Source organism: Ornithodoros turicata, chromosome 1 (assembly GCF_037126465.1).
Source record: "Ornithodoros turicata isolate Travis chromosome 1, ASM3712646v1, whole genome shotgun sequence".
NCBI classification, from domain to species: Eukaryota; Metazoa; Arthropoda; class Arachnida; order Ixodida; family Argasidae; genus Ornithodoros; species Ornithodoros turicata.
The window spans coordinates 65,662,689-65,797,931 of NC_088201.1; the positions used below are offsets into that span (position 1 = coordinate 65,662,689).

General features: G+C 46.4%; 3 protein-coding genes across 6 annotated transcripts; 1 reads left to right on the forward strand and 2 right to left on the reverse strand.

Moving 5' to 3' along the window:
- Nucleotides 1-37,977: 37,977 nt before the first annotated feature.
- LOC135378342 (15-hydroxyprostaglandin dehydrogenase [NAD(+)]-like) lies at nt 37,978-88,717 on the forward strand. Of its 3 annotated transcripts, none has more exons than XM_064611358.1 (8): nt 37,978-38,081; nt 42,136-42,252; nt 42,461-42,584; nt 43,890-43,996; nt 49,180-49,276; nt 50,810-50,886; nt 87,355-87,512; nt 88,178-88,717. In XM_064611358.1, exons 2-8 carry the CDS (start codon nt 42,154-42,156, stop codon nt 88,353-88,355), a joined length of 840 nt encoding a protein of 279 aa, XP_064467428.1. In that variant the 5' UTR covers nt 37,978-38,081; nt 42,136-42,153; the 3' UTR covers nt 88,356-88,717. The 3 variants fall into 3 exon arrangements, with proteins under 3 accessions (XP_064467428.1, XP_064467427.1, XP_064467429.1); XM_064611357.1 differs by lacking the exon at nt 37,978-38,081 and adding an exon at nt 39,922-40,026; XM_064611359.1 differs by lacking the exon at nt 37,978-38,081 and adding an exon at nt 40,043-40,085.
- Nucleotides 88,718-89,797: 1,080 nt separating this feature from the next.
- LOC135399873 (uncharacterized) lies at nt 89,798-114,565 on the reverse strand. Of its 2 annotated transcripts, XM_064631611.1 has the most exons (4): nt 114,450-114,565; nt 108,808-108,903; nt 104,211-104,461; nt 89,798-90,382 (listed from the first exon to the last, which is right to left on the reverse strand). In XM_064631611.1, the coding sequence occupies exons 2-4, from the start codon at nt 108,861-108,863 to the stop codon at nt 89,892-89,894; spliced, it is 798 nt and encodes a 265-aa protein (XP_064487681.1). In that variant the 5' UTR covers nt 108,864-108,903; nt 114,450-114,565; the 3' UTR covers nt 89,798-89,891. The 2 variants fall into 2 exon arrangements, with proteins under 2 accessions (XP_064487681.1, XP_064487687.1); XM_064631617.1 differs by lacking the exon at nt 108,808-108,903.
- Nucleotides 114,566-121,546: 6,981 nt separating this feature from the next.
- Nucleotides 121,547-130,470, reverse strand: LOC135399888 (serpin B3-like). Its single transcript, XM_064631626.1, has 3 exons — nt 130,377-130,470; nt 130,016-130,082; nt 121,547-122,754 (listed from the first exon to the last, which is right to left on the reverse strand). Exon 3 carries the CDS (start codon nt 122,738-122,740, stop codon nt 121,580-121,582), a length of 1,161 nt encoding a protein of 386 aa, XP_064487696.1. The 5' UTR covers nt 122,741-122,754; nt 130,016-130,082; nt 130,377-130,470; the 3' UTR covers nt 121,547-121,579.
- Nucleotides 130,471-135,243: the final 4,773 nt, after the last annotated feature.

Below are 135,243 nucleotides of genomic sequence, written 5' to 3' on the forward strand. Positions count from 1 at the left end.
CCCACTGCAGGTTCATTGCCTATTGAGAAAATAAAACTGCATGTAGCAACAGAACTTACAGGTCACTTCAACAGGTGAGCTGTACTGGCTGTATATCAGTGACAGAGCGGAGCCCTGTGAACTTCCTTCAGCAATGTCCTGTACAGTACATTGCTGAAGAAAGTTCACAGGATACATTGCACACTGTACATGCTGTTCAGGAGCAGGATCTAAGGCAGCTGAGGGTGCATGCGAGGTATCGAGCACTGGAGCATGGCTACGAGGAGTGTCTCCTGTTCCTGGGGATGCATTTGCTTCAACACATCATGGTGAGCTATAATGTCCAATGAGAATTTGAACTGCAAAGAAATATTCTGAAACTGAATCACTAACACAGATGCTTCAACGGCGGGAAACGCATACCGAAAAGGAAAGAAGAAGAAAAAAAAAGGGGGCAAGAGTCACCTGTACCAAAATGATCTGCTTGTTGGTGGCCATACATAAAGGTACCAGCCCGGTGAAAAATGGGTGTACACATATGAATTTGCAGCGTGGAGATAGCCGGGACAATCACAACTCCGGCCGACGTGCTTGCTGGCCGACGGCGTGCTTGGCCGACTAAATCGTGCGAAGTCGTCTCGTTCGATGCCGTTTCTTTCCGCCATACGACTGACATGAAATAAGTGGGTAAAATTTTGTCACTCAAGACACCGAGCCCAAAACGTGACGACTTATATTGGTGTTGGAAGATGCAAGCATGATTGAGGCCATGGAACGCCAAACGACAATAGAGTGTCGGTTATCCCAACGGGGGGACATTCCCTTAGACTTCAATGGGGACGTTTTTCGGACAGCAGTAACGCCAAAAACGACCCCAGTGGTTGCAAGACCAATTCTGCGCATGCGCATTCGCATTCGCTATGATTTTGGATAGGGCGGCGGGTATCGCATTCGTCTGAGGACGCGGTTTTTCCAGTGTTGCCACACCTACAGATTTATCATGAGATCTACCTACTTTTAAAAAAAAATACATATCTACAGAGATCTCTTGACATATCATGATTTTTTGCTCCAACGAATGGATCACTCAGTGCTTCGCATCAGTTCACAAAACGACCACGATGAAAAATGTCAGCAGAACGCGGGAGTGAGTGTTTTACCGACTGTTTTTTAGAATATTTTCCAGCGTTAATTTGATGAAAACGAAGAAAAGAAAGAGCCTGTCAACGACCACCATAACTGGCCTCCCTGCACACGAAACGCATGCTGTTGGGTCAAGCTGCTTCGCCTTCGCCGTTGACAAGGATTTGATCCGTCGATCACAAAACTGGCGGGGCTCGCCGGAGGAGGACGTCTACGGCGACTGAACCATTGGCGAGCCTCAACGCAAAATCAGTTTTCTTGAGTGTTTGTGTGCGAGTTACCAGTTTGCCTCGCAGACTTGACTGGCTTTGAAGTGAAACCACAACATTTATAGTTCGCGTCACGCATGTACGCTTTCATCATGTCTGTGGAAATAATATATCGAGCTTTATTGTTTTTGTGGTCTATTGTGATCTTCGCTCACTGTGATGGTGGAACGAGCGATAGGAATGTTTCTACAACACGCGATGCGTTATTCATGTATTGGAGCGGCATAGCTGATGTGAATACACATGTCAAAGTATTAAAGTCTACGTGCGGTGACACTTTTTTAATTGTGATTGTAGGGGACACCTAGGTCTGCTACTGCTCTGAAGAAGTATAACTATTAAGTCGGGTTTTGTTTTCGTGATGAAGAAGTCTTGCGAAGTGATGTCGCCCGAATCGATACTACCGTGGCGACACAGTTGGCGCGGCCGCGAAGCTCTCGCAGTGACCCCCCCCCCCCCCCCCGTTGGAACAACAACTTTATTTTCGACCTTGGAGAGTGGGGAGTTTCATCGCCACAGGCGATACTCTACACCATTGCCGGATGGAATGGGGGGAATAAAATAACGACCCCTTCACAACAACGATCGAAGTCCGATGGTGTCCAGAAATGTCAGAAGAGCTTTGAGCGCAGAGCGTTGCTGGGCTGGATTGGGCCAGGGACCACGTGAGAGGGGCTGTTACACGGCGGCTGTTAATGGCGTGAGAGGGGCTGTTACACAGCGGACAAATACGAGGACGGTGATTTGTCGAGCGGGCTGCTAGTGAGAGGGCTGTCGGGAAACTGGCAGGCTGCTCCGGCGAGGGGCAGGATCGCTGCTCCCGCGGTTCCCGTTGGGATACACGACGCTGAGCAACCTTGCAATCCTCTCGGCTCTCGATATGACTGCGAAGAAAGGCCAGCAAGCTCGAAACTGTTTCGGAGCGTTCGTCTGACATCTGCCCCTCAGAGAATGGCGGCTGAAGAGGACTTGAGGGCGCTTTCTCGAGCTGTCGCTGGCGAAACACGACGGCTAGCTCTTCCGGAATACAGCGCATCACTACTCGGTGCAACACGACTTCGTAACGGGACTGAGGAACTCCAAGATTCTGTAGGCAACCGGTTCTAAAGATGATGGTGTCGTAGAGCTCTCCTTGCAACTTCTCTACATCTCTGGCCGAGGATACAGGGGGCAAATTGAGAAGCTTATCGATGTGAGCATCTACGAGCACCGCTGGTCGACCGAATCGATTCTGTAAAGTCGTGATCGCCGTGTCATAATTCGCTTCAGAGATGGCAATTCCCTCGACGGAACGTTAAGCTGGACCCGACAAGTATGACAGTAGATATTTAAACTTTTCGATTCTGGGCAAAGCTTCGCAGTTGTGAATTGTGGTTCGGAAGTGATCCCAAAACGCTTGCCAGTCCTCTGCCTTGCCCGCAAATGTGGGGATCTGCAACTTCGGAAGAGCGACCGTTCTAATGCTGGATGGAAGCTGGTGAGGCTCACGAGGAGCGGATTCGACGGCAGGACTGGGCGCGATAATGCGACGAGCTCTTGCCAAGGCGAGGTAAATATCGTCCTGGTAACGTGTGGCTGTAGTGTACTCATCTTCGAACGCGTCATCGCTGACTTCGTCCTGGGTTTTGGAGTCCAGCTCTCGCAACTGTCCAGCCTTTTGTTCCAGCAGATGAGCGTTATCGGTGATCTCGCTGAGGTTTGGATTATCGGAGATGTGCGGGCTTTCCAACTTGTTGAGGAGCCGTGTCACCGCCGCGCGAAGGACGGTACGAGCCTTCTGTGGACGACTCATTGAAGATGGCGAAGATGGCAGCGGTATCCGAGTGATTCCTTGACGGAAGAGAGCGGCAGGAGACTTCCGGGTTTCGGCACCAACAAATATATGTTACAGGAAGGAAACTCGGAGACCCGCTGTCATGAATATGGTCCCACTTTATTCCAGAGGGGCGGAACCAAACTGCCTGAACGAAGGTACAGGCCCGAGTGCCGGGCTCGCGATCCCTCCTTCTCTTTCGGTACTCGCGTGGGCAGAAACGTCCTCGTCGGTTCCCAACATCCTCCCGGGGGCGGCCGTGGTGTCCTCGTGGGCCTCTAGCAGGTACAGACGCTGAGCAGGACGTGACGTTTCTCTTCCGTTTGCGAGTCTGATAGTGAAGCTCCTGACGATCCCGTCGCGCCCCGGGTGTGTGGCTACAACGATGGCGGTTTTCCACAACAATGGTGGGAGGCGGTCGTCTTCAACGATGACAAGATCACCAGGCTTCAGAGCTGTAGGAAATCCGCCAGCACCTTGGTGCGCAGAACGGAGCTGGAGGAGATATTCCCTTTTCCAGCGCTTCCAGAACACTTCAATGGCTTGCTGGCGTCGTTCGCTCCGTCTGCGTAACGTCAAGGGCGTGCTCTCTTGCTGGACGTTCTCGAGAAGCGGCAGCCTGGCAATGCGACTCCTGACGAGGAAATGAGACGGGGTAAGAGGGAGCACCTCTTGAGGATCCGTGGATATGCTAGTGAGGGGTCTGCTGTTTACGGCCGCTTCGACTTCGTGAAGGATGGTGACCAGTTCTTCGAATGTCTTGCGACTATGGCCGAGGGTCAGTCTTAGGGATGATTTCACCGTGCGGATCATGCGCTCCCACCACCCACCCCACCAGGGGGCGGAAGGGAGGTTAAACCTCCAAGTGATGCGAAGATTGCTGGCGAAATCTTGGACGGGTTCCGTGGACAGGAGAGTGAGGAGGTGAGCGCATCGGTGGAAAGTGCGGGCGTTGTCGGAGTATACAAGTGATGGAACACCGCGTCGGGCGACGAAGCGGCGGAAAGCGAGAAGAAAAGCCGGGGCGGTCATATTTGTGACGAGCTCGAGGTGAATTACTCGAGTCACCGCACATGTAAAGAGGGCCGCGTATGCTTTAGATGAGGCGCTTGAGCTGACTCGGACATACAGCGTACCGCAGAAGTCCACGCCAATGACGTCGAAGGCGGTGGTCGGTGTTATCCGCTCGCGAGGTCGCTCGTCGTACGCCTTCACCTCAAGAACCCCTACCGGACATCCAGGAATGGCGAATGACTCGAGTTCCATTCGGCGCCTCTTCCAGTCCATTTTTACTCGCCGCCACACTACGTCATCATCTCGCAGGCGCGGCTGACCGATACCCGGATACCACCGAACGCTTAAAACATGGCTTTTATGTCGACGACCTCATTGTCGGAGCAACCTCCGACGACGACGCCTTCCGACTCTATCAGGACGCCGTTTCAATCTTGGCCGAAGCTGGCATGGAGCTCCGCAAATGGGCGTCTAACTCCCCAACCATGAATAGTCAGTTTCTACACGACGGCCTTGCCTATGACAACGTGTCGACTCAGCCTATGATCAAGGTGCTAGGACTCCTCTGGCATCGACCCACCGACGAAATCACCTTCGACGTCGGTTCGGTCGTCGTGTACATCGCAGATCACCCTGTAACCAAGAGGACCATTCTCCACGCACTAACCAGCATCTTCGACCCCCTGGGTTACTTGACCCCCTTCACTATATCCTCGCGCCTGTTGTTTCAGTCGTTGTGGAGTCTCGGTTACGGTTGGGATGCCCCGCTTGCTCCCCAGCAACGCTCCGGTTGGACCGAATGGTGTTCGCAGTTACCAACCCTCAACACCATACGCTTGGCTCGCCACCTGACAACGGTATGGGACCTCGCGAATTCGTCTGGCGAGCTTCACGTTTTCGCTGACGCCAGTCCGCGCGCCTGCGGCGCGGCGCTATACCTTCGAACGATCGCCTCCCAAGGCCAGTGGAACTGCAGTCTTCTCATCAGCAAAGGCCGGGTGGCTCCGCTCAAGACCATCTCCCTTCCACGCCTTGAACTCATCGGATGCCTCGCCGCCGCAGGGCTCGCTGCTCAGATCCGGCAACTTCCGTTGCTCACATCTCTACCCACTTATTTTTGGACCGATTCTACAATAGCATTACACTGGATCACAGCCGACCTATCGTCCAAACCTGCCTTTGTTCAGCACCGCGTCACCGAAATCAAACGCCTCTCTGCCGGTCACACGTGGCGTCATTGCCCCGGACAAGAGAACCCCGCTGATCTTGTCACTCGCGGTGTGTCTGCTCAGCGACTCGCCGCCGAACCCCTATGGTGGCACGGCCCACACTGGCTCACCATGCAGGCAGACTCCTGTCTTCTCGGCCCTCTTCAAGCTTCACTCCAGTCCCCCAAGATGAAGAACGCGTCACGCAGACCACTGTCTGCCCCGCTCCCGCGCTCAGGTTACCGTCTATTTTCGATTTAGACCGCTACGGCAATCCAAGCACGGTTCTCCGGATTACCTCTTGGGTACGCCGCTTCGTCGCTAACGCTCGTCACACGGCGTCGCCCGTACGCGGTCCCCTAACCGCACGCGAGCTTGATCAGGCAGAAATCTACTGGCTTCGGCGGTCGCAAGGTGACGTCTTCGTCGGCGAGATTTCAGTGCTTCAGCGCGGCGAGCAGCTCGCTCGATCATCAGCCATCAGACTCTTCCGACCTATATACTGGACGGTGACGGCATTCTCCGTGTCGGTGGTCGCCTTGAAGCCCTTCCCGACCCAAGTAACCTAAAACACCCTATCTTGCTCCCAAGCCATCACCGCCTCACGGCCCTCATTATCATGTATGCCCACCTCCGCCTCTGCCATGCAAGCATTCATACAACGCTCCTCGATCTCCGCGACAGATACTGGCTGCTCAAGGGATGACAAACTGTTAAACGCGTACTTCGTCAGTGCCCGCGGTGCCGCCGCACGAGACTTCGTCCAGAATCCGCGCCTGTCGCCCCACTACCTCGCGAGCGGATAACACCGACCACCGCCTTCGACGTCACTGGCGTGGACTTCTGCGGTCCGCTGTATGTCCGAGTCAGCTCAAGCGCCTCATCTAAAGCATACGCGGCCCTCTTTACGTGTGCGGTGACTCGAGTAATTCACCTCGAGCTCGTCACAAATATGACCGCCCCGGCTTTTCTTCTCGCTTTCCGCCGCTTTGTCGCCCAACGCGGTGTTCCATCACTTGTATACTCCGACAACGCCCGCACTTTCCACCGATGCGCTCACCTCCTCAATCTCCTGTCCACGGAACCCGTCCAAGATTTCGTCAGCAATCTTCGCATCACTTGGGGGTTTAACCCCCCTTCCGCCCCCTGGTGGGGTGGGTTGTGGGAGCGCATGATCCGCACGGTGAAATCATCCCTAAGACTGACCCTCGGCCATAGTCGCAAGACATTCGAAGAACTGGTCACCATCCTTCACGAAGTCGAAGCGGCCGTAAACAGCAGACCCCTCACTACCATATCCACGGATCCTCAAGAGGTGCTCCCTCTTACCCCGTCTCATTTCCTCGTCGGGAGTCGCATTGCCAGGCTGCCGCTTCTCGAGAACGTCCAGCAAGAGAGCACGCCCTTGACGTTACGCAGACGGAGCGAACGACGCCAGCAAGCCATTAAAGTGTTCTGGAAGCGCTGGAAAAGGGAATATCTCCTCCAGCTCCGTTCTGCGCACCAAGGTGCTGGCGGATTTCCTACAGCTCTGAAGCCTGGTGATCTTGTCATCGTTGAAGACGACCGCCTCCCACCATTGTTGTGGAAAACCGCCAACGTTGTAGCCACACACCCGGGGCGCGACGGGATTGTCAGGAGCTTCACTATCAGACTCGCAAACGGAAGAGAAACGTCACGTCCTGCTCAGCGTCTGTACCTGCTAGAGGCCCACGAGGACACCACGGCCGCCCCCGGGAGGATGTTGGGAATCGACGAGGACGTTTCTGCCCACGCGAGTACCGAAAGAGAAGGAGGGATCGCGAGCCCGGCACTCGGGCCTGTACCTTCGTTCAGGCAGTTTGGTTCCGCCCCTCTGGAATAAAGTGGGACCATATTCATGACAGCGGGTCTCCGAGTTTCCTTCCTGTAACATATATTTGCCCGAGTGCCGGGCATATGCGACGAGGCGTCGAAGACTACCCGAACCTTCGTTGTCACGGCATCTTGGCGTATGACTGCATGATGAGGAAGGTAATAGAGATTCGACGTTCGGCTCGACGTGTTGGGCACCTCTTCTGCATGACCTTCTGAGAAGTACTCCGATATCGTGTCATGATATTGCTGCAGGAGATGGGGCTGATCGCGAAGGCGACGAAGCTGCGAAAAGAGTCTGGCCTCTGCAATCGTTCGGTTGTCCGCTAGTTCGCCGAAGCAGGAGTCCTTGATGAGAAGCGGAACTTGATAACGATTGCCTATCTTGGCCACCTGGTGCTCAAACTCATCCAATGCTGGATTCAAGTGCATGGGATCGGAGGGGTCATCGGTGATTCCGATGGCGTCTAACCGCCACATTTCGGCCGGGTCAATGTCGGATTCACATGGCGGTCCTGCGAACGAGAGCGCGGTAGTGACGGCAGTACAGGCTGAGGCGGAGACGGGGTAGGCTCCTTGGACTAGCCATCCAAAGCGGGTTTCGACTGCGGTGAGACCAGCGGTGAGACGGCGAATATTGCCTGAGACGAGTGTCCAGTAAATATCGGATCCGATGACAACACTGATGTGGGCGTCGGCGACGCTATCGGGAAGCGGGGCATCGGCCGCAGCAAGCCCTAGGTCACGCAGTTTGTCGAGGGCCAGTATGTCCAGAGGCTGGGTAGTGACAGAGCACACTTCCGGAACTTCGAGAGCCTCTATAATGAGAGGACAATGAGCGTGATGACTAGTCAAGGACAATGCCACTCTCCGGCAGTGGTATCTGGAAGGAGCCTTGCTTCTGCCAAAGGAGTACACAGTGAGGTCCTCGGTTCCGAGGACGGGACAACCGAGTCTGCAGGACAGGTCCTGTCGAACGTAAGTGCGATGGCTGCCGGTATCAAAGAGCACGCGGACGAGATGGTTGGGTTGCCGTCCAAGTGCCCAGACGCGAGCGGTTTGGAGGAGGACGTGCGTGGCAGGTCGAGTGCACGTAGCCGTCGTGGTGGGGGTGAGCGAGGAGCGTTCAGTTGCGAAAGCGTTTGCTGGGTTATCCCAGCAAACGCTTGGAAGTTTGCACACGGCACCACATACGTGCACGCGCTCTCAGACAGCAGGGTCCATATAACATTTGAAGAACAATATGCGTCAATATAGCCGTAAAGGACTGATATTGCAACGCGAAGCCTGAGGTTATCCGTCAAAGCGAAATCAGGGGCGCGAAGCTGTAGTAGAAATCTATTGACGCAGAAAACTCACGTGACCTCCGTAGCTGGACCAGTGACTGAGGACTAGCCACCCTATTTTTCTTTTCTTTTTTGATTATGTCGCCAATGACGTAAATGACGTGTCGCCCGTTTCTCTCTCACTGCTTTCCTCCTCTCTGCTCTGCTTCCCGTCTTCTTTTGTTGTTCCTTTCACTGTTTTTTTTTGTTCGCGTTTGTCCGAATGTAGTGGGAGTTACAGGAAAAACGACGGAGTTTTGGCTGTTTTTGTCACATTAAGTATTTTACTGTGCGACATATGGTTATGCAGGCAAGACGTACACAGCATGTCTGCGGTAACGAAAACAACATGACATTAATATTGCTCCGGAATTTGCTTGAAGAAGCCTGACGTGTCGGACTGCCTCTGGCAAGGACTGCTACTGGGGACTGGAGCTCGGTGGCTGCAAGATGAAAATTAGTATCAGAAACACACCTACGCTTGTGAAAGTTGCAATGTAAACATAAAGAATAAAGGTGCTATTGAATGCGAAAAATAAGAACGATTATGGTAGTGTTGTGAGAAGCTCGCAGCCATGGGGTGTGATGAGCGACGTTAGTACAAAAAATATATTTTATTGCGCTACTTCACAATGATATATTCAGGCCGAATAGCCTGACAAACTTAGCTTTGGAGCTACGTACAGAACAGCTACTACGTCGTGTCGCACGAAACTTGTCGAGCGAAATCACCGAGAATCAGACTTACTATAGCGTCATACCTTTAGACAGTACGACGTGAGCGGGTATTTAATCATAACATGAAGATGATATTGTTTCACGAAAAGAAATATAGTCTACCATCGTAACTGCAATGCTACGCTATCTGTCTCGGTCACAGCGTATTCCGGTCTCGACTTACAGTGACTGTTGAGCTACTTATTCACAATACACGAAGTGAATGCGGTGTTGTAAGGCAACAAGCAATAACAAATAACTTACCTGTCGACAGTTGTTGAACTGGTATCGGGTACGAGGCGTTCGGACACAGTAATTTTTTTACGCCCTTCCCGGTGTGAAAAGGGTGTACTATGAGGACACACCCGAATTACACTTATACTACACTTAACTAAGCACCCGTGTTGGTGTAAAAGGGGTGTAATGTACCAATACACCCCGATCACACTTATGTTACACACCATGCTAAATTTTGGAACACTCATGTCAGTGCAACAGTGGTGTATGCCGCACAACGCTCAAAGCTCCTGTAGTTTTCTTTTTCATTGTGATAATCTTTGCAATATATATATATATATATATATATATATATATATATAACTTCTTATGTGTGTGTATGGATAACTTGGTACATACAGATGGATGCGAGAAGATATAGACCATAAGTAACGGAGAGGCTTGGGAAGCCGTATAAGGATTAACAACAATTGCTACTTTTATTGCATTATTATTGTTCGTAGGGAACATTTCCATGCTTGCGATTACGAAGGGGACGCTGAATCTCTTCAACGTACTGGATACCTAGTTCAGTGTCGTTTGAAACAAGGTGTAGTGCCATCACAATACCTGTCCACAGCGGGGAAAGAACATCCACCTCAATGGCGCAAAAGTGTGAGTACTTTTCGTTACTGGGGCTAACGAACCGATCTCTCAGTGCATGTGGCCCAAACGCTTATCGCATATTTCACGATTCATAATGCATCAAGTGCTGGTTAGGGGATCAATGCTTTATAGTCTCCCTGTACTCCACGGCATGTCCCGGACCCCGGTCTCCAAACTACGTGGTACACTCTAAACCAGGTAACACATATGTAACGGTTAAGTACCGCTTGGTCACATGTACATTTTTTTAAAATGTACCTCTTAAATATAAGAGGTACACACGCCCTCATATGCGGTACATGCAACGCATAGCGCGCAGCGATTTAGCCCTACCCGTCGGGGTGGTTCGCCTCCTCTACGATATATTAACAGCCCCATGAAGAAATGCTGCACGATAAATATCACAAAGAAATACCTTTATTCGAAAATTACACCCCTTTCAGGGGTGCTTGTCCATAGCGAATGTGCATTGTCATGATGCACAAACGTCGAACACACGGGGCACAACGTATATGGATGAACGGTGACCACTGCATCTCTCCTTCACCATGGCGGCTGCTCTGTGGTCACGCTTCTTTATCTTTTCCACACCTTTGGATTCCCGTCCTTTCCCAACTTCCGTTGCTTCCGCAGAACGTCAGACCAACCACAGGGGATGATTGACTCACCCAGTTACGATATCGCCTGGGCGTAACCTAAAAGAGATATGTAATGTAAAAACATCCAACAACCGAAATAGCTTGCCTAAGGGAGACATGGCTAATTGCTTGTGTAGTGCAGATATAAAGTACAATCTAGGGTTCTCTAATTAACGCATCCACGTTCGTGCATGAAGCGCAGAGTTCGTTGTCTCTCTCCCTCAGTCGCTGTGTCAAGCCTGCCGCTGATGAGGACCACTGGGAATCAGAGCGGAGATGAATGAAAATGCGTCGTGCGGACGAATAATTACTTCATAGATATTATACGCACCCTTAAATGACTTCTTGAAGGCGACAAGCGAGTTTCTTCGAAGACCGAGCAGATTCGTCCTTGCTCCCCGACGTTTCAAAACAGACTGATTTGCCAACGGTTGGAAGAGACGCATTCTTCCCAAACGTGCGATCCCCAAGATTCCCAGATTTTGTTATTTTGCAGCTAAAAATACGCAAAGTTGGTGGCGACGACGAAAATCGCTCATATTCTTGCGGCTATTGCGGCACTTGTGTACATACTAGTGAAACGAGAAAGGTATCACCGTGTAGCGGAGACTGAGCTCTATAATTCGATGTCAAATTTAGGAGCCTAGGACAGGTTGCTGTCACGCATGGAGGCGTCTACAACACGTGACATTTGAAAAAACGCGGGTTTTGAGCGCTCCTATCTAAAAAACCCCACCTCGAAAATTATTCAAACTTCGTAGGCACATGCTTCTGCATATGATATTTGAGTGCACAGAAAATGGAAGTTTTTTCCTGGCACAATAAAGTTAGAACGTACCAAAATTTCAGTGTCCGACTGTGGTGCGTGTAATGACCATGGAGGCGCTGCGAGAGAGTAGCAAATATCATATAGTTCGAAGAAGATGGGAAGATGACTCCAGCCCTTGCCATAACCAGTCCTCTGAGGAGAGCGCTGGATGTGTAGTCTACATATTACCAGTGCACACACCATGGAGATTGTATGCTAGCAGCAAGATATATTCCTTTGACAGCAAGACACACTCGTACGTTCTGTAGCTTCACGTTACACTCTCTTATAGAAGCAGTGCTGCTTGATGACAATACACAAGAAGCAGTGGTTATTACTGCTATTACCTATCATTATTACCTATGATTACCTATTAGTGGCCCCATCCTACAGTTTGCAATACAACTGGCACGAGTAGAGGATATAGCGGTTAGAGGATAATGTCAACCTTGGCCTACTTGGGGGCCAAGCTTAGGACCCTGTCACGTGGTTTGATGAGCCAGGGATTTCCCAACGCGACGGCGTAACTGGGGAAGAGCTGTGTTGTCACCGACCAATGAGCAGACCAAGTCACACAATCGTTTTTGGAAACACACACATTTATAAGCAATTAACAAAGAAACAATCAGCTATAGACAGTTACTTGAACCACTAGTTGAACACGAGAGAGAAGCTTGCCTGACAGTTACAGTTACGCATTACAGAAGGGCAACATACAAAGAATAAGAACAAAGCAAACTTGCGGTCAAAGACTGTCCAATAGCCGGTGAGTGAGGTCCCTCGTAGAGACGAAATGCGCAGTAGAGAAGATGATCTTGAAGAAAAGTCTGATTGTATTTGAGGAGGATGGAGATGGAGCTTGAAGCAGAGAACACTATTGCACAGATTGATTGAAGAATACACCAGCCCAATACTGGTGGCACAACATCGAGACGCCCGATACGCCACGTGAAAGTGTGCGACTTCTTCGTGAGCTAGCCTGATACCAACTACTTACAACTCATTATTTTGTCCCGCTCCGGGACTGGAACCCCCCTCCATAAATCTGTCGTCAGTGTCAAACACTAGCGAGCGCACAGCATTCCCGAGTATCACTGAGTGTCCAGTTACTGAGGCCCGAAGTGTGGACCAGACACCATATAGGGGAATAGTTCTTGGAATCACACGTGTGCGAATGGCTGCTAACAGAGCGCAGGCCATTCGCGCAGTTTCTTGCCCGTGTTGCTGTGCCGGACAGATGTTTTTTTAAGCAACCGGGGAAACAGAACTGCAATATACTCGTGTGGGGTGCTGCCTTTGTTCGAGGACTGTGACATTTTCCCCCCACTTAAGACGTGTTTGCAGGGAGAAAAAGAAACACGCTCATAAAACCGTCTCGAGCCCGATGGGCAAGGCACCACCACACGTAGAGTTACACAAATTACAATGTCAAATCCCATAATAATCAGAAACTACTAAAACAGAATATTCATAGATGTGCAGAAATAACTGTGCTTTACATAGTAGCACGATATATATAAATCGTAAAAGTACGCCTGAACTCAAAAATAGTAATCATCGATACGTAAAAGCACAATCAATAGAGCATACAGACTCGTAATGACGCACTTGCAGTGCATATTGAATACAAAAATGTAATAACACAGGTACAGGAGTGCATAAACGCGGATATTACACAAGCAATAACATAGGTCGTAAGGAACTACACGAAGAAGTAAACTTATGGTTACATTGCACCTCAATCAAATGCGACTGAGGTAATCCGCCCCTACATTATTGCTTCCCCGAATGTACTCGACCTTGAAGTCATATTCCTGGAGTATTAAACTCCACCTGAGTACTCTTTGGTTTACATGTCTACATTTGTTGAGATACTGCAGTGGGCGGTGATCGGTCTGTACCGTAAAGGGGACCCCCATTAGGTAGGGTTTAAGCTTGGTTATTCCCCACACGAGGGCCAAGCCTTCCTTTTCTATCGTCGCATATGCGGTCTCGGCTGTTGTGAGTTTACGGCTCGCAAATGAGACCGGGTGCAATACTCCGTCATGCTCCTGTAAGAGGATAGCGCCCAGGCTCATGTCGGATGCGTCGGTCCTCAATGTGAAAGGGCGCTGCACGTCGGGCAAGCGCAAGACAGGAGGGCTGGAAAGCGCTTGTTTGAGAGCTTGGAAGGCGCACTCCAACTCTTCGGTCCAGGTGACGTTATTGGGCGCCCTCTTCTTAGTCGCGTCAGTGAGCGGTTTTGCGATGGCAGCATAGCCGGGAATGAACTCGCGGTAGTAGCCTGACAAGCCCAGAAATGAACGAATCTGCCGCTTTGTGGTTGGCCGAGCTGTTTGCTGCACTTTGTCTAGCGTTTTCACGAGCGGGATCTTGGTTCCCTCACCGATCTCGTGTCCCAAGAATGAAATTCGACTGAGCCCTAGCTCGCACTTCTTTGGTGGAGCTGTCAAACCTGCCTTCCGTAGGCGTTCGAATACCTCTTCGAGTGACTTAATGTGTTGTTCCCAGGTTTCGGAAGCCACCAACACGTCGTCGTAGTAGTGAACAACGTCGGGCGCTCCCGCGAAGACTCGTCTCATCAATTGGGTGAAAACAGCCGGGGCTATCTTAATGCCAAATGGCATGTAACAGAACTGATAGAGGCCCGTCGGTGTTGAAAAGGCTGTTTTTGGCTTTGAGTCTTCATCCACTTGCTTAAACTGCGTTCCGGACTCTCCGTCTTCCGGCAGCGTACTCCGGAACCTCTCACGGAACCCTTCAGCAGTTAGGCGAAAGCGCTTGAACACCGCTGCCTTCACCTTCTCATAATCACCGCAGTGTTCTGGGGCGATCCGTGAATACACGCCCAACGCCTCTCCTGTCAAGCACATACTCAACGATGCTGCCCAATGACTCTCCGGCCATTTCTGACTCTTAGCTACTCGCTCGAATCGAAGTAAATACGCATGCAGATCGTCTTTTCGTTCATCGAACGGCGCCATGCCCTTTTGTAACCCGAGCTTTGGAACATGGTTCGTTTGCGAAACCCCAGGCGCTGGCCTTGCACCCTCAAGTTCAAGTAATCTCAACTTCCTTTCGATTAGGTCTGCTTCAGCCTTGCGCGCCTCGTTTGTCGCTTCTAACTCCCTCAAACGCAACTCTGCTGCTTCTTTCGCAGTTGCTGCCGCTTCCTTTGCAGCCTCCCGATCTGCAGCGCGCTTCTCTCTCTCTCCTGCCTGAAGTTTCGCCTCCTGGGCCTCAATCCATTCCCTTAACTCAGCTCCCTCCAAACCTAACTCTCTCCCAGAGGCAACCAGTGATACAACGTCCATATTAACGGAATGTGTGACTGGCTACACATAGATCAGATGATCACAGCTTAGAGTCCCTGTTCGTGTCTCATCAAGGTCCTGTCGCGGACGCCAGTAATTTTTGTCATGTGGTTTGATGAGCCAGGGATTTCCCAACGCGACGGCGTAACTGGGGAAGAGCTGTGTTGTCACCGACCAATGAGCAGACCAAGTCACACAATCGTTTTTGGAAACACACACATTTATAAGCAATTAACAAAGAAACAATCAGCTATAGACAGTTAATTGAACCACTAGTTGAACACGAGAGAGAAGTTTGCCTGACAGTTACAGTTACGCATTACAGAAGGGCAACATACAAAGAATAAGAACAAAGCAAACTTGCGGTCAAAGACTGTCCAATAGCCGGTGAGTGAGGTCCCTCGTAGAGACGAGATGCGCAGTGGAGAAGATGATCTTGAAGAAAAGTCTGATTGTACTTGAGGAGGATGGCGATGGAGCTTGAAGCAGAGAACACTATTGCACAGATTGATGGAAGAATACACCAGCCCAATACTGTGTGGTGTGAAGTGTGGACCAGACACCATATAGGGGAATAGTTCTTGGAATCACACGTGTGCGAATGGCTGCTAACAGAGCGCAGGCCATTCGCGCAGTTCTTGCCCGTGTTGCTGTGCCGGACAGATGTTTTTTTAAGCAACCGGGAAAACAGAACTGCAATATACTCGTGTGGGGTGCTGCCTTTGTTCGAGGACTGTGATAGACCCTTGATTTGCCCATCACGTTTCGGGCTCACCTGTTAGTGGCGTGGTACTACAGCCTGTAGTTCTTACAGTCGTTCCCACGCCGCCACCATTAATCCGTGCTGCCATCACAAAACACGCCTTCCGTTTTCTTCGGGGCGGATCAGTGGAGTGGCTCGCAAAATCCCACTTGCACCCAACACGCAGGGCAGTTTAACCTTGCCGGTTGTGCTCGACAAGCGCCTTGTACTTCAGACGCGCGTTTTTCCACGTTTTTAAGCTTTCTGAGATGAGACGTCATCTGGGTCGCCACTTTGTCATCACCGGCCGTCAACAACCAGCCGGGCCACGTACTCTTCCCATTTTGTGCCTGACAAGTTACACAGATAGACTTCCTCCAGAGGGATACGCATGGTCCTTGAAACCCTTGAATACTCTGGAATCCGAAAATGGTGTTTCAAGGCCTGGAAAACCCTGGAATTTTCCACAGTCCTTGAAAACCCTTGATTTTTGCATTACTTTTCTTATTTTTTCTGGTGCTGTTAGTGCAAATTTCGCTCATCCGCAGTCTGAACTGTGTTTTCGGAGCCATAGGGGTTAGCACCCATTGCAATACGAATCAGTAAGGGAAACCAGAAGTGCGAGAAATTGATAGCACCCTCTGTTGTATTCATCAGACTTCCGTAGATCTTTAACATTCAGTAGTCATGAATTTATGTAGTCAGTAGTCATGAATGAATGTTTGTGAGAATAGCACTAATGTACAGACCCCACACATTCAGTGGTGTGATACTTGTAGCTTTATAATATTTTTGTGAAATATTAAAGCCCTGGTCATAAAATTTGTTTTATATCCCATGCAAAATGAGGGCTGATCATTACAATGTCCTTGGAAGACCCTACAATTTTTCTTCCGAAATTGAGTGGGAATCATGGATGGGCAACTCTCCTGGATGAGACTTGGGCAGTGACACGCTCAAGTCGTCCAGTACACGTTCGAATACCTGTTTGTAGCAGCAGTCGGAAACCGCGTTGGATTTTGTATCGACCGATAACAAAGTGAAGATGTTTGATTCTCTATGCACACTTGGCATTCCTATAGGCTCGTCGTTTCGCTTATTCACTGTGTTCTGGGTACACCAGATGGGTAATTACAGGGAGTCCAAAATCAGGCCACTGGATATCCGCTTTTCGTGCAGTCAAGGAAGTTAATTGAACATCTGTATGCAATAAGGGGATAAGTCGAAATATCCCCTTTTTAGTATTTTTGTTGCAATGACACCTACATACCAGTACGTACCTGTCAAAGAAAATTTAGAACCGTACTGCAATTTATTGACTCGCTATAGGAGGGTAAGAAACGGGAAATGCATGTATGTCAATGGGGTGGACAGCCAGATCAGGCCCCTTTTCTACACACGCATGCAAATGGTGTAGCTTAAATTTTGCTACGGTGCGGAAATGAACTTCGACTTCCACTCGAGAAACCTGTTCTTCCCACCTCACGTTACCGTGTCAGCACTGCCACCGAGCGTTATAATTGGAAAAACGTGTGCACTATGCTAATAAGTCATATTTTGCTGGCCATACAGACCATTATTTACAATATTGTGCTCGTTTAGCAGCCCGATAATCGCGATCTAGGCAGCTCCACTGCACAAAGGTAACTTCGCCCGTCGTGTCCTCACCATGAAAGTCCGCGACTCGTGAAAACAGTTTTTTCCTGCACGAAAACCTTGTACGTGCGGTAGATGGGTAGAAATCCAGCGAACCGGTAGAGATGTAGGAAGGGAGTTGCCTCAGGACAGAAGCCGCCGATATTTCGAACAGAGACTGTTCTTCTTCTGGGCCCAGAACAGTCTCTGTTCGAAATATCGGCGACTTCTGTCCTGAGGCAACTCCCTTCCTGTACGTGCGGTGTTATATAGAGGAAGGGGATATGTCATGCTGCTGTGTTTTGTTCAATTTCTGCTACGTCACGCATTCAGACGATATGCTAACGGGACATGCATGTAGAGTAGACATATGCATACATGTTACACATTTTGCATTGGTGTTATTCGTGGAAACTGATCTGCAATTACTCTACCAAATATACCCTCTTACCCTCTCACATTTTTCAGCCTGGGCCGACTTCTTTCAAAATTTTTGAGCCTTGGCCGACTTGGGTCGCGTATTTTTTCCCGCACCCGCCGGTCGGCGCTCAGGTGGAGGCGCCTACCGGTGGGTGGTGCGTGGCCGGAGGGCTGCGTGCGCACTTACCAGCTCACATTTTTCAGCCTGGGTCGACTTCTTTCGTCATTTTTCAATCTGTGTCGATTTCAATCATAATTTTTTCCCAGCTACAACAGGTGTGCAGTAGGCTGTTTTCATGCAAAGGATAGCCATACACAAAAGTACAAGTGAAAATATATTTATTAAAGTCATTAGTGTCGGGAATTATGGTATGACTCTGTGTGAAGGAGAAAAACCCAGCCAAGAAACCTGATGCAGAAGAAACACAATACACGTAACAATACTTATTACAGGCATGATACAATAGCATTGAATAGGTATCACAGATAAAACACAGTATTTTTTATTAACTGTAATCATACACACAAGTTTTCAATGAATCAGAAGTGATAACACATTTAATCAAAGAAGATATTTTAATCAATACGATTACAATCAAAATTACAAGTTTTATTATAAAAAAGTCTGAGATGTGAGAACCTGATAGATGTAAGTAATTTCGAGCACAATATGGAAGCTAAGTTTAATATTGCAATATGACACAAATTTAATTAATCAATTTCTATTGAAGTGAATAGCGCAGACATAAGGTAATAATTCGAATCAACACGATCAACACATAGCATTAATATAGAACAAATCATCTAACATGTAGGGAAATAATAGCTGCACCATATCAAAATGAGAAACTATCAACACATTTAATCAAAGAAGATATTCTTGACCAATATGATTATAAACAAAATTATAAGCTGTGTTATAAAAAGTCTAATATTCCTATACATGAGAACCATCAGTGCAATAGCGGGAAGTTCTGATAGTTGTATGTAATTAACTGTGAAGAGCAGAGACCCTGGAAGACTATGGGACACGAACACAAGAAGAAATAAAATCTATACCACTACAAAGAAGATATTCCTAATCAAAACAACATAGTAATCTATCATTCAGAAAATCAGAAGAAAAAATCAAACTCATCAGAAAATAGACATGTTAAAAATGAACTTCACCACATAGCACGCTCCTAGCCAACAACCAGATCTAATGATATCTGCCCTGATTTGTTGAAGACGGGTGCCGATAGATGTATGGAAGACCACGGAACACGAACGACAAGAACGACACGAACACAAGAGGAAATAAAATCTATACCACTACAAAGAAGATATTCCGAATCAAAACAACATAGTAATCTATCATCCCGAAAATCAGAAGAAAAATTCAAACTCATCAGAAAATAGACATGTTAAAAATGAACTTCACCACATAGCACGCTCCTAGCCAACAACCAGATCTAATGATATCGGCCCTGATTTGTTGAAGACGGGTGCCGATAGATGTATGGAAGACCGCGGAACACGAAAGAACAAGAACACAAGAGGAAATAAAATCTATACCACTACAAAGAAGATATTCTTAATCAATATGACGACAATCAAATTACAAGTTGTATTATAAAAAGTCTAATATTCCTATACGTGAGAACCATCATTGCAATAGCGTGAATATCTGTCATAACATTTCGAGCGCAATAGGGAATCTCAATTTCATATTCCAACATTACTCAACTTTTAATTCCTTATTAAAGTAGCACAGAAGTCATTTTTAACACCCAGTTTTCTTCCTATAAAACTGTTAAGTAGGCCAATAAGGTGCACCATGCGAAGTAATTTACACCACAGAGTCATAATTATCTCAGAAGTTGAATTTAAAATACGCCGCAAAAAGCGACCGTGCGCAACGGTGGTGAAGAGCAGTACCAGCCTGTGATCTGCCTGGAACCCCGCGCTGACGCTATAAGGAGAACGCAGCTGATTGGCCTAGAGAAATGTTGTCTGCTACTCCGCTGTCGTCTGCTACTCGGCTGTTCGGGGTTCTGATAAAGCCTTTCTTCTTGCTCGGTAATGCTTCGGCCGCTCCTTCTATCCCCAATTCTCCGGGAAAACTGGCAAAACAGGTTTACGGCGGCAAAGAGACAAGGCGCTGACCCCCACTGACCGGCAAACCAGAACGAGTCTCCTTATGCCGTCATCGATGACGTGCCATCATACCTCCTCATCCTCGTTATAGCTGGAGTGGCGAGTTAAGGGTGAACGCGCGGAGCTATGTTTATGTGAGTTTTTTTCTGGGAAACAAATTGCACACATCAAAACCTTTCGCGCTATTCGGTATAATGACACACACACTTTCATCAGATGTCTTAATCTGAAAATTTTTTGGATGGCCCTCTGTACTCCTTTAAGTGAACAGCATAGACGTAAAGAAATAACGAGAAACAACACAATCAACAGCTACAATTAATAGAGAGCCAAACCTGCGCACCATCCAACACATAGAGAAATAATAGCTAATCAATCTATCAAAAGGCGAAATATTACAATATAGCACAGACTTAACGCTGAAGAACAGAGGAACACGCGGCGACACGTAAACAACAACAGAGGAAAATAATCTATCATTGAACCATCATAAAATCGACCAATATACAATTTTCATTCTAATACAAACACTACAAACCTTGATGGAGGTATCCAAGATGTAGAAAATATGCACTGTTTTCACTCTTTTCCTCAAAGCCGGGAGACTTTATGTCTCTATCTATGTGACCATAGCACCGCGCATTCTTTATCACTCAAAGGGTTGGGGGGCTATATTACTTCGTCCAGCAAACGGGGCGCCCTAGAGGTCAGATAAGAGAGTTCAAAGGCGATATATTTTATTGTGCAGCGCAAATAGATGTCGATATCACTCGCGGGGATCACAATCTTTTCGCATCCCTTCCTTGAGACGGAAATCTTTCCTGAAAGTGGTTGTCAAGTCGACTAAGTTTGTAGAGATGCGATATTGTTATTGAACATGTAGAGAAAGTCCAAATTATTAATTGGTAGCAACGATACTCAATCAAAAAACGAGAAACAAATTTAATTATATCAATTTTTGTAATATCTTGCAACAGAAATTTCTAATGAACCACAGAGAAATATCAAATGTGAAATGCAACTCAGAGTTATGAGGCATTCCCAACTCAGAGATTATTTTTACTTATGTCAATTGAGTGACCAATTGAAACAAATACAAGACAATAATTATTTCAGGCAAAGTTCACAACTCATAGAATATCAGTCGAGTCAATACTTGAAACAAAATCAAAACAGTAATTCTCACGACAGGTGGAGATTATGGCATTCTAAACCACATAATAAAATTTGAATCAATAAAATAAACATAGGTATGCTTTTAATTAAGTGTAGACGTGCACTTGAAAACAGAAGAGACAATTGCTCTACATTGAAAAGATGGACAGATTTTGTACTCGATACCATAGGTCATGGGAAGATGTGATAAAAAACTGCTTCGAAAAGGAGGAGCCGCGAAACGATTTCATTATCGCTGCATTTCAATACGTCCTAGACATGGTCGTATTCGGAGATATGGTACAAACTACAGAACTGAAGGTGCAAGAATTTATATGCCGAATCTACAATACTTATAAAAATATTTGCACATCAACTTCGGAAGGGCCACTGGGATTGATGGCGGAGTTTTTGAGGTTTGCTAACGAAGAATTGAAATACACTAGACCAGATGTAGTTGTAATCATTGCAATGGGCATTGCGTTCATCAAGAAAGCAGTCGGATCAAATTATCATATAGAAGCCGTCTATATCGCACGACTCATTACGGATTTGTTGAAATTACACATATCTGAGGTGGAAAGTACATAAAATCCTATCACGTGATATATTCCACCCTAGAGCCTCTACACATTTATTTTATTCTACCAGTCAGCGATGTCGAATGAGCAGAAGTTCAATATTGTCGTGCAAGGTCTGATGTATTATCACCTGTTGAAACTCAACAAACATATCAATTGTGGTGGACCACCGGACGATTTTCATCTAATACTCTCTTGTACGCCATTTAAGAGTCTTCATACAAAGAAAGGAAACATCAACAAGAGACTGTGCAAGTTCATCGCGACAAAGTGCAAGTTGTTGAAGCAATACAAACACGGCGACAACATAGCGCCTGCGTTAATCAACGCTGGTTTCAAGCACCCAATAATCAGAATAAACTATTTAATGTCTTCGGAATTCATCAATGAAGACAACAAACGAAAACTTCAGAGTTTGAAATAGAACTGTAATTTATCGAAATAAACAAGTGTATAACTGAAACAATAAATGTAATCTTTGTCATCATTATAATGAATTGTACGCATCAAAATGAAAAAAACACCTTGCATTTAGCATGGCTAGACTGAGAACAGTGATCGCTAAGGAAACGAATATTCCACAATTTGTGTAAGAATTCTTATATGGAATGAGACCTGACCACCAAATAGGTTTTACTCGACTACACTCTGTACAAGTTCAACACCCGACGGATAGAATTGCCGGAGAAGGATCGGTCATTGAAATTTAGAGACATGATACATCAGTCTATGATTTAAAAAAAGGATCACTAATCTAATATGAAAACTTATCATATTTCATGAATTAAATTCCACACTGCATGTATATTTCTCAATCAGTTGCACTAGCCCTAACTAAGAAGAAGAAAATGCGTCTTTGACAAGCAACCCGATTGGAGTGCGGAACAAATAAATAAATATTTTTGTCAACACAATTGTCCGTTTGTATGACTGGATAGGAACAATGAGCCGTCCAAGATAGGGCAAAACGGGGGGGGGGGATATGTTTAATGCAAAGTAAGAAGAAGGAAAGGGAAAGGTTAGCCACGGTGTGGGCTTGCTATTCCCTAATGCTTTCAAGCAAACAGAAGAAAACAGCTGGGATACAGAAAATTACCAAAAAATACAGAAGAAACAGCTCCTTCACTAATCGTTGCGCATCAGAGAATGCCCAGCAGTTTAGATTCCCGAAGGAATCGTGTCAGCGCAGACGTGACTTCAGCGTGCTGGGTAGGGCCAAGTAGCACCGCGAGGGAAAGCTCTCGGTAGCCTAGATGAGCAAGGCGGCGCCGGAGACTCGATCGGTGGTCTTCGTATCGCTGGCAGGCAATGAGAATGTGTGGCACATCGGCTTCTACGTTGCACGTTGGGCAAAGAGGTGATGGGTGCTGATTCATCTTAAATAGGAGGAGAGGAGTTCGGGCCACATTCAGCCGCAGCCGATGAATCAGCGATTCCTCGATGCGCGGGATGCGGCCAGGCACAGCATATGTCATTAAAGGGTCAATGGATTTAAGGAAGGCATTGGTGCGTATAGCTTCTTGCTGAAAGAGCTGTGTGCGGTTGGCAGTGAAGGGGCGGATTTTCAGCTGGCACCTAGAGTGCGCAAGGGGAAAGACAGTTGGTTGCTCAGCGTCGTGGGCTTGCCGAGCAAGAGCGTCAGCACGATCATTGCCTGAAATTCCGACATGGCTCGGAATCCATTGGAACACCACTTCGTGTCCCAGTGATACAAGTTCAGAGTGCAGGGCGATGATCGTGGTGTAGGTGTCACTGATGACTGCGGCAGAGTAAGAGGCCAGCGCCTCCAGAACCACTTTACTGTCGATGAGGACCGACCAGGCCCTGGGCGCACACGAGGAGACATGTCTCAAAGCGGCCAGTAGTGCGAATGCCTCGGCCTCAGCAGATGACATAAGAGGGAGCTTGAAGCCGTGCTCAGCTCCATCCTCTGGGATGCAGAAGGCAGCAGACGACCCAACTAGAGAGACTGAAGGCAAGATAACTGATTGCGGCGGGATAAGCCAAAGCGTTCGTGACACAGTGTCATCGACATTTACAATCGCATTCGGGTTCAGTGCCTGGGAGATAATACGAAGCCTTCGCGAAAAGCGAATCCCGTTCTACTGACGGGCAGCAATCTACTGATAAAGCCTTATCAGCCTTATCCTCCAAACTGAACTCAGTTGAAAAAGACTTGTCGGACGTCAAAAGCACACAAACAGATTTCCTCAACGGCATTCACGCAGACATATCTCAGATCAAACTATCGAACGCCACCAACGCAACCCACGTAAAGGCCCTTGAATCCCGCATGAGTGATTTTGAAGATCGTTCTCGTAGGTCAAATATTATTTTCTATGGGATCCCTGACATAGTCAGCGAGACCTGGACTCAGTCTGAGTCAAAGGTTATTGCTGTATGTAATACAAAGTTAGGCATGCAGTGTGCGCCCTCTGATTTTAAGCGTGTTCGCCGCATAGGCCGTACGAATAAGACTCGGCCGATTACCGCAAAGTTCTGTTTCTTCAAGCTTAAAGGTCAGGTTCTAACGTGTAGTAAAGCGCTTAAGGGTACCGACTTAAGCATCTCGAACGATTTCTCTAGTGCCACGCGACTCGCCCGCCGCAAACTGGTCGAATTTGGCAAAAATCAGTCACAGCCCTTTAAGCTCAGGTATGACAAGCTATTCATCGGTTCGAAGTGCTACCAATACAACCACGAAGAATCCCATGTTAAAGAATTAACGGCGTAGCTACAAGGTGTGAGTAGTGTATCACCTGTTGTTAATAGCAGATCAGTGTCTTCGCTTTCCGTGGTTTTTATGAACATTAGGAGTGTTATTCCAAAACTTGACGCTTTATGTAGTGTTTTGTACGACTGGTCCCACCTGATATACACGATATAGAGATGAACACTTCCTTTGGTGACTATCATGTATTTAGATGTGATAAGCAAGTAAAGAAAGGATGTGGTGTACTGATCGCCGTTAAAAAGCACTTATCCGCTACCTCTATTCATGTTGATACTGAAATTGAATCATGTTGGGTGTCGCTGTCCCATACCTACCCTGACTTTGTCATTGGTGTGTGTTACAGCCCACCCAATTGCTCTGCTTTATTTGTCCAGTATTTGCATGATATTTTAGCATTCGTCAGCAATAAGCATCCAAAAAGTCATGTCCTTCTGCTTGGTGATTTCAATTACCTGCATATAGATTGGACTAACCTGAGTGTCCCCTCATCTCCAGATGCTAGAGCTTTTATCGACCTTTCGTTAACTTTTAATTTAGAGCAACTTGCATCTGTACCAACTAGAAGCCCTGTTTCAACCGAACCCATACTTGACCTTGTTTTTGCCTCGCATCCAGAGGACGTTACCTCCCTCTCTGTTTTTGATGGGTTAAGTGACCATAAGATTGTACATTTCATGTTACCGTCTGACTCATGCATCCACCATAATAACATAGTCACCAAAACCATTCGAGACTATAAACGCGCCAATTTTGACGCGATTAACGCCGGTCTACGAACATTTCATGATGAATAACTCACAAAAGGGCTCCTTGGTTTAGGAAAGAACTAAAGGTCCTTCGTAACAAAAAGAAGCGATTATTTAAGAAGGCCAAGGCCTCAACTGCTCTTGATCACTGGAACGAATATCACGAGTGCGCTCGCTCTTACAGATGTGCACTCAAAAAAGCCAAAAACAAATACTTCCGCCAGGATTTACCTTCGCTCCTTATTCACAACCCAAGGAGATTCTGGAATGAGACATCTCCTGTTAAGGACAACGTCATCCGTCTATCCGACTCCGGTGGGAATCCAATACCCCCGAACGAGTGTGCTTCATTATTTGCTGCACATTTTCCCTCTGTCTTCACTATAAGCCATAAGGACCATACTACGCACATACCTCAAGAAGGATGCGTGCCATTGGAATGTATCACTCCCCAAGGCATCTGCAAGCTAATCCAGTCACTCAAATCATCCACATCCTCCGAGCAAGATGATATCAATACCAAAGTACTAATCATGACCAGGCAAACCTCTAGTATGATTCTGGCATACATCTTTTCACAGGCCTTGCATAATTCAATGCTACCGTATGATTGGAAAGTAGGGAAGATCATCCTAGTGTTTAAGTCTGGCGACACCCAATTAGCTAATAACGACCGACCCATATCGCTAACAAGTATCTGCTGTAAACTACTAGAACACATTATTTATTCACATGTTGCGAGTTTTCTTGAGAAGAATGACTTCTTCTATCCACTTCAACACGGTTTCCGTAGGGACCGTTCCTGCGAAACTCAGCTTGCATCTTTTCTTCATGACCTCTTTTCTAACGCTGACATATCTGCACAAGCTGACGCCGTATTTCTAGATTTCCGTAAGGCTTTCGACGAAGTGCCTCATAATTACCTTTTACACAAACTTCGTGCTACTAATATTGACTGTAAAACCTATTATTGGATACAAGACTTCCTCACGAATCGCTCTTCCTTCGTAACATGCAATGATCATCGTTCCCATTTTTTTGCTGTAACATCTGGTATCCCTCAGGGATCGGTGCTTGGTCCCCTTCTCTTTGTTATTTATATTAACGACTTCCTAATAATATTTCTTCCACCACACGGCTATTTGCCGATGACTGTGTTATCTATCGCAAGATTTCTTCCTTTTCTGATCAGGTTGCTCTACTAGTTCTCTCTCACCTCTCACTAGTTCATTTGTGGTGTTTAACCTGGCAAATGCCTCTTAACCTTAACAAATGTAATGTTATTACTTTTGCCCGTCGCAATTACGGCCGTTTTTCTCCATATCCATACTCATTAAACGACATTGCTCTTACTAAAGTAAGCTCTTACAAGTGTCTTGGCATTTATCTCTCCCAAGACCTAACTTGGAACAAGCACATTGAATTCATTGCTGGCAATGCTAACCTGACGCTTGGCTATATTCGACGTAACCTGAAACTCGCACCCCAGGAAATTAGGAAACTAGCATACTTATCACTAGTACGTTCAAAACTGGAGTATGCCTCAGCTTTGTGGGACCCTCCTCAACAATACTTATCCTCCGCTCTTGAAGCCATCCAGAATAGGGCAGCCCGTTCCATCGTTGGTGATTACTCACGTCATTCTTCAGTCTCGGTAATTAAACAACAACTTCAACTCCCTAACCTAGAAAGCCGTCGATACATTTCAAGGTTGTCTCTGTTTCACAAGTTCATTCATACCATTCCGCCTAGCATTTCCCCTATCACTCGTTCTTCCACAATCTTTCCCCGCTTCGACCATTTGTACAAGGTAACTCGTTTCATCTGCCACACTGATATCTTTGCTAAATCATTTTTTGTAAGACTACTATTAACTGGAATGATCTTCCCTTGAATATTGCGGAGCTCACTGATCACACCACGTTTCATAGGAAGATATAATCTATCATTTAACCATTCACTAATAATCAATTGATTCCTTTCTTTTCGCACCGTTATTTGTCAAGTGCATTTATTGTTATACCTAATATCTGTACAACCCCACTCCCCCATGCAATGCTCGCAAGAGCCTTTGGGGTATTGTAAATAAATAAATAAATAAATATGAAATAATTCCCAAGTGGCAATCAGATTTTGGGAGAAGCGGATCACACAACTGCCATCAGAAGTGCTTAACCAATATACAATGAAGATGAGCGTTATGCATAAACACAATGGAAGATATGTTATATTAATTATAATAACCAGATCAGCGCAGGTCACACATAAACGTAGATCCAATTCACAAAATATACTCGAGATTTCCCGTAGCCCATACAGAAAAAACTATCACATTATTTTAGTGTCATAGCATCTCGGCACTACATATGGAAAGGCCATACTTTAATTTTATAAGTCTTTAGCTCATAACGTTGTAAAACCCAAACACTAACGATAATTTTCTTCTTTAAATTTTCGAAGTCAAAACTGCATGCTATTTCTTGCATTTTTCTAAAGATGTAGATTAAAAAGTTGTGCATATACTTACACATACTATACAAGATATTTGATTGTGGATTAAATGCTAAAATTTATCGATTCACATGAAGGAGAAGTGGTGACTACCACACATCAGTAAGAGTTTAATTAAAATTTGAACAGGTGTTGCGATTTATGATCAGTGTTGTAGAATGTGTAATTTCACAATACGCAAACTTTAGCTCGCTCACTTTGACGAGCACTCTTTCACGATGTCATAAAGTTAATCAAATGGATTGATATTTTCTGTATACACTATAACATAATGCGAATTCTTTATGTCGTGGATATTAAAAGTTACGAGTATTTTCCGAACGAAATCTACTTAAAACTCCAAGAAAGGGTCTCCCGCGTCCTCGAAGACGTTTCGGCAACACGCCGGGCCGCGTTTCCCCAATGCCGTACCCGAAACCGAACGCGATTCTGCGCCCGACGCGTTAACGCTGTACCGCACGCGAGCGTGTTGCTTTTTCCAGAAACGGATTCGTCGACGCGGGTGACCCTTTCTTGGAGTTCTAAGTAGATTTCGTTCGGAAAATATTCGTAACTTTTAATATCCACGACATAAAGAATTCGCATTATGTTATAGTGTATACAGAAAATATCAATCCATTTGATTAACTTCTCTGACATCGTGAAAGAGTGCTCGTCAAAGTGAGCGAGCTAAAGCTTGCGTATTGCTAAATTACACATTCTACAACACTGATCATAAATCGCAACACCTGTTCAAATTTTAATTAAACTCTTACTGATATGTGGTAGTCACCACTTCTCCTGAATGTGAATCGATAAATTTTAGCATTTAATCCACAATCAAATATATTGTATAGTATGTGTGAGTATATGCACAACTTTTTAATCTACATCTTTAGAAAAATGCAAGAAATAGCATGCAGTTTTGACTTCGAAAATTTAAAGAAGAAAATTTTCGTTAGTGTTTGCGTTTTACAACGTTATGAGCAAAAGACTTATAAAATTAAAGTATGGCCTTTCCATTTGTAGTGCCCAGATGCTATGACACTAAAATAATGTGATAGTTTTTCTGTATGGCTACGGGAAATCTCGAGTATATTTTGTGAACTGGATCTACGTTTATGTGTGACCTGCGCTGATCTGGTTATTATAATTAATATAACATATCTTCCATTGTGTTTATGCATAGCGCTCATCTTCATTGTATATTGGTTAAGCACTTCTGATGGCGGTTGTGTGATCCGCTTCTCCCAAAATCTGATTGCCACTTGGAAATAATTTCATATACGTTTGTGTGCCGTGTGTTACGAAGACTACGTGATTAGAAATGTAGACTTGGCCTGCACGTCATGCTCGTAAAATCTTTCGTTTGCATTGTGGCATCTGATAATAGATTCGCTTTTCGCGAAGGCTTCGTATTATCTCCCAGGCACTGAACCCGAATGCGATTGTGAAAGTCAATGACACTGTGTCGCGAACGCTTTGGCTTATCCCGCCGCAATCAGTTATCTTGCCTTATTTTCCGTTTTGCCCTATCTTGGACGGCTCATTTTTCCTATCCAGTCATACAAACGGACAATTGTGTTGACAAAAATATTTATTTATTTGTTCCCACTCCAACCGGGTTGCTTGTCAAAGACGCATTTTCTTCTTCTTTTGCTACGTCTGGGCTAGTGCAACTGATTGAGAAATATACATGCAGTGTGGAATTTAATTCATGAAATATGATAAGTTTTCATATTAGATTAGTGATCCTTTTTTTTTAATCATAGACTGATGTATCATGTCTCTAAATTTCAATGACCGATCCTTCTCCGGCAATTCTATCCGTCGGGTGTTGAACTTGTACAGAGTGTAGTCGAGTAAAACCTATTTGGTGGTCAGGTCTCATTCCATATAAGAATTCTTACACAAATTGTGGAATATTCGTTTCCTTAGCGATCACTGTTCTCAGTCTAGCCATGCTAAATGCAAGGTGTTTTTTTCATTTTGATGCGTACAATTCATTATAATGATGACAAAGATTACATTTATTGTTTCAGTTATACACTTGTTTATTTCGATAAATTACAGTTCTATTTCAAACTCTGAAGTTTTCGTTTGTTGTCTTCATTGATGAATTCCGAAGACATTAAATAGTTTATTCTGATTATTGGGCGCTTGAAACCAGCGTTGATTAACGCAGGCGCTATGTTGTCGCCGTGTTTGTATTGCTTCAGCAACTTGCACTTTGTCGCGATGAACTTGCACAGTCTCTTATTGATGTTTCCTTTCTTTGTATGAAGACTCTTAAATGGCGTACAAGAGAGTATTAGATGAAAATCGTCCGGTGGTCCCCCACAATTGATATGTTTGTTGAGTTTCAACAGGTGATAATACATCAGACCTTGCACGACAATATTGAACCTCTGCTCATTTGACATCGCTGACTGGTAGAATAAAATAAATGTGTAGAGGCTCTAGGGTGGAGTATATCATGTGATAGGATTTTATGTACTTTCCATCTCTGATATGTGTAATTTCAACAAATCCGTAATGAGTCGTGCGATATAGACGACTTGTATATGATAATTTGATCCGACTGCTTTCTTGATGAACGCAACGCCCATTGCAATGATTACAACTACATCTGGTCTAGTGTATTTCAATTCTTCGTTAGCAAACCTCAAAAACTCCGCCATCAATCCCAGTGGCCCTTCCGACGTTGATGTGCAAATATTTTTATAAGTATTGTAGATTCGGCATATAAATTCTTGCACCTTCAGTTCTGTAGTTTGTACCATATCTCCGAATACGACCATGTCTAGGACGTATTGAAATGCAGCGATAATGAAATCGTTTCGCGGCTCCTCCTTTTCAAAGCAGTTTTTTATCACATCTTCCCATGACTTATGGTATCGAGTACAAAATCTGTCCATCTTTTCAATGTAGAGCAATTGTCTCTTCTGTTTTCAAGTGCACTTCTACACTTAATTAAAATCATATCTATGTTTATTTTATTGATTAAAATTTTATTATCTGGTTTAGAATGCTATAATCTCCACGTGTCGTGAGAATTATTGTTGTTTTGATTTTGTTTCAAGTATTGACTCGACTGATATTCAATGAGTTGTGAACTTACTGCCTGAAATAATTATTGTCTTGTATTTGTTTCAATTGTTCACTCAATTGACATAAGTAAAAATAATCGCTGAGTTGGGAATGCCTCATAACTCTGAGTTGCATTTCCCATTTGATATTTCTGCGCGGTTCATTAGAAATTTCTGTTGCGAGATATTACAAAAATTGATGTAATTCAATTTGTTTCTCGTTTTTTGATTGAGTATCGTTGCTATCAATTAATAATTTGGACTTTCTCTACATGTTCAATAACAATATCGCATCTCTACAAACTTAGTCGACTTGACAACCACTTTGACGAAAGATTTCCATCTCAAGGAAAGGATGCGAAAAAGATAGTGATCTCCGCGAGTGATATCGACATCTATTTGCGTTGCACAATAAAATATCGCCTTTGAACTCTCTTATCTGACCTCTAGGGGGCCCCCCGTTTGCTGGACGAAGTAATATAGCCTCCCAACCCTTTGAGTGATAAAGCATGCGCGGTGTTATGGTCACATAGATAGAGACATAAAGTCTCCCGGCTTTGAGGAAAAGAGTGAAAACAGTGCATATTTTCTACGTCTTGGATACCTCCATCAAGGTTCGTAGTGTTTGTTAGAATGAAAATTGTATATTGGTCGATTTTATGATGGTTTAATGATAGATTATTTTCCTCTGTTGTTGTTTACGTGTCGCCGCGTGTTCTTCTGTTCTTCAGCGTTAAGTCTGTGCTATATTGTAATATTTCGCCTTTTGATAGATTGATTAGCTATTATTTCTCTATGTGGATCCCAGGCAGCACACCTAGATTGGACCAATATTGGCAATCTGGATTGTCAATATTGGTCCAATATGGTAACTGCAACACGGCCCAATATTGGTCCAATATTGGGGACCCAATATGGGCAAGCCAATATTGCCGTTATGGGTCCAATATTGGCAGGCCAGTTTTGCCGTTGTCTCGTACATACATTCATTGGATCTTTCAAATTGCTGTATTATCTCAACAAAAATCACAAAAGTCATTTACGATTTGTGATTTTTGCTGAAACACTTGGATTTCTAAGAAATTATGTTTCTCATACCTAAATGATCACTACATTGAAGCATTTCGGCAACATGTGAACGTTGTATTTTATTTAAAAATGAATACACATCTTCCCACAGTGCAACATCGGAAATCGGGGTCTTCGTTCCGGTATGAAGGGGCTGGAGTAATGCATAAGTTGGCAGTTGTCTTGCGCTTCTGCCTGCCGCTGTTTCTGTCACCCGCGCCAAAAATGCCCTTCCTACAGCCTTGTACACAGCTGGCTCGCGGTGCAGTGGTGACCGCTTCACCATTGCTCCTGAAAAGTAGGCATATATGATGAGTAGGGCTCGTGGGTATAATTCCATATTTAATAACACTTTGTAGAAACACAGGAATAGCACTTGAACACATTGCAGAAGAACAAAAAGGAAAGAACATTTCTCCGCATGACTGTATTTGTGGCGTATTGCTCAAGCAAGGTCCTGGGCTTCTGTCCAAAGCTGATGAAGTGCATACTGAAACCACAGCAAACCTGCCTGAAAAAAATGCAGACTGATACACCTGGGAAAGTTTGTAGCATTAGTAGGAATGTAAACATCATACACACACTCTGTTTCGATATGCCACTCTTATATCTATAGAGTCGTAAGTAAGACAACTGTAAAAAACATTAGGATTACCTACCAATCAACACAGTGCAAGAATTGCACCCCATGAACACAGACTTGCTACCTTTCTTCCCCATTCACACTGAATTCGGCCTGTAGCGATGGGCACAATGCCCTGGATGTAAGAGCCCCGACTACAGCGTGGAGAGCGGCTCCTCCCAAAACCAGCAAGGTATTCTTTCTGAAACAAATGCATCACAGACCATATAGCTTTTTCTAAACCAGCACGACCTCTACCATATAGTATACAATAGTGATGTCTACTTGCTTACACGGACGTTAAAATGGCGATGTATGAAAGGATATACTACACTACAGGTTTCTAAGAGTCATTCCATGCCAAATATTCCTGACTTTGAGATTGTAACCCAGCAGATCTGGGGACTAATACAAAAATGTTGAATGAGAAACACGACCATAAAGAGTACCTGAGCATGAAAAAACAGAGAGTTAATGTCAGAGTTTATTACATATTATACTCACTGTTCTCTTCTTCTATGGCACTGGCTTGCAATGATGGCCTTCATGATTCAACTCCGACGCCAGTGGAAGGGAAGTCGTCGGTATAGGGAGGTAAAGAGCAGCCTAACGAAAAATTCAAAATGATGAAATGTACCAATTGGTCCTACACCTGAAAAACATCAAGGTCAACATACACTATTTGCTAAACGCTGCGTGCAAGAAAATTGCACTGCTGTGTGCCATGCATGCATTCTGAGCCGCTCTCTATGTAGAAAGACCATAAGCATGTAACAGAGAAAAAAACTAAACATAGATGTGGGATAGAAAGTTGTTGGGGAACGAACGCGATATACAAACCTAAAAATTCAACGAGATCGAACGAGGGGGAAGCGAGTTCGGTCCTCAGACAGTGACCAGCCACACCGGCGCCGATACTCTCATGCGAATTTCTGGAGAACGAAACGTCACGCGCATACGAGACCAAAGTAGTTGGAAAGAGGACGTCGGGCCCTTCAAAGAGACACAAAACACACTATATGTAGCTCCACTATTAGCATTTTTCGGAAAGAAACTCTCCGAGATATAACTGGTAATCGCAACGCATAATGTTCACTGCCCTAATCTGTGCATTCCACTTAAAGTTAAACTATAGTCTAAGCAACCCATTACGATGGTAGTTCAAATGAGGAATAGGGAGCAAAATATAGAGGCAATACTTACCCCAAGCAGAATGTTGTGTATCAACTTTAGGTTTGAGACGCGCCGCCCCGGCCAGTTCAATGCTCCACGTTACTTGCATTTGGAAGCGAGAACGGTTATCCTTGCAGATATCACACTACACTCACACGATCAATGACTTGTAGAGCTACAAACGACCCGTCCCAACACCCAGATAACTGTTGAAACATGACCACAACCGCCACATTCGCACATTCACAACAGCCACAGCAGAGAGAAACAAAGAGCACATTATTGCCAGGACGGTCACAGCGAAGTGCGACGAGTGACGGTTTATCAGACAGGCTTGGATTTGGAAGTCCATCAGAACTTGGGGCGGTTCCAGACCGCCTGACTCAGTCAGGCTGCCAGTGTGAAGTTTTTAGCTTAGGTAAAATTGTGCATAGCTGCCAGATTCTGGTTTAACCCGGGAATATTATTATATCAGATTTTCTAGATTTCGAAAAAATGCCAGTATTCCCTGTATATGACCAATATTGGGGAATGCCAATTTGGCCACTGATGAACCAATATTGGCAGGATCTTGGTAGTATTGGGCCAATATGGCCAACGACGAGACAATATTGGTAGAACATTGGGAATATAGGGCCAATATGCCCAATGGTGAGCCAATATTGGCAGATCTTGGGAATACTGGTCCAATATTGGACCGGTATTTCCAATGTGCAGCCAATATTGGGCCAAGCTACTGTGCTGCTTGGGATGGTGCGCAGGTTTGGCTCTCTATTAATTGTAGCTGTTGATTGTGTTGTTTCTCGTTATTTCCTTACGTCTATGCTGTTCACTTAATAAGAAATTAAAAGTTGAGTAATGTTGGAATATGAAATTGAGATTCCCTATTGCGCTCGAAATGTTATGACAGATATTCACGCTATTGCAATGATGGTTCTCACGTATAGGAATATTAGACTTTTTATAATACAATTTGTATTTTGATTGTCGTCATATTGATTAAGAATATCTTCTTTGTAGTGGTATAGATTTTATTTCCTCTTGTGTTCTTGTCGTTCGTGTTCCGCGGTCTTCCATACATCTATCGGCACCCGTCTTCAACAAATCAGGGCAGATATCATTAGATCTGGTTGTTGGCTAGGAGCGTGCTATGTGGTGAAGTTCATTTTTAACATGTCTATTTTCTGATGAGTTTGATTTTTTCTTCTGATTTTCTGAATGATAGATTACTATGTTGTTTTGATTAGGAATATCTTCTTTGTAGTGGTATAGATTTTATTTCCTCTTGTCTTCGTGTCCCATAGTCTTCCAGGGTCTCTGCTCTTCACAGTTAATTACATACAACTATCAGAACTTCCCGCTATTGCACTGATGGTTCTCATGTATAGGAATAGTAGACTTTTTATAACACAGCTTATAATATTGTTTATAATCATATTGATCGAGAATATCTTCTTTGATTAAATGTGTTGATAGTTTCTCATTTTAATATGGTGTAGCTATTATTTCCCTACATGTTGGGTGATTTGTTCTATATTAATGCTATGTGTTGATCGTGTTGATTCGAATTATTATCTCATGTCTGCGCTATTCACTTCAATAGAAATTGATTAATTAAATTTGTGTCATATTTCAATATTAAACTTAGCTTCCATATTGTGCTCGAAATTACTTACATCTATCAGGTTCTCACATCTCAGACTTTTTTATAACAAAACTTGTAATTTTGATTGTAATCCTATTGATTAAATGTGTTATCACTTCTGATTCATTGAAAACTTGTGTGTATGATTACAGTTAATAAAAAATATTGTGTTTGATTTGTGATACCTATTCAATGCTATTGTATCATGCCTGTAATAAGTATTGTTACGTGTATTGTGTTTCTTCTGCATCAGGTTTCTTGGCTGGGTTTTTCTCCTTCACACAGTCATAACATAATTCCCGACACTAATGACTTTAATAAATATATTTTCACTTGTACTTTTGTGTATGGCCAGGGCTGGGCAGTATTACAAATACATTGTATTATAATACCGTTAATGTAATACTTGGGAGTATTTGTATTACGTATTATAATACCCATCTGATAAGTGTATTTGTATTACGTATTATAATACAAAAAATTCGAGTATTACTTGCATTGTATTACTGCAAAACTCGTAATACTTATGACATGTCCTGCCTGAGGTGATGGGTCTTACACATGTATGCTTTCGGTACCATTCCAGTCCTACGAACACGACCTAGTTCTGCCAACAGAGGATCACACTTCAACGTGCAACAAAGGGATGATTACAGGAGCTGGCTGACTCAAATTTCTGAGAAACTTCTCCATTCTGGGTGAACAACCCGGAGCCCTTAGGGGGTCATATCATAGAATGGAGCCAGGGTCGGTGCGTCAGAAAGTAAGGCAGAAAGAAGGGGATTATAGACACACACCCCTGCGTCCCGCGAGAGAATGCCCTGAGAGCTGTGCACTGTGCCGTGCGAAGTTGGAAGTCCTCATGTACCTCGATGACAAGCGCGTAGACTTGTCTATGTTGGACGACTACCCATCAGTTAAAAGTGTTTTCTTAAAGTTCAACACTAATTTATGTTCGTCCGCGCCGGTTGAACGATTGTTTTCGTTTGCGAACCTGCTACTCAGACCAAACAGACGATCGTTAGAAGATGGCGTATTTGAAAAGATGTTTCTTCTTAAGTGCAATAAACTGAAATAAACATGCGTTGACCGGACCGGTGGCTTCAGAAATATGTCGGGGATTGCTTTTCTAATAACTGTCTGCCACGGCACAAAAGTATTACTTGAGTAATACAGGGAAGTAATAGTATTATGTATTATAATACTTGAAAATAAAATGTATCATGTATTAGTATTATAATACAAATTTCGAGTATTTCTGCCCAGCCCTGTGTATGGCTATCCTTTGCATGAAAACAGCCTACTGCACACCTGTTGTAGCTGGAAAAAAATTATGATTGAAGTCGACACAGATTGAAAAATGACGAAAGAAGTCGACCCAGGCTGAAAAATGTGAGCTGGTAAGTGCGCATGCAGCCCTCCGGCCACGCGCCACCCACCGGTAAGCGCCTCCACCCGAGCGCCGCCCGGCGGGTGCGGGAAAAAATACGTGACCCAAGTCGGCAAAGGCTAAAAAATGTTGAAAGAAGCCGGCCCAGGCTGAAAAATGTGAGAGGGTAAGCGCGCACGCAGCCCTCCCAGCTGATAAGCACGCGGACAACCCTCCGCACACGCGCCGCGTGGGGAAAAATACGCGCAGGGCTCAAGGGCAGGGGTCCAGGTTGCTGAGTGGACCTGCCGTAGTTTCTGATCGCCCTCCTGCTACTCTGGTGGTACACGCCGTTTTTATTCAGAGTATAAAGTGACACAATATCTGCTGATCGGAACAATGTTCTTACAAGCAATGTAAGTAAACTTGCATCGCTATACTGCAGAGCCAACAAATTTGTTTACTAGGAAACTTTGTTGAATAGTGGTCCATTGAGAAAGTACTTACTAACACAGAGAGGCCGCTGAATGTGGCTGACAGAAGGGCATTTTGAAATGCGATCCTCACTACAAGTCAATAAAGCCGGTACATACGTAACATGTAACAATACGCATATAATATGTACGTACAAGTATACTAATTGATTCTTAAGTAGTTTTGGAGTATCTACCACTCTACTCTGATTACTTTCATTTGCAAGTATTTGTGCTCTATCTTGGTTATATGCTGCATCGAATATTTCGAATCATATTTTAATTTTCTATGTGTCTGCCACGATGTGATATTAAACGAAAATTGCCGGCCTACGCGTAACAGGAAAAAGAAGAAGAAATATAAGAGCATGTTTGCTTTCAGTCTCTCATTCTAAATGCTAGCACACAGTAGACACATTTCCGCTTTACAGATGCCGTAATGAGCAATTCGCAGCACACATTGCTTAAGGGCAGCTGTGTAAAAGACGATGGCATTCTTATTATCACAAAAATGGGTTACGATAAGACATTACCCATTAAAATACGATCAGGTAACGCACGAAAATTATTCACTTGAGTCAATCGCGTTCACTTTCTGTAGTTTGGAGCGTAGAAGAATGGGACAAGATATAGGCTTACGGCCCCTTCAATGCGGCCCCTTAAGATGGGTCACTTCGCGGCGCTTCACGGCGGCTACAAGCTTCGTAGCTGGTAGCTGCATCCACGCTCTATAATAATAGACGCCACAACATTGCCCGCGTGAAACTCTGCGATCAGTGAACAAGCACGTTTGAAGTCACCACAGCCGCTATCAGCAGTGGAAATGGCGCATGCAGAAGGAACGATAGCAGACCGGAAGACTTTATTAAATGCATTTCCACTCGGCTTCCCCGATTGTATGTGGCACTTTACGCTGATACAGCGAAGCAGTTTTCTAAGAGCAAAGCGAGTGTGCTGTGAGTGTCGTACTTCGTTTGGAAGTTAGGTGGTACTTCACAACTAGCCATTCAACTTGCCGGATATAGTGGCTTAGAACGTGAGTGTAACAGCTTGCATTGTCGGGTTTGATATGTAGCGAAAATGTCTATACCACTATATTTCATTGATGAGAAATATCGATGCCAGCGATACCGCAGGGGGCGGGGGGATACATTTGCAGAAAAAAAAAGGAAAAAGAAAGATAAAAGGGGAAAGGTCCGCCGGTGCAGCACGCCGGCATGCTATTCCCTAAACAAAAAACAAACAAAAAACTAAAAAAAGGATATAAATAAATAATAAAGATAAAAAAGAGATAAATAAAAAAAATAACTGAAAAATAAACCCGGCACAGAGGGAATCCTGGAGGGCCGAATCCCGCAGAAAGCGGAGAAAGAAGTAAAGTTACAAGAAACATTTGAATGACTCAAGTGTCGCTAACATAACTGAAATACGTCAAGCGGGGGCACCCAAGATCGAGCGCAAGCCATTTGACGAACGTTCCGACCGCATCCCCATGCTTTCATTCGTAACCATACAAGACAGTATAGTAGGACACTGCCATTGAACTGGACTAAGGAAACGTAGCCGGCAGAGGCGGGGATGGATGAATGTTTCCCTGGACACTCTGGTGATAACCATGCACAGGTTCTGTCGTGTTCAGTTTATGCCTTTTGGTGTGTAACGTCACCTCGCCTATAGTTGAATGTGATTGGGGGTAATGCAGCAGCGTAGCCACAAAAACATTTCGAGAGGGGTTCCGTGGGGACCTTACATGGGGCAGGAGGATCTCAGCCTCATTTCCCTTTCCGAATAGCATTACCAAAGGTACGGTTTCGAGGGGGTTTGAACTCCCCCCCCCCCCCGCTACGCCACACGAATAATTAGAACCTTTTCTGTGTTCACCGTGCTTTTCAGCTTTCTGAAGCTCCACTCATCAGATCTGATCCGAGTATCCGAGTGAAAACCATGTAACATTTTGCGAATGGTTTCTCAATGCTTCGGCGATTTACCTCTGTGATTTTTGTTTGGATCAGTCCTTACATAGTTTGTCACGATTCCGTACGTGATTCGTCTGCATTTCATCTTCCTTCTTTTTTTCTGCCTAACTCGCTCTGTCATTGCCAATGTTAGGCGTGATAAGTTAAGGGATGTAAGGGGATTAGGCTTCGTTTTCATATTGGTCAAGTTGTCGAGACCAAGAACGCTTTGATAGCACGGCTCAATCATGTCGAGTTCCTTCCCTTGACATGTACTCTCTATTGATTTCTATTCAATTCGCTGCCAAACTTTTATAATTAAATTTTCTAGTCAGTGCTTTCTCTGCCTTGACGTCAGCAACCTCCGGTTATTTTCTCCTAACAAATCAAGCCACCAATTCCATACAAAATACGCTTATTGCATTTTACGATATCTCTGAATAGTCGTCAATAGTTTCGAGTTTGGTTGCACACTGTTATGATGTCCGCCGAGGTATACAGCAGCCCGTACTTACGGCGCCGTGAAACCAAAACCGGATGCGAACATGGCGTTTGTTGTCCTCGTTTATCTCAAAAACGACGGTGCTCTGCCGAATGAAATTTTCCATTTGCCGCCTACACTTCGATTACAGTGGAATACAAGTATGATCTGAAAAGCAGTTGACGGTTCCAAACACTCCCTTTTAAAATTACTAGTCTCTTTCATGGCTCTTTTACGTTAGCATTAATAATCCTCAAGTGACCAAAATTGTGGCAGCTCGTACGAACAGTTGGCGTTAAGCAGTCTGACCTCACGCTTCAATCCTACCCCATTTCCTCTCACCTTGTCCCCTCTCTCCCTCCGTCGAACCTGTTAGAAGTAGCTGTTATCGTAGTCTAAGTGCCTTTATCAAAACGCAAGGTCAGCTCTCTCGGAGAGTCGGGTTTCTGACTGATACTACGTGCGTAGATTACAGAGGCTAAACGCACATGCCGTTATTTACTCGGAGTCTCTGGAATCTGCTGGCAGCATCAACTCTGTTTTGAGTAAGTTCTCGAGCAAATGTCACGATAAGTGCCGGAGTTTTTCTTGCATTTAGTTTCTGGTATGTGCAAGTTCATATAGTAGTAAAGAGGGTAAACAGTCAGTCGTTAGGAGGCAGTGGGCGTATACAGGTGTGGGAGGGAGGCGATTGGGCGATTGCCGCCCCAACCATTATGTGATTGTTGGTTTATTCCTTATAGGTATCTCATAGATATTATTAGACGCTCGGAGTAGGTATTATAGTATTGCATAAGCCGCATGAGGCGGATAAACCCAGATGTGTACAAACTGCATTCGAAAGTAGTGCGTGTTCTTGAGAGTTGGAAGTGGTCGTGCTGTGCATTGTGTCTTCCTCTAGAGAGAAATAGAAAAACGGATTTAATTGAAATGTGATCCGTACTATTGCAAGAAGTATGCGCACGCCCTATATGCTGCTAAGTGTGGCTAAATGATGTTGCTAGACTGTTATCTGTTTGGTGGCTTAAGTAATTTTTGTAGATTACATTCTTAAGTCGTGAAGGTAGTATAGCACCTATCATCTCTCTATAGTATATGTACACATAACATTATCTTATTGGAATGTAATGTGAGGGATTGAAATATGCATGGGATAATCTGTGTTGCTAAAGGATCCTACGTGATAGTTTAATTGACTGAAATTCATTATCGTTGTCGGACTTGTACGTATCTCGAGTGCCGTGCTCAAAATATTGTATTCTAAATACTTTTGTTGGTCTTTCAGTATCTTATTGAGTACTTTTTCCAAAGGTAGCTATACTCTGTTGTCGACGCTTCTTTTTCTTTCCTTATTATTCTTTGTCGCTGTGTATGCTTGTTTCTTTTCAAACCATGTTCCGTTTCACAGTTTCATTCCGCTTAACCTTTCCTATGAAACCCGTTTTCTAGTATGTGATATAGAAACGTGGATCATCTTTGTAGGAGAGCCATTCGCAGGTTTATTTCTTCCACAGATTACGAGACCAGTGGACCAGGTAACGAGACGTAGGAAAGTAATATTCATAATCGTGGGTAGATATACAGGGTGTTTGCTCTAACGAAATTATATTTAAAGCGAGCGATAAAAGAAAAGCAAGTGGTACTTTTCTGCTACTTGAGTAAGAAACAGGTACTGCTTCACTAGTAGCACCTGTTTCTTAGTCAAGTAGCTGAAACGTGGCACTCGTTTCTCGCTTGAAATAAAATTTCTGGACACGTCAGAGCAAACACCCTGTATACACGTAAGGTGAGTCTGCCCACACTTGTGTCGCTACATGCTGCACGTGCCGCAGGGTAGGACTGCGGATAATTTCGACTAGGGTCACTAAATAAGCTATAAGCGTAGCTTATTTAGTGACTCTAATTTCGACTACCCGGAGTTTTTTAATGTGCGCGAGAAATCACGGGGCTGGAAGCCATGCTTACCTAAAATCACTGGAAGTAGTACATCCAGTGACTTCAGGTTTACCTAGGAAGGTGCCACCCTTTCTTTCATAGCAATTTCCTTTTTTAATGCAACTCACAGCAACTTGAAAACTTATCGGTGTACAGTAACCTCTGCTTCGCTAAGAAGATTATTTTTCAAAGAATGAGAGAGGGCTGACAAAAGGACCTTATAAAATGCAACTCAACTACGAGCCAATAAGGCCTGCTCAAGTAATAATACAAAAAGAATAGTAAAAAGTTTGACGATCATTGCTCAAGTATCATAAATGTATCCTAAATGCTTTCTGGAGTGTTTACTACTCCGCATTTGTATACTGTGTCTGAATTATATTCTGGCTTAAGTAATTAATACCGTATTTTAAGCATATTTTTCTAGTATCTTGTACATCTCTGCCCGCCATTAACTGGTGAGGGTAATATAGACGTGCCACCTGCAACCACTATATATTTTGGTGCATAGAATCGTATGCTATGCATTTATGTTCATTGTATCGTTTGTCTGTTGCTTCTTCTAACTCCTATCAATATGTGACTTCGTTTACTTTATATATTGTTGCTCGCAATATGGCGAAATTGAGCAGAAGGGAGACAAACATCGATTCAGTTTAATAATTAACGTCTATAGTTCATGAATATAAGTTGTAGTTGAGTCTGTCTTTGAAACACAGGGAATTGGAAGAAGCAACATGGCAAACACTTTGAAAGGAAGAGTTGCGCTTGTTACTGGAGCTGCAAGAGGCATTGGAGCTGCTATTGCGGAAGCTTTACTCCAGAATGGATGCAAGGTGAGTGCTCTTCCTCGTCGACGTTGCCGTAGCGCGAAGATCTAGTCATTCGGTGTATTCATTACTGTGACCAATACAGCGATAATACTTACCGAAATACCAGGGAGACGAACATTTGTTCAGATAGCGTCCGCACCGTGAAAACGAAATCGATAAAACGAAAATTAGTTCGTTGAGATCTTACGTTGTTGTTTCATGTTGACTTTAGGTCTGCCTAGTGGATATTCTCGAAGCCGAAGGCAAAACAACATGTGAAAAGCTGAAAACAAAATATGGCGGAGAGACCGTTTGCTTCAGGTACACAGATGTCACCGAAGTTGACTCCTTTGAGGGTAAGCGGATGGCAGTGCTGAAAATAGAGGAAATTTTATTTTCTCTCGTTTCTCTTTCCTTTGTCTGTACCATGCCAGCTGACAAATGTAAAATTGAGTTAACACGCCGTGCGCAGTTTAAAAGCATGTATGAATGACATCATATGAGGGTCTATTAGAGGGTCGGCTGGACAGTAGTGTAGAGTCGCACTTGCCTTGCATTGCAAACGAAACGAAATATTTATATGAGGCAAAAAAGAAATGAAGAAAAGCATGACACTGCATTTTATTCGCTACATGAGCGCACATTTCCTTTTCATTGTATTCGCAATTATTTACAGCTATACATTTATCCCAACGGTGAATCAATTTTTTAATTCAAGCAACGAATTCCGGAAGTCGTTCCTTGAGCCGCCGCCGGGGTAACGCGATGTGTGGCCGAGCGTTGTCGTCTTGCAAGAGGCTCAGTGAATTTCTTGAACACGACACACTCTCTGTGTATACTGCGGCCGGCCCAGCTTCCAGGTACTCCGTCGCTTACACGTGTGTGGCGCCTCAGAGCGCCGTCGTTCATCCTCAGTGTCCGCTGCACCAGCTTCTCATGCACGAGATTTTCTTGTCCAACGGCTTGTAAACGACGATGAACGTCACTAGGATTCACTTTTTCGGCCGTCAAAAATTCAATCACTGGGCGTCGTTTTAAACGCGTTGACACAGCAGGCACACTCGACCAAAAGTCAGACCAGGGTACTGACCCTGGTTACTGACCCTGTCAGACCAGGGTACTGACCCTGTGTACTGACTCTGTCAGACCGGGGTACTGACAAAGAACAAATGAAGGGAATTTAACGATTCTTGCTATGTTCGTAGAGTGGCTCTGTATCATTTTTTTTTGTCTCGCACCACGTGCGACTGTGCATTGCTTTTCAGCCCACCGTCGTCATCAGCATCATCATCACTCTTTGCCGTGGATTGCTGTCTTGTCTTATGCCTAGTTCTCACAATGTGTGTATGAAGGAGTTGAATGGCATTAAGCTAATATTTGAACTATAAATAGCTGTAGAATAGAAATACTGTTGATTGAATAAGTAGCACCAGAGGGCACCAGCTGTATTTAGCGTGGTCGTGGATGCCAACAAATTTGAAGGAACGGTAAATATTAGTGCATGGCAGTTTCAAAGATATCCTCTAATAGTTGCAGCTCAAAGCTTGGTATGATGCCTGTAACATAAAGTAACGGTTTTCCGCTTTGCAGTTAACTTAAGCTCGCAACTGAAACTTCATCTTGGATGGATTTTCTCGTGCTTAATGAACTTCTCCATGCAGGAACTTTCCAGGATGTTATCCGTCAATGGGGACCCATTACAGTATTCGTCAGCAACGCAGGCGTAATTGACGAAAAAGACTTCGCGAAAACCATCGATGTAAACTTGGTAAGTTCAAAAGTGGCGGTTCCACTGAGCCCTCACATGGATAACCCACATTTGTCAATGTAGGATGTGCTGTTCTAACATACTAGTTTCAAGTGTCTCTCTGTGAATGGACATTACAAGGATTAATGTCTAAGAGGGAAGCCTATAATAAGACAGCTGCAGCGTGTGTGACGCTGCTATGCCTCTAGGTTCTCACAGGTGAAGAACGAATGTTTGCAGTAACGGCGACATCTAGGGACGGGATTCTGCGATACAGCAATGTACTGCTTGCGACACTTGGCTGGAATCTCTAGCTCGTGACCTAACGATCCCCTATCGGCGGTGTCACGTCCGAAGGAGCTACACGAACATCGTCTCAGAGGGGAGGCCGTGCAGTCCCATGCGCCACACAGCGGCACCAATTGGAAGAGGTACATTGGCATCGTCTGCTTGCAATGCTGATAGTGCCGCAGCTATCTACTAGCCTCCTCTCAGAGCCTATTGGTTATGCTCCTTCGAGCACGGCAGAGCCGATGGGGAATCGTTCCGCCACGAGGTGTAGGAGAATCTAGACAAGTGTGTCACAAGCAGTACACCGATACTAGCATGGCCAGGTTTTGCTGTTAGCTTAGATAAGCGGTGCGCTACACAGACGATGTTTTGGACATTTTTCAAACGGCTTTTCCTGGTAAAGATTCGATGTGACCGCTGGGATCGTCAAAAGCAAGCTATCTCATTCGTGGTGGCGTCACACATGAAGTCATTGCCATGCATCCCGTGCTACTTTTTCCTACATACAACCCATCCTTCTTTAGGATATTACCTCAGATGGGCTGGCTATAGAGATGGGACGAATCCAAAATTTTTCGAATCCCAATCCGAATCCAAGGGACGTTCTAGGAGTCCACGAATCTTACGAATCCTCTTTTTAAAAAGAGTTTAAAAAGCCAGAAAAAAAAGCAATTCTAGTGAAAAATGTTTTGAAGCAGAATATGATACCTTTGTTCAATGAAAAACGAATTAAATAATGCTTCAGTTTCAGGAGAAAATATACCCATATACGAGGGTGGTTTCATAAGTTTCCGGCCCGAGGTAGAAAATGCGCGCGAATTTGAAAATGCGATTAAGGACGCGTAGCACCATCTGTTGGAGGGCCGGAGCACCTCAACCCTCTCCATGCTTTTGTCGGTTGGAGAGCGGCATTTCAAACATCCAGGGTGCACTCTTCAGTTAAAAAGGAAAATCGAGTACCGCGCTGTGATAAAATTCTTGACAAAAGAGGGACTTTGGCCTGAAGAAATTACAGCGCGACTGGACAACATGTACAGGGAAGCCTCTGCGTCGTACACAACGGTAAAAGACTGGGCTAAGCAGTTTCGACTGGGGCGAGAGTCCATTGAAGATGATCCACGCGATGGTCGTCCAGTGGAAGTGGTGACACAAGAAAATTTGTCTCTTGTCGAGGAGCAAGTGCTGAGCGACAGGCGTTTGAAGGTGAAGGAAATCTCAGAAAGGCTGGGGCTTTGGAAAATAACCGTTTTTCGCATCATCGGCGAGGGCCTTCACATGAAAAAGGTCAGTGCGAGAAGGGTGCCACGACTTCTCTCGTCAGTTCAAAAGCAACAGCGCGTCGTCTGTGCCAAAGAGTTTTTGGAGCTCTGTCAAGAGAACGAAGAAGAAATATTGAAGTCAATTGTCACAGGGGATGAGACTATAGTGCTCTACTATGATCCCCTTTCGAAAAAGGAGTTGATGGAATGGCGCAAACCAAGAAAAGCACCCCCAAGAAAAGCCCAGGTCACACAATCCACAAAGAAGATCATGGCAACAATATTTTGGGATTGTCACGGGATCCTCCTCATCGACTTCAAAGAGAGGAACACCACAGTGAATGCGACTTATTATGCTTCACTCCTGCACCGACTGCGAGACGCCATCAAGGAAAAGAGGCGCGGCAGGTTGAGTCGAGGTGTCCGGTTGCTCCAGGACAATGCCCCTGTCCACACGGCTTCTGTTGCCAAGGCTGCACTGAAGGAGTGCGGCTTCGAAGAAATCCACCACCCACGTACAGTTCACACTTGGCACTGAGTGACTACTTCCTGTTCTCAAACATGAAGAGGGATCTCAGATGACGGAGATTTCAAAACGATAGTAAGGTGCAGGAGGCAGTTTTCCAGCATTTTGCGGACAAAACTTTTGACTATTTTTTCAAGAGTATAAGAATGCTGGTTGAAAGGTGTCAAAAGTGCATCGAAGTTAAGGGTGACTATGTCGAAAAGTGATACACTTGTTTCGTCTCTATGACTATTAAGAATTGGTCGGGCCGGAAACTTATGGAACCACCCTCGTATATTGTCAAAAGATGTTATAGACATACTTTCAATTATACATTTGTCGTTTGCTCATGAATAAGAGAGCTAGTCCAATTGTTTGAGAAATATACACACACTGTACAATTTAATTCACGAAATATGATAAGTCTTCGCAAAAGATTAGTGATCCTCTTTTATGAACAAAGATTGATTATGATGTCTCTAAATTTCAATGACTGATCCTTCTCCGGCAATTCTATCCTAAGGGTGTATACAGACTGTACTTGTACAGATTGTAGTCGGGTAAAACATATTTGATGGTCAGCTCTGATTCCATATGATAATTCTTGCACATAGCGTGGAATATTCGTTTCGTTAGCAAACATTGTTCTCAATCTAAACATACTAAATACAATCGCAATCAATCTATTTTCGTTGCGATGCATAGAATTCATTATAGAGATGACAAAGAAATTACATTTATTATTTCAGTTATACACTGTTTATTTCGATAAAGTACAATTATTCTATTCCAAACTCTGAGTTTTCGTTTGTTGTCTTGATTGATGAATTGAGAATGCATCATATAATAAAGTTATTATGGGTCGCTTGAGTCCAGCGTTGATTAATGCAATCGATACATTGCCGCCGTACTTGTATCGCTTCAGTAACTTGCACTTAGTTTCCACAAACTTGCGCAATCTCTTATTGATGTTTCCTTTCCTTGTATGAAGATTCTTGAATGGCGTAAAAGAGAGTATTAGATGAAAATCGTCCAGTGTTCCTCTGCAGTTGATGTAGTCATTGAGCTGTGATACATCAGATACATCAGACCTTGTACAACAATATTGATCTTCTGCTCATTCGATATCGTTGCAAGAACTGCTAGAAGAAAATAATTGCGTAGCCGTGGTTAGAGGAACATATCATGTGATAAGATTTTTTATGTACTTTCCATGTCAATAGTTAGGTGTATTTCAAAAAATCCGCAATGAATCGTTCGATATAGAACGCTTGTATATGATAATTTGATCTCACTGCTTTCTTGATGAATGCAATGCCCATTGCAATGATTACAATTACATCTGGTCTAGTGTACTTCAATTCTTCGTTAGCAAACCTCAAAAACTCCCAGTGGCCCTTCCGTGTTGACGTGCAAATCTTTAGTTATTGTAGGTTCTGCATACAAATTTTTGCAACTTCAATTCTGTAGTTTGTATCATATCTCCGAATACGACCATGTCTAGGACGTATTGAAATGCAGTGATAATAGAATCGTTTCGCGGCTCTTCTTTTTCGAATCAGTTTTTTATCACATCTTCCTATGACTTATGGTAACGAGTACAAAATCTGTCCATCGCTTCAATGTAGAGAAATTGTCTGTTCTGTTTTCAAGTGTGCCTCTACACTTAATTAAAAGCGTATCTATGCCCATTTTATTGTTTAAAAATTGATTATGCTATCTGGTTTAAATGTTATTAATATCCCGAAATTGATTTACAAAAAGATGTATGTGTAAGAAAAAACGTATGAACAAGACCGCGCTAGAAACCTCCCTTCCCTAATTTGAAGCTAGTGTTGGGGTCGTGGGCTTTCATCACTCACTTTATCGCTTGAATCCACCATGTTCTGAATGAAGATTCTTGAATGGCATAAAAGAGAGTATTAGATGAAAATCGTCCAGTGGTCCACTGCTATTGATGTTTGCTTTCCTTGTATGAAGATTCTTGAATGGCATAAAAGAGAGTATTAAATGAAAATCGTCCAGTGGTCCACTGCAGTTGATGTAGTCATTGATGTAGTCAAGGTGTCAAAAGTGCATCGAAGTTAAGGGTGACTATGTCGAAAAGTGATACACTTGTTTCACCTCTATGACTATTAAAAGTTGGTCGGGCCGGAAACTTATGCAAGCACCCTCGTAGTTCTTCTTAAACGTAATTTCGTTAACATGTTGTTCGTCGGCTACAAGAAGTTCATAAATTCTCGAGTCTGAATTATTTCCATAAAACTAGGCAACAATCAAAAGCAAAACCAGGTTACATTTAAACTTGTTATGTAACAGTTCCTGCCTGAACTCTTTCAGTCCAGAGCAATGTAAACAAACAAACAAACAAGAAAACACCTGCCGACCAATGAGGCTCTCGGCGGACACCGAAATTTAAAAAAGAAACAAACAAATGTGGTTGGTGGATTCGAAAGATTCGATTCGCCGTTTTGGGCACTGGGATTCGGATTCGGTTGGCGCATCCCTAGTTGGCTATATTAGCTAGATATATTAGCTTAGATAGGTTCAGACGTGCCAAGAACCGGCCAAGCTTAATTACGTTTAATCGTGCTTACAAGAAGAAATATTGCGTTATTGAAATACTGCTTTAGCGCGCAGTCATGAATGTTGTTGCTGGTGAGATAGCCGCCATCATCCTGCCTCGAGACACTCGAATCACGTTAGTCCAGTCTGTCACCAATGACTGCAATTATGTCTGCCCTCCTGAACAGCGTGGGCATATAGTCTTCTTCCCCATATTTTGCAGCTTCAACAGCCTCTGTGGTCTCATACTAGCTAGATGTTGTTTTTGTTAACCTGCTTGGTCTAATGTCCAAGAGTAATTTTTCTCATGAATATTTTTGGGGCTATACATTGTGCTTTTTCTGCGCGGTACGGCTGCAAGAAATTGGCTTCCGGGACTTTCGTCCTTAAGTTGAATCGATTGGCCTATGTGCGCGAAAATATCTGGATCTTTAATGAACGCTTGGAGGTTCACAGCATACATGGCAGCCTATCTGCCACTCACTATCAGGTTGCTGATTCGAGCACGGTTAAGGACACTTTCAAACCTCTGTACATAAATTCGCCGCATGCACATTATCACTAATGGTATCATTATCGGACAGGTATCTTCCATTAGAGCGGCGAATATAGGGATGAAATACATGGGTAAAGATAATGGAGGAGAAGGAGGAAACCTCATCTTCACTGCTTCCCTCGTAGGTGAGTGAGCATGCGAGATCCTCAACTTTCATTTACAGCCACCATGACGCAGTGAAGATGACCTTGTGTGCATGTCAATATCACGTCACATTAAACATTCCTCTAACAAGATGACCTTGCATACATGCGTTGAGACTGTTTCGATGTTCGAGGCGGCAACAATGACGAACTAAATTCAAGCCTAAGTTCCTTATGTCATGGAATACGCGAGAGTGCAAATACCGGTTTCCGCCGAAAAGCGCCGCACCATTAAATGCACAGTTAAAGTCATTGGATTGCGGAAAGTACCGTCATCCTCTGATCTTTGCCGCCGCGACCTTGCAGCAATACTGGTGGCCGCAGCATGGGTTTGAATGCTACGGCAGCCATTATTGCTCCAAGGTCGCTGTGGGAAAGGGGAAGGATGGCGTTACTTTCCCCGATCCAGTGACTTCATGCACAGTGTGCCTGTGCCGTGTAAAGGAATTGTCACGCTTAACACGGTAATGCGCCAGCACGTGGCCCGCAGCGACACCAGCGCCGCCAAGCGTTAACACTGGGCCTCGAGACACTGAGCACAAGGACCCAATGTCTAGTCGGTAGTCGAACGATTGATGCACGAAATTTTTCTAGTATCTTTAGAATTGTGATTGCATGGTGACCAGGACAGATGCTCCTGATGAAAGAAGCTACCACGCAGACAATGAATATCAGGTCATTGAAAACATATGGGCTACCTAGGCAAATATTGCTACTGTAAAACTAAGATGTTACGCATTGTGTGGGGTACAAAGTAAAACCAAACACCCTAATAACAGAACTTCACCACACGGCCAGCTACGCACCAACCGCCATTCATAATTACCATATTTTCCGTTATGTAACACGCGCGCTTCCCATCGTAATGCGTGACCGGGAGAGACGGCTCGCTTTACCGGCACGTAGTTATACATCGGAGCTTTTCCGGGAATAGCTTTTCCCAGGAAGATGCCCTGCAACCTCTGGCCTCGAGACTTGGTCCATGCAGACGCTCGACAAACGCGTTAGTCGTTCATTTAAATATCACACAGATCGTGTAAAAAGTAAGTATTTGCACTCGACGCGAGAGCTTTGATTACTGTGGACACTAATGATGACACAGTGTTTAAAATTTCTGTGCACCGTTACCTTTCGCCACCTTCACCTACGTGGTGCACGTTATATGCGTCGATGCGCGTTACGCGTTACGCATCGGACGTCTTTCACATTCCGCTAATTTGCGGGCATGCGTGTTATATACCGGCAGATATGGTATACCGTTTTCCTTCTCGATTTGTTGAGAATGGAAAGTGTGCGCCTTATTGTACAAATTAACATTTATTCGCATCAATCTTAAAGGTATACCCTCCGATTTTGAAGAACTTAGGACAGAGAACTGAGTGACGGTTAGTTCAAGTTTGAGAGTGCACTTGGTTTCTCACAGGACGGCCGCCTTGTGTAGTCTATTGTCTATTCGTGACCTGCACCGTGTGAGTTCATTGACTTCAGCTGAACATGCACCATTCGTAATTGCAGGCTTATTCCCGTATGGACCACTGCCTGCCTACACTGCGAGCAAGTTCGGCGTCGTAGCACTTGCGAAGTGCTACGCGGTAAGCACATACTGTTCTCAGATTAGAAAGGAGCTACAGTGGGAAACTATCACCGAAGAGAGTGAGAAAATAAATCGGAATGGATCACCATGTTGTAGCATAGAAGCTACACAGTCCAGTTTTTGTGGTCTGTCCAGTTGTAAAGCTACTTTTGAAATCGTTATGTGGAGTTATTTCGAATCGCATGACCAGAATTCAGGGACACCTCCTCTGATTCAGGTTCTGCCTGATAGCAGAAGAACGTGTAAGAAAGCCAACTTGAAAGAAAAGTATGCGGCGAGGAGGAAGGGAGATGGAAAGACGAGGACGTGGGCAGACGAGGAAGGGAATTTGTACATGAGATATCGCGCGCGGAGCCCGGCTACCAGCAGCAATTGCCCAGCGCAGAATGAAAACGTGATGAATCAGCTCTGATAAGCTTTGCCAAACTTTTCTTCGCTGTGCTGCTGCTCAGAATTGTGGGCTGCTGCTCGTAGCGTGTGGAACGGGGTGATTGCCACTTGTAAGGCTAGCCCTGGTCCATTTTTTGTTCTCTCTGTGGGGAATGGGGATGCCTTCGACGATGACCAATGTGTGTCCTGGGGCGACTTCTGAGAGAAATGTGCCGGCGTATGTGTGACAGCGTCTCAGGAAAACCCCAGAAATTATCCTACATTATGCTGAAAAGAAATTATGCTCTATAAGCTAAGAAAGCGAATTCAGTAACTGCACCTCGTTCGTTCTTTCATTTACTTCATGGCAGCATCCACAATAGTAACAGCAGGCCTTCCAGTGTGACGCAAGGCACAGGCCTTTTCCATATCCTGGAGGTGTTGCCCAAATAGGCGCTCGAATCAAAGACAAAAGGAAGAGAGAAGCCCAAGCAGCACAATGTACTCGAGTGCAATAGTTGTGGACGGCATGTGTCTTATCAATGTAATTAGTGCGGCCGTTAATTATTTTGTAATGAATCTTCATAATTCCTGAAAACAAGCCCAGCGCGCAATTCCAAATTTGGAGAGCACAACCCTGAGAAGTCTAGTCAGCAGGAAACGAAACCGTAACACTTCTCTGTGCCCTTAAAAAATGAGCGAAAATGCACTATCGTCGAGAGTTGCGCGAGTTCGGGCAGCCGCTCTTTCCTATCACCCTCACTGTCACCGTTTGATGATACTGACATCACGCTGTTCCTCAAAACATGCCCCCCCCCCTTCCTAGCGTCCTCGTTGTTTTTCTCTTGTTCAAATCTGATACAACGTAGACATTTATTGAGCAGCGGAATGGGTGACTGTGTTTTTGTTATCTGCGAGGTTTTTACAGTAATGCATTTGTAGTTTTATTGCGTGACGTTTATCACATCACATGGCGAACTGTGTTGTGCAGATCAAATGAGATAACGACGGAAAGAAAATCAAGTACGGCACGTTTTATGATAATGTAGACTGAGAAACAACATCGCTATTTCCCTCACTCCAGGGACAAAGCGGGCTGTTCCATGATTTCAGGAACAACCTGTTGTCAGTTGAGAAGTGGTGATACCGAGACGGGGAGAGGAGAAATTTGCCGCAAAACCCGCATAGTGTTCAATTATTTTGTATGTTCGCACATTTTTTTACTAGAGCGCAAAAAGGCTCTGTGATTTCGGTTCTTGCATGGTAGGCCCCTCAGGGCTATGCTCTACATCTTTGCAATTACGCAGTCAACGTATTTTCACTAATTATAATGATATGACAATAAACACGCATGGTATTTTTAACATATTCATTATTTTGCTATTAGAACGAGTTAAGCCGTAAGCAGGTTACGGCCTTGCACAATGCTGCATGAGAACGAAAAATTTGGCGAGTTAGAGAATAAAGGCAGTTTAAGCCACATGTCGGGAATTTATGTTAAATGATTGAAATGCATCTACACTGCGAAAAGCATGCCTAGGAATTTCTTCACTTTAATTCCAATTAGCATTAGAACGCGTCAAAGCTCACCCGCATAATTGGTTCCGTCGTCATATTGACCCCGAATGAAAATTTGGTGAGTTGTGTCTTTACAGGGAACAAAGGACGTTTAAGCCACAAGTTCGATATGCATTACATTAAAAAATCTACATTACAAAAAAACATGCTTGTAACTTTGTGCATCCTATTTAGTTTCACCATTAGAGCGCGTCCAAGTTGGCTTTCACCAGGACTCCGTCGTCACATCGATCTCGATGAATGAAAATTTGATGAGTTCCGCCTTGACAGGGAACAAAGGACGTTGAAGCCACATGTTTGAAATTGATGGTAAATGATTGACAAGCATATACACTACAACAAACACGCGTGGCACTTTGTGCATTTCAATTAGTTTCGCCATTATAGCGCGTTAAAGTGTACCCGCACGACGATTCCGTGTCAGGTCGACCTCTATCAACGAAAATTTGATGAGTTCCGCCTTGACAGGGAACAAAGGGCGTTTAAGCCACATGTTTGAAATTGATGGTAAATGATGGACAAGCATGTACACTACAACAAACCCACCGTGGCGCTTTATGCATTTCAATTAGTTTTGCCATTATAAAGTGTTAAAATGTATTCGCGTGACGATTCCGTGTCAGGTCGACCTCTATCCATGAAAATTTGATGAGTTCCGCCTTGACTGGGAACGAAGGACGTTTAAGCCACATGTTTGAAATTGATGGTAAATGATGGACAAGCATATACACTATAACAAACACGCGTGCCACTTTATGCATTTCTATTAATTTCGCCATTATAAAGCGTTAAAGTGTACCCGCACGACGATTCCGTGTGAGGTCGACCTTTATCAATGAAAATTTCATGGGTTCCGCCTTGACAGGGAACAAAGGGCGTGTAAGCCACATGTTTGAAATTGATGGTAAATGATGGAGAGGCATCTACACTACAACAAACACGCGTGGCACTTTGTGCATTTCAATTAGTTTCCCCACTATGGCGCGTTAAAGTGTACCCGCGTGACGATTCCATGTCAGGTTGACCTCTATCAATGAAAATTTGATGAGTTCCGCCTTGATAGGGAACAAGGGACGTTTAAGCCACATGTTTGAAATTGATGGTAAATGATTGACAGGCATCTACACTACAACAAACACGCATGGCACTCTGTGCATTTCAATTAGTTTCGCCATTAGAGAGCGTTAAAGTGTACCCGCACGACGATTCCGTGTCAGGTCGACCTCTATCAACGAAAATTTGATGAGTTCCGCCTTGACAGGGAACAAAGGGCGTTTAAGCCACATGTTTGAAATTGATGGTAAATGATGGACAAGCATGTACACTACAACAAACCCACCGTGGCGCTTTATGCATTTCAATTAGTTTTGCCATTATAAAGTGTTAAAATGGATTCGCGTGACGATTCCGTGTCAGGTCGACTTCTATCCATGAAAATTTGATGAGTTCCGCCTTGACTGGGAACGAAGGACGTTTAAGCCACATGTTTGAAATTGATGGTAAATGATGGAGAAGCATCTACACTACAACAAACACGCGTGGCACTTTGTGCATTTCAATTAGTTTCCCCACTATGGCGCGTTAAAGTGTACCCGCGTGACGATTCCGTGTCAGGTTGACCTCTATCAATAAAAATTTGATGAGTTCCGCCTTGATAGGGAACAAAGGACGTTTAAGCCACATGTTTGAAATTGATGGTAAATGATTGACAGGCATCTACACTACAACAAACACGCGTGGCACTCTGTGCATTTCAATTAGTTTCGCCATTAGAGAGCGTTAAAGTGTACCCGCACGACGATTCCGTGTCAGGTCGACCTCTATCCATGAAAATTTGATGAGTTCCACCTTGACAGGGACAAGGACAAGGACAAGGACGTTTTAGCTACAGCTCTTCTCCCTGAGATGTTTGCATTCGTTACAGGTCCGAAATTTATGGTAAATGTATCATGTATCAACGCTACAACAAACACGCGTGGTAATTCGTTCATCTTATATACCCTTACCATTAGAGCGCGTCAAAGTTGACCCGCATAATTGATTCCGTTGTCACATCGACCTGGAGTTCACAGTCAAGAAAGGGCGTTTATGCCACAAGTCCGAAATGTATTTTAAATGATTGACAATCATCTACATTACAACAAACGCGCGTGGTATTGTGCAAAACGGGGATTCCTGTAGCGGTGAAGTAAGTGGGAGTGCAAGGGGAAGTTATCTGCTATTCACATATTAACTGCACAGGCGATCGCACAGCATTAGGGCAACTAAATCAAACTGAACGCCATGCAGTGTGGCATAGGTCCAGTACGGCATTATTAAGCCAAAACTCTGACGCTCTCGCCCTGCCGTTACTCTCATACCTACCTCTGTGTAACTACCTCTACAAAAAAAAGAGGAAAAGGAAGAAGAAAAAAAAAACCGAGCAGACCGCGGATCGAACCCCGGCCCCTGAAAGCAGTAATCAACATCTTTACCACTGAGCCAACACTGCCCGTAACTGCTCCCTGCAGGAATGAGGGTACAGACGCTTCGCAGGCCACACCGAGCTTGTCAATACTTCTTTTGTCGTGGGAACAAAATTGCAGCGTCCCACAACAGCGCACAAAGTTGCAAAACGTACAAGACAAATTCAACTTTCATGTCCTACATGCGCATTTTCTGGAGAACCCACTGTTTTAGCCAAGTACAACAAAAATAGCACACCAGTGCATTCTGCCATGAAGCCAACACGGCGCAAATAAGTCCATCAGGAACAAAACTGCGACGTTCTTGCGCTTCCATTCCACTACTGCACCATCGATGGGCCTCTCACAGCAACACCCATGTGTGGGCTTTTCTTTCGAAAGCTCAGCGTCAACAGATATTCTAACAAAACCAGGTGGAATGCATTGCTTCAATGGAGGGCAGCGAGTACGCCGGTCAAGCCAACTTTAAGAAACCGTGTCCCGGATTTCTGGGAATGAACGCAGAGCACGTGCCTTCTTGTGGCACACGAATAAGTGATTCGCACGCGATGTGGACGCTGCGCAGGTAGCGACAAACACTGCCGATGTCCCGATCAAAATCATCCCCTTACGGCAAGTCGCATTGCATTATTGCGCAAATCTAAGTTTATTTATTTATTTATTTATTAACAATACTCTACTGTACCACCAGAGTAGCATTATGCAGAGGAGAGGGAAGATAAAGATAAGAAACCCTTACCTCCGAATTCATAGATGTGACATGATCTCGACTTGCCTTATAGCTGCCTTGGAAGACTGTCAACGCACTTAAGAAACCCTCTTCGGCTTGAAGCATCCTTGCGCAGCGAGCTCGACTTGACACGTGTGGTGAAAATTTCAAGTCGGCCCTCGGGCTACCTTGAACGTGACTTGGATAGCGCTCGAGTGCGGCAACTTCGGGAAGCCACATTACACTTAGAATCTGGCCTTGTGTTGGCTGTACATGCGTCATCAATTTGTTTACGTGGCCTTTGCACAAGTCAAGGAGGTTATATACCAAAACTTCGGGAGTGGAAGAGGCGACAGAGCGGTGACGTCGGCGCGTCTCCATCTAAGCGTAAACCGCATGGCCCGAAAAGCGTCCGAATTCTTTCAGAACCCAATTCGGGACCGAACTTTTTTTGGAGAACAGAATTCCGGGCCGAGATTTCTCCTCCGAAATGGGAAGTGACGCAAAACGAAAAAGTAGAAGCATCCAATGGCTATTCAGCCGGAAGGAGAACCATAGCAACGATGACGTAGCATTCGGGTCGACTGTTGCCGTGTGTGCGACTTCTACCCCTATGAATACAGGGATTATCTCATTGAGTTGGATGGTTGAAAGGCGATGTTCCCCAAGGCGGTTCGGTGTGCATTTCGGTTGCATGCGGTGATGCACAGAATAAAGTTCGGTCCCGATTTCGATACGGACAGTTTTCGGGCAGTTCTTCGTGCCACGCGGTTCACGCTTTAGAAGAGGCAGAAAAAAAAAAAGGCGAATCAATAAACACCTGCTGCCTAAGGTAGCTCTAGAATAGGGGTGCCGAAGTGGCGGCCCACGTGGCCCTTCAGCAAAAATAAAAAAAATATTCGTATATAAAAATAACAGATATACAAAATATTCGTTTCACTAACGGTCGTGGCGTTACCATTGGGGTCTGTGCTCGTGCAGTTTATCTTGCGTTAGTAGTAAAAAACTGTTGCCACTGACATGTAATAGCCGACGACTCTCTAACTAATGGCGAATTCAGATGGTCATTTCGTGTTTTTTTATATCCGGCCTGTTCCCGCTCATTTAGCCAGATCTCGCGTGTTCACGTGACACATTCCGAGCGCCAGGAATTTGCCATCTTTTCCCTGTCGGCCTCGACGCATGCGGGCAACGGATTGCCCAAATGTATCCAGTCATATCCGCATCGCGAGGGTAGCGAGGGCCCTTATTGGCCCGCACATCAAACAAAGTTCACGTGGATTAGCGGACGACCAAACCCGAAGACGAGCGACCAGCGCGATCTAAGCGGCTAAACCGCTAGATTCCTGGCACTCATGTTCTGATGGCAATGGTCATGGGTTTCAGCATCGAACGCCGACCTAGCAATTTCGGAGCTTTAGGCCGTGTGGCCATTTCATGGCCACACGGATTCGCCTTAAGTGACGAGCGGGGCCGGTTGGTACTTAACAGCGAGAACAACAAAAACAGTACAGGTAACACAAAGACAGCTGGAGAACGTCGGACCCCACACATTCCGAATAAATCAATCAACGTCGAACCTCCAACTTTTAATCATAATTAACCTTTAATGGTACGATAAAAAGGTTGGAAGTTCGACGTTCCCTGTCTGTCTCATCGTTGTTTTCGCCGTCTTCGCTGATGGCTCTTTAAACCTGTCCCTGTGTCTCATTTTTACTTGATTGATATTACTTTTACATTCCTACCAAAATTTGTGAGCAAACCCTACATGGCCGATTTGTTATATTGGTGCCCCCTTCAATGCCACCAGAAACGAACCGGTTCAGTCGCAGGCTCGTTGGTCTCCCGAGTGGATTCCAGCAAGGATTCTTCGAGTGTAGGATAGCTGAAACGGAGCTTTGTGACTCGCCGTTGTCCGCAGTTGTTCATAACTTCACTGATGACTGACAAATGGAGCTCATTGACCTGCAGCGCGACGCACCGATCAGAACAAGTTCGCTGAAATTGGTAGGCGTCGTTCCATTCTTACGTTGTACGAAAGTATCAGAAGATACGTATGTTGTCACGGACAAACCTGTCCAACAACATCAGTTTAATAGTAATAATTGGTGCCGTTACGTCGCGAGACAACTATGCCAACATACGTCTGCGAGCAGGCGTTTTCTCTGATGAACCTGAATATGTCAGAGTTACGCTCACAACTAACCTCTACGAAGTCCTTAAGATTGCAACTCCGCAATCACTTTCACACGATGTTGATGCACTAGTTAAAAACGAGAGGTGCCAAGTTTCCTTTCTACACAGCAAATAAATTGGATTGCTGAACCTGTGATTGAGCAACGCTAAATAACCGAAACACAAGCGTTTTATGTTGCTTTAAGTTCTATGTTGTGCCGTATATATATCAGAAACAGGCTACCTCCAAGCCGTGGTATGCGGCCCGCGGACCCCAATGAGTTCGGCGTCTAGAAATGCCATCATGCAAAACACTTAGGGGTTCGGGCAACCTGCCCAAAATGAAATACAGCTGGAACTCGCAGGATAAAACACTCATACCACCTGGCAAGTGCGAGCATCACCTACCAAATTTTTAGATTTAGTGCTCATGACGACATATGTCAGACGAACTGATTCTTTTTTATCGGTTTCCCCGCAAGACTCAGCTGAAAAAAAAAGGAAATATATATGTGTGTGTATATATATAATGAGGGAAAAAGCCATTAAAGAAATAAGCAAATGACACTAGACGTGTTTGAAATTCAAAATTACAGATTAAGATGGCTTCTATGGCTGCACGCAGAGAAACAGATACTCATGGAACGATGCGACAGCACCAGAGGACACGTATTTCGCCGTGTTTGCGGCTCGTCAGCTCTGGGTAGCTGCGCATCGTTCGCAATTGGCAAACCACGGGTCGCTCAGCGAGCGATATACACCTGGGAGGGTAACTGAGCACTCCTCAATGCCGAAGTGCAAGCCAGTGCATTATAATGAGGGAAAAGCCATTAAAGAAATAAGCAAATGACACTAGACGTGTTTGAAATCCAAAATTACAGATTAAGATGGCTTCTATGGCTGCACGCAGAGAAACAGATACTCTTGGAACGATGCGACAGCACCAGAGGACACGTGTTTCGCCGTGTTTGCGGCTCGTCAGCTCTGGGTAGCTGCGGATCGTTTGCAATTGGCAAACCAGGGGACGCTCAGCGAGCGATATACACCAGGGAGGGTGACTGAGCACTCCTCAATGCCGCAGTGCAAGCCAGTGAATTATAATGAGGAAAAAGAGCCATTAAAGAAATAAGCAAATGACACTAGACGTGTTTGAAATTCAAAATTACAGATTAAGATGGCTTCTGTGGCTGCACGCAGAGAAACAGATACTCATGGAACGATGCGACAGCACCAGAGGACACGGGTTTCGCCGTGTTTGCGGCTCGTCAGCTCTGGGTAGCTGCGCATCGTTCGCAGTTGTCAAACCAGGGGTCGCTCAGCGAGCGATATACACCTGGGAGGGTGACTGAGCACTCCTCAATGCCGTAGTGCAAGCCAGTGAATTATAATGAGAGAAAAAAGCCATTAAAGATATAAGCAAATGACACTAGACGTGTTTGAAATTCAAAATTACAGATTAGGGTGGCTTCTATGGCTGCACGCAGAGAAACAGATACTCTTGGAACGATGCGACAGCACCAGAGGACATGTGTTTCGCTTTGTTTGCGGCTCCTCACCTCTGGGTAGCTGCGCATCGTTCGCAATTGGCAAACCAGGGGTCGCTCAGCGAGCGATATACACCTGGGAGGGCGACTGAGCACTCCTCAATGCCGCAGTGCAAGCCAGTGAATTATAATGAGGGAAAAAGCCATTAAAGATATAAGCAAATGACACTAGACGTGTTTGAAATTCAAAATTACAGATTAAGATGGCTTCTATGGCTGCACGCAGAGAAACAGATAATCTTGGAACGATGCAACAGCACCAGAGGACATGTGTTTCGCTTTGTTTGCGGCTCGTCACCTCTGGGTAGCTGCGCATCGTTCGCAATTGGCAAACCAGGGGTCGCTCAGCGAGCGATATACACCTGGGAGGGTGACTGAGCACTCCTCAATGCCGCAGTGCAAGCCAGTGAATTATAATTAGGGAAAAAAGCCAGTAAAGATATAAGGAAATGACACTAGACGTGTTTGAAATTCAAAATTACAGATTAAGATGGCTTCTACGGCTGCACTCAGAGAAACAGCTACTCATGGAACGATGCGACAGCACCAGGACACGTGTTTCGCCGTGTTTGCGGCTCGTCAGCTCTGGGTAGCTGAGCATCGTTCACAATTGGCAAACCAGGGCCCGCTCAGCGAGCGATATACACTTGGGTGGGTGACTGAGCACTCCTCAATGCCGCAGTCCAAGCCAGTGAATTATAATGAGGGAAAAAAGCCATTAAAGTTATAAGCAAATGACACTAGACGTGTCTGAAATTCAAAATTACAGATTAAGATGGCTTCTACGGCTGCACGCAGAGAAAGATACTCTTGGAACGATGCGACAGCACCAGAGGACACGTGTTTCGCCGTGCTTGCGGCTCGTCAGCTCTGGGTAGCTGCACATCGTTCGCAATTGGCAAACCAAGGGTCGCTCAGCGAGCGATATACACCTGGGAGGGTGACTGAGCGCTCCTCAATGCCGCAGTGCAAGCCAGTGAATTATAATGAGGGAAAAGCCATTAAAGAAATAAACAAATGGCACTAGACGTGTTTGAAATTCAAAATTACAGATTAAGATGGCTTCTATGACTGCACGCAGAGAAACAGATACTCTTGGAACGATGCGACAGCACCAGAGGACACGTGTTTCGCCGTGTTTGCGGCTCGTCAGCTGTGGGTAGCTGCGCATCGTTCGCAATTGACAAACCAGGGGTCGCTCAGCGAGCGATATACACCTGGGAGGGTGACTGAGCTCTCCTCAATGCCGCTCCCCCCTTAATTATTAATGTAATAAAAGTAGAAACTGTTTTTAATCCTTATACGGCTTCCCAAGCCTCTTCATTACTTGTAGTCTGTATCTTTTTCCCGTCCATCTGTACCCAGTTATCCATACATACATATATATCACAAAAGAAAGGGAAACTTTGCCTGCAACCATACTGGCGGTTTCAGTTTTATGCCGCTTCCAAATGGCTGCTGGCTCCACCGGCTCGCAGTGGCTCGTAAGGGGATCTAAAGTTGAACGGACGTATGAGAGATGAACGATTTATTTAAAGGGTCTCTGACCAGAAGCTGGAGAGCATTTTCCGCAGTGGCTACCGATAGAATACACAAAAGCAACTTCATATACGAAAATTCATGCCTCAACACCTCGTAGTTTTCGTAAACTCGAATTTTGAACATCGCGGTTCACGCCGACGCTGGCACACCTAGCGTCAAACCAAGAAAACGTACGCATATATAGAAAACTCATCTGGTCATCCCACCGGGATGACGTCAATCGCCCATGCAATCAGCGCGCAGAATGCCGTCACGTGATCGAGCACTACAACAACAACTTTCAGCAAGAACCAACATTTTTACGCCGATATACTGTTGTCACAATGTCTGGAAATAAAAAGTATGTATATACTTCGAAATCTACGACCTGTTTTATAACTGCGATAATCCAATTAGCGACTTCCGTGGAAAGAGGAGCTACGAGGCTACGAGCTACGACGACTTTCGGGATCCAGCGCGCTATCTCACTGCGTTAGCGTAGTGTGTGTATTTCCAAGTTTTCTTTAGTTATATCTTTTGGAACAACGACCAATTTATCGAGGTACAGCCCTTACTTCATTTGACGTGCCTCGGTTGTGTCGTCAAAGCGAGATTATTCGGCGGGCATTCAGTTCCGTACGATACTGCGTGTTCAACCGCAGCGGCAGGTATGGTTGGCAGCGTATTTTGCCAATCGTATTTGAAGAATGCAGACTATGAGACGGACCCCTCAGTTTGAGTACAAAGAACCTCCGCCTACAGCAGTCCGCAGTGCTTTCCTTGAGTCTATCTTCCAAGACTGTTGCATCTGGACGTGACGAGGTTAGTGTCTTCTGTATAATTTATACAGTGATTGCTCTCCTTGTGAGAATTACGTTGGTGCATGCAGATGTTAGGAGACCATTTACGCAACAAAGCAAAATACGGATTAAAGAAAATTTAAGTTTACGCACTAAATCAAAAGATTACTGTACAATTCCGAGTGTTGTTGAATGCAGCCATGCCAATTGCAACATTCATGCAGTATAGCAGTATGCAGCCCTGCAGTAAGCAACATTCACAGTACGTAAAATGAAGCTGTGTATTCCGCATCTAGATGTAACATTATAATTGTCACAGCAGTGTGCACCAATGTAGTTCATGGCTTCCTTGGACAAGATGTGGAACCAAATGTTGGAAATACAAGGCAGGGATCAGGTACAAGTTTTCTTCTATTTGTTTTCCTTATAATATGCAGCATACTGCACATAGTAAAGAAGGGTTCTGGATTCTAAACCAACGCAGTTGAAATCCTTAGTTTACCCCAAGCTGTACTATTGTTGTCTAATCTGGGGAAACACCACAGAGGGCAACTACGATAAAATTGCAGTGCACAAAAAAAGAAAGAAAGAAAGCCTGGTATACGACAACCATGTCTACAAGTTGTCTACAGGTGCAATGTGCTGGACCCTCGTTGCAAAGAGGCCCACCAGGGGTGCCACTACAATCCATCCATCCAGCCCCTCAGCTCCTTTAACACATGCAAAATACAGTAGACAAAGCGTTCACTTGGAAATCAGACATTTACACAAAATTGCCTTGCAAATTCAGGATCTTTTAGCGCCATCCCAAACACTTGCCATTACGGTATAAAATTTATCACTGTACCACCTTACAAGGTTCCACTGCTACGGACCAAGTACAGAAATCAGCAGAAACTGTTCCTCTTCCGAACAAATTTTTTCAGCTGATTGGAAATGGCCTTCCTGTGTCCAGTTTCAAAACAGAGTTACACTAACTTGTTGCAGCGTTATTAGAGACAGTCCACTCTGTTATGTATTTTGTGTGTGTGTGTGTGTGTGTGTGTGAAAATGTGGACAGCTTGGTGCAATTGTGTATTTTATTCATGTGGTTGTGATTTGCTGTATGCTCGTAGTGGTAATATCTGAGTTATCGCATTTATATGGCTTTTTTTAACAATGTTAGGGTGATGACTTCATGGAAGTGGAAGGAACAGGAGAGGAAGACATCTGGCAATGGTCATGACAGTTGTCCGTCAGGTACGAGACCAATTTCTTCTATAAATGTGGCATATAGAGTGAAGTTGTTACTAACAAAAAGTTTTTTGTTCCCTTTAAAGAAATCTACAGGCGGTGAGCACGCATAAGGAATTGACATATCTCAATACAACTTAGACCTGCCTGTTGCACATGAGATGTGTGTCTCTACTTACACACACAAGCTTCTGCAGGTTCGATGCATGTATATTTTGAAACATGAAAGACAGAGTGCTAAAAGTATATCTGCGGTGAAAAATTGAGCAGTTCACTGCAGTAATTCTATCGATATATTTTCAGCAGTTTGGGAAAAATATAGTGATGGCAAGATTACCTGTGTTGTACTGCCAGACCATCTGCTATTGGAGTTCCATGTCCCAGTTATTATATATAATAGCTGTTTGAGGTTATTACATGTTTATTATGCAAGTTTTGTGCCTGTGAGTTCCTGTAAATGTGCTCTGTGGTGATCATACTGGACAGAGAGCTATGGCTGTATAATAACAGTGACTAATGTTCTCCTGCCCATAAACCTATTCCTAGGTTACATCTGCACCCTTGGAAGTCACTGGAGAGGCGTGTTCGCTTAGCTCAATTGGTAAGGGGCCTGGACCGGTAATACAGAAGATGTGGGTTCAAGTCCTACTACTGGCTAACCTTTCCAGTGACTGCCTTCTTTCGTCATTCATTTCTTAGGCACTTGATGCTTTGTATGTATTTGCCTTTTCTCTGTGTTCCAGTCTCAGAACATCAACTGCCATGTTCAAAAGAACTGGAATATGCCTCTGCAATCTGGAACCCATCTCAACATCTCTTAATCGACAAAGTAGAATTTGTACAGAACCGCACGGTTTGTTGCTCGTGATTATCATCCTATTTCCAGCGTCTCAGCCATTAAAGCCAAACTCTTTCTTACTCCTTTGATTACCAGATGAAAGGTATCAGGCTTGGCATTCTTTCATAAGCTATATTACAGTCACACTCCTCCCCACCCCAGTTACTGTCAATGCCCTCACAAGTTACTTCCAAGACTTGATGACTCGCACAAAGTACTTGCTCCACCTACACAAACAAAAAAATTCCTCAACTCTGCGCACCAGCTAATGGTGTCAAACTGGAATGACATTCCTGCCCACATAGCATCAGAACAAAATGTATCGTCATTTATTTCCAAGTGCTATGATCGTTTTCAGATCAAATGAATTTCTTTGTGGTGAGTGAACGAATTTTGTGTACATCATTTTGATATTTGTCCTTTTTGGATTGTAAATCCCTTCACAAGGGTCTTTAAGTAAACAAATGAAATGAAGAACTTCGTGATACTTTCATAAGTGGAGCATTTTTAATGCATATTTTAAAACAGTGGCTGCTAAAAATGTGTCAGACACCGTTACAAAGGCTGCCATCTGTATCAGGTGAATCATGATTTTTCCCAGAAGCCCAATAATGTATATTGCTGCATCACATATGCTATTTTGGAGCAATCTCTGCAGACATATTATGAAGATATTATCTGAGTGCCACAATAAACTATATGAACCACATTTCATGTTATATCATCTTTGACTAAAACATGCCTATTTGAGTATTCGAGCAGCCCAAGATACAAAGCTTGGTTCCTCAAGGTCTACATCCTACTCGAACTGGGTGTGCACTTTGCACACAAAAGGAAGATTGAGAATGAAAAAATGGCTAGGAAGCAAGCGAACTGAGATTTTACATCATGCATGGAAGATTGAGGTTTTTGATAGTCAACTTGTGTAGTGAGCACTTCTGGAGGACTGAGAGCAGGAACCGAGGTCACACACAAGGTAACTTGCATAACAGTCTGATTTACTTCCACATAACGATCATTAAAATACTTGAGGTGCCCAAACAATACTATTTGGGTGCTATCAGACAGTACGAGTTCGAACAACACTTACGACATTGACTGAATGGGTGGACAAAAGGATGCGTCAGAACAGGATTGGATTTGTGTCTGTGGTGGAATTGAGAGCCCAATGTAATTCTTACCAGGAGCAGGCTGATGAGATGGTGCTTTGTGTCAGGGGTCAGCACAGTGGTTTATCCAGAATCCCAAGCATGGAGGAGTGTTGAAAAAAGTTCCGGGGGAGGGGGGGTCATTATTATAGTTGCATCATTAGTCTACAGCTGAAATTGCAAGGGCACCTCCTGTGGGGGGTAGTTCCACCTAGTATCTTGGGTATTTAAAGCATGTAGTAGTTACTATGGGAAAGACTTTGCGTATCCTGTTCACCGCGCAGACTGGTATAACGATTCTCTTGTATTTTTTTCAAGTTTTTGTGCAACATCCATCTCACGAACTGTTGGTATGTATTGTACGTATCTATTTCCTGTATGAGACACGCAAGCTTTGAACAAAGCTAAAGCTAGTACGACGCAGAGTATTAATTCAGCTGCACTCTTTCTGAATAAGTGACGAACAATAACGAAAAGTTTAGAAAAACTATTTTGTATTGAAACCAACCAGCATGATTGTGCATGAGACACGTACGCTTCTTACTTGTGAATATGAGCGCTAGGTTCGTGCTGCCCTCAAGTTCTAAATATACTACTTTAAGAGCAGCTCCTTGCAACATAAGCACTCGACTTCTTTCGGCATTATTATGCAATGAACCACTCCGGCCCCTTTACACGGCGCCGTCAAACATGAAATTTACACAAACTGTTCATGTGCTTCATCGTGATGGATGCTGAAAGCTCATCTAACAGTCTGTCGTTGGAACTTCCGCTTCATGCTGAAGTCGATTCGCGGCTCAACATTTCAAAAACAAGGCCTCCAAACTCTGTTGCACGTAGCAGGTGCCTCTCAGCTGCTGAAAGGTAGCTGAAAAGCTGACTTGTCGACTCCGCTGTGCTTCCGCGTCCATATTGAAAAAGCACTCAGCAATACGGAAGTTCCGGAAACCATCCGAACTTCCGGTGTGGACTTTCCACCAATAAACGTCGCGGGCGTTTGACGTCATACACATGGGAGAACCACTGCATAATAGCTAGAGTTTTGCGCTGAGCGCACGAGTTGAGGGCAGAAATCGAAACCGCTTTTCGGCTCCTTGTTTGGAATAGTTGGCGGCTCCGCAGAGACGAAACGTTTCAGTTGTAACTTGGAGGCACCATGTAGGTTCGTTATCCATACAAACAAAGACATTGACCAGGTTCTGGTCAGAGACCCTTTAATACCCTTGGGTGCCCCTTCAAAATTTCGTTAAAAAAATCCAGGAGTTTTACTTGCTGTTGTAACAATCCTGCCAATATGTTCATCACGCTTCCAATTTTTTGTCAATAGCAACCCTCAAGCATTTATAGCTGTCTGCGGTTTGGAGGACTGTGCCACTCAGTTTGTAACTTAAAACATGTCTAGCTTGTGTGACAGCAATGGAATGTCATTTACTGATATTTAAAGACATACGCCATCGCTTACACCATAGTTCTATCCTTGCGAGATCATTTGAAGTACACGCACTGAGAGCTTTGTCCGTTTCGATGGCGCTACAGATAACGCAGTCGTCTGCAAAAAGTCCAATACATGAGTCAACGTTTTTAGTAATATCGTTAAGATAAATTAAAAATAAAAGCGGGCCCAACACGTACCCCTGTGGGACGCCCGATGTTATATCAGCAGAAGGTGATTTAGATCCATTAATTACAACATTTCGTTTTCTTTTATTTAAATAATCTTGAAGCCAGTTAAAAACTGTCGGTGCCAAATTCAAGAAAGATAATATACAGGTTGTCCCAGCTAAGTGTATACAGATTTTTCAAAAATATATATAACACTTTTTCCAAGATGAAATCAATTGCAATATAGCATATGCTGAAGGGCACTCCCTAGGAGGGTATTAGGAAAGTCCAAAGGCAATGTCTTAATTAACTTTCATTAATTAACTTGTTAATTATAAAAGCTACAAAGTTGTCCCAATGAGAACATCTGTTCCTTTCGGTCACCTGATATCGTAGCCGTTTTCAGAACAAAAATCCGTTCGATAGATCGCCCGCAAAAAATTAGTGAAGGAACGCCATTTTTTCTTTGTTTTGTTCATTGCGCATCTTCGCAGACGCGTATTTCCTTCATCCCCAACGTGAGAGGGGGAAGGAGCACAGTGCCCCCTCATGCGTCGAAGATGAGCTTTAACTTGCGGAAACAAAACAAAAACAAATGTATCTGGTGGCTCTGTCGGAATTCGGAACTGGCCTTATCTTGGGTTGCATGTTCTGTTTCCTTTTAATCTTTTTCCAGGACGCGAGAGGCGATAGTGTGCTCTTTCTCCCTCTCACATTGGGGATGAAGGAAAGACGTGTCTTCTAAGGAGCGCAATGAACAAAATAAAGAAATAAATGGCGTTCCTTCGCGAATTTTTTGCGGGCGATCTATCGAACGGATTTTTGCTCTGGAAACGGCTACGATATCAGGTGACCGAAAGGAACATATATTCTCATTGGGACAACTTTGTAGCTTTTATAATTAACAAGTTAATTAATGAAAGTTAATTAAGACATTGCCTTTGGACTTTGCTAATGCCCTCCTAGGGAGTGCCCTTCAGCATATGCTATATTGCAATTGATTTTGTCTTGGAAAAAATGTTAGATATATTTTTAAAAAATCTGTATACACTTAGCTGGGACACCCCGTATGTAATAGCATTCTGTGGTCTACGGTATCGAACGCTGTCCTGAAATCCAGAAAGGCGCCGTCAGTACGGATTTTCTTTTCAAAGTTGAGTGCGAGATCATTGCCTCTTTTTATTTGTGTTCCATAATATTGTCTCGCTCGAATAACTGCTTCAAACAGTGCGCCGTTTGCTTTATTTTCGAAACAATCCTGACACCTTCTCTTCGCGCATGTTATTGTGCATAGACGCCAGCCGGTAAAGAAGAAAACCATAGGGGGATATTTTTATCCCGAAACTTCGGGAAATAATACATTGCACTGAGCGGCAAAACCAGTGAGGAACGATATGGTATGTTTTCCAGAATCTACCGGCTATATCCTTAAACGGTCCTCGACTTGACACTTCGCCTTGACTCCAGAGAGTGAAGGAAAGGAGCGCTCCTCCACTTGAGAATTCAGTGGGCTTCAAGAAACACCGGCGCTGCCGTGTAGTATTCGTGAAAAGCGCGAATGATTTCCTCCACTCGGACTCCTCTGAGGACGGTTCGAGTAAAGGTTGATTTTCGAACCACAAAACCAGTGTCGAGAAGTAGCTCGTGCTGGGGGTCGAGTCGAATACCGCACTATAGTCGTGTTAAATAAGAAGGGAAAAAAAATCTAATGTGTCAGCTCTCAAACTATTACTGCGCCGCAGATGGGATCGCTGGACACAGAAAGATCACGCCCTCTCCCTACGCCAGATAATGTAATCCATCATACTCACTCTGCTTCCGCTAGGCTATTAAGACTGGCCGCATGACACTACGCTGCAGCAGAAAGTGCGCTCTCCTACTTATGGCGCATGATGGCGCTGCAGTATCTCTCCTGGAGTGCTATTGCGTCTCCTTATCTCCAACGGCGTAAGTAGTTGACGGACTAGATTTATTTTCCTTCTTAAGCTTAACACGATTATAGGTTCGCCAAAACCTTATGACGCTATAAAGCTTGACCTTCAACGGAGCAGTGACTGCAGCGGGCTGCGCAACAAATAACATGATGTTAACATTGCCTTGAGTTTGAGGGGGAAACACAGGACGAACACAGGACGAGATGAACAGATAGACTCACGAACCAGCAATGAAGCTTTAATACACAAAGTGCAAGGAAGACAGGGTAAAAAGAAAGCGTACACTTCGGCGTCTTAGCGTAGGTGAATATGAGGCGCGTAATGCGAAGTGGTAACATCGATAACTGCACAAGAGAACGTGTGTGTTTGCAAATAATGGAAAGGTATTCCAAAGCAGTACAAATTGCAAAAAGCGAGGTTGCAGATTTTCCTAAGGCATGTGAAATACCACGGTAAAAAGGTAGGACCACGCGGCGGTTCACTGGGCGTTCAGGGTTCAGGGGTTTTGCAGGTGTGTCTTGGATCCGACTGGAAGCCAGCTTCTTTGAGGCGGCTGATTTGTTGGGAGACAGCGATAGGGACTTTATGGATACATGATTTTTTAACAGCAGAACCCAAAACGGAATCGATTATACCTGGCTTTACGGCTTTGGGATGACAACTCCAACTTGACAGTAGCGGTTTCGGGTCAGTACGGCCATACTCCCAGCACAAAGTTGGACTAAGGATGAAGGTTACGTCTAGGAAACGTAGACGGCCTGGGGACGGCGTAGGGGACTTCTGAAGTAAAGACCAATTCAGGACAAGTCCTTTGAGCACAGGAAACGAGTTCAGTTATGGAGTCTGAATGTGAGGCTAAAATAATTATATCATCAACGTATTGTCGGACAAGAGTTGTGCCACGACATGATTTGGAATAGGAGGATAGTGATCGGTCGAGTGCAGAAAGCTAAATCTCGCTAAGCTTGGGTGCGACAGAAGAACCAATGCAAATTCCCTTTGACTGTGTTGAGTCTATCGAGTCTATAAAGACTATCGTTGAAGCTGACAACTGTAGACCATAGGTAAAGTTTGACAAGTTCGAGAAAGGAGGAAAGTGGGATCCCTGCATTTGTTTGAAAACAAACCAAATTCTTCTCAATGGTGTCCTTTAATCTGGAAAATAGGATTGCGGTGTCGAGGGAGAAACAGAGGTCCTTGACATCAAGTGACATACAGTGGAAAGCCCAACATGGCCTTGTGCGATGGAACGGGGAGAGCTCAACTCGGTGGTTTACCCAGAATTTCGTCCTTGTATGGTGTTGGGCTCCGCAAAGGGGTCTATTTACATGATTTTGACAATATATTGCGCAATCTCGGAAAATTTTAGGGACTCTCCTCCTGATTTGGGAGGTATTAGGGGGTGTAGGCGAGAGGTCTGAATAAATCACTGGCTGAACTGTAGCGTGCGTGCGCGAGAGATAGTTCAATGATCTGAATACCCTCTCGAAACCCTCGGCTCCTGCAAACGGCGTGTGAGTCGCGTTCGCAGTCCCCATGGGGCAGCCAATCAGGGGACTCGTGGCGTAACCGGCACGGGCGAAGCTAGCGTCACCTAGACAAAAGACTGTCTATCTCCTTGGTGATGGTGGTGGCACTGCTGAAAGAGCTCGCCGTTGTCGGCCTCACAGAGGTGGGCAACATCACGACAAAGGCTCTGGGTTTGTGCTTCCTGGGCAGGCTTCTAAGAGAACTGTGCCGACATATGTCTCAGACTGAAAGAGCTCGCCGTTGTCGGCCTCACAGAGGTGGGCAACATCACGACAAACGCTCTGGGTTTGTGCTTCCTGGGCCGGCTTCTAAGAGAACTCTGCCGACATATGTCTCAGACTGAAAGAGCTCGCCGTTGTCGGCCTCACAGAGGTGGGCAACATCACGACAAACGCTCTGGGTTTGTGCTTCCTGGGCCGGCTTCTAAGAGAACTGTGCCGACATATGTCTCAGACTGAAAGAGCTCGCCGTTGTCGGCCTCTCAGAGGTGGGCAACATCACGACAAACGCTCTGGGTTTGTGCTTCCTGGGCCGGCTTCTAAGAGAACTGTGCCGACATATGTCTCAGACTGAAAGAGCTCGCCGTTGTCGGCCTCACAGAGGTGGGCAACATCACGACAAACGCTCTGGGTTTGTGCTTCCTGGGCCGGCTTCTAAGAGAACTGTGCCGACATATGTCGCAGACTGAAAGAGCTCGCCGTTGTCGGCCTCTCAGAGGTGGGCAACATCACCACAAACGCTCTAGGTTTGTGCTTCCTGGGCCGGCTTCTAAGAGAACTGTGCCGACATATGTCTCAGACTGAAAGAGCTCGCCGTTGTCGGCCTCACAGAGGTGGTCAACATCACGACAAACGCTCGGGGTTAGTGCTTCCTGGGCCGGCTTCTAAGAGAACTGTGCCGACATATGTCTCAGACTGAAAGAGCTCGCCGTTGTCAGCCTCACAGAGGTGGTCAACATCACGACAAACGCTCTGGGTTTGTGCTTCCTGGGCCGGCTTCTAAGAGAACTGTGCCGACATATGTCTCAGACTGAAAGAGCTCGCCGTTGTCGGCCTCACAGAGGTGGGCAACATCACGACAAACGCTCTGGGTTTGTGCTTCCTGGGCCGGCTTCTAAGAGAACTGTGCCGAGATATGTCTCAGACTGAAAGAGCTCGCCGTTGTCGGCCTCTCAGAGGTGGGCAACATCACGACAAACGCTCTGGGTTTGTGCTTCCTGGGCCGGCTTCTAAGAGAACTGTGCCGACATATGTCTCAGACTGAAAGAGCTCGCCGTTGTCGGCCTCACAGAGGTGGGCAACATCACGACAAACGCTCTGGGTTTGTGCTTCCTGGGCCGGCTTCTAAGAGAACTGTGCCGACATATGTCTCAGACTGAAAGAGCTCGCCGTTGTCGGCCTCTCAGAGGTGGGCAACATCACCACAAACGCTCTAGGTTTGTGCTTCCTGGGCCGGCTTCTAAGAGAACTGTGCCGACATATGTCTCAGACTGAAAGAGCTCGCCGTTGTCGGCCTCACAGAGGTGGTCAACATCACGACAAACGCTCGGGGTTTGTGCTTCCTGGGCCGGCTTCTAAGAGAACTGTGCCGACATATGTCTCAGACTGAAAGAGCTCGCCGTTGTCAGCCTCACAGAGGTGGTCAACATCACGACAAACGCTCTGGGTTTGTGCTTCCTGGGCCGGCTTCTAAGAGAACTGTGCCGACATATGTCTCAGACTGAAAGAGCTCGCCGTTGTCGGCCTCACAGAGGTGGGCAACATCACGACAAACGCTCTGGGTTTGTGCTTCCTGGGCCGGCTTCTAAGAGAACTGTGCCGACATATGTCTCAGACTGAAAGAGCTCGCCGTTGTCGGCCTCACAGAGGTGGGCAACATCACGACAAACGCTCTGGGTTTGTGCTTCCTGGGCCGGCTTCTAAGAGAACTGTCCCGACATATGTCTCAGACTGAAAGAGCTCGCCGTTGTCGGCCTCTCAGAGGTGGGCAACATCACGACAAACACTCTGGGTTTGTGCTTCCTGGGCCGGCTTCTAAGAGAACTGTGCCGACATATGTATCAGACTGAAAGAGCTCGCCGTTGTCGGCCTCACAGAGGTGGTCAACATCACGACAAACGCTCGGGGTTTGTGCTTCCTGGGCCGGCTTCTAAGAGAACTGTGCCGACATATGTCTCAGACTGAAAGAGCTCGCCGTTGTCGGCCTCACAGAGATGGGCAACATCACGACAAACGCTCTGGGTTTGTGCTTCCTGGGCCGACTTCTAAGAGAACTGTCCCGACATATGTCTCAGGCTGAAAGAGCTCGCCGTTGTCGGCCTCATAGAGGTGGGCAACATCACGACAAACGCTCTGGGTTTGTGCTTCCTGGGCAGGCTTCTAAGAGAACTGTGCCGACATATGTCTCAGACTGAAAGAGCTCGCCGTTGTCGGCCTCACAGAGGTGGGCAACATCACGACAAACGCTCTGGGTTTGTGCTTCCTGGGCAGGCTTCTAAGAGAACTGTGCCGACATATGTCTCAGACTGAAAGAGCTCGCCGTTGTCGGCCTCACAGAGGTGGGCAACATCACGACAAAGGCTCTGGGTTTGTGCTTCCTGGGCAGGCTTCTAAGAGAACTGTGCCGACATATGTCTCAGACTGAAAGAGCTCGCCGTTGTCGGCCTCACAGAGGTGGGCAACATCACGACAAACGCTCTGGGTTTGTGCTTCCTGGGCCGGCTTCTAAGAGAACTGTGCCGACATATGTCTCAGACTGAAAGAGCTCGCCGTTGTCGGCCTCACAGAGGTGGGCAACATCACGACAAACGCTCTGGGTTTGTGCTTCCTGGGCAGGCTTCTAAGAGAACTGTGCCGACATATGTCTCAGACTGAAAGAGCTCGCCGTTGTCGGCCTCACAGAGGTGGGCAACATCACGACAAAGGCTCTGGGTTTGTGCTTCCTGGGCAGGCTTCTAAGAGAACTGTGCCGACATATGTCTCAGACTGAAAGAGCTCGCCGTTGTCGGCCTCACAGAGGTGGGCAACATCACGACAAACGCTCTGGGTTTGTGCTTCCTGGGCCGGCTTCTAAGAGAACTGTGCCGACATATGTCTCAGACTGAAAGAGCTCGCCGTTGTCGGCCTCACAGAGGTGGGCAACATCACGACAAACGCTCTGGGTTTGTGCTTCCTGGGCAGGCTTCTAAGAGAACTGTGCCGACATATGTCTCAGACTGAAAGAGCTCGCCGTTGTCGGCCTCACAGAGGTGGGCAACATCACGACAAAGGCTCTGGGTTTGTGCTTCCTGGGCAGGCTTCTAAGAGAACTGTGCCGACATATGTCTCAGACTGAAAGAGCTCGCCGTTGTCGGCCTCACAGAGGTGGGCAACATCACGACAAACGCTCTGGGTTTGTGCTTCCTGGGCAGGCTTCTAAGAGAACTGTGCCGACATATGTCTCAGACTGAAAGAGCTCGCCGTTGTCGGCCTCACAGAGGTGGGCAACATCACGACAAACGCTCTGGGTTTGTGCTTCCTGGGCAGGCTTCTAAGAGAACTGTGCCGACATATGTCTCAGACTGAAAGAGCTCGCCGTTGTCGGCCTCACAGAGGTGGGCAACATCACGACAAACGCTCTGGGTTTGTGCTTCCTGGGCCGGCTTCTAAGAGAACTGTGCCGACATATGTCTCAGACTGAAAGAGCTCGCCGTTGTCGGCCTCACAGAGGTGGGCAACATCACGACAAACGCTCTGGGTTTGTGCTTCCTGGGCCGGCTTCTAAGAGAACTGTGCCGACATATGTCTCAGACTGAAAGAGCTCGCCGTTGTCGGCCTCACAGAGGTGGGCAACATCACGACAAACGCTCTGGGTTTGTGCTTCCTGGGCCGGCTTCTAAGAGAACTGTACCGACATATGTCTCAGACTGAAAGAGCTCGCCGTTGTCGGCCTCACAGCGGTGGGCAACATCACGACAAACGCTCTGGGTTTGTGCTTCCTGGGCCGGCTTCTAAGAGAATTGTGCCGACATATGTCTCAGACTGAAAGAGCTCGCCGTTGTCGGCCTCACAGAGGTGGGCAACATCACGGCAAAGGCTCTGGGTTTGTGCTTCCCGGGTAGGCTTCTAAGAGAACTGTGCCGACATATGTCTCAGACTGAAAGAGCTCGCCGTTGTCGGCCTCTCAGAGGTGGGCAACATCACGACAAACGCTCTGGGTTTGTGCTTCCTGGGCCGGCTTCTAAGAGAACTGTGCCGACATATGTCTCAGACTGAAAGAGTTCGCCGTTGTCGGCCTCACAGAGGTGGGCAACATCACGACAAACGCTCTGGGTTTGTGCTTCCTGGGCCGGCTTCTAAGAGAACTGTGCCGACATATGTCTCAGACTGAAAGAGCTCGCCGTTGTCGGCCTCTCAGAGGTGGGCAACATCACCACAAACGCTCTGGGTTTGTGCTTCCTGGGCCGGCTTCTAAGAGAACTGCGCCGACATATGTCTCAGACTGAAAGAGCTCGCCGTTGTCGGCCTCACAGAGGTGGTCAACATCACGACAAACGCTCGGGGTTTGTGCTTCCTGGGCCGGCTTCTAAGAGAACTGTGCCGACATATGTCTCAGACTGAAAGAGCTCGCCGTTGTCGGCCTCACAGAGGTGGTCAATATCACGACAAACGCTCGGGGTTTGTGCTTCCTGGGCCGGCTTCTAAGAGAACTGTGCCGACATATGTATCAGACTGAAAGAGCTCGCCGTTGTCGGCCTCTCAGAGGTGGGCAACATCACGACAAACGCTCTGGGTTTGTGCTTCCTGGGCCGGCTTCTAAGGGAACTGTGCCGACATATGTCTCAGACTGAAAGAGCTCGCCGTTGTCGGCCTCACAGAGGTGGGCAACATCACGACAAACGCTCTGGGTTTGTGCTTCCTGGGCCGGCTTCTAAGAGAACTGTGCCGACATATGTCTCAGACTGAAAGAGCTCGCCGTTGTCGGCCTCTCAGAGGTGGGCAACATCACGACAAACGCTCTGGGTTTGTGCTTCCTGGGCCGGTTTCTAAGAGAACTGTGCCGACATATGTCTCAGACTGAAAGAGCTCGCCGTTGTCGGCCTCACAGAGGTGGTCAACATCACGACAAACGCTCGGGGTTTGTGCTTCCTGGGCCGGCTTCTAAGAGAACTGTGCCGACATATGTCTCAGACTGAAAGAGCTCGCCGTTGTCGGCCTCACAGAGATGGGCAACATCACGACAAACGCTCTGGGTTTGTGCTTCCTAAGCCGACTTCTAAGAGAACGGTCCCGACATATGTCTCAGGCTGAAAGAGCTCGCCGTTGTCGGCCTCACAGAGATGGGCAACATCACGACAAACGCTCTGGGTTTGTGCTTCCTGGACCGGCTTCTAAGAGAACTGTGCCGACATATGTCTCAGACTGAAAGAGCTCGCCGTTGTCGGCCTCTCAGAGGTGGGCAACATCACGACAAACGCTCTGGGTTTGTGCTTCCTGGGCCGGCTTCTAAGAGAACTGTGCCGACATATGTCTCAGACTGAAAGAGCTCGCCGTTGTCGGCCTCACAGAGGTGGTCAACATCACGACAAACGCTCGGGGTTTGTGCTTCCTGGGCCGGCTTCTAAGAGAACTGTGCCGACATATGTCTCAGACTGAAAGAGCTCGCCGTTGTCGGCCTCACAGAGGTGGGCAACATCACGACAAAGGCTCTGGGTTTGTGCTTCCTGGGCCGGCTTCTAAGAGAACTGTCCCGACATATGTCTCAGGCTGAAAGAGCTCGCCGTTGTCGGCCTCACAGAGATGGGCAACATCACGACAAACGCTCTGGGTTTGTGCTTCCTGGACCGGCTTCTAAGAGAACTGTGCCGACATATGTCTCAGACTGAAAGCTCGCCGTTGTCGGCCTCACAGAGGTGGTCAACATCACGACAAACGCCCTGGGTTTGTGCTTCCTGGGCCGACTTCTAAGAGAACTGTGCCGACATATGTCTCAGACTGAAAGAGCTCGCCGTTGTCGGCCTCACAGAGGTGGGCAACATCACGACAAACGCTCTGGGTTTGTGCTTCCTGGGCCGGCTTCTAAGAGAACTGTGCCGACATATGTCTCAGACTGAAAGAGCTCGCCGTTGTCGGCCTCACAGAGATGGGCAACATCACGACAAACGCTCTGGGTTTGTGCTTCCTGGGCAGGCTTCTAAGAGAACTGTGCCGACATATGTCTCAGACTGAAAGAGCTCGCCGTTGTCGGCCTCACAGAGATGGGCAACATCACGACAAACGCTCTGGGTTTGTGCTTCCTAAGCCGACTTCTAAGAGAACGGTCCCGACATATGTCTCAGGCTGAAAGAGCTCGCCGTTGTCGGCCTCACAGAGATGGGCAACATCACGACAAACGCTCTGGGTTTGTGCTTCCTGGACCGGCTTCTAAGAGAACTGTGCCGACATATGTCTCAGACTGAAAGAGCTCGCCGTTGTCGGCCTCTCAGAGGTGGGCAACATCACGACAAACGCTCTGGGTTTGTGCTTCCTGGGCCGGCTTCTAAGAGAACTGTGCCGACATATGTCTCAGACTGAAAGAGCTCGCCGTTGTCGGCCTCACAGAGGTGGTCAACATCACGACAAACGCTCGGGGTTTGTGCTTCCTGGGCCGGCTTCTAAGAGAACTGTGCCGACATATGTCTCAGACTGAAAGAGCTCGCCGTTGTCGGCCTCACAGAGGTGGGCAACATCACGACAAAGGCTCTGGGTTTGTGCTTCCTGGGCCGGCTTCTAAGAGAACTGTCCCGACATATGTCTCAGGCTGAAAGAGCTCGCCGTTGTCGGCCTCACAGAGATGGGCAACATCACGACAAACGCTCTGGGTTTGTGCTTCCTGGACCGGCTTCTAAGAGAACTGTGCCGACATATGTCTCAGACTGAAAGCTCGCCGTTGTCGGCCTCACAGAGGTGGTCAACATCACGACAAACGGCCTGGGGTTGTGCTTCCTGGGCCGACTTCTAAGAGAACTGTGCCGACATATGTCTCAGACTGAAAGAGCTCGCCGTTGTCGGCCTCACAGAGGTGGGCAACATCACGACAAACGCTCTGGGTTTGTGCTTCCTGGGCCGGCTTCTAAGAGAACTGTGCCGACATATGTCTCAGACTGAAAGAGCTCGCCGTTGTCGGCCTCACAGAGATGGGCAACATCACGACAAACGCTCTGGGTTTGTGCTTCCTGGGCAGGCTTCTAAGAGGACTGTGCCGACATATGTCTCAGACTGAAAGAGCTCGCCGTTGTCGGCCTCACAGAGGTGGGCAACATCACGACAAAGGCTCTGGGTTTGTGCTTCCTGGGCAGGCTTCTAAGAGAACTGTGCCGACATATGTCTCAGACTGAAAGAGCTCGCCGTTGTCGGCCTCACAGAGGTGGTCAACATCACGACAAACGCTCGGGGTTTGTGCTTCCTGGGCCGGCTTCTAAGAGAACTGTGCCGACATATGTCTCAGACTGAAAGAGCTCGCCGTTGTCGGCCTCACAGAGATGGGCAACATCACGACAAACGCTCTGGGTTTGTGCTTCCTAAGCCGACTTCTAAGAGAACGGTCCCGACATATGTCTCAGGCTGAAAGAGCTCGCCGTTGTCGGCCTCACAGAGATGGGCAACATCACGACAAACGCTCTGGGTTTGTGCTTCCTGGACCGGCTTCTAAGAGAACTGTGCCGACATATGTCTCAGACTGAAAGAGCTCGCCGTTGTCGGCCTCTCAGAGGTGGGCAACATCACGACAAACGCTCTGGGTTTGTGCTTCCTGGGCCGGCTTCTAAGAGAACTGTGCCGACATATGTCTCAGACTGAAAGAGCTCGCCGTTGTCGGCCTCACAGAGGTGGGCAACATCACGACAAAGGCTCTGGGTTTGTGCTTCCTGGGCCGGCTTCTAAGAGAACTGTCCCGACATATGTCTCAGACTGAAAGAGCTCGCCGTTGTCGGCCTCACAGAGGTGGTCAACATCACGACAAACGCTCTGGGTTTGTGCTTCCTGGACCGGCTTCTAAGAGAACTGTGCCGACATATGTCTCAGACTGAAAGCTCGCCGTTGTCGGCCTCACAGAGGTGGTCAACATCACGACAAACGCCCTGGGTTTGTGCTTCCTGGGCCGACTTCTAAGAGAACTGTGCCGACATATGTCTTAGACTGAAAGAGCTCGCCGTTGTCGGCCTCACAGAGGTGGGCAACATCACGACAAACGCTCTGGGTTTGTGCTTCCTGGGCCGGCTTCTAAGAGAACTGTGCCGACATATGTCTCAGACTGAAAGAGCTCGCCGTTGTCGGCCTCACAGAGATGGGCAACATCACGACAAACGCTCTGGGTTTGTGCTTCCTGGGCAGGCTTCTAAGAGAACTGTGCCGACATATGTCTCAGACTGAAAGAGTTCGCCGTTGTCGGCCTCACAGAGGTGGGCAACATCACGACAAACGCTCTGGGTTTGTGCTTCCTGGGCCGGCTTCTAAGAGAACTGTGCCGACATATGTCTCAGACTGAAAGAGCTCGCCGTTGTCGGCCTCACAGAGGTGGGCAACATCACGACAAACGCTGTGGGTTTGTGCTTCCTGGGCAGGCTTCTAAGAGAACTGTGCCGACATATGTCTCAGACTGAAAGAGCTCGCCGTTGTCGGCCTCACAGAGGTGGGCAACATCACGACAAACGCTCTGGGTTTGTGCTTCCTGGGCAGGCTTCTAAGAGAACTGTGCCGACATATGTCTCAGACTGAAAGAGCTCGCCGTTGTCGGCCTCACAGAGGTGGGCAACATCACGACAAACGCTCTGGGTTTGTGCTTCCTGGGCAGGCTTCTAAGAGAACTGTGCCGACATATGTCTCAGACTGAAAGAGCTCGCCGTTGTCGGCCTCACAGAGGTGGGCAACATCACGACAAACGCTCTGGGTTTGTGCTTCCTGGGCCGGCTTCTAAGAGAACTGTGCCGACATATGTCTCAGACTGAAAGAGCTCGCCGTTGTCGGCCTCACAGAGGTGGGCAACATCACGACAAACGCTCTGGGTTTGTGCTTCCTGGACCGGCTTCTAAGAGAACTGTGCCGACATATGTCTCAGACTGAAAGAGCTCGCCGTTGTCGGCCACTCAGAGGTGGGCAACATCACGACAAACGCTCTGGGTTTGTGCTTCCTGGGCCGGCTTCTAAGAGAACTGTGCCGACATATGTCTCAGACTGAAAGAGCTCGCCGTTGTCGGCCTCACAGAGGTGGTCAACATCACGACAAACGCTCGGGGTTTGTGCTTCCTGGGCCGGCTTCTAAGAGAACTGTGCCGACATATGTCTCAGACTGAAAGAGCTCGCCGTTGTCGGCCTCACAGAGGTGGGCAACATCACGACAAAGGCTCTGGGTTTGTGCTTCCTGGGCCGGCTTCTAAGAGAACTGTCCCGACATATGTCTCAGGCTGAAAGAGCTCGCCGTTGTCGGCCTCACAGAGATGGGCAACATCACGACAAACGCTCTGGGTTTGTGCTTCCTGGACCGGCTTCTAAGAGAACTGTGCCGACATATGTCTCAGACTGAAAGCTCGCCGTTGTCGGCCTCACAGAGGTGGTCAACATCACGACAAACGCCCTGGGTTTGTGCTTCCTGGGCCGACTTCTAAGAGAACTGTGCCGACATATGTCTCAGACTGAAAGAGCTCGCCGTTGTCGGCCTCACAGAGGTGGGCAACATCACGACAAAGGCTCTGGGTTTGTGCTTCCTGGGCAGGCTTCTAAGAGAACTGTGCCGACATATGTCTCAGACTGAAAGAGTTCGCCGTTGTCGGCCTCACAGAGGTGGGCAACATCACGACAAACGCTGTGGGTTTGTGCTTCCTGGGCAGGCTTCTAAGAGAACTGTGCCGACATATGTCTCAGACTGAAAGAGCTCGCCGTTGTCGGCCTCACAGAGGTGGGCAACATCACGACAAACGCTCTGGGTTTGTGCTTCCTGGGCCGGCTTCTAAGAGAACTGTGCCGACATATGTCTCAGACTGAAAGAGCTCGCCGTTGTCGGCCTCACAGAGGTGGGCAACATCACGACAAACGCTGTGGGTTTGTGCTTCCTGGGCAGGCTTCTAAGAGAACTGTGCCGACATATGTCTCAGACTGAAAGAGCTCGCCGTTGTCGGCCTCACAGAGGTGGGCAACATCACGACAAACGCTCTGGGTTTGTGCTTCCTGGGCCGGCTTCTAAGAGAACTGTGCCGACATATGTCTCAGACTGAAAGAGCTCGCCGTTGTCGGCCTCACAGAGGTGGGCAACATCACGACAAACGCTGTGGGTTTGTGCTTCCTGGGCAGGCTTCTAAGAGAACTGTGCCGACATATGTCTCAGACTGAAAGAGCTCGCCGTTGTCGGCCTCACAGAGGTGGGCAACATCACGACAAACGCTCTGGGTTTGTGCTTCCTGGGCCGGCTTCTAAGAGAACTGTGCCGACATATGTCTCAGACTGAAAGAGCTCGCCGTTGTCGGCCTCACAGAGGTGGGCAACATCACGACAAACGCTGTGGGTTTGTGCTTCCTGGGCAGGCTTCTAAGAGAACTGTGCCGACATATGTCTCAGACTGAAAGAGCTGGCCGTTGTCGGCCTCACAGAGGTGGGCAACATCACGACAAACGCTCTGGGTTTGTGCTTCCTGGGCAGGCTTCTAAGAGAACTGTGCCGACATATGTCTCAGACTGAAAGAGCTCGCCGTTGTCGGCCTCACAGAGGTGGGCAACATCACGACAAACGCTCTGGGTTTGTGCTTCCTGGGCCGGCTTCTAAGAGAACTGTGCCGACATATGTCTCAGACTGAAAGAGCTCGCCGTTGTCGGCCTCACAGAGGTGGGCAACATCACGACAAACGCTCTGGGTTTGTGCTTCCTGGGCCGGCTTCTAAGAGAACTGTGCCGACATATGTCTCAGACTGAAAGAGCTCGCCGTTGTCGGCCTCACAGAGGTGGGCAACATCACGACAAACGCTGTGGGTTTGTGCTTCCTGGGCAGGCTTCTAAGAGAACTGTGCCGACATATGTCTCAGACTGAAAGAGCTCGCCGTTGTCGGCCTCACAGAGGTGGGCAACATCACGACAAAGGCTCTGGGTTTGTGCTTCCTGGGCCGGCTTCTAAGAGAACTGTGCCGACATATATCTCAGACTGAAAGAGCTCGTCGTTGTCGGCCTCACAGAGGCCACCTGTGGCTACCAATGGCTACCCATGCGGCTCATCGTGACTTGGCTCCATAGCTACTGCCACTTCATTGTCCTTTAAGCAGTCAGGCCTTGATCCTATAGAAAACAGGAAAACAAACAGCAGACTGATGTTTGCCAAGCGCAGTGGCAGACATATTTTCGGATACCTACGATAGCTTTCCATTGCTCGCAGGGTCTGCTGACATCACACGAGCAGATTGACGATCGGCTGCTTTCTCCGGGCGTTTTTGTAAATTTGATTGCGCAATGACAATGCAACGCACAGGCGTAGATATTGCGCATGGTGGCTCCTAATAGACTGCTCGATGAATGCAACAAGGTTCCGAGCTATGCTAGATGTCAGTTCCTTCAGAGTTTGATATCCCGTTCGCACTGCCACACACAATCTGGATCGGCAGCCGATCATAATCGCGGCTCCCCCCGTTCGGCATACCCACGCCGTCCGCACTCGACATTGAGGCGCCACATTTTCATCTGACGCCATCCGCTAGGGTGAGGGAGAAAGGCAATCTCGTTCACAAATGGGGGACGAATGTCCGCCGCGTGCAAGGCTTGCAGTCAGCTATTCTGTGTCCCGAGGGCTCTTGACCACTAAATAGAATAAAGCTGCCCCCCCCCCCCCCCCACACACACCAATAATGAAGAATTCGGAATGAAACCAGGTTTTCAGGCATTGTTTTTACCCTTGCCAGATGTAGTGCTGCTCCTGTCGACGTTAGGAAGTACATTCACATTCGAGCAGTTCTTGTGACTCATGAACCTCAATAAGTAGTTATAGCGATCTGGTCTGAACGTGCATTTTGATAAACTCCACTGTAAGTAATATGATAATTGAGAAGTAATAGTGGAGACAAGTGCAGAGAATGACATCATCTTAATTATTACAGTAAGTTTATGGGCTTACAGCATAGCAGCAGCCTCTCCGGATATCATGCGCGAAAAACTGTATACGGAGCACAGAGAGGCGCAGAGAAAAAAAAGAAAAAAAAATAGATGGAGTAGTTATGTACGAGGGTCATTGTGTGAAAATTTTTAATTATTTCTCTTTCTTTCCCTGATTTATTTTTTCTTTCTCACGTTAAAAATGCAAGCAGAATCAACAATACAGTGTGTAAACCGACAATTCCAGTGCTCCTGAACGTTGGGATAATCGTTCGTGAAGAACTACGTACGAAGAACTTGCAACGCCTTTCAAATTTTCAATGTCTCATTTGGAAAAGAAGCTCATTTGTCACGAATTGTATATGCGAATGCCTAACGCTAACGTACTTTGCTATAATTGCGGTCCTTCCCAGGGTCATTACCCCCACCCCCCAGGGAGGTGTACACTCCCCCTGAATTTTTCCAACCACTCCCCTGTAATTCATGAGATTTCCCGATACAGCTTGGCCACCAATGCATATACGCATAGATATGTATCCATATAGATATACCACCCTATGGTTCTCTCCACTCGAAATCACGCAGACATCTTATCACGCCGGGTACCGCATCTTGGCTTCTATGCGCATTGATGATAGTGCCAGCCGCAACAACAATGACAAAGAAGAAATTGTCGTTCCTCTTCGCTGCTGATACGAGTAGCGCAACGAACTAAAGGCTGATACCTTACGTTTGAATTCAGCATGAGAGAGCCGCGACGATATGGCAAGGAAAAAAACTTGCCAAGATAGGGGCACAAAAGTGAACTTGCAATGCAAATCGCCGGCAGTCCGAACATTAGTGAGTTTTAGTATACCGTTGATAAGGTTATCGTGCCTATCGGAACCAATCGCAATGGTGCGTGACTCAGAATCTTATCCACTGATTGGTTCCGGTCGATACGGTTCGACGCAAGCCACGTTATGAACGGTCTGCTAAAACTCTCTATTTACACGGCAACAGACACCTACGAGCACTGGTGCTAAAGTCTCAGGAAAAGACATCATAGACGAAAATACATATCCGTTACGAAGCCGTTTGAATTTCACTGTTCATGGTAATCAACCAATTTTTCTCGAAGTGCAGCACGCATAAAGAAGTCCATGATTCGCTTACACGTCGACCTGCAAGAAATGACCCGCAGTATCCTTCTGAAACATTGCATCACTTGCCAACTTCTTTGCGAAAAGTAAAAAGTAACCTTTCTGCAACCCCGATGATGGCAGGGGCAACCAAGGAATACACCACAAAGAGTCACTGGTGTATTCTGCATAGCGAAGCCATTATCAACGACTTATACTAGGCCCTTGTACTGGGATTTGAACAGTGGTGACCGCAAAATTTGGAAAAGGCGCCGGCAGAGCCCTCTAAAACGGGCAAAACCCTTTGTATCATGGTGCCAAAGGCATATTCGAGACGGCTTATGCTATTGCCCTTCCCACTGGAATTGTAACGGAGGCGACCGCAAAATCCGTAAACTACCGCAGCAGAGCCCTTTAGAACGGGCGAAACCTCTTTAATTATGGTTCCAAACAGATATCAAGAGCTTATGATGCTCTTCTACAGGGATCGCAACAGAAGCGACCAGAAAATTCGGAAAAGGCAGCAGCAGAGTCCTTTAAAACGTACGAAACCCCTTGTATCATGGTACCAAAGGCATATTCATGACGGCTTATGCTATGCCTTTCTACCGGCATTGCGCAAGCTTGGGGACCGCAAAATTTGGATACGGCGGCAGCAAGGCCTGTTAAAACGGGCGATACTCCCTGTATCATGAAGCGAAAGAAAGAAAGTTATCAGTGGCTTGTACAATGCTATTCTGCTGGAGTTATAACAGGCGATCGCCAAATTCGGAAAACGTGGCATCAGAGCCCTGTTAAACGAGCAAAACCCTTTGTGTCATGCTGCCAAACACATATTATCAACAACTTATACTATGTCGTTCTGCCGGGATCATAACACAGGCGACCGCAAATATCGGAAAAGGATGCAGCATAGCCCTTCAGAACGGGCGAGACCCCTTGTATCATGCTGCCGATGACATGTCATCAATGGATTGTGCTATGCCCTTCTACTGGGATTGTAACAGAGACTACCGCAAAATATGGAAAATGCGGCAGCAGAGCCCTTTAAAACGGTCGATACCCCTTGTGTCATAGTTCCAAAGTCATATAAGTATACGCAACGGCTTATGCTATTGCCATTCAACTGGAATTATAACGGATGCGGCCGCAAACTCCATAAAAGGCTACAGCAGAGCCCTTTAAAACGGACAAAACCCCTTTAATCATGGTGGCAGACATTTTACACACATATAAAGACGCGACGGCTTATGTTATGCCCCTCTCCTGTGATTGCATCGGAAACCACCGCAAAATTTGGAAAAGGCGGCAGCAGGGCCCTTTACAATGACTCAAATGATATGTATCATGGTGCCAAAAAGATACTATGAACGGCTTTACTGGGATTGTAACAGAGGCTACCGCAACGTTCGGCAGCAGATCGAGCCCTTTAAAACGTGCGAAGCCCCTTTCATCCTGGTACCAGGCCGTACATGGAGAGGTCGCGTTTGAAGAAACTGCTTCCAAAACGATACTCGCTAAGCAAAAAAGCGTCCTAATTAAGCTGATTTTGTAGTATGTATATGTGAAAGTAAGATCACGGGGTTTGAACCCCGTATCCTGTTACCCTGTTGCACCCTGAGAGGTCGCGTTTGACAAAATCGTTTCCAAAGCGGCACTCGAAATGGCCAAGTGGCCAATTTCGACAACTTCGGGGCTTAATATCATTTGATATAAAATAATATTAAAGATGTGATTAGGTGATTTCGTAATATGTACATCTGAAAGTAAGATCACGGGGTTAGAACCCTGTATCTTCCCCTGTTGCTCCCTGAGAGGTCGCGTTTGACAAAATCGCTTCCAAAACGGCCAAATGGTGAATTTCATCAAGTTCGCGGCTTAATATCATTTGATACAACGATGATAATAAAGATACCCTAAGCTGATTATGTAATATGTGTATGTGAAAGTAAGATCACGGGGTTTGAACCCCGTACCTTGTTCTACCTTATACCTTGTTGCACCCTGAAAGGTCGCGTTTGACAAAATCACTTCCAAAACGGCACTCGAAATGGACAGTTTTATCAAGTTGTATAGTTTAATATAAAAGCGATATAAAATACAAAACGGTATCATTTGTATATTACTCACTCAAAATAAAGTTGTCTGTTCTGTCAGCCACTTCGAGTTCTGGAAAAAATGACCGTTCTCGTTTCGAATTCCTTCAGACCGGCCGTACAGTGTCAGCGCATGCGTATTACGATAATACCGGGACTTGTCTGGGAATACTGGGAACCCTGTCTGAGTCGCAACTTTGAAGGCCCTGGGTGCATCAGGATTAACACTCACATATTGTGCCGCGGTTGGTATGTGGCCTGGAGGACGTACTGAACGAAAATAGGCGATGACATTTCCAGAATTTGACTGCCTTTGTCGAAAAATCCTAGTCTAAACTTGGGCGATGTGCCAAAATCGACGGAATCCCCATAGGCGCAATGCAGTAAAATTCATTTAGCCAGGGTGCACTAGGCTTATATTCTGCTGGCGCCTTTCATGTCTCCAGGGGTTCTTTACATGGTGTTTTTCTCTATTAGACGATGACAATCTTGAAAATTTTATTCTGTTTTGCTGTTAATTGGCATAAATTGGCTGTCTCCCATTGAATTCACATCTTGTAAGGCCGCTTCCCGCATAGCGGCTGAGTATAGTGATGGAGCGCGCCGGCGGGGGTGGGGGGTGGGGGGGGTGATCGCGAATTTTGGGATTGAGTGGAAATGTTGTGCAAACTACTGTAACCCTTCTGTGGTGTCGCGCAGAGCCGATAGCGCGCGAGTGTAAGAAGCACCATGGGGATCGCTATCAATAAAGGATTCTGGAATGGGATGTCTTGCTGAGCGGACACAACACCTTCGTGAATGGTATGGACGCTGAATAACGAGGCAGTGTCAAACGTTACTTTTTTTCTGAAGCATTTTTGTGACAGTTGTGGGCAACATTGTTCGACGCCTCGTCTCATTCTGCTTCTTCATGACAATGACACAATACGTTCGGCACGCGGCACGAAGGATCTCGAAGGTTGGAGGCATATCAGTATCCTCTCTACAGCCCAGACCTTTCACTTTGCGAGATCCATATTTTTGTTTCCAAAGGACCTCGCGAAGCGGTGATCTCACTCTGATGGGGATGTATACAAAAATGTGGCTTGAGAATAGTTATCGCAAGTTCCATGCGATTTTTTCAAAGAAGGCACGTCAGCACCGTTCCGATGCGGGAGCGAGACGGGCAGCCATCCCGGACACCTTCGCCAGAGGGGGCGCCGTACGGCAGGTTCCGGGAGCTGGGGTGGACAATAAAATGAGAATCAATATTATTTTAAGATAGGATTCTTTTCCTGCTTTTCCTGCTTTTTTGTTTACAGAGCATCGTGCTCTAAGCGGAAGCTCGCATCGGGACGTCTCTGAGGCATGTCAAAACTTGTGCGACACAAAGTTATCTTGTGACAAAGATATCTTGTGTGTTTTGTACAGCTGATATTTTGACTCTCCCTCGTAGTTGACCGCGTACCTCCAGTGACACCTCTCTCAATAATTCATCTCAATAGCCTCAACAATAGCCACGAAAAATAAATGGAATGGTTACAAGCATCAATATAGCTTAATTTGAGAAGCTTTCGGACGGAGTCCGTTCATCAGGTGTACCTGATTAAGGACGAACTCCGCCCGAAAGCAAACTATATATTGACGCTCCTAAGCGTTCCATTTATATTTCGTGGCTGTTCCTTCCTGGACTTGACATCGTTTTCACTTTCTATAGTGTTTTTTTACTTCGCTGTTCACTTTAGTCTCACCAATACGAGAACAGCGGCATCACCTTCTCAGCTATCTGTCCTGGACTGACCAACACCACAATGGGAGACATTGTTGTAGAGATCGAGCGCACCCAAAGGACTTCGTTGCCGTGCAGCGGGACCATAGCCAACCGACTGCTTAATCAAAGCACGTAGGTATAATTCCTTTACAGTAACGAAATATATCCGGAAAAGCTACACCCGCGCGCTGCAAAGTGTAATAGTTAACTAACTCCACTAACTCAATAACTCGATAACTCAAACGTGTCGTGGGCCTCATTGATCTCGGACCACATCATTGAGGGCCACACGGAAAAGAAATGACGGTTGACAATACCCTCGTATACCATACAATAAAAATATACAAGAAAAACCAGGAGCGGTGTAGTTTTTGTGGACCTGGACGGTGTATGGGGGACTCATTGCTGAAAGGCTCCGGTCGACTCAAGAGAGATAAAGAAGCTGCCTTCCCAAATCGGGTACTCAAAATATGAGAAACAATTCGAGAAAAATACGCATGTTTCCCAAATCACATGACACACAAGCTTCGAGTACTTCAAGCAAAAGTGTACAGCAGCGACATCACATGGCACGCCACCCTCGTTCCCTTTCTTCATCGTCCTCGTTGTCACGTTTGGCACAGGCAGAAGAAAAAGACTGCGAATATGTAACCTGAGTTGCTTCACGGCGCTAACACGGATTTTAGAAAAAATCATGCACTGTTAATGGGTGAAAGCACGAAATATTCGATTTGACATGACTCTTTGTATTCTGTTACCTTGTCTGAAATATTCATTGGTCTTGTTTGTTCTTGTAGGCCCGAATTGATAGCTGGAGGTGTCATACAGCTACTGAAAGACAATCGCAATGGAGCCGTTCTTCTGGCTCATATCGCAATTGAAGGCCACTATCGTTACCTGAGCGACGACCACTTGGATCCCGTCGCCATTCTAGGTGCTACAAGACCGGCTCAGGGATCCGAACAAACGCAGTAACGGCAGTATACAACGCAAAAATGGTATCCGATGAAGCATGCGAATACTTCCCGTAATGCGTTTTCTAAGTAATGCGTTGGAGTTCGAAGAATTTACTTTGGAAACAAGGCGGCTTCGAGATGTCACGCAAGTAATTTCGAAGACAAGCGGCCATTTTCCGTTTGCCGTACCGTTAACTCGGAAGTGATTTTGGTAGTGATCCACATGGTGATATCGCTAAATTGTTGAATACTTTTTGTGCATACGTCCGGGTTGCATTGGGGTCATTGCTAATCGCAGATAAATTTCGAGAGCATTTCTTTCACCAGACAAAAGTTAAATGAGTGTCATTTACTTCGATAAATAAATAAATAAATAAAGCAGACCGTTGTGAAATACAGGCATTTTGTGCAAGTACACAATAAACCTATCGGGGTGGACAGCGGATGTACGTGTAACCACGACCATTGTGTTTTGATGTGATTTTAAAATACATAATCAGTCACACCTGCACATCTAATAAAAGTATAAACGCGGACGCTGTGAAAATCTATTATTAGCGGCGTTTCGACATAAGTAGGCTTGTTGCATCTGAAAATATACGTGGAGTTGGGTTGCCATTCTTAGTGCCGAAACGAATCTCCGCCGGTGTGCTCCACAGCCAACTAGGAACAAATTAAGGTACGAAACGGTACCATATGGAATATAGGTACGGTTGGTATGCATCCAATATGATAAGAAGCGCTTATACGCGACACGGAGATCTGTTCCAAAATCCATGTAGCATGAGCGCTGTTTTTTTTATCATGCTACTTTCCATGTGGTTTTTGTCAATAACACTATTATAGGAGAGGCAACTACAGGAACGAAAAATGCAAAGAAGAAACATGCATGAACACTGTAAACTGAAAAACACCCTTATGGGTGTAAATGGCTTGTCCTATAACTGACACCTCTTTTTACACCATATGGTCTTAGAACACCCTTTTCAGAGGGTGTATCCTGTGTAAGACACCCTTTGAAAGGGTGCTTTTCCTTGGAAATGCTTTCTTTTGCACCCTTTAAACACCCTTTTAGGAGGGTGTAAAGTTGTTAAACACCCTCCTAAAAGGGTGTTTAAAGGGTGATAAAGAAGGCATTTTTAAGGAAAAGCACCCTTTCAAAGGGTGTCTTACACAGAATACACCCTCTGAAAAGGGTGTTCTAAGACCATATGGTGTAAAAAGAGGTGCCAGTTATAGGACAAGCCATTTACACCCATAAGGGTGTTTTTCAGTTTACAGTGAAGCTATGCCACAACTTTGAGCTATAGGAAGACATTCTAATAACCAATCAAACGACCACTTCTTGAAAATTCTAGATCTCAGTACGGACACATTAAACAGACAGTATCAATGTTTCAACATCACAGTATCAACTCGCATGAGATCACAAAAACATGACTCAATCAAGATTTACAGAAGCAGAGTGAAAAAATTACTATACTTCCATTCAAACGATCAGAGTGATATGTGATATGTACAATATTGAGCATCGGACTAATCACACTACGCCAACTCATTGTCTCACTGGGTAGGGTAACACATTACGACCTGCCGGTCTAGCAACGTTGGCCATTGGAACGACATCTATTCCTTGTTCGGGAAGGTAGGCTTGTCTACCCCGAGGAGTTAGTGGCTCATACCCTATCAAGGTTGGGGCAAATGAGGCACCGTTTTCGCCAGGTGTGATAATACCCATCCGAGGTCCCACTGCGTCTTCGAGCTCTCCTGCAATCACGCGGTTGAGATTGTCGTCGGGAAACGCGACGACCATAGCTCCAGGCTTGACGTTCATGGGGCCGTACATGATGGTGAGCGTGTACGCCAGGAAACCAAACAAGGACATGGCGTAACCAGGTATCCAGAGGTAATAGACTCCCCGATTGAAGCCGATGATCACCAGGACGCAGCCGGAGGAGAAGAGGATGGCAGCGATGAGGTAAAACAACCGAGATAGTAGGGCTGGGCGAAAAGTAGCTGGCTTGACTTTGGCGACAGCTTCGAAGCCTGAAATTAGGAATGGGAGAAGAGCAAACTTCATGTTTTAGGGGTACCCTTAGGAATACACTTCGTTTGATTAAAGCTTTGAGGAAACAATGCTTTAAAAGAGTATGGGAGGGCTCGAAAAAAATATGTCAGTCAATCTTACGATTGAGAAAGCCTATTCTCTCAGCTGCCGGTCTGCGACGCCACGTCATCTACCCAATACTGAGGCGCGCGCCTTTTTTGTTTCTTTGTTCGTTTATGCGCTTTTATTTCGCGCCGCTCGTCCCGCGTCTGACGCAGAGCAGTTGGCCGTCGCCAGAGCCTGGCCGTCGCCTTGCTCTAACGCCGCCCAGCTCTAACGCCGCCTAGATGCAGAAGGCATGCTTAATGCCTCCTCTCACTCCTTCGCACGTAGACCTACAAAGTCGCCAATCGCTGAAGCTGCGATGCCAAGATATGTCGGCCAATCGACGCAGACAATTTTGAAACACAGGTTGTCTGTGGCTACCAGTGGATGCCCCCATGCGTCTGATCGTAGCTCGTGTCCATAGCTGCGGCCGCTGAAAGCAACATCGGATTGGCGGGCTCTTAATTGCTATGTCAATTGCTATTGTGTTGTTATGGCTTTGTCTGTAGGTGGTGTTGCTCCTACGTCCTAGCAGACGATTCTTGTTGCCCAATAAAAGTGTTCAGATGACGTGACGTCACGACGCGCCAGGAGAAGCTGTGAGAGGTCGCCACCGCTGCGCGCGCTTCTGTAAACCATTTTTTTTTTTCAGGGAATGCCCCAAAATTCCCAAAACGAAATATTTCGCGCGGCAGTTCCCGAAGGTAGTGTGTTCATATCACGAACATTTACCTGTTTCACCTAACGTGATAAAAAAAAATTGTATTAAAAACCTACTTTTCTGAACATTATGAGGTCAACAGAATCTATCTCGGGGTATATTTTGCCATTGCTTCTGTGCAGTCTTATCAAATTTCATACGCCAGAAATTTACTTTTTTCGAATTGATTTCCGAAATACACGACTTCAGAAAATCCCAGAGAGCTTAGCACCGCTTTGGACTCTGGGAACGTGCTGATGACAAAGGAGGAGAAGGTCTCTAAACTGTTTCGGTTCCTTCTCTCCCGGCCGATTGTCCGCGAGGGGTCAAGGTCAGCGAAAACGAAACGCGGACAGCTCTCCCTTCCTCATTGCAGTAACCGCCCAGGATGCAACGCGTGCGCAAGGAGCAGTGGGATTTTCTGAACTCGTCTATTGGCGAAGTCTACCTCATGCATTTTGACAGAAACACAAAGGAGACATCGCAGACATTATCCCGTTGCATTGCAAAATACATTCCCTGCTGCTACATTTGTAATAGCTCAAAAACTTGCGAAAACCCTCGTTTCGAGGCGCGCAGATTGTCCGCCGAGCTCATTTCTCTGTACCGGCCCCGGTGGCTCAGTTGGTAGTGTGTTCGCCTACTGACCCCAAGGTTGCGGGTTGAAATCCGGCCGAGGACGCCAGCAACTTGGTGGCAGGGTAGTACAGGTTTCTTTGACAAGCCGTCTTCCGCGAGGGACGTTAAATACGGTGTGCCATGTGCTGAGCTATCGACGCACGTTAAGGAACCCTCGGATGCGCGAAATTACTCCAAAGACCGACCACTGTGGCGTCGCTCATGATCACAGTCGTCTCGCCACGTAAAGCCGCGAATTATTATTATTATTCTCCGTCAATCTAATGAAGATGCGTCGGAAGAAAAACGGCCACCCGCCCCTTCCTTTGTCGCTCTTGTTTCTGATAACTTTGCGTAGCAACCATGTTGCCGTTATCGAAAGCAGCTTGGAAAGGTGAAAGGGCAGAAAGAAACACAACGCGGATCTCCTTTCGGAGGTCTGAGTGAGGCCGGCAATTTGCGCACCTCGAAACGACGGTATTTGCGCAAATTTTTCGGCTAATACCATTGTAGTAGTGAATGTATTTTGCTATAGAATGAGATAAATCCGGCATGCGCGTTCTGTTACCGTAAAAAAGAAATAGAAAACGTGAAGTTGACTTTACAAATTTCGGAGTTCAATTGGGGAAATTCAATTTCTCGCAAATTAAACTGGATGATGAAAGTCATAGGAAAATCTTTCCCGATATAAATAGCGTCGAACCCAGAGTTTTCAGACAAGTAGATATTTTAACGCGATTTGTATATCGCCCTAGGTGAAACAGCCTATGGACTGAAGAGGCGCCTTTCAAGCTCCTTTAAAGGGGCACTAAACTGATGGTCGTACTTTGTCTAAAAAACTGCACAGAGTGAACGTAAGGGTTTCCCTCTACCTAAATATGTGGAAGACTGTGTATCTCAAGCGCTTTAGCTATTTAAAAAGCGAATCAAAGAGCGAAATCAGCTCAACCCCTTCGTCTAACACGTCAGCAAACGTCATTCGGCTACAGCAAACGGGGCAGACTCATCCCCGAATGACGTTTTGCGTCGTCAACCAATCCTGGACTCCCACAAGGTCAGCCGCGGGGAAGAACCTGCCGAACCTGTTTGCTGTCGCATTGTTGCGACTCCTTGGCTGTGGAGGGGTTTCACGTCAAAGAATAAGTGCGGCTTATTAAGTAATTTCATTTCTGTTGTACAGAAATGATATGTCGCAGCGACGTACAAATAATACGTTGTGGAAGGACATCCCTCGTGAAACAAACACAAAAAACTTCTTCAAAAATGCAGCAACATAGGTGATGGCCCGCCCGAAACGTCAAAATGATGTCGCTCCTATTGTTATGAGAACTTGGAGGGCGGAGGATGTTCAAGAAATAGTGCGCAACGCGTTCTGTAATTACTGCGCTACTATGTCGTTGTCGACCTCCATAATAAAAGAAAATATGTTCAATGAACATATTCCTACTGATACATCATTGCTCTTATATCGGTTTAGTGCCGCTGTAAGGTCTTTGAAGTCAAATGGACCTTGTAATGCAAGGCTGCACACGCACACATGAAGTGAACCAGGAAAAAAGAGTACGTTTATTATCAGCTACAGGCTTTTATAGCTTCGCTTATCAGGTGCGAAGGAGATAGCACACGTGAAGCGCTATCAGCGACACACGCGTGACACGTTTTTTTTTTCACTTTAGTTTGCATTTCCATTAATAAAGTTATCTTCCAACATCCCTCTGCCCATCAAACTTGGTTCTGAGTTTTGTGTGTTTCTGGTTCTGGATACAGTTGAGGAGGTCGTCGAGTTCTTCTACATCTTCGCGGTGGTGTTGCAGCATCCGTGCTGATTCCCAAAGATGGTTGCTGAACGTTGGCTGAAGTGTCGTCAGTCGTGGTTGGTGCAGGGAAGACTTCTCGTAGATGCTCGCGCGTTCTGCGCAGGTGGCGTCCGTCTTCAGTGACCACAATATAAGACCTAGGAGTCTGTGCCGGCCTGACGATAGTTCCTGGAGTCCACAGCTTTAAAGTGTCGTAAACCGATACATTAGTGCCGGATTGCAGCTGGGGCAGGTTCTGGGACGATCTGTCGTGGGAGGTCTTCAGTCTTCTACGGTATTCTTGAAGGCGTTTCTTGACCTTTCCGGGGTTTACTGGGCTAGGTTCCAGGTGAGAATGGTGAACCGGAAGGAGAGTTCTTGTTTGCCTTCCCAATAGTCTCTGGGCAGGTGATTTTAGGCAGTCATCTCTCGGACAGTTTCGCCATTCCAGCAATGCGCTTTAAAACTCCAACGAGTTACGAGAACATTTGGTTAGCAGTTTTTTTTTGCTTCTTGAACAGCTCGCTCGGCCATTCCATTTGAACGTGGGTGATACGGACTCGATGTAACAAAAGCAACGCGATACTTGCGTAGGTACTGCTTGCGACATACTTGTTTGATATCCCCAGCCCCCGTAAAAGCGGGTTACCGAACCAAGTTGCTGTGCTACCGTCGCCTTCGCCTCACTTCCGTTCCCCTGGTGGCGGCGGGGCTGCGCAGCACCACCAGACGGGAGAGATGGCGATCCGATAACCGCGCATCGTCTGCTAGCTCCAAATGAGTCGACGGGGCAGCGCGTTCTTCGGAATGCGGAGTGCGGATACGTGGACCAATGAATGGTCAGAACACCTCAGGGATAACACATCGGGAACAATCGAGAAAGTGTTGATAAGATTATCAACACTTTCTCGATTGTTCCTAAGGTGTTGTTCCGCCCTCTACGCTTCCCTGCACAGGCGAATGAGCGCAGTGATTGAGGGTGGAGGGGCACCAACGCGTTACTGAGGTCCAGTGTTCCACAGCTTTTCTTTGCCTCATTTTGTATAAATGTATTGTTTCTTTTTTTAATCCTAGCCAGCAAGCGAGACTTTCTTGCTTCACATAACACCAGTAAATAAAATGAGGTAATCCCTCGCTTGTGCCAGTTTCACGGAGCAGCCGTTGTCCCTTGCATTACTGTGACACCTTTCACAAAAAGTCGACGACCGCAGGAACTGCTCAAATGTGGCCTAATCCCGGTGTACTTATGTTTCAAAAACAGTAAACAGGAACAAAAGGAAACAGGTTACAATTCCCATTGCACTCAGCATTCCGAGGAAAGCGCTGCCCCGTTGACGCATTTGGAGCTCGCAGACGATGCGCGGTTATCGGATCGCCATCTCTCCCGTCTGGTTGCGCTGCGCAGCCCTGCCGCCACCAGGGGAACGGAAGTGAGGCGAAGGCGACGGTAGCACAGCAACTTGGTTCGGTAACCCGCTTTTACGGGGGCTGGAGATATCAAACAAGTATGTCGCAAGCAGTACTCCTTGAAGGTCTGGCTGTTGAATGGTGGCCCATTATCTTTTGCGGGAGACCGTGTGTTGCGAAAATTTCAGCGCACAACTTTATCACCGCACTTGCAGTAGGATGACGTAGCTCCTTCACCTCAAAGAAGAAAGAGTAAGCATCTACTAAAACCAGAAATTGGTGACCTCCATGGTAGAACAAGTCCATACTGACAATTTGCCAGGGAAGACTGGGCACTTCCAAGTTAAGAAGAGGTAGTCTGGTATTTTTTCTTTGATACTTCCGACATGTCGGGCATGTTTTCGCTGTTGTTTCAATGACTGCAGAAATACTGGACCAGTACACTACATCTCTTGCTCTTGCTTCATCTTGTCTGCGGCGATATGTGAGGAGTGAAGCTGCCGAAGGACCTCTTTCCGTTCAGAGGATGGGACGATGATCGTGTTGCTTCTTAGCACCAAACTGTCCTCTGTATTTAGTTCACTTTGGTAGTTTCAGTAGGGTCGGAGGTGGTCCGGAACATCCCGTTTCGACTCCGGCCATCCTTCAGAAATGTAGCGGCGTAGCAACAGCAGGCTTTCATCTTTTTTCCGTTGCCTGCAGCAGATCTTGCAATCTTTGATCTGAATCGGGAAGGATGCTGAGAACATTCACTTGAAACTGTTCAGCCTCATTCATTACAAAAGTCTTGCTCGGAAATCTCGACAGAGCGTCAGCAAGAAAAAGTTCCTTCCCCGGATGGTATTTCACTACTATCGGATACCTCTGCAACACCAGTCGCATACGCTGTGATCTGAGAGGGCATTCACACAGAGGTCTCTTAAATATGTACTCCAGCGGGCGATGGTGCGTTTCCACTATCACTTCAGATTGTCCAAAGATGTCTTCAAATTTGGTACACAAGTGAACGATAGCAAAAGTCTCTTTTTCAATTTGTGCATATCGCCTTTGCGCACCTGTTAGCGAACGGGACAAGAACGATATTGGACGACCCCTTTGGAGCACAACTGCGCCTACTCCAACCTGACTCGCATCAACTGACAAGGTAACAGGTTGACCTGGTTCAAAGACGGCCCACACTGGAGCATTTGTCAGAGAATTCTTGAGCGCTCCAAAACTTTATCGGTGAATGTCTGTCCATATCCAGGCGACATCCTTTCTTAGCAACTGCCTCAGCGGCTCTGTCATGTCGGACATCTTGGGCACAAACTTTGCTACATAATTCATCATGCCAATAAGCACAAGTAAGTCCTTAACGCTCTGGGGCTCAAGCACAGAAAGAACATCGGCAACACGATCTGGATCAACTTTCACGCCATCACGAGTGAGAACATGTCCCAAATATTTTACCTGTGTTTGCAGGAAGCGGCATTTTTCACAGTTCAACTTGAGTCCACTGTTTCTGCATCGTTCCAGCAGTTTTTTCATACTCCCGTCGTGTTCTTCCCTTGTCCGTCCCCAGAGAAGAATGTCATCCATGAGGACCGCTGTGTTTGTGAGTCCCTCTACGACACCACGCACGGCTCGTTGAAACACCTCGGGAGCAGCTGAAATGCTGAACGGCATTCTTAGAAACCGATATCTGCCATATAGGGTGTGCTCGTAGTACACTCAAAAGAGGTTTCTTCATCGAGCTTAATCTGCCAAAATCCCGATGACGCGTCTAAAGTAGAAAAAAAAAAAAAACTGAGCACCGTGCAGTTGTGCTGTAATACTCTCCAAGGTGGCCATCGGGTAGTGCTCCCTGAGCATTGCTTTGTTGAGATCTGTCGGATCCGTACATATTCGGATCTTTTCATTTTTGATGACCACTACCATATGACTGGACCACTCCGTCGGTTCGGTAACCTTCGTGATTATCCCTTGTTCCTCCATGCGGTTCAATTCCGCTTTCACCTTAGCCTGCAGTGGTATGGCTACTTTCCTTGCTGGCTTTATGACAGGCTGGGCAGTCTTCCTTCATCTTCACATGATACAAGACACCATTTAATCCTCCTACTCCTTTAAAAACTTGCTCATAAGGACGAGGGATGTCATATATAGTTGAGACTCCAATGGCTGCTATGCAGCGAATCAATCCCAGCCTTTCGGCAACAGTACCGCTGACAGTTGCCGGCATCTTGGACTACATAGAACTCAGTCCTGCACATTTTGTCGTTGCACTCCAGCAAAAGCCAAATTTTGTGGGACGCATTTTTCTTGTAGACAAAAAAGAAATTCAGCACAACACCGGTTCTTTCTAGTACCCCAGTCAGACGGCATGCTGGAAGGACTTCGGGGTATTGTCATTTGCAAAAAATGACCTCTGACAGCCGTGTCAGACGGCAGCTCGAAGGACCTTTCTAAGAAATGACCATCAACGCGAAAGGAGGCCCCAACGACATTTGAGGACCAGAAAGGAGCAATCTCGACAACAGTGTTATGCCATTGTACCCTCGCTACCTTCGCAGCTCAATGTAGGGAAACCTATAAAATGCGGATAATGGAGTGAAACTGTGTAAACGTATTTAGATCCTATTTAGAGAAGTGCATATGGCTTCTGCATCTTGATTTGTGGCGCACAGACCAACTTCAAATTTCCACAGCAGACAGGGAAAACGAAACCGAAAAAGGGAGCCGGTGAGGGCAGTCAGTTCATTTTCAGCTACAGGCTTTTATAGCTTCACTTATCAGGTGCGAAGGAGATAGCACACGTGAAGCGCTATCAGCGACACACGCGTGACAGAACTTAAAGGAGATTTTGTCCTACCCGTGGAGAACAGCAATATTGCAGCAGACTTTGGGAAACGACGCGTACACAGACAAGAATTCTTGTCTGTGTACGCGTGCAAGCAGCACAATGTACTGAAAGTCGAGTGCAATAGGGGTGGACCGGTAGGTGGAAGGCCTTGAACAGACTCGTGAAACTAAAGAACATTGATAAGGCACATACCGTCCACCCCTATTGCACTCGGCTTTCAGTACATTGTGCTGCTTGGCAAAGGTTAAAACTTGAGACATGGACTGCCTACCTCTAGTTTACTATCGGCAGAGCCGTAGTGATGGGGGAGGGGGCGAGAGTGGCAGCCGCCCCGGGCGCCCTCGTCAGAGAGGGCGCCGAACGGCAGGGCGAGTTTTTGTACAGTATAGAGCGAGAATGAAGAGAATTTAAATTTATAATCTCGGCAGTGCGCATGAGCATTTTCTTTTCTTTGTTTACAGAGCTTCTGGAGCAGTCAGAGAGAGAGAGACAGAGAAGAGGAGGGGGCGCTTCGCGTTTACTCTGTCCCGGGAGCAAACTCGCCTCACGACGGCTCTGCTATCGGTGCATGCCATACCACAGGCTACAAGGCTCACTGTAGTATTCCAGCAACAGTACCGCATACTACCGCATGTTTTTGTTATCAATGAGTTAAAGTATATGATGATTTCATAATCTTTGCATAGCCGTTCATATACACATTCCATATGCGTTTGCTTGTTTCTTTCCTCTACAATAACGCCTGCAAAATTCAGACTCTGTACGTCTAAAGCAGTACCACGCGGCAACAAAATAGAATACTACGTTCTCAACCCATTTTGTGCTGTTTGGGACACGGTTGTCTAAAATCTCCAGCCTGTGGCGGCGCGATCCCTTCTTGCCGATGTCGCGCACGAAGGAACTTTGCTGGCTTGCTTCATATGGGTTATGGAAGGTATGCCTTACCAGTACCCTCCCCGAGGGGAGGCCACGCTCAACAGCTCTCCCTTGCAGACGCCGCCGAGTATGCGATAGTAGTAGTAAGATCTCTTCGATTTGGCCTGCGCCACCGGCACTAGTTCAGGGGAGTGCCGATGTGGTGCAAAGAGTGTCCGCCGCCGACTGAGACAGTGCAAGTGTAGGCTCAGCACTAGCGCTTCCAAAACAAACAAGCGAGTGCAGGTGCAGGCTAGTGGTCTGCTGTCAGCACCGCGGCCACTGTCGTGTTATTTACGCTTCTTTGTTTGTTTGTTTGTAAGGAGAAAAAGAGGAGAAACTGAACTCGTCTCCCGACTTGTTTTGCTACTCCTAACATAAGTTCTCACCCCCCACCCCCAGCCCCCCAAAATACTTGGCATGTGCTCTACTCGCAAGTTCGCTATTCACTATGCACATGTTCGCTATTCAGAAGTCCACGCATGTTCGCATGCTCTTTACGCTTGTCTTTCATGTCATGTATACTGTTTGTGTGATTTGTGTTTCATTCGCTTTACTAGTCATTGGTATTCGTGTTACCGGCTATCACGGGAACATTGTGGGAAGATGCTACGAATAGGAGTCTTGTTTTTTCCTACTCGGTCCTTCATCTCTGTATATTTTTATATAAAAAAGAAAACGATTCTCGGCCGCTCCAAAGCTTGCGCCTTTTTCCAACACAGCAAAGAGAAGTGTAATTTGCTTCCCGTGCAGGCATTCAAATCATCCGTTTGGTAGGTCTCAGATATGACCGCATTATCGCTACCCACGTGTTTATCGCGACAATGCAACTGGTATTGCATCGCACACACATCAAGGAACTGTCAGCGTTACAGATGTGTCGTTTGCTAGGTGTGCACTCATACTGCACTTTCTATCGAGCACGTGCAGCCAGCCCGTGTACTCGTGCACAACTAGTGCTGCACCGTTACAAAACGAATACGAGAGTATAGAGGGCACGGCGGGCACTGACAAAACGAATACGGAGGCATCTTCGATTTGGCTGCACTCGTCGAACTAGTTCAGGCAGTGCAGCACTTCTATATTCGTTTTGTCAGTGCTGCTCGTGCCCTCTGCACTTTAGTATTAGTTTTGTAACGGCGCAACACTAGTTCTGTACGAGTTCACGGGCGGGCTGCACTTGCTGGATAGAAAGTGCAGTAGTGCACGCGGAGCAAACAACACGTCTGTAACGCTGACGGTTATGTGTGCGATGCGATACCAGTTTCATTGTCGAGATAAACACGTGGGTAGTGATAATGCGGTCATATCTGAGACTTACCGAACGGATGATTCGAATGTTTGCCTGCTCGGGAAGCATATTACACTCGTCTTTACTGGGTTGGAAAAAGCCGCAAGCTTTGAAAAGGCCGATAATTTTTTTGTCCATAAAAATACACAAAGATGAAAAGAAAAAACAAGACTCCTATTCGTAGCAACTTCCCACAATGTTCCCGTGATAGCCGGGAACACGAATGCGATCCCTTCCCCCCCCCCCCCCCTCCCTTCCACGCAAGCAAATAGAATGCATACGTCGTCAACTCGTTGTACTGTCGGAATCCAGCAGATCCAATTCTACTTACAGGTACAGAGCCATAACAAACACCTATACCAATGACTAGTAGCGAATGAAACACAAGACACGCAAACATGAAAGGAAAGACAAGCGTAAAGAACACGACAATGGCTGCGGCGCTGGCAGCAGACCACTAGTCTGCACTACTAGACTGCACTAGCAGCATTAAACTACACTAGCAGACCACTAGTCTCCTTGCAGGCATTGATATCTTCGGCAGCTCACAGAGGCAGTGTGACAATTAGGTTAGTGTCAGGCCCACACTTACCATGGAATTCAATGACCAAGGAATCCTATCCGATGTTAACAATGCTACAGTATATGTGAGCGTGACTCAGCGCAACACGGCAGCTTAGCAGTGGAATCCAGAGCGCACTGTCAAAGGCTTGACCTCTGTTCGTTGACCTCAACTCTCTTGTTGGACACAGCGTGGTTATTTCCTTCAGTTTCCAACGGTGAACACGTGTTTGCTATAATTCCATAATTCCGGTTACGGAACACGTAGGCGTGTCCACAAGCTTATTATCGAGGGCTAGGCGAACCATTGACAATGAATAAGAGTGAGAAATATGGTCGGTGAAGAAAGGGTGGGGCACTAAAAAGTATCGGTATCGGTAACGATACAGAGATCGCGTTACCATAAATTTGTAACGGAAACACTTTTCCGATAGCGGCTTAAGAAAGTATCGCGATACGCACTCCGATACCGAAAAAATTATCGATAACTGTAACGGCGATACGTACAACACTGCCTGTAAGCAGCTCGGAGAAGCTGGATTCCGACAACAACGACGAGTTGACGACGTACGCATTCTACTTGCTTACGTGAAAGGAGCGGAATTTCGCAGTCCTGGCTATCACGGGAACATTGCGTGAGGACACTACGAATACGAGTTCTTATTTTTCCTGCTCGGTCCTTCGCCTTTTTATATTTTTATTTAAAAAAATCTCGGCCGCTCCAAAGCTTGCGCCTTTTTCCAGCACAGTAGAGACAAGTGTAATATCCTTCCCGTGCAGGCAAAAATTCGAATCATCCGTTCGGTAGGTCTTCAAGTTCGAGTGCAGTCAAATCGAAGATACCTACAGTGTCCAAGTCAGTCTTCGTCTTCTCCTGAGGTTCAGTTTCGGTTTCGGTGTCATTTCCACTTCGGTCGTCTTCCACCATAAAACCAAGGGCCTTACCGAGATCGCATTTTCTTTCTGCTCCGGGTAAATTCCGACATGGTTCTCTCTCCCGACAGGTGGCGGTGCGTGACCTTACCTACTAGGGAGCCTCCATGGGTTGCTGCGGCTTCTCCGCTTTTCAGGGAAGAGACACCCTTTAACCGTGCCAACACCGCCTTTCCTCCTCGCCCCCGTGCGGAGCGCGCATTTTGACTCCCAACTTGGTACGCGCTGCCCATTGCCCGCTGTGCATTTTGCGCGTTCGAGCGGCCATTCGGCACATGTACACGCAAGTGATTGTATTTCTTCTGTATCTTAGCGTCATTGTATGTTTTGGGAAAAAATATCGCAACTCATTCCTCCGACATTTTAAATCCAGCGCGCAACAAGCTTGTCAGAACTGCCTCTACTACTGCTGAAATCGGTCGTTCCACGAGTCATTTGTTTCTCTCGTTGCATGTGTGCTTGCGTCTGGAAGATTATTGCACTCTTTACAAACCTCGGGTAATACCAGTGTTCCGTCTCATTTTTTCTACGTGTACCACGTTCGGGTTACAGTTCTTTTGCATCGGACTTTACGCATGAAAGTGGTCTTTCTTTCTTTTCTCTATTTCTTTGAGAACCTTTGCGACACTCCATTGGAAGCCAGCTCAGGCCGGTGTTATGTCGACAGACGTTGTACTGAAGTTGCACGAAGAGGCCCTGAAGGTGGATGGCTACGAATTCTTTTTAACCGGACGTTTGAGCCAAGACTGCCTGGAGAACCTCTTTTCAGTCGACAGGCTGAAAAAACCTGTACCAACCGCATACGACGTCAAGCATGCCTTGAAACTGATTTGTGTCTGCCCGTTCCTGCACACCCCGCGGACTGGCAACTATAACATCGACAACAGCGATTACCTCGCAGATCTGCTGAGCAATCAAGTGGAAAAAAACCTCTGACGAAAGGGATGAAGACAGCGACCTGCACTAGGTATTTATCGAAGAGGTAACTGGTGCCGAGTGCGATATCCTGTCACATATCGGCGGGTTTGCTGTGAAAAGTGCCCTGAAGTCGACGAGGTTACGCCTGTCATGCAACGTCGGATTATGTGCAGAATCTTCGTAAAGCCACAACAAGCTCACTGAGAGCTTCGTGAGCACGTACGTGGTGCAATGAATCTTCGGTATATTTCGGGCAGCGTAGCACATTTCTTCGTACAATGTGAAGAGGCATTCAGAGCGATTTGTGCTTCAAAACGCATTTATGCGATGCACTCACCTTTCAAGACTGTGTCAACTTTCATTCATAATAACGTGGACAAGAATGCTCCGGCTCGTCGCCAACACAAAGAAGAACTATATCATGTAATCATGGGCAAATTTGTACAACTACGATTGAGGGTGCACTTGCGATATGAGCACGTCGGTAAGACAACGTCGTTTTCAAACAAAACGGCAGCAGGCGTTGAACTTTAATGAGACGTTGTAATAAAATCTGCTAGCAATTAACATATTTCCGTTGTCTGTACACATTCCCATGCTTACTATTGAAATTAATTGGTCGAGACACGACTGCGTGTGCGGGTGCAGTGACAAATTTATACAAACGTTACAAAGTATTAACAACGTATTTTACGACCCATGACCATGACTTTTCTGCTTCTTTTTTCTCTTTTGGGAATAGCAAGTCGGCCTTGGCCTGTCTGACCTTTCCCTCTTTCCTTTATCTTTAATAAACATATCCCCCCCATGACCAGCTCTACTAGCATATATGACAGTTTTGCTACGCTAGTATCCTTCATTCCGCTTGTACCCTCTTCCTGTCGCGAAAAATCGAGAAAAACGCAACCCCTCCGCTGACGCCCAATGCGATGTGGGAGTCAAAATGCCGACGCTCGTAGCAGACGACGGAGTTGTCGCTACGTACAATCTTAAAAATGAACTTCACCGCATAGCACGCTCTTAGCCAACCATAATCTGGAATGATATCGTTATCTGCCCTGATTTGTTGAAAACGGAAGGCGTACGCCTTTTCTGTGACAATTATGAACAGCATAAGTGTCACAGAAAAGGAGTACGCCTCCGCCGGTGAACTTCATTTTTAAGAGTGTACACTCTTAGAAATGAACTTCACAGCATAGCACGCTCCTAGCCAACCATCATCTCGAATGATATCGTTATCTTCACTGATTTGTTGAAAACGGGAGGCGTACGCCTTTTTGTGACAGTTATGAATCGCATATCACAAAATTGGCGTACGCCTCCCGTTTTCAACAAATCGGGGCAGATAACGATATCATTGGAGATTATGGTTGGCTAGGAGCGTGCTCTGCGGTGAAGTTCCTTTTTAAGAGTGTATAGGATGGTGTACTAGCACCGTTCCTTCGTACACTCTTAGAAACGAACTTCACCGCAGAGCACGCTCCTAGCCAACCATAACCTCGAATGATATCGTTATCTTCCCTGATTTGTTGAAAACGGCAGGCGTACGCCTTATTTGTGACAATTATGAACCGCATAAGTGTCACAAAAAAGGCGTACGCCTCCCGTTTTCAACAAATTTCAAACACGTTTCACGTTTCAAAACGTTCATTTTTAGGAGTGTACGCGACATCGCCGATAGCGGATCACTCCGCACCGTGCTAGAGATTTTAGACAACCGTGTCTCAAACAGTATATGACGTACCTTTGAGCTCAAAACCAGTCGGTGGTCCTCGGATGCTAGTGAACATGATGGTAAGAGTGTACATGCTAACGCCGATGACGATTATCACGATGCCTCCGTACATCTTTTGCTGACTGTTGTAACCTATACCAACGACAGCCAGCACGCCGCCGATGATGAACAGAACAAGCGTTCCCATCACCAGCAGACGAGAGGTCGTCGAGATACCGTAGTCGAGTTCTTCTGGAATCTGGTTTTGTGTTGCCATGGTACTGAAATGAAAAGGTAAAGGGGCGTTGTTCTGTCAGGCTAACAACACAAGACACGCACCCAGGATTTCATTTAGACACTCCACTTAGCGCACAAGATGCACGCAATAGTACGAGTCTATATGCTCAATCCATGGCATATTCCTCAGCGACACCATTACGGACGGAGTATACATTGGTGCTACACAGTCATTAGGTCACTTGCGTGTGCGTGAACCGAACAGCAACGCTGACAAACATGCAGGGTGTTTCACTTAAGAGTGACTCCTAATTATCTAAAAAAATGTACTTGAGATAAAAATTAGAAACCTTCTGCGTCATTCTTGTGAAGGTTTTTGCCACCCAAACAGGTGGTTTTCATCAGTGTACCTCATTAATTTGTCTAATTCGCTTAACTGAACTCTAAAAATTCCCAAGGAAAGGTAACGTTTTCTTGCGCAAATTAGAAAGCCCATGGTCACAACATCCCATTTCAGTCTCAGTTACAGGATCTTTCACGATCTTTCCACAAAAATTTCCACGAAAACCTCCACAAAAACACCCGAAAACACGTAAAAACTGCCCGAAAAACCGTCGCTCATCAAGGCGCGCTCGTTCAAGTTGCCCCGCCTAAAGTATGAGGAGGAGGAAAGGACAACAGGAACAGTACAGAACATCGGATGTCGGTGATTATCGGTAACTGATGGCAGCGAACAGTTAAAGGAGCATGGAAGTGACCCCAAAAATATTTTTAGTTTTTCGCTGCAACGTCTTCTACAACGAATAAAATGAGCTGCTGCGAAAGAACGATGAGCGCAAGTAACCCAGATACCACGCGCAAGACTCTGTTCCGCACAGCTTTAGAGAACGCTCTCCACATCCGGAGAGCGCCGAAGCGAAGCCGAAGACGGCGTGACGTATCGCGGGCTACGGCACGTGACCAGTGACGTCCAACGGCACAGCTGAAACATGTATAAGCGGCGCGCGAGCCGAGATGAAAAAACAAAGAAATAAGGCACCGAGCAGCTTCTACGTCATGCGGGATCGTGTCTCTCTCCCGCGACTGCCGTTCTTTGGCTGTCTTTTGTAAAGTGTATTGCGCAGTGACGTTACGCCTCAGATCGGAAATATTTTGAATGGTGACTCCTTGTGGACAGCTTCACAGATGAAGCAGGCTTTCGAGTCATGTTAAATGTCACTTCCATGCTCCTTTAAGCTTGCGAAGACAAAATGCGTGATTGAGCCGGTCCTTGCCCTCCCTTTTTTCTTTTTTCTCATGATGTTTCCATGCGCAGTGGGAGTGTCCTCGGGCCTTGCCGATAGCGCCGCCACTGATGAAATCCGAAAATGGGCTTGCAGAGATGGCAAGTTTTCGGGTGTCGAATTTTTGTGGAAAGATCGTGAAAGATCCTGTAATTGTGACTGAAATGGGCTGTTGTGGCAATGGGCTTTCTAATTAGCAAAAAAAAAAAAATGTTACCTTTCCTTAGGAATTTTATGAGTTCAAATAAGCTAATTAGACAAATTAAGGAGGTACACTGATGGAAACCACCTGTTTGGGCGGCAAGAACCTTCACAAGTATGACGCAGAAGGTTTCTAATTTTTATCTCAAGTACATCGTTTAAATAATTAGGGGTCACTCTTAAGTGAAACACCCTGTATAAGCACCACTAAACGTTCTTCGAATCTTCCCACCTTCGGCGTGCAGACCTGAATATACGAGGTATATTCCATAGAGAACTCGAGCAATTGCTGCTGCTGCACGAAGCACGAAGGCTAATGTCAATTTCTCAACATCAGTGCTATTACCGCGTGTTACGTTTGAGCAACGAGAACATAATTTAACGAGCTCTTTTGGCCTTTCTCTGACGTAACCACTATGCAAGAAGAATACCATCAAACACGGGACAAGCACAACACATATGCTTCACGATGTGCAGTTGCAACGACTCAAGAGCAGTCAGTTCATGAAGAGGCCATCAAGAGTGACTTCATGACATGGACTGTGGCTAAGGTGCACACTGGCACACATAACGAAATGTGGACATTATTTACTTGCGCACGCACTGTACGTGTCGTGTCTCATTGACATGGGCACTTTTGTCCCCGATAAAAGCACCTATCATACTACCATATTGTAGAATATTCAAGAGCAGCATTCAGGGACACCCCCTCTGAAACCCGGCTTGACCTGATAGCAGAGGACTACGCAAGGAAGCTAAGTTTACAGGGTGGTGCGTGAGTACGTGAGGAGGAACAGATCTGGGCAGGGAGAGGAGGACATATCTGAGGCGAACAATTCCCGTTTCGCTCCCAGACCTGATAACAACACCGATAACACGCCCGGGAGCATTCGCGTAAGATAAAGAATAAGACGTGATGTATAACTCTGGGAACGAGCATGAGACTTTCCAGATATCGGGAGATTGCCGGATGAAATTGGCAGGTTGGCGCCTGTGATAGCCTTCTGGACGACAAATTCACTAAATGCGAGTTCTAAGAGTGCAGCAAGGACAGCAGCTACGGTCCGCAGACGATACACAGACTACGTAATTTTATGATGATACCGTCAGTATCAAATTGGTATCAAGAGTTATTACGAGCTAAAATAGAGGAAACTGACAAATTGGTGCCAGTGAGTGCCACTTGGGCGACGATTTGGCAAAATGTCTGAAGTATATAGATTGGGCTGGTTGGTGTAAATCCACAAGCGACCAAAGAACAAACACGAAACAACAACAGAGCGACTTGTGTCTGATCTTGTCTCCTGTTTGTTCTTTGGTCGCTTGAAAATGAATGATTTGACCAAACGCTACTTCGCGGGCTCTGGCAAGGGAACCAGGTATGGGTCGCGGACTCATAGCTATTGAGCATGGATACACAGACTACGTAATTAAGTGATGACATCTTCGATATCACGTTTATATCCAGAGTTATTACTAAATGAAATGGAAGATACGGACAGTTTGGCGTCTGCGAGTGCTGTGGCGATGCGAGTGGCAATAATTTGATCAAACGCGACTTCTTTGGACCAGATATTTTGGAGCAGAACTAAATACCAGATTTGGAGATAACGCTAAACAAGTGCTACGCGCCCTCGAGTACATTATTTATTTCTCGCTTAAGATGAAGTAATGCTTAGATCAGGGCAATCAGGGCTCTCACACACGCGGGCCGCATGTGCATGGCTTGCAGTCAGCTATTCTGTGTCCCGAGGGCTCTTGACCACTAAATAGAATAAAGCTTCCCCCCCCCCCCCCCCCACACACACACGCGCGCACACCAATAATGAAGAATTCGGAATGAAACCAGGTTTTCAGGCATTGCTTTTACCCTTGCTCGATGTGTGCTGCTCCTGTCGACGTTAGGAAGGACATTCACATTCGAGCAGTTCTTGTGACTCATGAATGTCAGCTAGTAGTTATAGCGATTAGCGATCTGGTCTGAACGTGCATTTTGATAAACTACACTGTAAGTAATATGATAATTGAGAAGTTATAGTGGAGACAACTGCAGAGAATGACGTCATCTTAATTATTACACTAAGTTTATGGGCTTCCAGCATAGCAGCAGCCTCTCCGGATATCATGCACCAAAAACTGTAAACTGAGCACAGAGAGGCGCAGTGAAAAAAAAAGAAAAAAAATACATGGAGTAGTTATGTTCGAGGGTCATTGTGTGAATATTTTTATTTATTTCTCTTTCCATGATTTCCTTTTCCTTTTTCACTTTGAAAATGCAAGCAAAATCAGCAATACAGTGTGTAAACCGACACTTTCAATGCTCCTGAACGTTGGGATAATCGTTCGTGAAGAACTATGTACGAAGAACTTGCAACGCCTTTCAAATTTTCAATGTCTAATTTGGAAAAGAAGCTCATTTGCCTCTGCTGGTGTGTCAAGTGAAGTTTCTCATTGACGAATTGTATATGCGAATGCCTAATAACTATACCGCTCAGCTGTTTACGCTAAGGTACTTTGCTATAATTGCGGTCCTTTCCAGGGTGATTACCCCCACCCCCAAGGGAGGTGTACACTTCCCCTGAATGTTTCCAACCACTCCCCTGTAATTCATTAGATTTCCCGATACACCTTGGCCACCAATGCATATACGCATAGATATGTATCCATATAGATATACCACCCTATGGTTCTCTCCACTCGAAATCACGCAGACATCTTATCACGCCGGGTACCGCATCTTGGCTTCTATGCGCATTGATGATAGTGCCAGCCGCAACAACAATGACAAAGAAGAAATTGTCGTTCTTCTTCGCTGCTGATACGAGTTGCGCAACGGACCGAAGGCTGATACCTTCCGTTTGAATTCAGAGTGAGAGAGCCGCGACGGCAAGGAAAAAAAAACTTACCAAGATATGGGGCACAAAAGTGAACTTGCACAGCAAATCGCCGGCAGTCCGAACATTTACACGGCAACAGACACCTAGGAGCACTGGTGCTAAAGCCTGAGGAAAAGACATCATAGATGAAAATACATATCCGTTACAACAACAACAACAAATAGTTCATGACTATGGCCTGGGGTGGTTCACCGCTTGAGAGCATATCCGTTACGAAGCCGTTTGAATTTCGCTGTTCATGGTAATCAACCAATTTTTCTCGAAGTGCAGCACGAATAAACAAGTCAATGGTTTGCTTACACCTCGACCTGCAAGAAATGACCCACAGTGACCCTAGAAGTCTGCCCAGGACGCACACTTCCCCAGGGCGTCAGTCGTGACGCTGCCCATATACGTGAGGCCGACAACGGCGAGGCCGACAACGGCAAGCCCTTTCACCATCACCACCACCACCACAGTATCCTTCTGAAACATTGCATCACTTGCCAACTTCTTTGAGAAAAGGAAAAAGTAACCTTTCTGCAACCCCGATGATGGCAGGGGCATCCAAGGAATACACAACAAAGAGTCACTGGTGTATTCTGCATAGCGAAGCCATTATCAACTACTTATACTAGGCCCTTGTACTGGGATTTTGACAGTGGTGACCGCAAAATTTGGAAGAGGCGGCGGCAGAGCCCTCTAAAACGGGCAAAACCCTTTGTATCATGCTGTCAAAGGCATATTCGAGACGGCTTATGCTATTGCCCTTCCCACTGGGATTGTAACGGAGGCGACCGCAAAATCCGTAAAAGACCGCAGCAGAGCCCTTTAGAACGGGCAAAACCTCTTTAATCATGGCTCCAAACAGATATTATCAACGGCTTATGATGCTCTTCTACAGGGATCGCAACAGAAGCGACCACCAAATGCGGAAAAGGCAGCAACAGATTCTTTTAAAACGTACGAAACCCCTTGTATCATGGTACCAAAGGCATATTAATGACGGCTTAAACTGTGCCTTTCTACCGGAATTGCGCAAGAGGAGACTGCATAATTTGGATACGGCGGCAGCAAGGCCTTATAAAACGGGCGGAGCTCCCTGTATCATGGAGCGAAAGAAAGGAAGTTACCAGTGTCTTGTGCAATCCTATTCTGCTGGAGTTATAACACAGGCGATCGCCAAATTCGGCAAACGTGGCAGCAGAGCCCTCTTAAACGAGCAAAACCCCTTGTGTCATGCTGTCACAGTCATATTATCAACAACTTATACTATGTCATTCTACCGAGATCATAACATGTGATTGCATCGGAAACCACCGCAAAATTTGGAAAAGGCGGCAGCAGGGCCCTTTACAATGACTCAAATGACTTGTATCATTGTGCCAAAAAGATACTATGAACGGCTTGTACTGGGATTGTAACAGAGGATACCGCAACGTTCGCCAGCAGATCGAGCCCTTTAAAACGTGCGAAGCCCCTTTATTCCTGGTGCCAGGCCGTACATGGAGAGGTCGCGTTTGAAGAAACGACACTCCCTAAGCAAAAAGCGTCCTATGCTAATTTTGTAATATGTATATGTCAAAGAAAGATCACGGTGTTTGAACCCCGTACCTTGTTCCCCTGTTGCACCCTGAGAGGTCGCTTTTGACAAAATCGCTTCCAAAACGGCACTCGAAATGGCAAATTGGCCAATTTCGTCAACTTCGAGGCTTAATATTATTTGATATAAAAATAATATTAAGGATGTCCTAAGCTGATTTTGTAATATGTATATGTGAACGTAAGATCACGGGGTTTGAACCCCGTATCTTGTTCCCCTGTTGCACCCTGAGAGGTCGCGTTTGACAAAATCGCTTCCTAAACGGCACTCGAAATGGCCAAGTGGCCAGTTTCGTCAACTTTGGGACTTAATATCATTTGATATAAAAATAATATTAAAGATGTCCTAAGCTAATTTCGTAATATGTATATGTGAAAGTAAGATCACGGGGTTTGAACCCTGTAACTTGTTCCCCTGTTGCACCCTGAGAGGTCGGGTTTGATAAAACGGCTTCCAAACCGGCACTCGAAATGGCCAAATGGCCAATTTCGTCAACTTCGGGGCTTAATATCATTTGACATAAAAATAATATTAGAGATGTCCTAAGCCAATTTTGTAATATGTATATGTGAAAGTAAGATCCTGGGGTTTGAACCCCGTATCTTGTTCCCCTGTTGCACCCTGAGAGGTCGCGTTTGACAAAATCGCTTCCTAAACGGCACTCGAAATGGCAAAGTGGCGAATTTCGTCAACTTCGGGGCTTAATATCATTCGATATAAAAATAAAATTAAAGATGTCCTAAACTAATTTTGTAATATGTATACGTGAAAGTATGATCACGGGGTTTGAACCCCGTATCTTGTTCCCCTGTTGCACCCTGAGAGGTCGGGTTTCACAAAATCGCTTCCAAAACGGCACTGGAAATGGCCAATTTCGTCAACTTCGGGGCTTAATATCATTTGACATAAAAACAATATTAGAGATGTCTTAAGGTAATTTTGTAATATGTATATGTGAAAGTAAGATCATGGGGTTTGAACCCCGTATCTTGTTCCCCTGTTGCACCCTGAGAGGTCGCGTTTGACAAAATCGCTTCTTAAACGGCACTCGAAATGGCCAAGTGGCCAATTTCGTCAACTTTGGGACTTAATATCATTTGATATAAAAATAATATTAAAGATGTCCTAAGCTAATTTCGTAATATGTATACGTGAAAGTAAGATCACGAGGTTTGAACCCCGTATCTTGTTCCCCTGTTGCACCGTGAGAGGTCGGGTTTGACAAAATGGCTTCCAAAACGGCACTCGAAATGGCCAAATGGCTAATTTCGTCAACTTCGGGGCTTAATATCATACGATATAAAAATAATATTAAAGATGTCCTAAACTAATTTTGTAATATGTGTACGTGAAAGTATGATCACGGTGTTTAAACCCGTACGTTGTTCGCCTGTTGCACCCTGAGAGGTCGCGTTTGACAAAATCGTTTCCAAAGCGGCACTCGAAATGGCCAAGTGGCCAATTTCGTCAACTTCGGGGCTTAATATCATTTGATATAAAATTAATATTAAAGATGTCCTAAGCTGATATTATAATACGTATACGTGAAAGTAAGATCACGGGGTTAGAATCCCTATCTTCCCCTGTTGCTCCCTGAGAGCTCGCGTTTGAAAAAATCGCTTCCAAAACGGCCAAATGGTGAATTTCATCAAGTTCGGGGCTTAATATCATTTGATATAACGATGATAATAAAGATATCCTAAGCTGATTATGTAATGTATTGTGTATGTATATGTGAAAGTACGATCACGGGGTTTGAACCCCGTACCTTGTTCTCCTGTTGCACCCTGAAAGGTCGCGTTTGACAAAATCACTTCCAAAACGGCAATCGATATGGGCAGTTTTATCAAGTTGTATAGTTTAATATAAAAGCGATATAAAATACAAAACGGTATCATTTGTATATTACTCACTGAAAATAAAGTTGTCTGTTCTGTCAGCCACTTCGAGTTCTGGAAAAAATGACCGTTCTCGTTTCGAACTCCTTCAGACCGGCCGTACAGTCTCAGCGCATGCGTATTACGATAATACTGGGACTTAGTCCGTCGAGCGCCTAGGAGGGGAACCCTGTCTGAGTCGCAACTTTGAAGGCCCTGGGTGCATCAGGATTAACACTCACACATCGTGCCGTGGTTGGTATGTGGCCTGGAGGACGTACTGAACGAAAATAGGCGATGACGTTTGCAGAATTTGACTGCCTTTGTCGAAAAATCGTAGTCTAAACATGGGCGATGTGCAAAAATCGACGGAATCCCCATAGGCGCAATGCATTAAAATTCATTTGGCCAGGGTGCACTAGGCTTATATTCTGCTGGTGCGTTTCATGTCTCCAGGGGTTCCTTACATGGTGTTCTTCTCTACTAGGCGATGACATCTTAAAAATTTTATTCTGTTTTGCTGTTAATTGGCATAAACGCTGTCTCCCATTGAATTAACATCCTGTAAGGCAGCTTCCCGCATAGCGGCTGAGTATAGTGACGGAGTGCGCCGGCGGGGGGGTGACCGCGAATTTTGGGATTGAGAGGAAGGAAAAGAGGAAGGAAAAGAAATGTGTTGAGGAAAGTAGAAGTAATCAGAGTTTCTTCCCACGCATAGCAACATGTAACGCCACTCCCACTCATCCATATGATGTCCTTGAAGAATTACGAAATAAAATCCCGGCAACATGGAGTGCGTAGTGCTGCTCACCGTCGTCGTCATTAGAATTAGGCGTTGTTTGCAGCGCCTCGCGAGTCATGGCAGCTACGATGATCAGCTTGCATAATCAAGTCAACGGAGTAGCTTGAACAATTTGAGAACTCGTCATGTAATTCCGTCTTTCTCTTCGCTGACACGACAGCTTTGTCGCAAAGTTCTTCCTCCACCTCGGCTACCTCGTCAATATCCAGGAGCTGTTCAGCAGCAGCCCCATTGTTATGTTGCTACGGCTTCTCGTGAGCGCTCTTGGAGTCTTGCAATAGGGAGATCTTCCCAGGTGTCCCGTAGTCAAAAGTCAGTATCGGCCGGTAGTGTCCCAACATGGTGCCACTACCAGCAGTTCCAAACGGTTGCTGCACTCGCTGCATCCCACGTCATTCTAAGCGCCCTCAAACAACAAGGAAGATCAACAGTTTAGGGCTCGTTTATTTCTCATTACAGAAAGTAGAATGCCGAACCAAACCAGCTGATAGTCCTTGGTGGCTTTCTCCGCGATTTGAATATCATGGTAATCAGTTTAATCAGTTGTTATCTGAAGATATCCACACAAAGTCTGGCTGAACCAGCCACTTTACTTCAGACATGGCATATTGCAAGAAGGTGAACAGCACGATGATTGACCCCCCTGTCCCCAACTCCTTCCCTCCTCAACCACTTCACTCTGTCCTTTCTCTCGGTGAATTCTCAGCAGGGTTGCCAGGTCAAAATCCTGAAAAGGCGCCAACGTGGCATGAGAATGTAGCCAAAAGTAGCCAATTCTGCAGCCAGCGGTCTGTGCATGACCTTGGTGTCGTGTGTCGTTCCTCGTCCCGTCTCACTTTTAAACTCAGCACTGATTGATTTTAATAAAGCCAAACCTTACAACCCTGATTCTCATCATGTTCAGGTTATTTCGTTATTTTAACGAATGTGAAAATATGTTAGAAGCGAATTGGGCAGAACTTTTCAATTTCCTATTGACGTTTATGTGTTTTTCTCATTCGCGTACTTCGTTGGGCAAGCGATCTTGACGTCTTCAGGTGCCTGATTGGAACACACGTTAATCATTGACACACGATTTTAGTTGGCCACGATGTACGGCCAGCGTTTACGTGTCGAAATGTATCAAGTAGAGTGTTCTCCACAAAATGTCGTATTTTGTGCCCTCAAACTTTGTTGCCCTCTCCCCCTCATGTAAACCTTTGTTTGGTGTTTGCGGGGCGTTGATGGGGCGGGCATTTGCTTCGATTTCTCCACTGATGTTCGCAGCTGTATAACGAGCGGAATAAACAAGTACAGTTTCCGAAGCTACCAGGAGAAGTAACGGCACTACAGAGCCGACAAGCAGCGTAATCGCTGAATGAGACTAGATGTCAATACGAGATATACTTACATGTAGTGTTCACCAAGTAAGACGAATGTTGACTAGGAGGTCTCACACACAATGTTTCGAAACCGAACCGTTCCCAACGAACACCGTTGAAACCGCAGCGCGCGAAAGATGGCGGATTCATCGTCCTCTTTTGCTTGGAGCTCGGGTATGGCTCGGCATTGACAGTGCATTGATGTGCATTCAACATCGCAATGCCAAATAGACAGCAACGTAAGACTACTTATCGTCAGCAAAGTACGTTCGTCCCGGGGGCACCATGCAAAATATTTGGGTTGAACGGCGTCTTATTGCTACGCAGGTTCAATTTACAGAAATGCCCTCAAAAGTAAGCCTGACGTAAGCGCTCGAAAAAGAAAAGAACAGAAACGTTCCACCAATAACCTCTCTCTCCCTCTTTCATTTTTTTTTTTTTTGTGGTGGGAGGGGTCGAAGTGAAAAACAAAAATGCTAAATTTTCGGGCGTGATTCCGTACTTCAGTGCTGAGCAGCGCGAAAAATCGCCGTCGTTATTTTCGGATGGCACTTGCATGATCCATAACTTAACAACCCGAGCCTGGGGGACAAAAAACGGCAACACAGACGTCTCGGGTTTTTAAGTTATGGATCTATACCACCAGCTCGCTTGCTACCTCTCTATCCACTTGCTTGATGTTATTTCCTCTGCGAGCATTAGGAACTGTCGCAGAGTTGTTCGTCCGCGGGGACAACGCTTGGAGACAACGAACCATGTGCAAATAGTTGACTACATGCAAAGGCAAGCAATCTGCAAATACGGTAAACGGGTTTCCTACCGGCTTACCTAGATTATGCGACGAGACGACTTCAGAAAATCTCTGAGTGCTTAGCACCGCTTTGAACTGTGGGAGCTTACTAATGCGAAAAAAAAGGGTGGCCTCCAAACTGTTTCGACTTCCCCCCTACCGGTCCATTATCCACGACGTGTCAAGGTCAGCGAAAGCGAAACGTGGGGGATTATTTTTCGTTTCCCCACTCAGTAAGTGCCCAGGATGCAATGCGTGCGCAAGGAGCACTGGGATTTTCTGAAATCGTCTAGGAACGAAGTGTACAGCGTTCACTCAAAAACAGCAATGATCTGCATCATGTAGGTTTTGAGTCTGTGCAGCACTTGCTTCATTGCTGGTTTCGACCACGCTTTTTCGTGTTTTTCTCTTTCTTCTGTTGCAAAAAAAATCGGGAGAAAAGCACGAAAGAAATAGATTTTTTTATTCAAAATTTTCGGAAATTTTACGGCTCAAGGCAGGCGTGACGCTTTCCTGCTGCCGTGACGTCAAGAGTAAATGTGCTTTCGTTTGCCGCTGAAAATTCGTCTGGTACACAGTGGTACGCTGACCGCATACGGTCCCTCCACTTCGATCGAGCAGGCTGATGGCGCAAGTTTCCCGATTGGTTCTTCTCTGGTCGTCGCGGAGTGGGATCGTGTGATCAGGTCTCTGGGAATGAGTGCGAGGCACAGCTCTGGCATACGATCATTTTTCTAGTATAAGAATGCGTTAGAGGTGAGCAGGGCGAAGCGTTCGGTAACATTGGTAACATTAACAATGGTAAGATTAAAAGAACAACAACTTTATTACGGGATGATGGCTGGGATTGTTGGTGGTGATGCGGGGAATGAAATAATAAGCCCCTTCACAATAAAGATCGAAGTCTTGTGGTGTCCAAAAAGGTGAAGAGAGCCTTGAGGGCAGAGCGTTGGTTGCTGGATGTGGCCAGGGACCAAGCAATTTTGTGAGAGAGAGGAGGCTGAAGTCTAGCTCTTTGAGGGATGCGGAGAAGTACGGTCCGGGAAGGTTGGTAGTGTGGGCAATGGAGAAGAATGTGCTCTAGATCTTCAAAAGCACCGCAGTGGCTGCAGTGGGGAGAGGCAACTTGTCTCAAGCGGTAGCGCCACTGTGCTGTGAGGGCCACGTCGAGACGCATTCGATGAACTCATGCGGCATCTTGACGAGGGATATGTGCAGGCGTGCGGAAAGCGAGCGCTGGATCAACTCTGCCCAACATGGCGGGGGGTAGAATGTCAGCGGCCCGTTGGCGGGTAGTGGCGGGTAGCCAGAGGAGCCACGAGGCGTCGAAGTACGGACCGACGATCTACTCTCAGCAGTGCAATACGCGTCCGTCTCCGAGACGAGAGAGCTGCTTCGGCGGCGCTGTGAGCCTGTTCATTACCTTCGACACCGCAATGGGCTGGAATCCATTGGAGAACGGGCCTGTGCCCTTCTTGTTGGTAACGTTCGTCCCCCTGTCCTCCACTCGTTTCTGCTGTCCTCTCTCCATCTGTCCACGTCTGTACGTCGCTCATAGCCACAGTTGCTTCGCGGCGCTAACACGCAATGAAAGAAGATGAAAGAAAAGGTAACGTTCGGAAACTTCGGAGTGCTTGTGTTTGCCGTGTGTTTCTTCCCCGTGTAGGTTTCTCCTGTACTCCCAAGTTTCTCAAATGCATTATATTCAATTCAATTCAGTTGAATCTAATTGTTTATTTCCCATTCAGCGCTATATTTGTCTTACAATCTACGGACAGATTTGTCTTACAATCTAAATATGGACGGAGTTTGCACTGCTCATGTCATGCCAGCGGACTCGATCAACGTTCAAATACCTGACAACCAGCTCCTATAGCATAGTGGTTAGGTGACCGCTTTCCGCGCCTCCGGCTGTGCGGTCTGCGATTTTCCCTGGGTTTTCTCGCAAACTTTCCGGACGAATGTCGTCCCAGTTCCCCCTGAAGTCGGCGCAGGACGCATGGTAACCCCCCTGTCTCCCACTGCTCATCTAATGCCGAGAAAGTGGAGTCGATCAACGTTCAAATACCTGGCAACCAGCTCCCGTTGCATAGTGGTTAGGATGACCGCTTTACGCGCCCCTACTGGGAGGTGACGCGGGTTCGAGTCCCCGCACCGGTTGTGCGGTCTGCGATTTTCCTTGGGTTTTCCGGCAGACTTTCCGGACGAATGTAGTCCCAGTTCCCCCTGAAGTCGGCCCAGGACGCATAGTAACCCCCCTGTCTCCCACTGCTCATGTGATACCGAGAAAGTGGAGTCGATCAACGTTCAAATACCTGGCAACCAGCTCCCGTTGCATAGTGGTTAGGATGACCGCTTTCCGCGCCCCTACTGGGAGGTGACGCGGGTTCGAGTTCCCGCACCGGTTGTGCGGTTTGCGATTTTTCTTTGGTTTTACGGAAGACTTTCCGGACAAATGTCGTCCCAGTTCCCTCTGAAGTCGGCCCAGGACGCATAGTAACCCCCCTGTCTGCCAGTGCTCATGTAATGCCGAGAAAGTGGAGTCGACCAACGTTCAAATACCTGGCAACCAGCTCCCGTTGCATAGTGGTTAGGATGACCGCTTTCCGCGCCCAGACTGAGAGGTGACGCGGGTTCGAGTCCCCGCACCGGTTGTGTGGTCTGCGATTTTCCCTGGGTTTGCCGGCAGACTTTCCGGACGAATGTCGTCCCAGTTCCCCCTGAAGTCGGCCCAGGAGGCATAGTAACCCCCTGTCTCCCACAGCTCATGTAATGCCGAGAAAGTGGAGCCGATCAACGTTCAAATACCTGGCAACCAGCTCCCGTTGCATAGTGGTTAGGATGACCGCTTTCCGCGCCCCTACTGGGAGGTGACGCGGGTTCGAGTCCCCGCACCGGTTGTGCGGTCTGCGATTTTCCTTGGGTTTTCCGGCAGACTTTCCGGACAAATGTCGTCCCAGTTCCCCCTGCACTCTTAAAAATGAACTTCACTGCATAGCACGCTCCTAGCCAACCATAATCTCGAATGATATCGTTATTTGCACTGATTTGTTGAAAACGAGAGGCGTACGCCTTTTCTGTGACAATTATGAACAGCATAAGTGTCACAAAAAAGGCGTACACCTCCCGTTTTCAACAAATCAGGGCACATAACGATACCATTCGAGATGATGGTTGGGTAGGAGCGTGCCATGTGGTGAAGTTCATTTTTAAGAGTGTGATGTCGGCCCAGGACGCATAGTAACCCCCCTGTGTCCCACTGCTCATGTAATGCCGAGAAAGTGGAGTCGATCAACGTTCAAATACCTGGCAACCAGCTCCCGTTGTATAATGGTTAGAATGACCGCTTTCCGCGCCCAGACTGGGAGGTGACGCGGGTTGGAATCCTCGCACCGGTCGTGCGGTCTGCGATTTTCCCTGGGTTTTCCGGCAGACTCTCCGGACGAATGTCGTCCCAGTCCCCCCTGAAGTCGGCCCACGACGCATAGTAACCCCCCTGTCTCCCACTGCTCATGTAATGCCGAGAAAGTGGAGCCGACCAACGTTCAAATACCTGGCAACCAGCTCCGGTTGCATAGTGGTTAGGATGACCGCTTTCCGCGCCCAGACTGGGAGGTGACGCGGGTTCGAGTCCCCGCACCAGCTGTGTGGTGTGCGATTTTCCGAGGGTTTTCCGGCAGACTTTCCGGACGAATGTCGTCCCAGTTCCCCCTGAAGTCGTCCCAGGACGCATAGTAACCCCCCCTGTCTCCCACTGCTCATGTAATGCCGAGAAAGTGGAGTCGATCAACGTTCAAATACCTGGCAACCAGCTCCCGTTGCATAGTGGCAGGGATGGGCATAAATACACTTTTCGGGTATTTAAATGTAAATACAAAATACTACATGTTTTCATGTATTTAAATACTGCCTATAAATACTTGATGATGAAAGTAATTAAATACAAAATATAAATACATTTAGGCAGTATTTAAATACTGTAACTGCTTCCGTAAATACTTTGAGCCGTCCAGGCACATTATTATTTTAAATTAGTGTATAAATGGAGCCACCTGTGGATGCATGTCTGCTGCACACAATGCCCACATATTTCTTTATTTTTCCGTGACGCAGTGTGATGATTTCTGCATCTTGCGTGGACCGACTTTCCATTGAACGGAAACGTCTCCTTGAGTCTCAGGAGCAGCGAGAGGGGTACTAGACAGGGCGGACACGGGACAAGAACCGACGACGACTCAAAACCAGCTAATGAACTCGTTATCGCTTCTTCCACTTTCTATATTTTGAGTATAGTGTTCATTTGTTCATTTGCTGGTTTTGAGTCGTCGTTGTCGGTTCTTGTCTCCTGTCTGTCCTGTCCAGTCCCCACCCCGCTGCTCCTCGGACTCAAGGAGATGTTTCTTGCCTCCTCTACTTATGTTCATCGGCTTTCCATCTTCAGCGACGACAGTGAAAAATTCCCCGTCAAAAACTGTCAGGTGCGCTGCAGCCATTGTCCTGAGTTCCCACTAAATGACTGAGTAGAATTGCCCCTAACGCCTTTAGTCACCAGGCTTTGTCAAGTGACGCAAGAGGGTCACAAATCATATTTTTCCCAAATTGATGTTCTCATTTCTCTCCCCGCTCCCAAGACTGAAGCAATGGGGGTGGCGATGCCGTCATTCTCACATTGTGCTGTTTTCTAGAAGGCCGGAAATCCCCGAACACACGAGATGAGTGACCTGTAGCCTCTAACCAAGATACCCTTCATCGCTGGAGGCTGACAATGTGGAACTAGAGAGAAGCTCACAAATACGGGAGGATGAGATATGTGTATTTCAGTGTATTTTAAATATAAATACGCCTAAAACGGTATTTAAATATAAATATAAATACATTTTTCTTGCCTGTATTTAAATACGTATTTTAAATACTATTTTAAATACAATGTATTTAAATACTGCCCATCCCTGCATAGTGGTTAGAATGACCGCTTTCCGCGCCCAGACTGGGAGGTGACGCGGGTTGGAATCCCCGCACCGGTTGTGCGGTCTGCGATTTCCCTGGGTTTTCCGGCAGACTTTCGAGATGAGTATCAGCACAGTTCCCCCTGAAGTCGGCTCATACTAACCCCCCTGTCGCCCACTCCTTCCTGTTGTCATCTTTCCATCTGTCCACATCTGTACGCCGCTGATAGCCACAGTTGCTGCGCAGCGCTAACACGGTAAAACAATATACCGTCGGCAAAGTAGTCTGCGAAAAAATGTTTGTTCTGCTGACCTGTTGCTCGATAACCTGCTGCCGGAGGACATTGTAGAACAACAACACCATCTATGTGGATGACGAAGGGATGAGGTACTGTATTTCACCGCTCACCTATCTCAGTGCATGTGGGTTGATATAGGAGTGGAATGAGGATGAAGAAGGATGGTGGTGGTGGTGATGATGATAGGGCTTGCCGTTGTCGGCCTCACAGACGTAGGCAACGTCACGACTGACGCTCTGGGGAATGTGTGTCCTTGGCCGACTTCTAAGGGAACTGTGCCGACATATGTCTGAGAGCACACATGACATTACACATGGCAAATGAGATAGTGCGAGGGGAGAGGCACCGTAACCGAGTACCTCGAGTCGGCGTAGGTAGCTCACTTAAAAAAAATAAAGAAGAAAGAAAGGCGTCGGTAGCTCAGTTGGCAACCTGTTGACTTGCTGAGCTCAAGATAGCGGGTTCAATCCGGCCGAGGAATGCAGCAATGTGGGGAAGGTAAACATTGTTTCCAGCACCGTGTGTCAGAGATTTCCGGCCCACGTCAAAAGAACCCCAGGTGGTCGAAATTATCCGCCGTCCTACCCTGCGGCACGTGCAGCATGTAGCCATACAAAATGGGCGGACTCACCTCACGTGTAAATGTACTCCCAATTCTTATTATTACTGTTCTAGGGGTTAGCAGTTCATCCAGTCAACCACTGGACAGAACCACCTACGCTATCGCTCGCGTACGCAAAGGCGATAGCGTACGACATACTAAAACTCACTATTGACGCAAGCCAGTAAAAGACGTAGAAGGCTCGGAGCTTTCGCTTTCACCTGGTTGTCAGCCATGTTTCATGACCGAGAAAGCGGAAAGCTACAAGCATAGCCGACTGGGGGCATGCTCCCTCGGTGTCGTATTCTTGGTTGTACCACCTTAAGATCCTCGTTTTAATCTCACCTGCTGCGTTGTTAGTGCACGATGAACGTTAACTCCAAAAGGCGTAGCTGCCCACAAGGCGGTCCACTTCCATGTCGACAACTTTTCTGGTCGGTTTGCTGGTCACTGGTGCGGAGAAAAGAAACTGAAGACTCACAGACAGATATATTTTGCACAAATCAGTTTACTTTACAGTTCGTCAGAGTTTATTGATCAAACCAGCATATATTGGCGCGTTCCTTTTTCCAGCCGTTACAAAAAAGAGAAACGCGTGGTCTGCTTTAACAACCAGAGCCTGCGGCGGAGGTGCCTCTGTTGGAGATGGTTCCCATGGCTGCCCTCCGTAATCGTCAACGACCATGCTCGACTTATGAGTAACACCTGACACGGGAATGTTTGGCTTCATCGAGAACCCCATCGAGTTCGAATAAACCGTGAAGACTCTCCTCACCTTTAGCTTCCAGAAAAAATCTTTCAAGTCGTAGGAAGCTTCCAGCGTAAACTTTGGCAAGTACAAATCTATCCGCTGCGGCTTCATGTTCGACAATAAATGGTGGAATTTTGCGGAAGTTAAGTTGTTCTTTACTCTCACGGCTCCGTACTTCGATCTCGGGACGATAAGGCAGAACTTCACAAGACTACCAGAGTAGGGTATGATGACAGCGTCTGCATCCAGATCAGCGTCGTATGCGCTCAAAAAAGTTTCTTCCTTCTTCATCAGTTGACGTTTGCTTACCGTTTTATCGGCATTGTAAAAGGATTCCTCTTTCGTCGTTCTAGGATCAAATTTCTCCCTCCAGTGTCCGCTGAAGAATATCGCGTTGAAAATATGAATCGTAGCATTAGAGGCTAGCGGTTTCTCGATAAGCACCGAAATAGACCCGTTCGTTATGGCTTTCGCCCATCGGTTGACTTCAACCTGCGCGTATTCGCTGATGTTTCTTTGCGTCGCTTTGATATTTGGGTCGGTGAGCTGTTGGAGGAACCACAGCTTAGTGGGTATGTCGCTCTTTAAGAGGATAGCGTTCGCCATCTCGAACTTGTGGGGTTTCGCTTCATCACGGATTTGGTAGATGAGTGGCTTCGCAGAGTAGAGCACTACTTGAGGGTCTGGATCGGTTGATCCGGTGACGCGCGTCACTTCTCCAGCGGTATTGCTGCGACTTCCCATGTGCAGAAAGGCGAGCGTGAGGTAGAGGCCAAGCGGCGAGAACGCGATGTTGGAGGCATTGTTGTCAGGGAGGTATTGGAGGAATTTTATGCCGATGTCGGTTATGTTAGTATCAATGGGGTATTGTTTCGGCAGAGCAGCGTGGATGGCAGATGCGGAAAGGAGAATGATGATGATCGACCACTGCATGTCTGGAGTGGGGTCTGAAACAATGTGGGTACATACCAGTTGAGCAGCGAAAAAACGGCGTGCATAAGAAAAACTATAGTGACATTCGTCATTTGCGTGGTTGCGCGAATTGTAATCGCTCACATTAACTAAGTGATGCCCAAAGGTCTTTGTACGGCGTGTTACGACTCGTAAGCTAATGAACGTTAGCATGCATTCAAGAATCGCTGAGTTGGCCTCATATTTTTTGCTGCTTTTGAATGCGTCGTGTTCTGTAAACAATAAAATGGGCCCCTGCTAAAGAACGACGAGCGCGGGTAACCTGTAGCGCGCGCGGGAGGCCTCTGTTCCACACACCTGTCGAAGAACCTTCAATCTTGGAAACAGCATGTCGTGGAACAAGGGAAGAAGGAGGGTACGTCATGACGTCACCTATACTCCTGGCGGGGCCAGTCATGTGACTCGTGACGTAGACCGGTGCAGCTCAAGCGAGTACAGGCAGCGCGTGAGCTGAGAAGAAATAAAAGGTCTCTTCGATTTGGCCTGCACCACCTGCACTAGTTCAGGGGAGTGCAGATGTGGTGCCAAGAGTGTGCGCCGCCTACTGAGACAGTGCAAGTGTAGGTTCAACACTAGCGCTTCCAAAACGAACAAGCGAGTGCAGGTGCAGGCTAGTGGTCTACTGTCAGCACCGCGGCCACTGTCGTGTTTTTACGCTTGTCTTACCTTTCGTGTATAGATCCCTTCGCGACGCCAAGGTGCGCCAACATGCGACAGCTGGATGTGCGTCCTATTGGTCTTCCGGTTACAGCTTTTGTTTGCAAAGACCCTTTTGACAGCTCCACGCCGCCAGGTAGCGCCAGCGCACGTTAACCTGTTTTGTTCGCCGTAAGTCTTACGGTTTGCGCCGTTTGTTTGCAAACAGTGAAATGGTATATACTGTTTGTGTGAGTTGTGTTTCATTCGCTTTATTAGTCATTGCTATAAGTGTTTGTTATGGCTCTGTACCTGTAAGCGGAATTGGAGCTGCTGGATTCCGACAATAAGGACGAGTCGACGTATGCATTCTATTTGCTTGCGCGGAAGGGAAGGAAGATCGCATTCGTGTTCCCGGCTGTTACGGGAACATTGTGGGAAGATACTACGCCTAGGAGTCTTGTTTTTCCTACTCGATCTTTCATCTCTGTATATTTTTATTTAAAAAATCATTCTCGGCCGCTCCAAAGCTTGCGCCTTTTATATATGCTTCCCATGAAGGCAAAAATTCGAATCATCCGTTCGGTTGGTATCAGATATGACCGTATTATCGCTACCCACGTGTTTATCGCGACAAGGCAACTGGTATTGCACCGCACACATATCATGGAACCGTCAGCGTTACAGACGTGTCGTCCGCTCCGCGTGCACTCGTACTGCACTTTCTATCCAGCAAGTGCAGCCCGGCCGTGAGCTCGTGCACAACTAGTGCTGCACCGTTACAAAACGAATACGAGCGGCACTGACAAAACGAATACAGAAGTGCTGCACCGCCTGAACTAGTTCACCGCGTGCATCCAAATCGAAGATACCTAAAGAAAGAAGAAAGGCACGGGGACGCGGCCAACGTCACGCGATGGGATCGTGCCGACCGTCCGCGGCTTCTTTCTCCGTGCATCAACTCGCGTGGCTCAGTGGTTAGCGCGCTGGTGATGTCACGTCGAGGCTGGGAGGTTCCCGGGTTCGAGTTTCGGTGCCGGCTGTGCTGTCTTTTTTCTGGGTTTTCTTCAGACGCTGTCAGACATAGGGCAAGATGGGGCAAGACGCGACATTTTTTGCTCGACGCCGCCTGCCTCAGAGACGCGTTGCTCCATACGCTTGAAACTTTACTCATAGGTGGCTCTGCATGTCCGCTTTATCGCACGTGAGAATTGAGAATGTATGCGTTTAAGAGAGAGCGAAAGAGAGAGAAAAATTCGTTCGCAGGCTTATTCTGTCCACATCCTATTTCTTTATTCATCTATCTAGATACAGGGTGTTTTACCTAAAGTGGTAAAAAATTCTAGCTGGCGACGTACTCGCCGGAGGATTGTAGGACTTTCGGCAATTACCTTCTGGAAACTTTTGCCATCATTTAGAAAGGCTCTGGACAATTTTTAATTGCGGGAAACCTATTTTTTTCAATTGAACTTTGAAAATTGCCAAGTGATCCGCACACACACACTACACACACTATCGCAACAAAAATAGTCAAAAAAGATTAGTAAAAATTCCGCTTTAGCCTGCTTGATTGTCGCAAACAAGAGCGCAAGTACACCCTTAGAAATGAACTTCACCTCATAGCACGCTCCTAGCCAACCATAATCTCGAATGATATCGTTACCTGCCCTGATTTGTTGAAAACGGGAGGCGTACGTCTTTTTTGTGACAATTATGAACAGCATAAGTGTCACAAAAAAAGGTGTACGCCTCCCGTTTTCAACAAATCAGGGCAGATAACGATATCATTCGAGATGATATTTGGCTAGGAGCGTGCTATGTGGTGAAGTTCATTTTTAAGTGTGTAGGATGCGGGGGGAGGAGGAAGTGTTCCCGCCCTTTGCTTTACCTTTCTTTTCCCCGCTTTGACCTTGATGCTGGTGACAAGCGTCTTATCACGAAGAAAACAAAACAACCGTCTTATCACGAAGAAAGCAAAACAAATGAAGTCGGGGACCTCAATGGTGGCAAAAGTTTCCAGAAGGTAATTGCGGAAACTTCCACAATCCTCCGGTGAGCACATCGCCAATTAGAATTTTTTATCACTTTAGGTGAAACACCCTGTGTATGCAAAATATAGGTACTCTTTAAATTTATGCACGCGATGATATGCACGGGGCAACACGCGAGAATTTAATGCAATTAACTTGAATGAAATTTAAATTTAACGTAATTTAGTAACGGGTAACTCAACTATTAGGTGGCATTATATGCTTGTTCCTCAGAGATTTCTTTTTTGCATATTGCCTAGGATTTTCCAGCAAATTTTCCTGTTTCCTAGGATATTTTCAGCAAAACAGAAGCGCACGCAAAAGCGAGCGATCAGCGACACATCAGACTTGCGGTGCCTCGTTTGCAAACGACGGTGGTGCAAAATAGCACTGGGTTCTGTGTGGTTTTATTGTACGTCATGTGGACAGTGGGCTCAAGGGGGTTGCGTAGGGGCACATGGGTTTTACTTTGTCTGCTTGGATTGCAGAAACTAATTTGTATACTTCATTGCCACGGCGTGTCTCATCTTGCCCCACGCGAAGTCTCCTCTTGCCCAGAGGGTTGGGGCAAAATGAGACAATCAGCATTTTTGAATTTCTTGTTCTGTGTTTATTTTAGACCGGCTACGTCCATTCTGCATTTACAGGTCAGAAGCTTTAGACCCTGAGAATGTGCCCATGGCTAGATATTTTTTTAAAGCACGAAAAATAAAAATTTCATATTCAATTGAAAATTTCTCTCATCTTGCCCCACCTCACCCTATGTCGGCACAGGGGCGGGTAGAAAATCAAGCGGTCCGGTAAGGAAGCATTAAGAGACGTGGCTCAGGACGAGAGCTCAGGACGGCTCTCGCCCTATTGCCTTCCGTTAAAGGAGCATGGAAATGATCGGAATAAAATATGACGGGTGAAGTAGAAATCAAGATTCTCAGCCCTGTGATACATATTCGTACAAAAAGTTCCAGCGTAGCGCGCAATCCTGGCGCGCGAAGGAGATGTGGGGTCCTCAATCGGGGGGCGTGAAAGAAAGAGGTCCGGGGCCGCCAGCTGATCGGAACAAGTGAATGTTTTATTTCGCGCGCCCCGCGCACCTAAACTATAGCTGGCACGAGAGCGATGTCGTCGGTGGCGCCACAGAGCTCTGAATCTCGCGGCAGAAATGCCCCCTCTCTCGGCTGCCAGCCGCTGACATCATGTGGCCGCGCCGCCTTTTTCTTTCTTTTTTGCGATTTGTCCGTCGTTGCGGCGCCGGCAAGCCGGCAGAGCGGGAAGCGACGTTGTTCATCGGACGTCGTGGAAAGGACAGGCAATGAACTGAACGCTCTACAGGCGACACGTCTGCTCTTCTTGACAAAACTTTTTATGAAGTTGGAGCCCAAGCTCCGCCAGCTTTGATTTCGAAACACAAATGTCCTGGAGACTCGTAAGTGATGCTGCTAAGTGTTAACAAACATTCGCATTGAAATATAGTGATTCTTCTTGGTTACAAATGTATAGTCATGAAGACGCGGCACAGTGACCAGTGTTTTCATTTGAAGAGGTCGTCGATCGTCATGACTTCTCAGTGTTGTGGTCAACACTATGGGCTCTGAACCGCATGGACAATGGCATCTCAGAGGTGAAAGAGCGGACCGATGAATGCATAGCTGTGTAACATTGCGCTTACTATATCTTACTGATACCAGGAGAGCAACATCTCCACAAGCACAACAATACAGATACCAAAGTAAAGTAGTAGCGAACTGTGGGAAACCCCAAAACACGTGGCAAAATAAGCGTTTTCTTTTTTGATGGTCATATGCAGCACACATGGCACATGGCACACATGGCACAGTGGCACATGGAATAAATCTCCAACTGACAGGAATGTATCTAGTCGTATCATATATGTGCTGCACACACAGGCATAATACTGTTCACTAAGTAACGACACCTCAGCACAAGCTGAACGGAAACCACAACCGCGTACGATCCACCTCAGCCCGAGCCGTCACGGCAACACAGAGGCCTAGCCATACCTTTTACACTGCCCGCAGTCTTGTTTTATGCAAAACGAACGAGACAAATCATGTAAGAACGCAAGTGAATGTCAAACGCAAATAAATAGCAACAGCCCCCCCCCCCCCCCCCCCCGTCTCAGTCGGTAAGTCGCCATGATTCCGGAGCTAGCAGACGATTCTGGCGGGGAGCGCGGACGCTTCCGGCAGCCAATGAAGTGCTCGGCCAGCTGACGTCACCACAGGCCAGACTCTGCGTGGGGGAGACTGTCGCATCGGAGCGCATTCTTGCAAACTAATTTCCTCAGGAAATTCGCGCTTTTGGAAGGAAATATTTTGCGTGATAGTTTATGAAGGTAGTATGTTCACATCAAGCGGTAAAAAATACATGTTCCAAATTATTTCCGTGCTCCTTTAATATGTCGCCACAGTTCCCTTAGAAGTCAGCCTACACTCTTAGAAATGAACTTCACCGCATAGCACGCTCGCCAACAATAACCTCGAATGAACCTCATTTGAGATGATGGTTGGCTAGGAGCGTGCTATGCGGTGAAGTTCATTTTTAAGTGCGTAGGACGTACGTACATTCTCCCCAGTGCGTTAGTCGTGACGTTGCACACCTCTTTGAGGCCGACAACCGCGAACTCTTTCAACACTATACCGCCAACGCTTTCGCTGAGTGGTTTTGTAAAATTTGATTGCGCACTGACAATCCGCCGTACAGCGAAAATATTTTTCATGGTGACTCCTGGTGGACAGCTTGACGAATGAGACAATATCTCGAGCGTGCTCCTCGCCATCTCGCCTCCACCTCATTGTTCCTTTAGGTCTATAAGACGGAGACGCAAAACTCTCGAAAAGCCGTAAAGCTCAAACGTGCTGTTAAGGCTGGTTCAAAAGGCGTGCAGCGGGTTTCCTTTGCATTCACGTTTCGTCACAAAACGAGCTGACGCTTTCGCGCACGTATCTCCGTTCACATTTTTGCGTTCTGGCCGTTGCGTTCTTCAAGTGAACTCTCTCCGCGCTTCTCTGGTCAAAGTAGCGCGCATTTCTCGGTTCGATTGGGAAGATGGCTTGCGTCGTTCAAATTACCTGAACTGCTTGCGGTGCGTCACTGGACTGGCCTTGCGGAGAACGTCTCTCCGCTACCACGGCAACCATCCGCCGTAAGCGCAAGCGTACACTCTTAGAAATGAACTTCACCGCATAGCACGCTCCTAGCCAACCATCATTTCGAATGATACCATTGTATGCCCTGATTTGTTGAAAGCGGGAGGCGTACGCCTTTTCTGTGACAATTCTGAACAGCATAAGTGTCACAAAAAAGGCGTACGCCTCCCGTTCTCAACGAATCACGGCAGATAACGATATCATTCGAGATGATGGTTGGCTAGGAGCGTGCTATGCGGTGAAGTTCATTTCTAAGACTGTAAACGCAGGAATGCGAACCAGACTTCTGGCTCACGCAGGATCTGTGAGTCACTATTTGACAAACGCAAGAAAAAAGTGGGAGAAAAAGAAGTGTCCTTCCTCCCAATTTTCCAGACACCTACCCGCGGAACGCCGCCCTTTTTTTCTTTTTAGTTTTTGCAGACGTGCGACTCCAAGAAATGAGTAGTATGTTTGTGTCACTCTATAGGCCACCGCGTGAGGGGAGACATAATTCTCATTAACTGCTCAACTGTGATTTTTGTCCTAATTAATTATTATCGTAATTAATATGGTGGCCCCACTTAAAGGAGCAGTGAAATAGCACCTAGCATTGCTCGAATACCCCGTTTCGTTCATCAAGCGCGCGCGCAGTCTAACGGAAGCCAGCATGCAAAATATTTTCGCTGAACGATTGCCTCGCCACCGCGCACAACTTGATTTACAAGAAACGCCCTCAAAAACCAGCCATGAGCGATGCAGCGTGACCTTGACGGCCCGGCCCGATCTCCTAGCGTGACGTGGTCAGACCAGTGTAACGTGGCATCAACGCAGCAAGCAGCCGCGAGGTCTCATTTCCCATTTTTTACAGCCCGCCGGCTGCGTTTCTGACTAATGAAAATGGCTAGCTTGAGTAGCCCCGAGCGACTGGCTTCCCGTGCGGGAAACACCAAAATGATGTTTTATTCAGCATCATGCGGCCGCTATGCGGTTCAAGGCGCTTCCGAGACAGAGGATGGACGTCCAAGAAGGTGGTTTCCTTACATGTACGACACAAAGAGGGTGAGGGACGTAATCTTAGGAACTGCTTCGCACTTCAAATAATTGACGTCGGCTTCCTCTCCAGCAGGTAATTTCGGACCGCGTTGAGAGGCTGCATAAAATTACTCTTCAACATTAATAGGGAGTGTCGTTAAAATATTGTCTGACTGAGAACCGAGGCCAGAATCACGAAACAGCCAGCGTGCTGCTGACCGCATCCTGTGATTCCGGAGCCGAGCCGCTCATTCGTTTTGATTTTTTTTTAAGGATATTAGCGAATTTTGGTTGCAGTGTTCATACTGCATACGCGCCGTACGCAAAGCCACGCAATTTTCTTCCGTACGCAAAGTGATTGCGTATGCATTAGTAAAACTCTCTCATACCAAAGGGAACTTGACTCTTCAGCTTGTATATACAGCTTCAGCTTGTGTTACAGCTTGGACGAAATTCCTACGCAATTTTCAAAACAAAATTTATAAACTCTTCGGTCACTCCAGCTACTGTAGGGCTTTGACTTTAAAATTAGTACAGTTCTACTCTTAAGGTAGCTCATCGAACAAAATATTTGTCCACACATGCGAGAGTAATGCAAAGGCGACCACACAATAGAGATCTAGTTGATGTTCACGCTAGTTTCCATTTTGTCATGAAATATATCTCGGAAGTTCCTACCGACATCAACAGTATTGATCGAATAAGTATGTGCAAAGTGCAATAAGTAGACGATATCAGTTCTGCTCTTACCGTACGCACTGTCGTCAATGTTTGCCTCGTTAGCTACCGACGTTGTGAGCATCTGGAGTGTACTTTGTGAAATAACTGCCTACAAGAAACGCAATTATTTCTCCGCACTAAACTATGCACCTGGTGCACAGTGTGAAAACGAACAGTTGCCGTGTCACGATTCTCACGACTCGAGGTACTCGTTTCTGTAATCGCTACGAACCAAGTACAGCGTCATAATGGCGCCTGTAACGATATCATAACAGGCGTAAGCTTTCAGCTAGGGTTCCTCGTTCTTCACTCCCTCGTAAATTATAATGGGACGAATAAAAGACGCGATCTTATAGGCGACAGGTTGTACCCAGCACGCGCCAGGGATTCGTAAAAGGCCGCCATTTTATATTTCTTCGGCTCGAAATACCAAGTTCTCACATCTGTTCGCGCGATTTACGCGTAGTGTTTTTCACTCACACAACATTAACGAATGGGTAGCGAATGTGCGTTCCCCAACGGTTGCAATATGCGCAGCAAGACCACCTTTTCTGGCGGAAGCGATGTCATCCTCAGCTTCTGGAAACACGTGTGCAGCGGCGCATGTGTGGGAGTCCCGTACTGTACACCACCTCTCTGCCGCGACTACACAAAGTGTGCTGACGGTGCTGTACGCCGTCACTGAGTTCCCCACCAGTTTCCGAAGCGGCACGAGTCGATACTTACAGATAAGATACGTGCTCTACGTCCATCGACATTTGTGTGTAGGACAAAGCTCTCTTCAAAAATAGCGTACGTATAGTCTCTCTGTTTGTTCACTGCACGCACTTATAATGCCAAAATAAAAACTAGTTTTACCTACTCTTTTACACGGTCAGTTTATCAACCATGCACACTTAGCAGTTCGTACCAGAGGCCTTTCTTCCACATCGGTTTTGTCCTATAGACACAACTCTGAGAAGCTCTGACGCTTCGCCCAATCTTATGTCAGACAAACGTAATTAATGATTGTTTGCATTCCAAGCGTCTGCATCGAAGGAAGCAACGAAACCCGTAGAAAATCGGCACCGCCATTATCGATGCTCATCCGGCTCACAAGAAGCACCTCTGGCAGTGAGGCAGAGCGGGAGAGGTCACGTGTTTACGAGAACCAATGGGAACGAGGTGCAGAATTTGTTCAAGGCTCCATCTACGACAGGTAGCAAAATAAAACTCATTTCACTTCAATGACCTTGCGTGCAGTACGAGGCATGCGTGATGTGATGAACCACATACTGAGAGGTGTACACGGATAACATTGACATTGACGGTACCCGTGCTTGTAAGATATGCGACCCATCCGCACTACTTGAGATCTGTGTATCCACACCGACATCCTCGCGGATATTCAGTATACCGCACATATGCGTCCACTGCATTTGAAAAAAAAATCTACATAACGAAAATCTTACGTGAAAGACGCTCTTGGCTTCTGACCATACAAACTGTTAAGAAACATTATGTCATTCACAGTTGACCAATAATGGCAGTTAACTGCGCGGCAATGCAACGAATCACACAGTAGGACACGCCATTTCGAATCCATTGATCTGGAGGCGCGGCTTTATCCGTATTTTGTCAGCGCGGATTTCAAAACGTTCTATTTCTAACCGCAAACCACAATGTCACGCGGATAGCCGCAGAGATCCGTGGTATGAAAACTGGTTCACACTGCTGCGTTTACGGCTTGTGCTTACAACGAATCGTCGCCATGGCAACAATACGCCGCTCTGCGCAAACGCGATTTGACCGGTACGGAAGGACGCACGCACCACAACGGCAAGCTAAGTGCCCAACAGGAGGCGAGGATATAGCGCATGCGCACTGTATGCGCGGGGAGCACTCAGTAGCTGCGGCGAGTCCGGAGTCCCTTTTCTCCTTTGGGGGCGCTCGTTCATTGGAGGAACATAATTAAAAGTGTGCGCGGGTGCGGTTATATCTGCGGATCCGCGTGGATATACGCGATACACCGTGGTTTGCGGATAGAAATATAACGCCTTGAAGGCCGCGCGGATAAATTGCGGATAAGAGCGCGCACCTCTGCGGTTCACGCGGTAATCCGCATTTTATACGCAAATATCTCTGACCGGAAATCAGGACGGTCTACACTCTAAAAACAGAACTTCACCGCATAGCAGGTAGTGCGTAAATCGTTGCCGCGAACGATAGGGTTATCGCTTTTGATTCGAGGAGAGAGGGAGGCGTACGCCTTTTTGTGGCAATTACCATACACCCAAATTGCCACAAAAAGGCGTACGCCCCTCCTCTCCTCGAATCCGAAGCGATAACCCTATCATTCGTGGCAATGGTTGGCGCACAGCGTGCTATGCGGTGAAGCTCTGTTTTTAGAGTGTACCAAGCTAGCCCGCACTCTTAAAAATGAACTTCACCACATAGCACGCTCCTAGCCAACCATCATCCCGAATGACCACGTTCTCGCCCTAGATTTGTTGAGGAGTGCGCCGACTGTGTCGGCTCCAAACGGCGATTTTAACTTGCTGGCTGTGACACCTTTTGTATAGATGAATCTGATACGTCCGTATCTTCACTACATATAGCTCGCTGCTAGCCAACCATCGTCCCCAATGACAACGTTCTCGCTCCTGCTTTGTTGATAACGGGAGGCGGAGCATATTATGCGCGCCATTATGTACCGCATTATGGCTACAAAATATGGACTGTGCAACAAACTGGTGGCGCCGCGATGCGGCCTCCGGAGAAAGTACCTTGCGTGATAGCCGCCGGGTAGCCAGCTTTGTTTACATGTGAAGTGCGGGCATCTTTTTTTGCCACATCATCGCTAACTGTGCCAGCACCTAAAAGAACTCTTCATTACGGACCAGATGCTTAATTTCTCGTGATTTCTACGCTTCCAATACCAGCGTTTGTGACGCGCCATAATAGCGTTTGTGATGCGCGTTCGGCCACTGCATGAGGTGTGCACAACATGAGCGAATATATTCTATTTCTTTTGTTCTAGTTTCAATGAAACTGAATGAGGACCTGCAAAATGATCAATGATTTACAGTTGCCACTTTCGTGACGGTGAAACGGCGCTGGATACCACCGTCAAATGCACCGACCAAACGGCAACGTATTTCGAGATAATGATTGAGGTTTTTCATCGCCAGTGCCCAGAGCCGATATTGCTCCCGGTATGACGAGTCTCACAGCGAGAACAGAAGTTCTACGTTGTCCAAAGGGTTTAGTATTTACTCACCGACCATTTCACAGCTGTCGTCCCGCAAGCCTACGGCGGTAGCCGTGGTAAAAACTCATATACTTTCGAATGGAAACAACTCAGGGAAAAGAGGTGCTGACGCCAGGGATCGAACCTGGGTCTTCTGATCCCTGGCGTCAGCACCTCTTTTCCCTGAGTTGTTTCCATTCGTTAATTTCTGGGCGTTTGAGGCTAACTTGTCTGTGTCGTCCCTAATTGTTGGTCTGCCTCGGCCAAATCTCGTTGTTTACGTCATATACTTTCTTCTTTGAGAATCTCTTTAGCGTTATTGTATCTGAAGATACTGGAAAAACTGCAGTACAAGTTCAGGCAATAAGTTGTGACCCCACGTGTTTATTTGTACGGATAAAACGGACGCACGATGTAAATTTCAGTGACGAAGCTATGTGTGTGCAAAGACGACAAAAGGAATACAAGAATAAGACTCAGTCAAAAACATGATATTAGAAATAGCTGGAGTCAGAGGAATACACGTACACTCTTAAAAATGAACTTCACCGCATAGCACGCTCCTAGCCAACCACCATCTCGATTGATATCGTTATCTGCCCTGATTTGCTGAAAACGGGGGGCGTACGCCATTTTTGTGACAATTATGAACAGCATAAGTGTCACAAAAAAGGCGTACGCCTACCGTTTTGAACAAATCAGGGCACATAGCAATATCATTCGAGTTGATGGTTGGCTAGGAGCATGCTATGAGGTGAAGTTCATTTTTAAGAGTATATATGCCTTCGCTAGCAAGCCAGGATTTTGTGAGGAGTCAATTGTAACCGTCCTCTCGACGTATCACTTACAGGTGTTTTGACCGGACAGACGCGAGTGGCTGTTCTCCTTCCGTACTGTTAGATGCATTATAAATACGGTGGTTGCTTCTGTGCAGTTTGTCTCCATTCACTTCGTTCGCGCCCCAGAAAGGTTCCACATTATTTGCACTCCGAAAATTAGCCCTTCTAATTACGGCGGTCGCCACGCAAGCTACGGTTCCACTTGAGAATGCATAGAACGGGCGGCGTATCACGTCGGATACGTCCAGGACCGCCACTGGCGGCGCTGTCGCGACGGAGCAGCGCCCCCCCCCCCCCCCCTTTAGGTGTCGCACGGTCCCTATAGGCTCCGCTACTGTTTTCAACAAATCAGGCACGAGAACGTTGTCATTCGGGATGATGGTTGGCTAGGAGCGTGCCATGTGGTGAAGTTCATTTTCCTTTCCTTTTTTTGGCTACACTGTTAAAACAGAACTTCACCACATAGCACGCTCCTAGCCAACCATCATACCGAATGATATCATTCCGTGTCATGATTTGTTCAAAACAGGGGGGAGGTGCCTATCTGGTACAAGATAATCTGTCCCAGATAGGCGCCTCCTGCCATTTTCAACAAATCAGTGCACAGAATGATATCATTGTCAGAAGAACGTTGTCATTCGGTATGATGGTTGGCTAGGAGCGTGCTATGTGGTGAAGTTCTGTTTTAACAGTGTATAGTCGTGACGATGCCCCCTTGAGTGCGGCCAACAACGGCAAGCTACCTCGACATCCCCCCCCCCCTCATTTTTAAGAGTGTAAAGTAGAACGTCATGTGTACCTCCGCGTTGGCATCTGATTAGGTGCTACA

Coding starts and splice junctions, on each gene's coding strand:
- LOC135378342 (XM_064611358.1), top strand. CDS start 42,154: ATGGCAAACACTTTGAAAGGAAGAGTTGCGCTTGTTACTGGAGCTGCA. Junction 42,585..43,889: donor CGAAGTTGACTCCTTTGAGG/GTAAGCGGATGG, acceptor TTCTCCATGCAG/GAACTTTCCAGGATGTTATC. Junction 43,997..49,179: donor AAACCATCGATGTAAACTTG/GTAAGTTCAAAA, acceptor ATTATCGGACAG/GTATCTTCCATTAGAGCGGC.
- LOC135399873 (XM_064631611.1), bottom strand. CDS start 108,863: ATGTTCGGACTGCCGGCGATTTGCTGTGCAAGTTCACTTTTGTGCCCC. Junction 104,462..108,807: donor CTTTTGTGCCCCATATCTTG/GTAAGTTTTTTT, acceptor TTTTCATTTCAG/TACCATGGCAACACAAAACC. Junction 90,383..104,210: donor GACTGGTTTTGAGCTCAAAG/GTACGTCATATA, acceptor TCCTAATTTCAG/GCTTCGAAGCTGTCGCCAAA.
- LOC135399888 (XM_064631626.1), bottom strand. CDS start 122,740: ATGCAGTGGTCGATCATCATCATTCTCCTTTCCGCATCTGCCATCCAC.